This window comes from Lepidochelys olivacea, assembly GCF_965140295.1.
Source record: "Lepidochelys olivacea isolate rLepOli2 genome assembly, chromosome: 5".
Taxonomy (NCBI): Eukaryota; Metazoa; Chordata; order Testudines; family Cheloniidae; genus Lepidochelys; species Lepidochelys olivacea.
In genome coordinates this window covers 5,608,278-5,751,916 of record NC_140415.1, presented here as the reverse complement: position 1 = coordinate 5,751,916, position 143,639 = coordinate 5,608,278, and the positions used below count along the sequence as shown (strand labels likewise).

At 49.6% G+C, this 143,639-nt stretch overlaps 1 protein-coding gene and 1 long non-coding RNA gene across 5 annotated transcripts; both read right to left on the bottom strand.

Annotated features, from left to right (window-relative positions):
* Positions 1 to 27,277: 27,277 nt before the first annotated feature.
* LOC311520301 lies at positions 27,278 to 32,505 on the bottom strand. The gene is made up of 3 exons (XR_014711548.1): positions 32,416 to 32,505; positions 31,598 to 31,727; positions 27,278 to 31,098 (listed from the first exon to the last, which is right to left on the bottom strand). It is a non-coding gene; the product is annotated as an uncharacterized lncRNA (long non-coding RNA).
* A 6,402-nt stretch (positions 32,506 to 38,907) lies between these two features.
* Positions 38,908 to 113,203, bottom strand: NOL6 (nucleolar protein 6). 4 transcript variants are annotated; one of them, XM_084628676.1, is made up of 26 exons: positions 113,103 to 113,203; positions 110,159 to 110,380; positions 108,442 to 108,558; positions 107,757 to 107,936; positions 106,697 to 106,865; positions 105,473 to 105,607; positions 104,732 to 104,895; positions 103,857 to 103,977; positions 103,341 to 103,399; positions 102,911 to 103,012; positions 99,471 to 99,586; positions 98,747 to 98,924; positions 97,939 to 98,061; positions 96,628 to 96,776; positions 95,731 to 95,806; positions 91,498 to 91,638; positions 90,527 to 90,644; positions 90,152 to 90,306; positions 83,211 to 83,374; positions 81,269 to 81,421; positions 79,046 to 79,143; positions 69,664 to 69,788; positions 69,116 to 69,205; positions 50,684 to 50,884; positions 40,872 to 40,973; positions 38,908 to 39,415 (listed from the first exon to the last, which is right to left on the bottom strand). In XM_084628676.1, exons 1-26 carry the CDS (start codon positions 113,148 to 113,150, stop codon positions 39,263 to 39,265), a joined length of 3,459 nt encoding a protein of 1,152 aa, XP_084484802.1. In that variant the 5' UTR covers positions 113,151 to 113,203; the 3' UTR covers positions 38,908 to 39,262. The 4 variants fall into 4 exon arrangements, with proteins under 4 accessions (XP_084484802.1, XP_084484801.1, XP_084484803.1 ...); XM_084628675.1 differs by lacking the exon at positions 113,103 to 113,203 and adding an exon at positions 112,784 to 112,934; XM_084628677.1 differs by lacking the exon at positions 113,103 to 113,203 and adding an exon at positions 112,758 to 112,802.
* Between the last annotated feature and the right edge of the window lie 30,436 nt (positions 113,204 to 143,639).

Below are 143,639 nucleotides of genomic sequence, written 5' to 3'. Positions count from 1 at the left end.
TTCTATGGACTGGAATTCTGACCGCACTATAACTTCCATAATGCACTGCTTCATGAGAGTTCTACAACCACAGTGCATCATGGGAGATGTAGTCCATCCAAGGAGCTTGGCCCATCAAGGAAAACGGGAGCACAAGGCACACAAATTACAACTCCCAGGAGGCACTGCAGCAGCTGAGGCAACAACAATTCACTCTTGAACTAGCTCAGGATGAAATATTTTGACATTTCTGAATCAAAATTTTGGGGAACTTTCCATTCTGCAAAACCACAAAATGATATTTTGACTTTTCATCCTGACTTGGGACGAAAACAAATATCAAAATAGTAGAATTTCCCCACAGGACGGGAAGCTCTAGCTATGGCTCATGTAGTGGGTGGTTATGCTGATGGTTACATGGCTGGTGTGGATCCTTCCCTCCCCAAATATCGTAACAGAGCCCAGGTAGATTAACATTTTGCAGAATGACCTGGCTTAGCTGCCAACTTTCCCATTTTGTACCTTTCACAGGCCATGTTTCTGAAGATGCAATTTCCTGCCCTCTCCCAATCTAATATTTGCTGTGCCTGAGATAAACCCTGTACCTGGCCTCCCCACCACCCTAAAGGTCAGGCCGCACTGCTCTCCACTTTGCCATTTTATGAGTCACAAAGGTTTGATTTTACGATTGCGCCACCATTTAAGTGTAGCTGCCTCTGCATTCCCGCCAGCCTTCTGGGAGGAGAGTCGTTATTGCACATAGGTTGCATGTATCTTAGTAGCAGGTGCAGCCACCTGTTGGAGCTCTACCTCAATGGGTCATAGTAACATAGCCAGGTTTTAGGGCAACTTAACAAGTAAACCCCGTTGCGATGCTGGTGTAATCTAGCCTGGCTTTCTTCTCAGCCACGGGTTCCGGTCTGTGTAGCAGAGTCAGAAAGAAGCACAGTGATGCTTCGTGTCCAACTGGGTGGGTGGCCTCTCTGAACTTCCTGCGGAGGTTAAACACTGAAGGCATAACTATTCCAGAGCTTTGTTATGCCTCCCATTCTGCTCCATTCTCTTGTGGCGCATGAACTACTGTTGCTGTACATCTTCCCAGCCTGCCCTGTCTTTAGTCTTGCAAGGTTTTAGGTCGTAGGGCCTAAACCTAGGAGGAACTCAGCATCCTGCAAGACTTGACCTGGCTCCTTCAGGGCAAGGCCTGTCTTTTTGTTCTGTGTTCCTGCAGCGCTTAGCACCAGTCGGGGGCTAGGACTAGGGAGAAATTATTAAGAATAATGTCAATCACGGCCGATTTCACCTTCTGCCCCAAAAGCTGGCGCGACGAGTTTTAAAAGGCTGTTGCGAATTGTTCGCATTAATAAGAGCTCTGCGTGGGAGAGTGAGAGAGATCCGTGCCTGCCTTAGTGGCACTAGCAAGGGATACTGAATCCAGCTGATAAAGGTTTCTTACCCTTCACCGGCTTGGGGACAAAACAGTCAGCCACCCCCAACTCTGTTTCACCCTTCTACACGGGCTTTTTTTTAGATCACAAGCAATATGGAGAAGTGACAGGCCTGGCCTGGCCCTGCAGGGTCCACTACCCCAGTGGCTCAAGGATCACAGCCTCCCACCCCCGCTTTGGTGTCCCACTGCTGGCCCTACCTGCCCTATTACAGCCTTCTGCTGCTGCCCAGGGAAGTATTCATCTCTCCTGCCACACCCTCACACAGCTGGCTGGGCCCCCATTCATATCTTCCAGAGCCAATCATTAACTGCTGCTTAGCTGGATCAGCTGTCACACCTGTCCCAGTGATTTCTTCCAGGCATGCGGCCAGGGGAGAGAGGGGAAGCTTGAATTGTTACGGCCTGTGCAGCATCCATTCTTTGGATAAACAAGACTTCAGAGTGGTCAAAACCTAGCACTGAACAAACACACACAAGCATTTAAAAAAAACCCACCACCACCACCACCGCCTCTTACACGTCACCATTTCTGCTTCTCGTTCACTGGGAGCGCCTAGCTCCTATCAGCCGATTACGCTAGACATGGCAATTTCGCTTTCTGGTTCTCATGCATTAGTCAGTGCTGTTGAGTTTGGGTCTTCGTCATGGCTGGGAGGGTCTTTTTTAAATTCACACTCCTTCCAGCCCGTTTTAATTGAATTTTTTTTAATTCTAATGAAAATATTTCCATTCATATTGGGCTTTGTAAAACCTTTAAAACATCTCAAATGTGGGCCCTCCACTTGATATAGAAAAATATTAATTACTCTTCATATGCGGGATATGTAAGGACTATCCCCAATTTAAAGAAGGGAAAACTGAAGCACAGGGAGGTTAAAAGATTTTCCCAAGGTCATGGAACTTCGATCCCATGCATGTTCCCTTGTCTCCATTTAACTACTGGACAATGGTCCTGTATAATTAGCAAGGATTCAGCCTTCCAGAGGCTTTTTCTCTCCCTTATGCAATAATTTGACTAGATAAAAATACAACTCATAGACTTTATGGCCAGAAGGGACTATGATCCTGGTGATCATCAGGCCACAGAAACTCACCTATCCCCTCCTGTAATAGACCCATTGCCTCTGGCTGAGTTACTGAAGTCCTCAAACGGTGATTTAAAGACTTCAAATTACAGAGAATCCACCAGTGACACTAGTTTAAACCAGCAAGTGACCAGGGCCCCAGGCTGCAGAGAAAGGTCAAAAACCCCCCAGGGTCTCTGCCAATCTGATTTGGGGGGAAATTTCTTCCCAACCCCAAATATGGTGATCAGTTGGACCCTGAGCAAGCGGGCCAGACCTATCAGCCAGACAGCTGAGAAAGAATTCTCTGTATCAACTCAGAGCCTGCCCCATCTAGTCTCATCTCTAGGCCCACTGGGGATATTTGCTACTAGCTGTTGCGGATGGGCCATTGTAGGCAATCTCATCAGACCAACCCCTCCTCTTTGTGGATGGCTCCTTGAAACACTGGGCTAACAAGACCAAAAAGCCTGAATCATTAGCTTCACCATTAACTCTAATTTCAGAAAAACTGTACTTCCCTTCAGCATATGAGGGATCCAGCCACTGGAATCTGGGAAAGACGAGGAAGCAAAATTCACAGCCAGTTATTTAAAAGGAGAGTGGAATTATCACCCCAGAGAATCTGCAGACTCAGTGTAGATCAGCCCTTACAATTGTCCCTTCTAGGCTGTAGATAAATCTTTATTTACACTAATAGCTCTTAGAAAGCCAGCATTCCTCCGGGCATCCCTGACTAGCCCTGGGAAAGATTCTTGTGAGAGTATCCGAGTGAAGAAATCCCTCTTAAGACCTAACATTTCTCACTCTTTGATTCTTCAGTAGAAATAAAGAACTACATGGCTGCTTGGAAGGAACAGGGTTTTTGACTGATAAATGTTGAAGTTACATTCTACATTTTTTCACTTGAGTTAAAGTCTTTGCACTAACATAACATTGGATGGGGGGTGGGGGGTGGGCAGGGGTAATCACTCAGTATTTATTCAAAAGGTTGGTAGCTGAAATAGTCAAGGTTCCCAACAGGTTCAGAGCTTAAATCCCGGGGGAGCAGTTTGCTGTGATGTGTAAAAATGGAAATGTAGCAGGACAGGCTGCTCTTTTAAGGGCTTGTGGAGCCAGGGAGCAGCAAGCCCTGGCCTAAGGAGAAGCCCAGCAGGTTAAACGGCCCCTTTGTACCTATTGTTTTCTCTCCATGAAGTTACTTATACTTGTTAAGTCACCTCTTGATCTGTAGAGTAAGCTGCTTTGCCCAGGCTGCCAGTAAAAGGAAAAGTTATCACCACTCACGGCCCCTGTGATCTGGACACCAGTTTAGTGGGAGTAGATGGATACCCACCAACTTGCCTTACCACCAAACAGTTATTACATGGTAGCTGTTTTCAGTCACTAAGTGATCTGGATTCAGACTGGTGACCTAGAGGGAACAGACTTTTTCTACTTATTAGCAATCCCCTGGGCTAACCAGACCCGTCAAATTCTTCTGCTTTGAACAATTAAAGGGGGTCTGACCATCAGCAATCCAAGAGGTGACAGTGACTGTACAGTGGGGTTATAGGTCTTTAGATACGAGTTTGAATTATACAGCTCTCTCTTTGCTGGTCTCAGTCACACTCCTCAGTAACTTCACCCACTTTGTTCTCACGTGCATTATCATTAAATCCTCTTGTCTGACCTCCTGCATAACACAGGCCTGAGAATCTTGCCTGTGGATTGAGGCCGATAACTTGTGCATGGCTAATGCAGCTCTTCCAGAAATGCAGCCAGCCTTGATCTGGAGACATCAAGAAATGGAGACTCCACCACTTCCCCATGGTAGTTTGAAATCACCCTCACTGTTAAAATTTTGCCCCTTATCTCTTATTTGGAGTGGTCTGGCTTTATCTTCCAGCTATCGGTTCTTGCAATGCCTTTCTCCCCTAGGTTAAACGGCCCCTTTGTACCTGTTGTTTTCTCTCCATGAAGTTACTTATACTTGTTAAATCACCTCTTGCTCTTCTGATAAGAAAGGTAAAGATAGATCATTTCCAAGGTTGGTGGTTTTTCTTATCAGTTTTCAAAAACAAAAGCAAGATTTGGGATTGAGGACCTAAGCAGAGTGTGAGGGGAAGGATGGTCCACTGTTCACAGCACCAGCCTAAGATTTGGGAGACAGGGATCCCCTGCTCTGCCACAGACCTTGCTGTATGACCTTGGGCAAGTCACCTAGCCTGTCTGTGCCTCAGTCCTCATGTGTAACATGGAGGTCACAGCACTGCCTTACCTTACTGGAGCAATGTGCTCAGAGCCAATGGGAATGAGGGCCATATAAGCACTGTAGATAGATGTTTCAGTGTTGTCAGTTATACCTATGCAAACTGCCTGGAGAACCCTAGCAATCAGATGTGGTAGCATTTTAATCCTCCTAAATGACTGCACAAGATCCAAAGTCAGCCCCGTAGACTTTGGCCTTTGACAGCCGGGAAGCGAGAAATCACAAGTTCTGTAGCTGTTCCCGTTATCAGTCTGTAACATGCAGACTCTTTGAAAATGAATAGCGAATACAAAAAGTCATTGTGCCCACGTAGGCAGTACTGGCTCCAAACCCCTAACTCCTGAATATCCCCGGGGCTGCCACACTGCACTTCAGTCAATAGACCCTTTGATCTGGCCCTGCCAAAGGGCGTGACAAGCATTAAACAAAATCCAGGCCTACAGCACCCTGGTGAGGGAGGCAAGGGATATTAGATAAGGCATCCCTTTAGCCACCGCTCAGTTGCACCCTCCTCCAGGATGGGACACACTAGGTGTTTACCAGCACGCAGCCACGTTAAACCAGCATTTGGCGCGCCTCATATCAGTGCAAAACTGACCTCAAGCCTGGCCTGAGATATAATTGGCTTTTCTAGATTGGTGCAGAATTGGGAAGCAGTCAGAGTGGCTAGGAAGGCTGCCAAGGTTTGTAAGAGACACAGGTGCTGTGGACGGGTCAGCGCTCATGGGTCAAAAACCAAAACCAAACAGCAACAACAATGAAATAAGCACTGATCTTTCGAAGCATAATAAATTCCCGGGCTGTGACTGAGAGCCTGGCTGTCGCCGATCCAATGTGTGGCACAGGCTGGGTTACCTCATCATTCTTTTGGCAACAACCAGGTCAGATCTTTTCTGATAGACAGTTACATAGATCTCTGCCTCTTGTAGGTCCCGGGCTGAAGCCCACCCGAGCTAAAGGCCCTCCCCCTTAGCCAGGGGAGGGGTCGGTGGACCCCGGCTACAACCAATTCCGGGAGACAACAAATGACAAACCAGGGACGGGAGTAAAGGTCATCAGGCCAAAAATCAGGTGGCCAGAGACACCGAGCAGCGAGCCCCAGACAGAGCCCGCTGCTCCTCAAAGGCGCCTCGGGAGTCAGTGGACATGGCCCAAAGAGGCGTGACTGGACAAGAGAAAGGAAATAGGCCCAGCAATCTCAGACTACCCCCCATCCAGCTTCCTCCTCCTGATATGGCTCATGGCCATCTTGGCCAGCACCAGGAGGAGGCTGACGAGATAGTCCCGGGACTTTGTGGGGCCACGGATGGGGTGGGAGCGGATGAGGAAGTGCAGAGAAAAGAGCAGCCAGACGCTCAGTCAGAGGTTCTGGAGGAGCCGGAAGAGGGGCTGCAACCTGATGCACTCAGCAAAGATGTGCGCCGGGGTCTCCCTCTCAGCACAGAAGGTCAGGGGTCGGTGGAATCGCTGAGCCCCGCCAGGCACACACCTCCGTGAAGGAGCCACCCGAGATCCCCGGCAGGCTGTGGGACCGGAGCGGGGCACAGACTGGCCCACCAGGGCTCCTCGCCCTCCTCAGGTGGCAGGAGGTCCTGCTGCTTGGTGTCAGGCTGGGACACGCGGGTGAGGACGTGAAGCCCGAGCAGGCCCAGATGTTCTCTGGGTGCAGTTCGGAGGCAGACCGACAGCATGTTTTGTTCAATATCTTCATAAATGATCTGGAGGATGGTGTGGATTGCACCCTCAGCAAATTTGCAGATGATACTAAACTGGGAGGAGTGGTAGATACACTGGAGGGCAGGGATAGGATACAGAGGGACCTAGACAAATTGGAGGATTGGGCCAAAAGAAATCTGATGAGGTTCAATAAGGATAAGTGCAGGGTCCTGCACTTAGGACGGAAGAACCCAATGCACAGCTACAGACTAGGGACCAAATGGCTCGGCAGCAGTTCTGCGGAAAAGGACCTAGGGGTGACAGTGGACGAGAAGCTGGATATGAGTCAGCAGTGTGCCCTTGTTGCCAAGAAGACCAATGGCATTTTGGGATGTATAAGTAGGGGCATAGCGAGCAGATCGAGGGACGTGATCGTCCCCCTCTATTCGACATTGGTGAGGCCTCATCTGGAGTACTGTGTCCAGTTTTGGGCCCCACACTACAAGAAGGATGTGGATAAATTGGAGAGAGTCCAGCGAAGGGCAACAAAAATGATTAGGGGTCTAGAACACATGACTTATGAGGAGAGGCTGAGGGAACTGGGATTGTTTAGTCTACAGAAGAGTAGAATGAGGGGGGACTTGATAGCTGCTTTCAACTACCTGAGAGGTAGTTCCAGAGAGGATGATTCTAGACTATTCTCAGTGGTACAAGAGGACAGAACAAGGAGTAATGGTCTCAAGTTGCAGTGGGGGAGGTTTAGGTTGGATATTAGGAAAAACTTTTTCACTAGGAGGGTGGTGAAACACTGGAATGCGTTGCCTAGGGAGGTGGTAGAATCTCCTTCCTTAGAGGTTTTTAAGGTCAGGCTTGACAAAGCCCTGGCTGGGATGATTTAGTTGGGGATTGGTCCTGCTTTGAGCAGGGGGTTGGACTAGATGACCTCCTGAGGTCCCTTCCAACCCTGATATTTTATGATTCATGGTGTTTAGCTGCGCGTCAGGGGAGGCCAGGGAGGCTCGGGGCACAGGGGCCCGATGACAAGGTCCGGAGGGCCCGGGGTGAGAGGTGGGTGGCAAGCACCCTGACACAGGAGCCACTCGAGGAAGGCAAGAGAAGTGGGAGGCAAGGCTGCCCTCACCTCCTAGAGCAGACGACAGGAGACACATGGGGAGGCAGTCCCATGCACTGACTAAGCACACCAGGGTCCACCCAGTCCCTCCAGTCATAGCCCAGGAGGTCTCCGACTCTAGCAGCTCCAGCCAGGACCGACCTCCGGCGCACCAGGGGGGACTCCGCCAGCTGCACACGAAGGTCTGGGTTGTGCAGCAGGGGCTCTGTTAGGAGGTCCTCCCCTCGGCGGCCGCTACAGACCTGGTCACTCAGATAAGCTCCCAGGTCCTGCGGAGCTCCTGCAAGAAGACCAGCAGCTCGGAGACGTCTCCGGGAAACCCCTCGGGTGGAGATACAAGAGCTGCCGGGCGTATCAGAGCCCTCGGAGGTGGGGGAGGAAAGGGTGTGCCAGCACGCTCCATTCCAGTTACCTGCACTGCAGTACAGTCTGGGCAGGGTCTGAAGGCAGAATGAGTGAACCTGGCTGTTGATCCAGACCAGGCCTGTCACCCCCCCTCCAGGGAGAGGCACAGGACCCCCCTAGACACCCAGTGCCACCATGGCCAGAAAAACTCCAGGATCTTCCTCTGAAGGCTGGCCAGGGTTCCTGGGGTTGGTTCCCAGGGTGTTGAACAGGAGCTAGGGCATGGACAGGACCAGCTGATTGAGCACGAGTGTTCCCCCCAAAAAGGGAAAGGCACCAGAGCAGCCCCGTCCACCTCCACAACTGGCCAGCCACCCTGGCCTTGGGATCACTCCAATTTTCCAGCGAGGAGGATCGGTGGCAGAAAGGTAGATGCCCAGACACAGCAGCAGACCCAAGCCACACTGGATGGCCTGGAGTGCACACAAAAGGGGCGGGGGCTTGCTTGCCATCCATCCTTGACCACCAGTCCAGAGCTCCTGACCCAGTTGACCTGGGCAAAGGAGACCACCAAATAGGTGGCTTGGCAAGCCTCCACCCAGGCCAGGTCTCCCGGAGCACGTCGTCCTCATACGCCACCAGGACTACCCACAAGTCCGGCTCTCAAAACACCAACTCAGTCATCCTCTCGTGGAGGAGACAGAGGAAGGGCTCACTTGCAATGGTGTGGAGCTGGCTGGATCCATGGAGCTGGGATGATTTTGCATTGTGCTGCACCTTTATATTTCTAAAGTCTCCACCTACCTTTCTGTTGCGAGGCCCCTTTCCTTCTGGGAAGCAGGTCAGCTGATGTGGATGCAACACGTTGCAGGGGAGACACACAAACTGTGCTCTTCCTGAAGACTTCATGTTTGTTCTTTCTTGTTCCGTATGTTCAATAGCCTGCACAGTCACACCACGTGGTGGCAGGGTGGATATCTTATTTCTCTCCTGCCTGAACACAGCAGATGGTTCCCACTGCCACAGAACCCCACCCCAGCCAGACTACTGCCTCCTCCAAGCATAGACCAGAACCCAAGCCTTCCAAATGGATCAAGATTTTACCATCTCAGCTGACCCCCCTCAGCTCACTGTTGTGGCTTTTGCTCTTCACACAGCAAAATAATAGGAAGTCATTGCATTGGCATAGCTGGGTTCTAAATACCGCTCCTCTAATCGGTTCAGGGTGGCTTCTAAAACATAGAACTCACACCGTGTGCACCGCCCGACCCACACTCATCCCACAGTAGCAGTTCCTGTCCGGCAGGGCTGGACCCGGCTTCCCGCTCTGGGCATTGTCACCTGGGGCATGGGGTTGCAGCACTGCTCAGGTAGTGGCCTGGCCACCCCTCCATAATGGTGATGGGGCGCCCAGGCCAAATTTGAGCGAGTGGTGATGCGACCCCATGCACCAGGTCGGGATGCTACTCACTCAGAATTTTGCGACTGTAACAAATTGATCACCCTTGTTACATTTGTGAGCATCCTCAGAGACAGCCACACCAAACCCAGGGGCATGATAAAGAGCAGAATCTGACCCGCGGTACCCAAAGCATTGAGTCTTCTCAGACCCCCGCAGCGGTTTAAAATGGACAAGTTAGACACAGCTCCGGAAATGCTGAGCTGAGTCCCTGATCCAGAGGGCTGCTACATTCCACCCCAGAGATGGAGCCATTTTAGCAGTGATTGAGCAGTACCATGGGTGGTGGGTATCACAGGCCAGAAGGGGCTGAGCCTCCCCAAAGAGCCAGGCGTGGCCCTGCCCACACTCTGCCCCGAGGCCCCCTCCTGCTTCCTACTCTTTCCCTGTGGCTGGGGCTGGGGCTGGGGCAGGTCGGCCTGCAGCCTGGGACTCCGGGCGGCCGGGGCTGCCCACCTGGCACTCCAGGGGCACTGGGACGATGCCAACCGGTGCTCCAGGGCAGGGTCACTGGGACTGCCTTCCCATTTATCCGGGGCTGGGGGCACTCAGGTGGCCTAGGGCTGGGGTAGGGGGGCTGGCAGCCATGGTGGCAGGTTTGGGGCTCCAGCAGGGGAGGGGGTCGAAGGGGCAGGGCCTCAGGCAGAAGGGGCTGGGCCATGGGCTAGCTTCCCCGAATGGGCAGTTCACGCACCACCCCGAGCAGTACCTGGATGTATACTGAAGTTAATGGAACTTCACCACTGATCTCAGTGCTTGCAAGGTCACTCTCGCTGTCTGATCTTTGAGATCCTTCAGGATGAAAGGTGACTATAAATAAAAGTGTTTTTTAATTTGTCTCTCTCTCTTAACTTATGAGTAGATGTGATTGCTTTCCCTTTCTGGTATTAGTTTAATTCATTGCATTTTATACTTCCCAGCACTGTGCAGCTTCTTCCCAGTACACGAGGTTCAATGTTACCACTGGTATTACGCGAAAGACAGTCAAATATTGATACTGTGAAAAGAGCCAGGATAATGACTTGAGGCAACTCAAGATGTAACATGACACAGCAGAGCACAGAAAGAGGGAGCGGATTTCTCCGACTCTGTTTGCTTTAGGTTAGAGCTGGTCAAAATACTATTTCAAAGAAGAAGAATGGTAGGAATCATTAGGAAAGGGAGAGATAATAAGACCGTAAATCTCATAATGCAACTATATAAATCCATGGTACGCCCACACCTTAAATACTGTGTGCAGTTCTGGTTGCCCTACCTAAAAAAAAGATATATTAGAATTGGAAAAGGTACAGAGAAGGGCAACAAAAATGATGAGGGGGATGGGACAGCTTCCATGTGAGGAGAGATGAAAAAGACAGGGACTTTTCAGCTTGGAAGAGAGGTGACTAAGGGGAGATATGACAGAGGTCTATAAAATCATGACTGCTGCCGAGAAAGTGAATAAGGAAGCGTTATTTACCCCTTCACATAGCACAAAAATCAGGGGTCACCCAATGAAATTAATAGGCAACAGATTTAAAACAAACACAAAGCAGTATTTCCTCACACAATGCACAGTGAACCTGTGGAACTCATTGCCAGGGGATGCTGTGAAGGCCAAAACTATAACTGGGTTCAGAAAAGAACTAGATAAGTTCATGGCGGAGAGGTCCATCAGCGGCTATTAACCAAGATGCTAAGCCTCTGACTGCCAGAAGTTGGGAGTGGACGATGGGATGGATCACTCGATAATTGCCCTGTTCTGTTCGTTCCCTCTGGGGCACCTGGCCTTGGCCACTGTCAGAGATAGGATACTGGGCTAGATGGACCTTTGGTCTGACCCAGGATGGCCTTTCTCATGTTTCTTAAAATCTTGTCAAAAAATTTGATTTTTTTCTAAAATAAAAATTGACATGAAAAATCATGTATTACCACAGCATCTCAGCGCCCCTGTCAGTCACAGACTAGGACCCCATTGTCCTAGGCTTTTGGGGTCAAACACAGAACAAAAAGACAGCTGCTGCCCCAAAGAGCTTAATTGCACCTCTTATTTTTAAATCAAAAATGTTATTGAAAGTTTTTTGGTAAGCAAAAAATATTTGAAGGTATTTTCAATTAAAATATTCCCAGTAAACATTTTTATAAAACCCCAAATGTGTCGATTTCAAGCCCTTTCTAAACCAAAACAGTGACATATTGAAATTATTCATCAGATTCCCCACACATACAAACACAGACACACGCTTTCTTTTAAAGCCACCCCTGCTGTAAGTGGTTACGTTTTGTTTGTTTACAGATGGAGTTTAGAGAAATGTTACCTTCAATTTTGAATATAGGCTCCAATCCTGCATGCAACTCAACCAGAGGCAGAGCCTTCACCACACAGAGCACAGAATCTGCTTTTACTACAGGCAGTTTCTGGGGGCTCTGAATCAAACCAAATTTACTACACTTTCTACTACAGGTTCATTTGTCAGCAGCTTATGAAGGGTTAATAGATGATTAACCAATGTTATAAGAGATGATTAGTATGCATGATAAGTCATGGTAATAAGCAACCTATTGGCTTCTATAACAATGAGTTACAATAGCTGTTTTATTGAACGGAGTTCGAAAGCTTGTCTCTCTCACCAACAGAAGCTTGTCCAATAAAATACATTATTGCGTCAACCACCTTGTCTCTCTCACATCCTGGGGCTGACACGGCCACAAAAACATTGCAAACAACAATGGAAGATACCAAATTTTGCCGTCTGAAATGGAAACTCCACACAGGCCTGAAGAAGAGCTCTGGGGAGCTCGAAAGCTTGTCTCTTTCACCAACAGAGGGTGGTCCAATACAAGACAGTATCTCACCCACCTTGGCCTGACCTACACTACAAACCTATATCAGTAAAAATGTTGCTCAGGGGTGTGAAAAATCCACACACCTGAGCAATGCAGTTAGACCAACCTAACCCCTGGTGTAGACAGCGCTCTGTCACCGGGAGGGCTTCTCCCATCGATATAGCCACCGCCTCTCAGAGAGATGGAGTAACTATGCCAATGGGAGAAGCTCTCCCATTGGTGTAGTAGTGTCTTCACGTCAGCTGTTTAGCAAAACAGCTCCTACAGCTATTCATCATGTTTAACCCTTTACAAACTATTTTAAAATGTATTCAATATACAGAGTGACTGATTTTTCCAATGCAACGTTTAATGGGTGTTCTAGGCATTCATTATTTTGCCAGCTAGGGGTGAAATTCCCACCCTATTGAAGTCAACGGCAAAACTCCCATTGACTTCTATGGGGTCGGCATTTCATCTTCAGTGGTAAGTGAATGCCACACTCACCCACCTGCTCTACCTCAATGAGTCACCCTTGTAGCTTTGGTGGGCTCACTTTGGGTGGCTGATGCCTGAAGTCACCACCGCAGGCTCAGTGGTTTCCTTTGCCGCTCTTAGCAGGTTAGCATATGGACTCCTAATAGATCATCTGTAAGTGTCCTTGCAGGTGCATGGGAGGGGGATGGAAAGTGCAGGGCATCACCAGGAGATGGGGAAAGCCAGGGGAGAGGGGAGCACCCCCCCCCCAGCACATTAGAAAGTTGGCACCTATCCTACCACACCAAGGTGCCTTGGAAGATCTAGGGGTGAGAAATGAGGTCAGAGGCCAGGGCCCATTCAATCCTCAGCCTCTCTGCGGAGCCTGCCAATCTGGAGGCCAATTATTAAATGTGTTGGTGTTTGTGGGCGTATAGCTCAGGGATTAGACACTCCCTTCCTAGCTGGATCCATGTTAACACTGTGGATCTATGGGACACGTGTACCCTGGGACACTTGTATCACTGGCAGAGCTGAGGGGGCAGCCAGCAATCCCCGAAAGTCCCTGAGCTTACTATAGACTGAAAACAGGGAGTAACAGCAGATGGAAGGTTAATGTCTCCCTGTCACTCCCGTGTAATCTGAGAATAGACTCTCCTGTTACATTAATTTCTCCAGCCCTATCGTGTGTGTTGCTGGTTTACACCTGCGTTCCCCCACCTACGTCACTTGGCTTAAGCTGTTTCTACTGGCAGCATGTGCTGCCTAGGATCATGTGTCTTGACACATGAATGCATCCCAGCCGCATAGGGAAGTCAGATTCCCTCCCACCGGTGTGTTGCAACACATTTGTTATCGTGCATTGAACAAAGCAGGACAGGACATGCTCAGTTCCAAGCAGAAGATGTTTGTCTGCCTGCACAAAGAGAACTGCAGTCAGAGTAGTGGGAAACCCAGCAATCCTGGCTCACAGGGACTCGTGAAAAATATTTTGCTATTCTTAGAAGCCACGAAATGTAGAGCTGGCTCTGAATTTTCCCATCACGGAATAGGCAGAGAGTTCAGATTTCAGGTTCTATTTCATTCCCTTTAGTTTGTTTCCTTGGAGGGGGGTTCATGCCCCTGTGAGTTTTCCTCTTGATTTTCAGCTATGAAGGAACCCTAGAGCCTCAAAGTGAATCTCTGCTGGGGTCCCTGGTTTTACCCCAGATCAGGTTGCAACTTCCATGTTCCTCAGGGATCCCGGCTGAAGCTTTAAGTCCCAGATTAACTCATCCCAGAATTGCTGGAAAAGGTTCAGAAAGTTCAGAGGGCATGGCAGAGCCAAGCCCAGAAAACCCAGATCACCCGATACATATGCTGGCACTTCAAGCACGAGAACGCCTGGTTCTGGGGGTCCTAACGTAGCAGCCCCCATGGGATAGGTTCTGCAGCGGTGCTGCTCTTTGCAGTCACGTCCGCTCCACTTTGCCCCGGGACTGGGTCTGCTGCATAAAGGTAACACACCTTGTCTGGGGACCTGTTTGCTTCCCCGCGGGCTGCTGGGGCACCTTCTATTCAGCTTCATACTCTAGAGAGGTGGCCACTGCTGGCATGTTTGTCGGGGGCTGGGGAGACAGATCAGTCGGGCTGATCCTGAAGGAGATGGTGCAGCTAAGAAGGGTCAGAAGGTGACATCTTCAGAGCGCTTAAGTGACTTAGGAGCCTAAGTCCCATTTTCAAAAGTGGCGGGCATGTAGCAGTTTATGGCTCGTGGGATGCCAACGGGACTTAGGAGCCAACGTAGCCGAGCTGCTTTTGAACATGGGACTTAGACAATTTTGAAAACGTTACCAGAAGCTTCCACTCAAGCCTAGAGTCCTTCAGAGCTGTCTGGCAAGCCCCTGTGAGGCTGGCACATCATGAGGGTTTGCGCAGGGTGGCTGGCCCTTCTCTCTACCTGTTATAATGAGCTGGTTCGTCTGGGATTCCCTACCTGAGGAAGAGCGTCCCGAGCTTCAGAGACTTTCCAGTTGAAATCATGGACAAGCCACCACTTGTAACACCAGCGGACCCCAGTCGTCGGTGGGCAGGATCGAACCGGGGAACTCTGGAGCTTAGTGCGTGAGCCTCTACCGCATAAGCTAAAAGCCAACTGCAGACTCATTTAAAAAACAGACTCATTTAACTCTCTCTCTCAGTGGTCTCAGTGCCACTAGATGGGCAGAACACCACACCCAGGAGGTGTGTGGGTTACAAAAGCACCACCCGATCCAACCAACTCTCATCCAGCAGGGCCCAGATGCTCCTGTCACTAGACCGCTTGGTGTCCTGCTCCCCGGGCAGACAGTGTTCCATTAGCAGGCCTCAGGGCTTCCACTGCCCATAGCCTCCAAGGGATTTAGGGGGGTTAGGTGCCTAAATTCCTGGGAGGGTCTGGCCCTAAGTCACCATCTTCTCTAACAAATATTTTTTCTTCTTCTCTTTCCTTCCTTCATTTGACTTCGGTCTGCTCACCGAACTGCTCGCTCCACCCAGGTTCTCAACCAGGATCTCCCCCTTGTGTCCCTGGCTGGGCCTGGTCCCTTGCCCTTGAAACCTTGCCCTGGCTGACTGCCTTCAAGTCATGGAGAAACGCTATAACCCCAAAGGTGGTGCCGGCCCCACCCTGCTGCTGGGGACACTCTACAATTATCTGCTTTACAGTTCTGAGATGTTACAGTTTGTGAAGTCAGCTCTGTTTCCTGCTGAGGGGCCAGTTCTCTGCTTCTCCGTGACGGGGAGATCGGCCTTGGGGAGCAGCATTAGACACATCTAAAAACAGAAGCAGCCCAGTCTGGGATGCCAGCCACATTTGCCCGGTGTCTTTACCCTGCCACGCCAGGCCAGCAGCTGCTTGGCTGGGCTTTAGCTTCTACAGTGAAGACATCCTCTAAGCCTTCCTTGGGTTCTCCTCCTCCCGCTGAGGTTTTCTTGGTGCTCTCCCTCCCCTCCTTGCTGCTTGGCCCTTTCACAGAGCTGCTAATAATTTCCCGCCACCAATGAGCACTAACCAAGCCATCTGCCATTTCCTGGGGAGGCCACACTGCAGGAACATCCAGCAGCTAATGCCATTCAAGCATGGCACTATTTAGTCGTCAGCACCTGGAAAAACAGTCAGCCTGGAGCTCATCAGTTTCCACCCTGCCCACGGCCACTGAACCGGCTTCTATACTAACACTTGCTGAAATGCATTAGCCGCTTATTGGAGCTGAAAAAAGATCAAGGACGTTACTGCCGGATAGTCTATAATGGATTTTCCCTGAAACTCTGCAGTACATTGAACAGGTCAGTTAGACATGCAAACACCCATTTGGAATAAACAGAAACTGGCTGCTTGTGCTTATTTTAATTTTAGTCTTTGGACAAAAGCACTTGCCCATTAGATTATTCAGAAGCAGCCTGGAGCAGAGCGCAGTCTTGTTAGGAGAATGGTATCAGTTTGAGGCTGTTGTTCCCCCCCCCACCCAGCCCACCTCCGCCAAAAAACAACCTATTAGCTAGAGGAGCAAGAGACACCTGACTTCTAATCCCAGCTCTGCTACTGACTCACTCTATGACCTTGCCCAAGTCACTCTGCCTCTGTGTATCTCCATTTACCCATCTGTAAAATGAGGGTAAAGATCCATATCTCACTGGGCTGGCCATAAAGAGTATTTCATGAAGACATCTGATATCTGGAGATGACAGTGCTATAGCTGGGAAAGTATCATTGTAACCCACAATCATGCAGTAAAATCAAGGGGCTTTTTATAGACTTTGATCTGCCTGGAGAGAAGGCAACAAACAGTAGGCATGAAATCTCTCGGGGAGGAGTAACCATGAGTGTGTCAGAGCGAATATGAGAGAAAATCATCCATCATGTCCACATTGATTCAATCTGTGATGCCCAAGCAAAACTGGGCACGACCAGCCTGAAGCCAGATAGCGGAGTGCCCTGATACCCTTGCAAGGGGTGCTGTATCACACCATGGGCACAGGGAACATTTAAAACTTTCCCCTCTGCAAGAGTGCTCAGTGTGCATCTGAGAGGCGGGGCAGAGGTCACAGCAATGAGCACAGTAGAAAACCAGTACCCGGGTGCTCTGACGGGGGAGCTGTGCGGGCACTGATCCCAGCTGAACAGCGAGGCAGTGAGCACCTTGGGAGGTGCGCTCTAGAGAGAAGAGGGAAGAACAGGCAGACGGGGAGTGCTGTATTGTGTGACTCTGCTGGAATGAAGTACCTAGTTTCATCCTTGTGACTTGCTTACTCCAAATCAAAACACAACAAGCAGCCATGATAGGAGGCTGCTCCTGGGCCTTCTAGACATCCAGCCCGTGGCTTCATTAGGTACGTGGTACTCTGGCTAGAAGACTTTCCCACTTCAAGCTCGCCAATGTCCCTGTCCCACTCTCCTTAAAAAACCCCTTCTTCCAAGCACCCTCCTGGCCTTGTTTTCATCACCAGCAATCACACCACGCTTTCTCAATGGTGCTGCTGCACAGTGCCTCAGCTTGTCCGTCTGTCTTCAATGGTAAGCACTTCAGGGCAGGGAAAGTATCTTACTCTCTGTTTATAAAGTGCTGTGTAAACCCACAGTGCTAGATAAAGGATAATTACTCATGAAAAATAATGGTAGTGACTGGGGTTTATTGAGTGTTACTTACTGGGGAAATTATTTTAAGAACATAAGAATGGCCATACTGGGTCAGACCAAGGGTCCATCTAGCCTAGTATCCTGTCTTCCGACAGTGGCCCATGCCAGATGCTTCAGAAGGAATGAACAGAACAGGGTAATTATTGAGTGATCCATCCCCTGTCGTCCAGTCCCAGCATATGGCAATCAGAGGCTTAGGGACATCCAGAGCATAGGGTTGCCTCCCTGACCATCCTGGTTGTAATTCTAATTTCATAGACATCCATCATATCTCTGCCTCAATCGTCTCTTTTCCAAATTGAACAGTTCCAGTCTTTTTAATCTCTCTTCATATGGAAGCTGTTCCTTACCCCTAAGCACTATTGTTGCTCTTCTCTGCACGTTTTCCAATTCTAATATACCTTTTTTGAGATGGGACAATCAGAACTGCACACAGTGTTCAAAACGTGGGTGTACCATGGCTTTATGTAGGGGCACGATGATATATTCTGTTTTATCATTTATCCCTTTCCTAATGATTTCCAAGATCCTGTTCTCTTTTTTGACTGCCCCTGTACATGGAGCGGATGTTTTCAGAGAATTAGTCACAACTCCACAGTCTCTTTCTTGAGTGAAAACAGCTAACTTAGGCTCCATCACTTTCTATGTAGAGTTGGAGTTATGTTTTCCAATGTGCATTACTTTGCAGTTATCATCATTGTATTTCATCGGCCGTTTTGTTGCCCAGTCACCCAGTTTTGTCAGATCTCTTTGTAGCTCTTCGCAGTCTGCTTTGGACTTAACTATCTTGAACAATTTAGTATCATCTGCAAACTTCACCACCTCATTGTGGCAACCTCTTTTTCCACATCATTTCTGCATGTGCTGAACAGCACTGGTCCCAGTACAGATCCTGGGGGGTCCCAGTTATTTACCTCTCTCCAGTCTGAAAACTGACCATTAATTCCTACCCCTTGTTTCCTGTCCTTTAACCAGTTACTGATCCATGAGAGGACCTTCCCTCTTATCCCATCGCTGCTTACTTTGCTTAAGAGCCTGTGGTGACAGACCTTGTTAAAAGTTTTCTGAAAGCCCAAATACACTATATCCACTGGATCCCCCTTACGCACATGTTTCTTGACCCCCTCAAAGAATTCTAATAAATTGGTCAGGCATGATTTCCCTTTACAAAAACCGTGTTGACTCTTCCCCACCAAATCATAGAATCATAGAACATTAGGCTGGAAGAGGCCTCAGGAGGTCAGCTAGTCCAACCCCCTGCTCAAAGTAGGACCAACCCCAACTAATTCATCCCAGCTAGGGCTTTGTCAAGCCTGGCCTTAAAAACCTCTAAGGATGGAGATTCCACCACCTCCCTAGGTAACCCATTCCAGTCCTTCGCCACCCTCCTCGTGAAATAAGTTTTCCTAATATCTAACCTAGACCTCCCACACTGCAACTTGAAACCATTTCTCCTTGTTCTGTCATCTGCCACCACTGAGAACAGCCGAGCTCCATCCTCTTTGGAACCCCCCTTCAAGTAGTTGAAGGCTGTTATCAAATCCCCCCTCATTCTTCTCTTCTGCAGACTAAATAGGCTCAGTTCCCTCAACCTCTCCTCGTAAGTCATGTGCCCCAGCCCCCTAATCATTTTTGTTGCTCTCTGCTGGTCTCTCTCCAATTTGTCCACATCCCTTCTGTAGTGGGGGGCCCAAAACTGGATGCATTACTCCAGACGTGGCCTCACCAGGGCCGAATAGAGGGGAATAATCACTTCCCTTGATCGGCTGCAATGCTCCTATTAATGCAGCCCAATATGCCGTTAGCCTTCTTGGCAACAAGGACGCACTGTTGACTCATATCCAGCTTCTCCTCCACTGTAAGCCTCAGGTCCTTTTCTGCAGAACTGCTGCCTAGCCAGTCGGTTCCCCAGCCTGTAGCAATGCCTGGGATTCTTCCATCCTAAATTCAGGACTCTGCACTTGTCCTTGCTGAACCTCATCCGATTTCTTTTGGCCCAGTCCTCCAATTTGTCTAGGTCACTCTGGACCCTATCCCTACCCTCCAGCGTATCTACCTCTCCCCCCAGCTTAGTGTCATCCGTGAACTTGCTGAGGGTGCAAGCCATCCCATCCTCCAGATCATTAATCAAGATGATGAACAAAAATCATGTTCATCTGTGTGTCTGACAATTCTGTTCTTTACAACAGTTTCAGCCAACTTGCCCAGGGCTGAAGTCAGGCTTACCAGCTTGTAATTGCCGGGATCACCTCTGGTTCTTTTTTTTAAAAATGGCATTACATTAGCTATTCACCAGTCATCTGGTCCAGAGGCTGATTTAAGCCATAAATTACATACCACGGTTAAAAGAACAGGAGGACTTGTGGCGCCTTAGAGACTAACAAATTTATTGGAGCATAAGCTACCGCTGTAGCTCATGAAAGCTCATGCTCCAATAAATTGGTTAGTCTCTAAGGTGCCACAAGTCCTCCTTTTCTTTTTGCGAATATAGACTAACAGGCTGCTACTCTGATACCACAGTTAGTCGTTCTGAAGATTTATATCTGAGTTCCTCCAGAACTCTTGGGTGAATCCCATCTGGTCCTGGTGACTTATTACTGTTTAATTTATCAATTTGTTCCAAAACCTCCTCTATCAACACCTCAGTCTGGGACAGTTCCTCAGATTTGTCACCTAAAAAGAACAGTTCACGCGTGGGAATCTCCCTCACACTACCTACAATAAAAAGAAAAGGAGTAAGATCAGTGCAGACAATTCTCCACAATGGCCTTGTCTTCCTTGAGTGTTCCCTTAGCACCTTGATCATCCTTGATATAAGGGATGATCCAGCAATTAAGGTGCTAGCTGGAGACCTGGGCTCAATTCCCTGCTTCCTGTGTGCTATTGAGCAAGTCACTTAGCCGACTTGTGCATTGGTTACCTCACTCAGGCTTTAGCCTGTAGCCCCATCAGACCTAGCTAGCCTGGGCTAAAAGCACCAACACACTCAAGTAAGAGGGTTTTGTGTGTGGACCGGAGAGGGGGGACAGGGGCAACACCCAAGTAAGAGCCCACGTTAACTTCAGGGAAGACAGATCCTTACAGGAGGTCTCACGAGGTTAGAGGCAGGACTTTGCATGACTTCACTCTGCCCCAGCATAGAGAGACACCGCCGCAGAGCTGCCTTACGGCCAGTGAGGTCACCACCAGTCCCAGGTTTACAATGGCTCCATGGAGCTGGGCCTATGCTCAGAAGGGGCCCCAGCCTGCTCCGCTTGCATTGCACCCCGAGACCCCTCTGGCTCCCCCTGCCCACCACTTGCTCCTCTTGGCCTGCCCGCCTGCTGCGTCCTCGGCCCCACCCCTCTGCTCCTCTCTGCCCCATGGCTGGACTCCAGGACACCTCCGGCTCTGGGCAGTCCCTGCTTCCCACCACCTGCAGGGCCCCACCTGTCCCCCCAGAGCTGAGCTGCCTGGGAATGGTGCAGAAGCCTGGCCCGTCTCAGGCTGGGGCCAGGGGGAAAGGGGACAGTGTGGGCATCTTGGCTGGGCCCCTCTCAGGGAAGTGAGTCTTGAGGGAGCCCAGCCGGAGCAGGCCCTAGCCTGGCTGATTGCACCACTCCTGAGGGACCGGAGCGATTCCCTGGCACGGGACCAGCCTTGGCTGCACTGGCCACTCAGTCTGGCAGACACAGTCGCCTCCCAACGGGCCAGTGCGTGCGGCCGGGAGGCAGGGTGTGGGGGAGTGGGTTTCTTGGGTGGAGGGGGGGGTTCTGGGCTGTGAGGGGGCAGGGAAGATCTGTATGTTGGGGCACTAGGGAGTGGGGGTTCTGTGGGGGGGGTGCTGGGAAGTTGTGGTGGGGCTGTGGGCAGGGGGGCGCTGGGCAAGGGTGGTGTTGTGCAGGACGCTGGGCATTTGTGTGAAGGGGCTGAGGGGGCTCTGGCAATAAGGAGTCGGGGGGCATTGGGCAGGGGAGGGGCATGCTGGCAGCACAGGGCCAGGCGGGCCACTGTGTGTCTGGCAACTGCCAGTTTGCAAATAGTGCCCTCGCACTGGGTTGGGCAGAGCTGGGCGGCCTCTGCCATGCCATGCCCCATTGCCCCTGGCTGGCCCCTTGCTCCGGGGACTGACCTCCCCATGCCATGCTCCATTGCCTCCATGGGGCCCCACAAATATGTTTGGCGCCGGGCCCACAAAAGGTTAATCCGGCCCTGGTACCACGCTGCTCTCTGAGAGCCGAGATCCCAACGAGACTGCCAGCACCAAGCCTGCAGCCCAGCAGAGCCTGCCCCAGTTTGGTGCTATATCAGTGCCTCCATTCTGGCTTCCCCAGTGGACCTCCAAGGGCAAGGTTCGGTGCAGCTCCTCCACAGCAGAAGTGCCGTCCTAAGGTTTCCTCCAGCTAGTTTCCTGCCCGGTTGGAGTGACTCCGAATTGATCTGATTTCACAGTAGGTCACAAGTGGACAAAAACAAGGGACAACCAACCAGGCCCACGTCCCTTTCACAAGACAGCTCTAGGTCTATTTTGAAGGAATGGGAGACAGAGACTCATGCTGCTACAGGCTACCAGGCAGTTTTATTTACTTACAGCGCTGGTACAACATAGAAGCATCTCCTTCGACATTGCCTTGGTGGGAGCGACGGCAAATTGGAAAATGTCCAGCGGAGGGCAACAAAAATGTAGGGGGCTGGAACACATGAGTTATAAGGAGAGGCTGAGGGAACTGGGGATGTTTAGTCTGCAGAAGAGAAAAATGAGGGGGGATTTGATAGCTGCTTTCAACTTCCTGAAAGGGGGTTCCAAAGAGGATGGATCTAGACTGTTCTCAGTGGTAGCGGATGACAGAACAAGGAGCGATGGTCTCAAGTTGCAGTGGGGGAAGGTTTAGTTTGAATATTAGGAAAAACTTTTTCACTAGGAGGGCGGTGAAGCACTGGAATGGGTTACCTAGGGAGGTGGTGGAATCTCCTTCCTTGGAAGTTTTTAAGGTCAGGCTTGACAAAGCCCAGGCTGGGATGATTTAGTTGGGGATTGATCCTGCTTTGAGCAGGGGGTTGGACTAGATGACCTCTTGAGGTCCCTTCCAACCCTGATATTCTATGATTCTATGATTAGTTTCACTTGAGGCCTGGGTGGTAACCTCCATTCATATCCAGCTGGGGACAGCCTTGCACTTGTACTGGCCCAGCGACAAAACCTATGTACCACCCCCCTTCCCATCATGAGCAAACTCAGAGAACTCGCCTGTTGAAAATGATGATGTTGCGGATGATACTAAACTGGGAGGAGTGGTAGATACGCTGGAGGGGAGGGATAGGATACAGAAGGACCTAGACAAATTGGAGGATTGGGCCAAAAGAAATCTGATGAGGTTCAATAAGGATAAGTGCAGGGTCCTGCACTTAGGACGGAAGAACCCAATGCACAGCTACAGACTAGGGACCGAATGGCTAGGCAGCAGTTCTGCGGAAAAGGACCTAGGGGTGACAGTGGACGAGAAGCTGGATATGAGTCAGCAGTGTGCCCTTGTTGCCAAGAAGGCCAATGGCATTTTGGGATGTATAAGTAGGGGCATAGCGAGCAGATCGAGGGACGTGATCGTTCCCCTCTATTCAACATTGGTGAGGCCTCATCTGGAGTACTGTGTCCAGTTTTGGGCCCCACACTACAAGAAGGATGTGGACAAATTGGAGAGAGTCCAGCGAAGGGCAACAAAAATGATTAGGGGACTGGAACACATGAGTTATGAGGAGAGGCTGAGGGAGCTGGGATTGTTTAGCCTGCAGAAGAGAAGAATGAGGGGGGATTTGATAGCTGCTTTCAACTACCTGAAAGGGGGTTCCAAAGAGGATGGCTCTAGACTGTTCTCAATGATAGCAGATGACAGAACGAGGAGTAATGGTCTCAAGTTGCAGTGGGGGAGGTTTAGATTGGATATTAGGAAAAACTTTTTCACTAAGAGGGTGGTGAAACACTGGAATGCGTTACCTAGGGAGGTGGTAGAATCTCCTTCCTTAGAGGTTTTTAAGGTCAGGCTTGACAAAGCCCTGGCTGGGATGATTTAACTGGGAATTGGTCCTGCTTTGAGCAGGGGGTTGGACTAGATGACCTTCTGGGGTCCCTTCCAACCCTGATATTCTATGATTCTATGATTCTATGTTAGGAAGAACATACAGCAGGCAGTTATTAAATGATTTGCCCATCTGAGAGGTTTCTGATTAACATCCATTAGTCAGGGACTGGCTTATGCCCAGAAGCAGGAGGAACTCTGGGGTCAGGAAGGTTTATTACGTCTCTTCCAAACACTGCGGTTTGAATCCCAGCGATCGGAATTCAGCCTGTGCTCACGATCCGTGGAATGGATAAGCACTTTTCAAGCACTTTTCAAGCAACTTTTCAGCACGGATAGAATCCAAAAGAGTCCCTACAGCTTCCAATCTGTTTTGTCCTCTCTGGATCAAGACCTCCCTGCTGCCCTTCCTGATAGATGAAGGATCTCTTGGGCAAAATAAGTAATGAATTTAAAGGATCAATTGCTGGCTTAACCTGGAATGGAGAAGCCAATATAAGACACTTTGGATGCAAGTGGCCTTAGCTGGGCATTTTTATTCAGACTTCTCTCAGGCAAAAGTCTTATTAACTTCCCCACAAAGAGCTGGCCACAAATGAAAACCCAAGGGGCTTGGGTCTCCTCTCACATATACTGATGTAAACACCTCTGAAATCAATAGAATTATACCACAGCAACATTGGTGAGAGGGAGAGAAGAATCAGACCCAAGCCTGTATGTCCACAGAATGTCAGAGACCCTGACACAAGGAGAGGTTAATAAGACTGGCAGGTTTCAGAGTAACAGCCGTGTTAGTCTGTATTTGCAAAAAGAAAAGGAGGACTTGTGGCACCTTAGAGACTAACCAATTTATTAGAGCATAAGCTTTCGTGAGCTACAGCTCACTTCATCAGATGCATATCGTGGAAACTGCAGCAGACTTTATTTATACACAGAGAATATGAAAAAATACCTCCTCCCACCCCACTGTCCTGCTGGTAATAGCTTATCTAAAGTGATCATCAGGTGGGCCATTTCCAGCACAAATCCAGGTTTTCTCACCCTCCACCCCCCCACACAAATTCACTCTCCTGCTGGTGATAGCCCATCCAAAGTGACAACTCTTTACACAATGTGCATGACAATCAAGTTGGGCTATTTCCTGCACAAATCCAGGTTTTCTCACATCCTCCCCCACCCCCATACACACACAAACTCACTCTCCTGCTGGTAATAGCTCATCCAAACTGACCACTCTTCAAGTTAAAATCCAAGTTAAACCAGAACATCTGGGGGGGGGGGGTAGGAAAAAACAAGAGGAAACAGGCTACCTTGCATAATGACTTAGCCACTCCAAGTCTCTATTTAAGCCTAAATTAATAGTATCCAATTTGCAAATGAATTCCAATTCAGCAGTTTCTCGCTGGAGTCTGGATTTGAAGTTTTTTTGTTTTAAGATAGCGAACTTCATGTCTGTGATTGCGTGACCAGAGAGATTGAAGTGTTCTCCGACTGGTTTATGAATGTTATAATTCTTGACATCTGATTTGTGTCCATTTATTCTTTTACGTAGAGACTGTCCAGTTTGACCAATGTACATGGCAGAGGGGCATTGCTGGCACATGATGGCATATATCACATTGGTGGATGTGCAGGTGAACGAGCCTCTGATAGTGTGGCTGATGTTATTAGGCCCTGTGATGGTGTCCCCTGAATAGATATGTGGGCACAATTGGCAACGGGCTTTGTTGCAAGGATAAGTTCCTGGGTTAGTGGTTCTGTTGTGTGGTATGTGGTTGTTGGTGAGTATTTGCTTCAGGTTGCGGGGCTGTCTGTAGGCAAGGACTGGCCTGTCTCCCAAGATTTGTGAGAGTGTTGGGTCATCCTTTAGGATAGGTTGTAGATCCTTAATAATGCGTTGGAGGGGTTTTAGTTGGGGGCTGAAGGTGACGGCTAGTGGCGTTCTGTTATTTTCTTTGTTAGGCCTGTCCTGTAGTAGGTAACTTCTGGGAACTCTTCTGGCTCTATCAATCTGTTTCTTTACTTCTGCAGGTGGGTATTGTAGTTGTAAGAAAGCTTGACAGAGATCTTGTAGGTGTTTGTCTCTGTCTGAGGGGTTGGAGCAAATGCGGTTGTATCGCAGAGCTTGGCTGTAGACGATGGATCGTGTGGTGTGGTCAGGGTGAAAGCTGGAGGCATGCAGGTAGGAATAGCGGTCAGTAGGTTTCCGGTATAGGGTGGTGTTTATGTGACCATTGTTTATTAGCACTGTAGTGTCCAGGGAGTGGATCTCTTGTGTGGACTGGACCAGGCTGAGGTTGGTGGTGGGATGGAAATTGTTGAAATCATGGTGGAATTCCTCAAGGGCTTCTTTTCCATGGGTCCAGATGATGAAGATGTCATCAATATAGCGCAAGTAGAGTAGGGGCTTTAGGGGACGAGAGCTGAGGAAGCGTTGTTCTAAATCAGCCATAAAAATGTTGGCATACTGTGGGGCCATGTGGGTACCCATAGCAGTGCCGCTGATCTGAAGGTATACATTGTCCCCAAATGTGAAGTAGTTATGGGTAAGGACAAAGTCACAAAGTTCAGCCACCAGGTTAGCCGTGACATTATCGGGGATAGTGTTCTTGACGGCTTGTAGTCCATCTTTGTGTGGAATGTTGGTGCAGAGGGCTTCTACATCCATAGTGGCCAGGATGGTGTTATCAGGAAGATCACCGATGGATTGTAGTTTCCTCAGGAAGTCAGTGGTGTCTCGAAGGTAGCTGGGAGTGCTGGTAGCGTAGGGCCTGAGGAGGGAGTCTACATAGCCAGACAATCATGCTGTCAGGGTGCCAATGCCTGAGATGATGGGGCGCCCAGGATTTCCAGGTTTATGGATCTTGGGTAGCAGATAGAATATCCCAGGTCGGGGTTCCAGGGGTGTGTCTGTGCGGATTTGATCTTGTGCTTTTTCAGGAAGTTTCTTGAGCAAATGCTGTAGTTGCTTTTGGTAACTCTCAGTGGGATCATAGGGTAATGGCTTGTAGAAAGTGGTGTTGGAGAGCTGCCGAGCAGCCTCTTGTTCATATTCCGACCTATTCATGATGACAACAGCACCTCCTTTGTCAGCCTTTTTGATTATGATGTCAGAGTTGTTTCTGAGGCTGTGGATGGCATTGTGTTCCGCATGGCTGAGGTTATGGGGCAAGTGATGCTGCTTCACTTACCTCAGCCATAGCCCAACTTGATTGTCATGCACATTGTGTAAAGAGTTGTCACTTTGGATGGGCTATCACCAGCAGGAGAGTGAATTTGTGGGGGGGGGGAGGGTGAGAAAACCTGGATTTGTGCTGGAAATGGCCCACCTGATGATCACTTTAGATAAGCTATTAGTCTCTAAGGTGCCACAAGTACTCCTTTTCTTTTTGTTAATAAGACTGGGACTGTTCAGCTTGGAAAAGAGATGACTAAGGGGGAATATGAGAGAGGTCTACAAAATCATGACTGGTGGGGAGAAAGTAAATAAGGAAGTGTTAGGGGGCTTATTCCTTCACCCACTTACTTCCCTGGTCCTTCTCGCATGAACAGAGAGCAACAATACCCGAAGTCCAAAGGTGCAAACAATTCGATGTTTATTGGGGTGAACTTCCAGCAAGCATGATTCCAGTTTCCTTCCTTAGTATCCTCCTTCCCAGCTCTGACACCACAGAGCCTTACACCTGTGTCCCTGTTCCCATTCCTACCCTTAGCCAAACATGATTCCAACTTCCTTACTCCCATTCCCTGTTCCCATTTCCCCCTTTAGCAAAACATGATTCCAATTTTCTTACCCCCATTCCCTGTTCCCATCTCTCACACCCACATGCCCACCCCCTCCCACCCACACCCACCCACTTCCTCATTGACTACAGATTATATAGTAAAACTTGAGTTCTGCTTAGCTATACCTTAACCAATCATTTTTCTGAAATTTAACTAACCAATCCTAACATATTGTAACATGATTATGTAACCAATTATATCCCACCACCTTAATTAGTTTACACCCAGCAAAATTAATTATACAGCAGAGAGGAACAATCACAGAACCAGACAGAGATTATACAGACAAACAATAGCAAAGTGTTAACTAACTAACTGGACAGTCTCTACGTAAAAGAATAAATGGACACAAATCAGATGTCAAGAATTATAACATTCATAAACCAGTCGGAGAACACTTCAATCTCTCTGGTCACGCGATCACAGACATGAAGGTCGCTATCTTAAAACAAAAAAACTTCAAATCCAGACTCCAGCGAGAAACTGCTGAATTGGAATTCATTTGCAAATTGGATACTATTAATTTAGGCTTAAATAGAGACTTGGAGTGGCTAAGTCATTATGCAAGGTAGCCTGTTTCCTCTTGTTTTTTCCTACCCCCCCCCCCCAGATGTTCTGGTTTAACTTGGATTTTAACTTGAAGAGTGGTCAGTTTGGATGAGCTATTACCAGCAGGAGAGTGAGTTTGTGTGTGTATGGGGGTGGGGGGGATGTGAGAACCTGGATTTATGCAGGAAATAGCCCAGCTTGATTGTCATGCACATTGTGTAAAGAGTTGTCACTTTGGATGGGCTATCACCAGCAGGAGAGTGAATTTGTGTGGTGGGGTGGAGGGTGAGAAAACCTGGATTTGTGCTGGAAATCACTTTAGATAAGCTATTACCAGCAGGACAGTGGGGTGGGAATAGGTATTGTTTCATATTCTCTGTGTATATATAAAGCCTGCTGCAGTTTCCACGATATGCATCTGAGGAAGTGAGCTGTAGCTCACGAAAGCTTATGCTCTAATAAATCGGTTAGTCTCTAAGGTGCCACAAGTCCTCCTTTTCTTTTTGCGAATACAGACTAACACGGCTGCTACTCTGAAACCTGTCAAATAGCAAAGTGGGAACTATAATGACAAGACAATACAGAAGTGAGGATTTCACATCCCAGCTATTGATAAGTGAGTTCTTGCTAGACAGGATGCTATCAAACTAAGTTTCCTTTTACATTTTCTAGGCACTTCCCTTTCTCTGGAGGTGATAGGATACAATCCTGTCCTGATAGTGCCTAACAGCCCAATAGCACCTTATTTCAATGTGACTAGTTTGGAATGTGAGGATGTGACCGTTCGCTTCCCAGCTTATGGCTGCCTCTGCTGCTTAGCCAAAGGCCTTAGAACAGGGCCTCAGACTGTCACAGTAAGAGAAGGCCCTTACAACAGCAGACAGTGATTTTGATTCTTCTTTTATACCTCTAGAACTAGCCAAGTGATAAGAATACACCTAAATTCTTAAAGTACAGGCCTTTGCAGACAGGCCTGAATATCTATATCCTAACAGAAAGTGTTATTTATTCCTTCTCATAACACAAGAACTAGGGGTCACCAAATGAAATTAATAGGTAGCAGGTTTAAAACAAACGAAAGAAAGTATTTCTTCACACAATGCACAATCAAGCTGTGGAACTCCTTGCCAGAGGCTGTTGTGAAGGCCAAGACTATAACAGGGTTCAAAAAAGAAGTAGATAAGTGCATGGAGGATAAGTCCATCAATGGCTATAAGACAGGAATGGTGACCCTAACCTCTGCCAGAAGCTGGGAATGGGCGACAGGGGATGGATCACTTGATGATTACCTGTTCTGTTCATTCCCTCTGAAGCACCTGGCATTGGCCTCTGTAGGAAGACAGGATACTGGGCTAGATGGACCTTTGGTCTGACCCAGCATGACCCTTGTTATGTTCTCTAACAGAGCAGCAGGAGTCGCAGAACTGCTAGTGCTCCCTAAAGTGCTACAATCAAACATGCAAATGGGTGTGGCATCCAGTTTCACAGGTGCTAAGATAACATGACCAGTGATCTCCCTGTATTGTGACTTGACATTTCCTTGGTCTGCTCTTTTCCCCCACTAGCTGCATTTCTTTTAGAAAGGCATCCCATTTCGATGTGAAGACTTCAAGTGATGGAGACTCTACCACGTCCCTGGGTAAATCGTACCAGTTACTGGCTTTCACTGTTAAAAAAAAAAAATTGCACCTTATTTTCAGACTGATTTTGTCTGGCTTCAGGTTCCAGCCACTGCATCTTGGTCAGCCTTTGTTTGATCAGTGAAAGAGCCCTCTGCCATCAGAAACCTTCTCCACAGGTGGGCTGCAATAACTGAGCGTTGGAACCACCAGCATTAAGCACTTGAACAGGGTGGTGGTAACATTCACTCAGAGCAAAAGAACAGCTTTGATAGCTACGAGGCTCACATCAATTTCAGAGAGTTTAAGGCCATTCGATCACCTAGTCTAACCTTCTATACCACACAGGCCATAGAATCTCACCCCTTCCTCCCTTCCTCCCGCAATGACTTTAGTTAAACTGAAGCATTTCAGGCCCCAGGAGACTAAACTGTTGTAAGCCATACCCAGAAGACGGGAGAGACCAAGGTGCCACTAATGCCTGACACCCCTGCAACGGGAGGGCATCAATGAGATGAGATATGCCCAGATGATCCCAGTAGGTGATCCACGCACCATGCTGAAGAGGAAGGTGACAAACCTCCAAGGTCCCTGCCAATCTGACCAGGGGTGTAAATCCTTCCCAACCTCACATCTGGAGCTCAGCTGGACCCTGAGCTTGTGAACAAGACACACCAGCCAGGTATCTAAGAGGGTTCTCAGTACCACTGCAGAGCATAGGTCCACCCCAGCTGTTGTCTTGTGGCCAGCTGTGGCCAATCTCTGAAGCTTCAGAGGAAGGTACTGGGAGAATGAGGGGTGGGGGAGAAACAGAATATATCTGGCCAATAGTGCATCGCTGGGGGGGGGGACCGGCTGAAGCCCTGAAGTATGAGGGGTGTCTTACTCCAGAGCTGCAAGTGTTGTGAGCATTTTGAGGGCAATAGTTTCCTGCTGCTCCATGGCCTAGGAAGGAATCATAGAATATCAGGGTTGAAAGGGACCTCAGGAGGTCATCTAGTCCAACCCCCCTGCTCAAAGCAGGACCAATTCCCAGTTAAATCATCCCAGCCAGGGCTTTGTCAAGCCTGACCTTAAAAACCTCTAAGGAAGGAAACTGTACCACCTCCCTAGGTAACCCATTCCAGGAAGTGGAGGAACAGGGGGTTTCACATATTTCAAGCCAGAAGGGACCACCATGGCCATACAGCCCGAATCTCTGGGCACATAGGCTATATAATTTCTCCCAGCAACTGGACTAAAGCTGCTTTTTGAAAAAGATACCTGATCTAATTTTAAAGAGTCCACGCAATGGTGATTGCGCCATGTCCCTGGTAAGCCGTCCCCACGTTTAACCACCCACTCTGCTAGGAAACTGTATCTTATTTCAAGGATAAATTTGCCTAACTTCAACTTCCAGCCATTGGATCTGGTTATGCCTTTGTCGGCAAGATTGTTTACCAGATATCTTTTCCTTTACGTCTCCCTTCCCACTAACACTGAGCATTACTCTGACTGATCATTCCTCTGCACTGTTTGTTCCTGGTAAATACGGAGCCAATTCCACTCAGTGCAGCAGCCTGTCTTGAACAAACATTCTGAATTGATTAAACGAAAAACGAAGACGTCTCGTGTGCTCCTGGAGAAGGTCTGCAGACATCATATGAAAAACTGGGACTGTCAACGTAGAACCAGAGACCCAAGGTGGGTGAGGTCTAGACCTGTGGAAGAGCTTTGCGTCGCTCGAATGCTTGTCTCTCTCCCCAGCAGAAGTTGGTCCAATCAAAAATATAACTTGTCTCTTTAATATCCTGGGACCGACACGGCTACAACAACACTGCATAAAGTAGAACCGGGACATATGGTCACTTGAATGTTACCTAAATTCTAATGGAGACTACATAGACCGGGGTGGCCAACCTGGGGCTCCGGAGCCCCATGCGGCTCGTCAGACGTTAATCTGCGGCTCCTTGTAGAGGCCCCGACTCTGGGGCTGGAGCGACAGGCGCCAACTTTCCAGTGGGCCGGGGGGCGCTCACCGCTCAGCCCCGGGCTCTGCCACAGGCCCTGCCCCCACTCCACCCTTCCTGCCCCCTCCTTTGAGCCTGCCGTGCCCTCGCTCCTCCCGCACGCCACAAAACAGCTGATCGGGAGGAGGGGGAGGCGCTGGTTGGCGGGGCTGCTGACGTATTACTGTGGCTCTTCGGCAATGTTCATTGGTAAAGTCTGGCTCCCTCTCAGGCTCAGGCTGGCCACCCCTGACAGAGACGCTTGGGTGCAAACAGCGCACTGCAATACGGCTTTGTTTTGGACAGCCTTGTTTACGCAAACCCTACCCTGGGAAGCCTTTACAAGAGGTGCTGATCACCGGCAATTCTGCACACTGCTGGCGTGCAGAACGAATGACCCAGTAGTAGCACTCCCCCACTGAAGCCGGTGGGAGTTGCGGGTGCGCAGCTTCAGGCCCTGTAACGATAAGCAGAGGAGAGCAGAGGGAGAGAGAAGTTAGGCCTAGGCTAGGGGAGAAAGACAGCGTTAGGGGGGTTGGGTGTAACCACCTTTCATTCAAGGTCAAAGGAAGTGCCTGAAAGAAAAGCCCTAGCACCCAAAACACAGGCACACAGAAAAGCTGGAGTAGAAGCTGAACTATGTGACCCAAAGGGCCTCAAATGCAGGGATTAGGGCGGGGGGGGGGGACTTTTTGGCCCGAGGGCCACAGCAGGGTTGCAAAACTGTATGGAGGGCCAGGTAGGGAAGGCTGTGCCCCCCCAAACAGCCTGACCCCTGCTCTCCATCCAACCCTCCCACTTCCTACCCCCTGACTGCCCCCCTCAGAACTCCCCACCCATCCACCCCCTCCTGCTCCTTGTCCCCGGACTGCCCCCTCCTGGGACCCCCAACCCCTAACTGTCCTCCAGGACCTCACCCCCTATCCAACCCCCCCTGCTCCCTGCCTGCCCCGACCCCTATCCACACCCCCACCCCCTGACAAGCCCCCCGGGACTCCCATGCTTACCCAAACCCCCACCCCCAGTTCCCCTGACCGCCTCCCCCAGAACCTCCGCCCCATCCAACTGCCCCCTACTCCCTGTCCCCTGCCCACCCCCTGGGACCTCCTGCCCCTTATCCAACCCCCCAGCCCTGGCCCCCTTACCATGCGGCTCAGAGCAGCATATCTGGCAACCATGCTGCCTGGCCGGAGCCAGACATGCTGCCACGCTGCCCTGCCACCCAGAGCACTGCTCGCGAGGGGAGGGGGAACAGCAGGGGAGGGGCCAGGAGCTCAAGCACCAGGCAGGACGGTCCCGCGGGCCGGATGTGGCTTGCGGGCCGTAGTTCGCCCACCTCTTGACTAGGGTTTTGATTGGCGGGGAACTGCTTTTATCTGTATGTGAGAGAGAAGGGGCAGGATGGAAGAGAGAGAAGGGGCCAGAAGGCCAAGCAGACGATAACAGAAGTGTTGATAACACGACCCTAAGAGAAAGCTTTTTGGGCACAGAGTGCTGGCTGGAAAAGCACGTTTGAAACAGCAAGAAAAAGAACTGCCCCCTGCTGTTTGGTTCCTTACTGCGTTCAGGGAAACAGGACTTTGGTACGCACCATGGTAATACAAATAATAAATAATAATGTACAAATCTTTGTAAATAAACAAGATTGCATCAAAGAAAGTACCTGACTCTATCAATTTCTCCTCTAGTGGAAACAACCCACAGAGCCCCAAAATTGGGCTAGCCCCTGGGATCAAAAAAGGTTACAACAGGATTTGACGATGTAGAGATACAGGAAGGCTATTCCAGATTATAGGAACTGCAGAGAAGACTCTGGCACCAACTGTGATCGGAGGGGGTGGGAGCGGTACAGAGAAATGTGAATGTCAGATAAGCAGGGTTTTGGCATAGAAAGAGACAAGATATATTTTAAGAGGAAGGTCATTTTGGAACACTACAATAATTTGGAGGAAACAGTCCTGCATTGACATTAGGCCTAGTAGGTATTTTCTCTCTCTAATTCCTGTGATCCTACAGTTTTTTACTGGGTCGTAAAACATACAGGCAGGCAGCTGTCTGAAGAGGGAGGTGAGATGGTCTTATTCCTTTGTACCCAGGAGAAGGCAAGCAGCAGCCTTTTGCAGACCCTGGCATCTGAAGAGTTTTTCCCGTTTCCTTAATGTCTCAAAGGTTGAGAATCCACAGCCGTGGCAGCATAACCCGGATTTCCCTGAACCTGTGCATTTAAAATGGGTGCACGCTCATCACAAATTGGTACATCTTCACCTTCAGAAGCTAGCCCAGCTGATTCCTGTCTGCTTTTTGAATGCCACGCAAAACCACTGGCTATTGTCTATATCTACACCGCCCAAAAATAACGACACTGCTCGGAGTGTTGTGTCCAGGGGACGCCCTCTTCATCTGGACAGTCCCTATACAAATAATAACCTGGACAGCGAGAGACAATCCTGCTGTTTTCAGCACCCTCACAGGCCTGCAGAGTAGGTATCCATTTCTCAGAGGCTGTGTTCTCCTGATCTTTAAGATGAATCATCGGGAGGTTATCTGTAAATTGTGATTAGATAAAGGATTCCAGCACTTTGTTATGCCAGGGCAAAGCTTGTCAGCAGTGAAATGATCCCACTGAGTTGGTTTACCAAGAGCTCTAACAATAGAATTGTGACAATCTTCCGCCTCATTTCTGACTTTAGTTGATCTCTGAATGCAATCTCCTTCAACAGACTTAACCCAGCTTGATTAGACCTGAATGACAGGGGGGATCTGCTTGGGGAGCTGGGGAGAAATAGCTAATCCTGCAATAAATAGCATCTACAGAGTATCTATAGATCTAGGAAGTGCCACCCAGCCTGTTCCTCTGTCAGGGCAGGTTTACTCCTATTGTATCATTCACCTGTGTTCCGACCAGTCTAGCTGGGACTGCACCAAGCAATGCAGCTTGCATCACCTCTGAAAGACAGTTCCACAAGCTAAGAGCACACGCCTGATGCTCACACATGGTCTCTGTTTCTGCTAAAGGGGGCTGAACAAAGCATCTCTAATTTTGATTTTTCAAGAGTTTTGTTTTGCCTCTATCTACTTTGATCCCCCTCTTCCCCCGTGCACTTCACCGTTCAATTGCTAAAAAGTCTGCTGTCGGCCATCGTGTGAGAGGCAGAGTGGGGCGCACGGAGTTCAGCGAGCTGCAGTTTATCAACGCTAACGCCTAGCCCTCAAAACTTCCCGGCTGAGACACCTGTCACCGTCTGGGGAAAACCACTTCCCTTCCAGGGCATTTCATCAGAATTTTCTTGAGAACCAGGAAATGATGATGCAAACAGAGCTACCAAAAAGATACAGGCTTAACTCCTCTGCAGAAATGGGAGTCAGTGAGACACAGGCCCCTCGGTATGCTAAAACCCCACTGTAATGGGACAATCCTCAAGCAGCTCAGCGTGGGGCCTTGGACCAATTTCCTTCTCATGCAAAGAAAGCTGCTCGGACGTGGAAATTCATGCCACGGTTTCCAAAAGTGACTAGTGATTTTAGGGGTCCTAGAGCAGCCAGATTTTTAAAGGGCGGGTGCTCAGCACTTCTGAGAATCAGGCCCCTTTAACTGGGCTGCCAAAAATACAAGGCACCCAAGAATCTCCTTGAAAAATCTTGGCCTCTAAGCTTAGCTCAATAAAGAGCTACTGCTGGAATATTTAAAGGCATGGAAGACCCTAAAACATTCAAGTAGCCCTGAGTGTGTCTTCACGGCTCTGCCAGCTCATAGATGCTTCTCTTGTTCTTTCTAGTTTGGGTTCCCTTTATCTTAAATAAAAAGTCAGTCCAGTGAAGGTCTACGGCTGCTCATTGTGTACGGAAAACAATGGAACAGGCCGGGGGTCCAGATCAAGAACTGAACTTCCCTACAGTTTGCAGTGCAAGATGTATTCATTTGATCTGACTTTGCCTGCATCTGAGTGGATTCCTATTGTCAATGTGGGGAGGCAGCAGGGGAGAGCTAATGATCTCTTTAGCACTCAACAGACTAGCTATCTTGTGTAAGATAAAGGATAATGATACTTATCCGCCTCCTGGGGTGGCGTGAGAATTTGCTGTTGCAGTTATTTGAAAAGTAAAAAGCACGGTCACTGACTCAGGTGGAAGAGCACCCACTGGTGAGTCACCAGCACAGCAAGCTGCACTGTAGGAAGAAGATTGTCAGTCTCCAGGGTCCTGCAATTATTTGCCTTTCTTCTGCTTTTGGACCCTGCACAGCCGTCCCAGTAAGAACTGGACTGAGTCGCCCTGGGATCTGGGTGTGCTTAGAGGCCAGTTCTCAGCAGAAGAGACTCAGACTCCTGGTGGGTGAACCACCCTCCAAAATTACGGTCTCCATTTCCGTACTATCGATCAAAAGTGTTTTGAAAAATCAGGCCTCAAAAAACCAAAAATCGTGAGAATGGATTAAACAACAAAATGATGTTTTTTTAAAAAAATAACACCTTTGGGTTTCTTTTCATTAGCCTTCTGGCTTTCAAGCCTCTAGGTTACACTCAAGTCACACTTCCAAGCTGCTCTCTGCAACCATGAGGTTAGAAATTTATTTTCTTTTTCAACTGTTGTATGAAGTGTTGTTGTAGCCATGTTGGTCCCAGGATATGAGAGAGACAAGAGCTTGTATTCAGGTGTAAGATCAAAAGCTCGTCTCTCTCACCAATAGAAGTTGGTTCAATAAAAGATATTACTTCACCCACCTTGTCTTTCTTTTTTAAGCAAAAGCTGAGATTCTGCTCCAATCACATGACTCCAGGAGCTAGGGCTTTAAGAAAAGCGCTAAGACCATGAGACTCATGGGAGTTGGCCACACTACAGTTTGATATCACTGACGAGAATACAAAGATAAGAGAGGAGGAAGCCAGATCTCTGGAGTGAAGGTGCAGAAGAAGGTAAATTACATTACATAAACCCAAAATGTTACTAAGGAAGGTAATCTGGGGCACCTATAAAGGCTGACAATGTCCCTTTAACTGTTTAGTGGCCGGATCCAGCACACCCTTCAGTAGAAGCCTTTGACCTTTTGTCCTGGATTCCCTTTTCATGGCTGCAAGGGGATGCTTGAAGCTTTGTGTTGTTGTGATATAATTCTCCCCCCAGTAGAAGAAGAGGGGGAAATGCCCAGGGGTGGGACATAGCCACATCACAGCTTGTGTCTACCCCACCACATAGACTTGCTCCTACTTCACCGTGGTGGACCATCTCTCACAGACTAATTGCAGCAAAATGGATCACTACAAGGCAAGGCCTACATTTAGAAGGTTTTGGTTGTACAGCTAAACCAGCATGCTACAGAGGCAAAAATGCCCTGTTGGCACAGCTTATACCCACAACACTCCATGTATTTCAGTTCTGCCCCCAAGCAAAATAAGCTCTACCCCCACCCGCGTGTCTATACTAGGGTCTTTTGCTGGCCCAACTCCGTCAGGGATCACACCTCCTCACATCCCTGACTGACATAGCTGCAACAGCAAAAGTTCGCAGTGTAGTAGACACAGCCTCCGGGTTGCACCGCACTTGGGTACTGAACAAGGTGTTATCTACATTTGGGATAATGGATTGTCAGTTAACTCAAGGGAGTTAACGCATTTGCAAAGACCAGCCTGGACGTTCTCCAAACTTTTGTGCCTTACCCTAGGCAAAACCCAGGAAAGACAAGGAGGAGGAATGCTGCAGCATCACTGCAGGGCAGGGCAGGGCAGGTCTAAAACACCTTATGGTCACAGCTACCACGAAGCTTTGATTTGCCTTTATGTTTCTAAAGGGAATTCAGTGCTGGCAAGAGGTGCTGGGGTGAAAGCAACGAGCCCACACACCCTTATAGGCCAACATCTGGTCATGGCCAGAATGAGGGCTATTTAGGAAGGAAAAGAGGGACACAGGTTTTAACGTATTGAAACACTGAAGTGGGGGAGCCATTGGAAGAACTGCGGGGGGGGGGGGGGGAATATGGCAACTGCTTGGCTCCAAAACAGGGACTGTCCCTCCTTAAATAATCCAGGGGGCAGGTAGAGTACAGGCTGCGGCAGGGCTGAGCTCTCTCCATGCCCATCGTGCAACTGGACCTCAGCCCGGACCTAGAGTGGAAAGCAGAGCTCACCCCCTATAGCAGAACCTAGGGTTTACCTGGACCAGCTACGCAGGCTGAGAACTACAGCTGCCTTGCCAGCGCTAGGATTGTAACACATTAGAAAAGCTCTAATTGCCCTCACTAGGGCAAGGCCACAATTAGCAAGAAGATGGTCCCTCCACAAACCACCCACAATCGAAGCGGACAGCAAGTGGATACAAACAGACCAGGCAGGGAGCTCATGAGACCCACGTGAGAAGCATAGATTCCCGCACACCAGCTGCCTAAGTTTTTCAAGGCAGCACGGCACAGGCAAGTTTTAAGGGGGAATCTGGAGCAGCCTGGTGTAAAACCCGCAGATTTCAGTTCACAGGGCACTCCTCCCACACCTAAGTGTGAAGGGGCTTCTGGGTAAATCTGACAATGAACAATTAAGGCCGGGATGGAGGCCTTTAAGAGATGAGTAGCCAGGGCAAAGATACATTGTGAAGGGCCTTAAGTTAAAACTGAAAAAAGTAAAAGCTTTCAACCCTGTTCTATAGCTGCTCAAGCTGTTTGCTAATGGAACTCAATGTGGGCCTGTCAGCATCGTCCTGTCCACACACACCCCCCGGTTCCCCAAGTCACAGCAGAGGCATAAATCTGCTCTCAGATGTGACACGTGTTTCACCCACTAATTATATTTGACAGTATAGCTAAATTGCACTAAAACTCCCTAGTGCAAACAGAACTGGGGGGTAGGGGTGGGGTGGAAAAAAAGACTGCTACAACAAAGGGTATTTACAGGCAATTTAACCCCTTGGGGGTGGCTTAGCTCCTGGCATGTCTAACTCCTCAACAATATTAACATAATCAGCATTTAAAAATTGCGTCTGTGTCCCAAGAGACATGTTCGGACTTCTGAAAGCAATTTCAGTGAGAGAGGAAGACAGGCACTGCTATGCTACATCGGACCCACGGTCCATTTAGCTCAGTATCCTGCCTCTGACAGCGGCCAGCACCAGCTGCTTCAGATGCAAGAACCCTGCAATAGCAGATGTGGGAAAAATTGCCTCCACATTAAGTCTCATCCTGATCTCAAGTAGTGAGAGGTTGGCTTAAGTCCTGAACCATTAGGTTTAACATCCCCTCCAGAATGCTTGTAAGCAGGAACTAAATGGGTATTGAGACTATTCAAAGTTGTGTGTCCGATCACTAAGTTTTTGGCCTCAATGACCTCCTGTGGCAGTGAGTTCCACAGTCTAATTACACACTGCATGAAAAAAGAGTATTTCTTTTTACCAATGTTGAATACTTCACCTTTTAACTTCACTGAATGTCCCTTTGTTCTTGCACTATAAGACAAGGAAAACAGAGGCTCCCGATCTACCTTCTCTAGCCCATTCATTGTTTTATATACTTCTCATGTCCCCTGATTTCTCTTTTTTCACTATACTAGCTCTGGATAATCTTGCTCTCTCACTAACTAACTAACTAGAGAGAGAGAGAGAGTGTGTCTGTCTGTCTCTTATGAGAGACATGTTGTTGGTGACAAAAATAAAAGCAGTTATTATAAATACCTCTTTATTATACTAGGAAATGCCTTTCCTGTTTTACATCCCAGCAGGTATTTGAGACATGGACATTTTATATAAACATTCACCATGAGGAACAAATAGGAACATTTATGAACAATTCATCTCACCTTGAGATGATTTTGGTGAAGGTATAAAGAGGGGGTGTCTTATGTCTATAGAAATTATCATCCCTTTTCAAGGGGTGCAATGTTTCTGTGAATGAGAGGTGTACCAGATTAACAGGATTAGAGATATTGCTCATGAGTTTTCTTCCCCTGAACAGATTTATAAACAGAAAGTGTTACAGATATGGTACAGGAGGCCTAACAAGAGCTCTTGATGGTCTTAGATAGTCCATTTCTCTGTACGTGCTTCCACTGATCTGACCAGACCTTCTCCCAGGATCTCAAAGTCTTCTAGAATGGCTTCCACATTGGGAACGGTGACTAGCTCCTCACAGCTTAGAGATGCCATCATTCTTCCTTTCATGTTGGATGCCTGTAACACACATGCATATGGGTTGGGCTAACTGACATCTGCATTTTGTGCCCAGCAATGCTGTATTCTTCTCCAGAAGTTAAATCTCTAATGCAACCCCTACCCACTCCTACCCTTCCGCAGTGAGCGCAACATAACAAGTAAATGCTGCCGCTGTTCGCTCTCACCACTTCTCTTCCAATCCTGTCCCCTTTTGTTAGCACTACTGTCACTTTTAACAGCTCCTGTTACAGTCAAGTCAGCTGCAAAATACACAGTGTAAACCAGAAGGCTGCAAAAGCACCCTCTTCAGAGCATACACAACCAAGCAGCCCATCAATATAGCAATGATGCAATTTCCAAATCACAATTACCTCTTATATGTGTGCACTGAACACTGGAAAATTACTCACTGATGATATTAGGAGGTGGGGATGGACCCAGGAAACCGATGCATAGAGGGTGCCTTAAAGGTCAACGGATCAAAGACAACATGTCTTGAGCTGCCTTTGCTTTGATCTGTTACTGGGAGTTAAGAACCCAATCCAGCAAGCTACTGTAGGCATGGAGTTATCTCACTGAAGTCAATAGCTATTCAGATGTGTAAAGCGAGGCACGGGCTTGAGGGCATCATCTCATTTCATCGCAGTGAATGACTAGATTTCCAAGCAGAAGCACTGCAGGGCAGCAAGTGCCCCAGGCACAGAGAGAGGAGCTACACTTGATCCTAGGGAATGAAAGGGACGGCAGAACAGCCAGGGTTGCTAGAAAAACTGTGGGCCAGTAATCACAAGTTTCTTTGAGTCTGATGAGTTCCTCGTATAAAGCAGCATGACTCACGTCCACACCTGTGCATCAGACCCACCTTTACCATCCCCCAGGGACTCTCCAAGCCACACTCTTGTTCCCAAATAGCTTTGCACGTTAAACTGCATGGCACAAACTCAGCAGGATCTTTGGAATCCCAGTGCTGCCACCCTGGACATCTACTGGTCAGTAGGAGCTACAGACACCTGGCACTTCTGAAAAATCAGACCCTGGGGTGTCAAACTGGGCAACCAAAAACACAAGCTTCCTTTGAAAATGAGGCTCTTTGCCTCAGTTTCCCTGTCAATGGAGAAAGCACTCACCTACTCTCCAGGAGAGCTAAGGAGGGTGTGCGTGTGTTAGTGTTGGTCAAAGGATGTGTGTCTTGGGGGGTATTATTGCCTAGTGGATAGAGCGCTGGACTGGAACTCAGGAGATCTGGGTTCTGTTCCCAATTCGGCCACTGGCTGGATGGCCTTGGGCAAGTCACTTCACCGCTCTGTGCCTCAGTTTCCCTGAGTGTCAGATGAGAGGATACTGCCCGCCTTTGTAAAGCATTTTGAGACCTGCTCTGTGAGACTAGGTGACACCAGTGTTACTACAATCCCCTCCAAACTTCCCACAGCACCAGAACAAACAAGACACTAAAAGCAGAGGGTCAAAATCTCACCTTGAAAGGCTGGGGCTCGAAACTGGAGGGTTTCCACAAAACTCCAATCACCTCCCCGCCGTGCGAGTCATAGAAGAACAAGGCCAGGTCTCCAAAGGCCTCCTGGAAGAGGATTCGAAAGGGAGTCATTTCAGGCGTCAGAAATCACATGTCACAAACCCTGTGTAATGCTCCCCAGGAGGGAGATGCACCAAGGACACTGGCTCACAGCCAAACGAGATCCGGCGAAAGCCTCTTGAAAGTGCAGATTCTACAACTGTTCCATGGATCAACACATCCCAACTTCAATTAAAATGACCTGCCCTCCAGGGGCTGGCCGCAGGGCAAACCCCCGACCCATCCTGCAACAGAACGATACGAACTCCAAGGCACTGGAGCTCGTCACGCAGGAGGAGGCGGGATCTGCCAGCCACCAACCCCGCCAGTAACAAAGGTCACTACGAGGCAGCAACACCAGGGAAACCACGACAATATGGAATAGCTCCCTGCAGCGTAAGGGAAGTAAAGAGGAGTGCAGCCAGCAAGCAGCCCCCAATGATCAGGGTTTCTCTTTTGCGTCCCACTGCAGCGTAAGGACAATATAACAGGCGCTTAGAGCCTGGTGAAAGGTCAGTAAGAGACTTCAACCTATCCCAGAAGATCTCCTCTAAACTAGAGTCCTATGTCCCTCTCGCTAGGCTGGACATAAACAGAGGAGACTGCACATTTAAGAGAGAGGTGCAGCCCACAGTGAGTACGGTTCCCAGCAGGCCATGCTCCCCTGGATCGGAGGCAGGGCCGTCTTGCAGAACCATATGGTTTGCAATTGGCCTGTGTGCCATGCACTGGCCTTCCTTGCTATGAAGTTTCCGCTTGAGTGAGGCTAACTCCTTCAGGATGAGAAACGTCTCTTTCTGCGGCAGGTCGCTCTTGAAAGTGGGGTAGAGAAGCCCACTCATAGCGCGTCAATCGCTAGACCGGGGTACTAATGAAGCTCCTTCCCGCAGTTCCTCTGCCCCCACAGCCGAGCTCCCACACAAATACTTCAGGTGCGCTGCCAGTATTACACGGAAATTGCAAAATAATCACAAGGAAAGACTCGCTCCCAGCAATACAGCACCTGGGGTCACGGTAACTAGACAATTCAGTTTCCTTTTAAAAGTTTGCCACTAGAACTGCTGTCATACTACGTGGGGCTCCGCACGGACTTGCTCTCATGGCATGAATACTTCAACAATGTGAATGACCCACCAAGCCTGTCCTCCCACAGCCTGCTCAGGCGGCTGCCTGGAACAAGGGTTCAGAAGGAACGCTCACGAACCACGATAATAGCCCCAGCTTGATTGCCCTGTGCCCACACAACCCAACTCCTAGTGCGGCAGGCGTGGGGGGTGGGGGCGGGACGACTGAGATTAGTAAACAACATCAGGTGTGGTCTACCTGAACGTGTGCCACCAGACACTTGGGGAACAGGGATCAGATCTCAGACACACGGATAGCCATGGGAGGAATCATAGAAGATTAGGGTTGGAAGAGACCTCAGGAGGTCATCTAGTCCAACCCCCTGCTCAAAGCAGGATCAATCCCCAACTCAATCATCCCAGCCAGGGCTTTGTCAAGCCTGGCCTTAAAAACCTCTAAGGATGGAGATTCCACCACCTCCCTAGGGAACCCATTCCAATGCTTCACTACTCTCCTAGTGAAATCTTTTTTCCGAATATCCAACCTAGACCTCCCCCACTGCAACCTGAGACCATTGCTCCTTGTTCTGTCATTTGCCACCACTGAGGACAGCCGAGCACCATCCTCTTTGGAGCCCCCCTTAAGGTAGTTGAAGGCTGCTATCAAATCCCCCCTCACTCTTCTCTTCTGCAGACTAAACAAGCCCAGTTCCCTCAGCCTCTCCTTGTAAGTCATGCGCCCCAGCCCCCTAATCATTTTCGTTGCCCTCCACTGGACTCTCTTCAATTTGTCCACATCCTTTCTGTAGTGGGGGGCCCAAAACTAGACACAATACTCCAGATGTGGCCTCACCAGTGCCGAAGAGAGGGGAATAATCACTTCCCCCGATCTGCCGGCAATGCTCCTACTAATGCAGCCCAATATGTCGTTAGCCTTCTTGGCAACAAGGGCACACTGCTGACTCATATCCAGCTTCTCGTCCACTGTAATCCCCACGTCCTTTTTGGCAGAACTGCCGCTTAGCCACTCAGTCCACAGGCTGTAGCAGTGCATGGGATTCTTCCGTCCTAAGTGCAGGACTCTGCACTTAACCTTGTTGAATCCACTTAAAGCAACTCCTAGGGCCAAACTCATGGGAGCGGCTGCCAGGAACAGATTCATAGATTCCAAGGCCAGAAGGGACCGTTGTCATCCATCTAGTCTGACCTCCCATAGAACATGGGCCAGAGAACTGCCCCAAAAGGAATCCCTACAGTAGAAACATCCCATCTTGATTTAAAAATTGTCAGTGACAGAGAATCCGCCATGACCGCTGGTAAATTGTTCCCGCCGTTAATTACGCTCATGGTTATTCAGCTTCCAGTCAGGGACCGAGTTGTACTTTCCTCTGTTAGCTCTGCAGACTAAAGTCCACCACTTCTCCACAGAACAGTTAGAGCTTGGGCAGCGGCAGTACAAGTTTCCCACCACTGCCCTGCCAATATGACACAACCCGCATCCCCAGGAGAAGGAGACCCCCCCTCTAGGAGTATAACAATTCCACGCCATGCCTAGTCACGTCTTTGCTGAGACAGCCATCAAGCGGCTCACAGTGGGGTCCTCTGCAAGGTGGGTGCTTGCCGATAAACTTTCCTAAGTGCCCCTCTACTCAGCTGCTACCACTGCTCTGATATCCTTGTACACATCACAGTAGAAGTGGCTCTTAATGAGTAGCAGCCTTGCCAGCCATCTCAGAAAGGATCTTGTCTGTGCAGGGGCGGGCACGGAAGAAAGAACACATCAGTGTGGAAGGAGCAGGTGAACCAGGTTGGCATCCTTGGCACTGGAGCTGAGTGGGTGGGGACAGGGGCATCTTAAGAGGCAAGAGAGGATAAAAGAGGAGTGGCAGAGTCATCAGGCCTGAAAGGCAGGGCTGTAAATCCGAAGTGGTGCCGAAAGGAGGGATTCAAAGCAGAGGGTGACGTGCTTGGCTTGCTGGGATGGAAATGGACTGATACCCGCCAGCTCATCCCATCAACAGGGCGTTCATTCAGGCTAGGCTAGTCAGGGGACATCTTGCCAAACCAGTTTTAAAATCAGTGCCTCCCAAACAAAATTACCCGCCCACACATTCCTAGACGTGGGCAAATCTAGAATGTTCAGAGGTAAGTTGATACCAAATTCCTCTCGGATGAAAGGCTCACACCAGCAAAGGGGGACAAGCAGTGATGAGCTGCCAAAATCTTAACAACCGGTTCCCTCCTCACCCCACGAGGGGGGTCCTGGCCCCCCCACCCCCCCGGACTCCTGCCCCATCCAACCCCCCCACATTCCTTGATGCCCCCCAGACCCCTGTCCCATCCAGCCCCCTCCCCTGTCCCCTGACTACCCCCAGAACTGGGCAGGAGGGTCTCGTGGGCCACCGTAGTGGGTGCCCACCCCACTCCTAAGAGCCAGAGGCACCTGCCGGGGGCCAAGGTGGGGAGTCCCGGCAGTGCTTACCTGGGGCAACTCCCAGGAAGCATCCGGCAGGTCCCTCTGGCTCCTAGGGGTGGGACAGCGTAGCTCTGGGGGGGAGCAGGGGGAGCAGCCACTCCCCCCACTGATCATATCAAAAGTGGCGCCTTAGGCGGCGACTCTGTGGGGGCTCCGGGGCTGGAGCCCCCACGGGGAAAATTTGGTGGGTGCGGAGCCCCCAACGGCAGCTCCCCACCCTGCGCCCGGACCCAGCTCACTTCACCTCCACCTCCGCCCCTGAACACGCTGCCCCGCTTCTCCGCCCCCCCACCCCACTCGGCTTCCCGCGAATCAGCTGTTCACGCGGGAAGCCGGGGAGGGCAGAGAAGCAGGCGGCTGCTTCGCACTCAGGCCCAGGGTGGTGGAGGTGAGCTGAGGTGGGGAGCAGTTCCCCTGCGCGCCTCCCCCGGGTTACCTGCTGCGGTGCGGGCGGCCCTCCTCACACCCCCTCGCCCCAGCTCACCTCCGCCTCCCTGGGCCTGAGCGGGAAGCTGCCGCCTGCTTCTCAGCCCGCCCCGGCTTCCCGCGCGAACAGCTGATTCGTGGGAAATCGAGGCACTGGGGGGCGGAGAAGCAGAGCGGGGGCGGCGCGTTCAGGGGAAGAGGCAGAGCAGAGGTGAGCTGGGGCCAGGCATGGTGCGGGGAAGCTGCCGGTGGGTGCTCTGCACCCACCAAATTTTCCCCATGGGTGCTCCAGCCCCGGAGCACCCACGGAGTTGGTGCCTAAGGCGCCACTTTTGGCCGGCTGTTAAATTTAGAAGCGGGACAACCGGTTCTAAAAGGGCTTCTAAGGGCTTCTGAATTTAACAACCAGTTCCAGTGAACCAGTGTGAACCGGCTCCAGCTCACCACTGGGAATGAGCCCGTTAAGGGAATACATTTAAGCACACGTTGACAGTGCTGTGTGTTTATGTTTCAAACCAGGGAAAGCCATCCCTCATAAAAGGGAATAAGGTCTCTGACAATCTGGAAAAAGCCCTGATTATTCTAAGGGGTGAGTTCTCCAGAGTAACACACCGATGCCGGTGTGCAGGGCTTGGAGGTGCTACACAGGCGTGTCTGGCTGGACGACAGCCATTAGCCTTCACATGATACAGCACTGAGACGGATTATTCCCCAGTAAAGTTATTGCTCTGTACATACATAGCACCTTTCCCCTGGGTAACAAAGGCCAGCACAGACATTAAAGGGACAGTGTCTGGTCAAAAACCTTATTGAAGGGCAGATCTCTGAACCTACGTTACTACCACCACCTGAAATCAGAAAACATTTGGGTGGAGAGTCAGAAAGCCGCCTTGTTCAGCTACTTGAAAAATTACAGCCTTAAAAGGTCTAATTTATTATTTGCAGCCTCTGTGCTGTTTGTAGAGTACTTGTGTCTCACTAAACACGGAGTGTGAACGCAAAGGGGGTCGGCTTCCCTGACTGCCTCTCATGCTCTAGCCAAGCGCTGTAATTCTGAGGTTGCAAACACTGAGGGGGGAGGGGGTAATTAAAAAAAAAGTTTCCCCTGCAGTTTGGCTTTAGAAGTCCATGAAAAGCTTTCAGTTAAATGATTTTATGGAACCAAAAATGTTGGTCTTCCATGACCTGGGAGCCTCTGATCTCAAGAATGGGGAAGGGAGGCCGGACTGTGGAGGGGGCAGATTTTCTGGAGAAGGGGTACGTAGTGCATGAAGGAGGATTTAAAACTGTGTGACCTTGTTTTTCTAATCCTCATTCCCCCCCTCCTCCGGCTGCTGCTCTCGCTCATTGATTGCATCATGCCTGCCTTCAGCCCGGGAGCTCGCTAGAGAAGGGTCTGTCTCTCACTTGGTCTTTGGAAAGAGTCCAGCACATCCACACTACTAGAGCACAAATAATACATATACCACTTAAAGGTTTGTTCAGGGCTTTGAACACGCTAAATGTTCTCGTTAACAACCTGCCTCTAAATCCTAATTAAAATTAAACTGTAGCTATTTGCTTGAGATCCTACCTAAAAGCACTTGCCATTTGCACTCTGCAGGCCTCCCTGCCAGGATAATCACTCTCTTGACTGGCACTCTGAGGCTCAGGAGCATATCAGGAACTTGTTTTCCCAGGGTCAGTGAGAAGAGCCAGTGACACCGCCTAGGCAGCCAGCCAGGGGACTGTTTCGGTATCCAATGGCATTATAGAGGGAAAATTACACCAGGATTGGAATTTGCCCATAGAGATTAAAAGTCACCAAGAAATTTGAAGAAAAAAAAAAAAGGACAAACAGAAAAGCTACCATTTTTGTGCAACACACTAAAAACCAATGGGAGGGTTCCCAGAGATTTGCGTGGGCCTGCCGACATACTGATCTGCGTGTGCAAACCACAGAAGGAAAGCAGCCACGTTCTTTGGGCTGCATTAAGGAGTCAGCGAATCGCACAAGATAGAGGTGGAAAAGCCCCACTGGGCCATCTCCCTGACAAAGGAAGAACTGTTCCGTCTAGTATTGTTTACTGGTGCACCGTCAGATCTTGCGAATGTCGCACGTGACTGAATTTTCACTCCTTTCTTTGGAAGATTGCTCCACAGAATTTGTAGGGAGACAGTGTTCTGCAATTTCGAGAAGGGTGGAGAATAAAGGGCACAGCAAGTGACTAATAAAATCCTCTTAGCCGAGGTTAACCTCAGAGAGAATGTGGGAGAAAAATTGTTCCAAAATATGCACGAGTATGTGTACATGCACACACCAACATCTGCCCGTATAGTACGACTCACCGACTTGTTTTGCAATGTGACAACAGAGAATTTCCTAAGGCCACTTGCCAGATTCACCCATCAGAGGGGCCTTTATTCAGAATAGAAACATTTCCTTTCTTCTAGAGGGAAGGGTCCATAGATCCCATCATATCCAGGAAAAAAAACCTTCTTCATCCCCAGAAGTCTATTTTTTTCCTCCTCTCACAACGTATCAGCATGAATATTTGCCCATCCTTGCTTTAAGGCAGAAATAAAAGTTGCTTTGCAGTAGGAAATGTTCATATGAAAATTTCTGAATTTCAGTATGTTCAATTACTGTTAGTTAATCCTTAGAGAATTCAGTGCATGGAAGGATCTCAAACCTACCAGGATCTTCAAAGGGCTGGCCATTCCCACCCTGCCCTGAGAGTTCTGGTTCTGACGCTCGACAAACCGTAACATGAGAATACTCACTGTACGGGGTCTGTGGACCTGCCCACCAGAAGGAAGGTTTTTCTTTTTCTTCTGCACCCAGAAGATCCACAGACCCCTTACAGTGGGCTGTCCAGGAGCAGTCTGCAGTAAGGGAGGGTATGATATAACAAAACTCTATGCAGCTGAGTAAATAGACTCTTAACCTGCGGAACCACAGCGTGCAGAATCCTTTGCTCAAGTGCTGCCTTCGAGAAGCTCGTAATACTCTTGTAAACTTATGCACGCTATGAAGAGAGTCCACAAGATCTTCCAGTCCAGGAGGTAGCCACTGGGGGAGCTTCGAGTTTCTGGCCTTGTAAAACTTCTGTTTTGCACCATTTTATCCACTCGAACATCAATGGCTGGAATAAAACCAAAGGAGTCAGTGATTTTCTGAACTCTTTTGTATCTTTGATGTAGATCTTCAACTCTCTCCGAACATCCAGGGTATGCCAAAGATTTTCAGTAGGATGTGGACAGAAAGATGGGAAGGACTCTCTTGCGTCCTCTGGAATACTGAATTTACCTTGGACATGAAAGCTGCATTGCTTCTTAAAACTTTGTCCTGATGGAAGGTGCAGAGCTGTGGTTCTACTGAGGAGACTCCCAGTTCTGAAACTCTTCTTGCAGAAGTGAGTGCTATGTGAGAGCTACGAGGAAAACCACTTTTAAGGAAATAAGGACATTTATCACAGAGGTTCAAAGAGTTCTTAGAAAGCCATTTAGCACTAAGTTTAGGTACCAAGGGGGAATCCTGCAAATTGGAGTAGGGTTGACACGAGACACTGCTCTAAAAGATCTTGGGGGGACATGATCCTGTGTTTTCCTGTTGTCTGGAAGATACTGAGGTTGCAGTCACTTGAAATGTTAATGTTTGAGGTTTGAAGACCAATGTGAGACCTTCGTTCAGGAATTCCAAAACATGTTTCACCTTAGCCTTGATAGGATCTATCTGCAATTATTTACACTGGGTCTCGGATCTGGACCAAATCCTTCTTATGCCTTATTTGTTGAGCTTTTTCTGGATGCTAAGAGCATGCCTCTTAGGGGCTCTGAATATCCTTTTTTGTTTTAGCTGGAACCTCACAAATACAAAGAAACTAGATTCAACTTCCCTGGGTCGGGGTGGAGGATCAGTCCTCGTCATAGAAAATTCCATCAGCGTGGGAGAAACAAAGGGTATTCTGCCTGCTGCACCAAATTTGAAGCCCAGGCTCTCCACATCCAAAGCAGGGCCACCAGAATTACCTCTGCCCTCTGCTTTGTATCCTCTGAACTGTGTTGGGGAGCACTGCAAACCGTGGAAAGGCAGACAGCAGCAGCCCTTCCAGCCACAGAAAGCATGCATGCATGGCTACGGGTCAGTGAACCCTTCACCTGGGGGCAGAAAGTGGGAATCTCTGCATTAAATTGAGAAGCAAATGGGTGACTGAGGGCTCTGAGTATTGAGTCCAAGATCTCTGGGTGAAGACTCCACTTCTCTGGCTCTCTCCTGTCTGCTGGGTGTTTAACTATCCTCTTATGCCGAGAGCTCAAAAAGGGACAGAGGGTTCTTTTCTGCCCATGAACATAACAGGCTGGTTTCTCGTAACATGGCTATGGACCTGGTGCCTCCTTGTTTGCTGACAAAAGCTACTTTAGCTGTGCTCGGACATCGTTAGAACATCTCTGTTGCTCAACTCTGCGCCTAGTGCTAGTAGGGATAGCTAACTGCTCTGAGCTCAAGCCCGTTAATGCTATGTCAAAGCTCCTTCTCCACCCATGCTGTTGTATGAATCTGTTCTTTGAATGAGCTCCCCTTTCTCTGAGACTGACATCACCTGGAGAGAACTGCGGTGACAACTCCGAAATCTTGGGGCCCTATGAGTCTCTTGACTTCCAGACACCAGGAGAGGGATTTCCCCGAAGAGCCTACCCCCTGGATACGCAGAAGAGGTTTCAAAGTCCTTCCTTAAGAAGGGGGTCCATCTTCCCATCCATCTGGTCTTTGAGGAGGAAAACCACCCTCAGCTGGGATCACCGTGTCTTGTACTAGGGATGGATCTATGAACATTACCGTGCCTCTGGGCCAGTCTTCATTGCCAGGTGTGACACCAGCCTCCTGCTAATCGCATTCTGCACCATGATCTTCCATGCAAAGCTGGAAGCCATTCACAGGCCCTTCCCAAACCAGAGTGCTCCTCGCACAGCAGCTGACGAGACAGGGCTGCATGCCTGCAAAGCATCTGCTGCCCAGATTGAATGCTGCTAAAGCTGCTGCCACGTGCCCACTGGGTGGCTGACACAGGTGGGGTGATAAGGGCTTTGCCAGCATGCACTGGTGAAACGTGCTGCACGGATATCCTCTGTTTATCCACAGAGCAGGCTTCCCCTCGCTAACGTGCCTGAATCCAACCCTGGAGAGACCACCCTCCATGAGCGAATGAGGACTTCAGTTCCCACGGCCGATTCAATCCTTAGCTTCCCTGCTGAGACAACCACGGGGCCAATTAGTGCCAGCTGTAATGGTTTCCATGTTGTGGACACCTGCAGCATCCAGACTCATGTCACACAGGCTACCCAACAGCCATCATGTGCAGCATCACCTAGATGTGGACACAGCCATCTCCCATGATCAGTCCTGTGAGCCACTCATCCCCCCGCACCCTGTACTCCTCTTTTCTGTCAGGCACCCGAAGAGAGCTCTCTGCAGTGATCTCACTGCTCCAGCACGGCCAGGTTAGGGGGCCAGAAACATTAAATTAACTGAACCAGGAAGACACTGTTAGTGCCATCATTTGCACTGGGATTGTGAGGTCCCTACGCAGGGCTCCAGGTGCTATCTGCTATGGCGATTCTTTCACCAGCTGACATCCCCACTCCTATGGACCAGGGATGCAATCACTATGTGCAGAAGATGGAGAGGTTCCAGTATCCATTTCCTGCAGTGAAAGCAATCTGCACACAGGACACCCACATGCATCCCTGAGGCTCACTGCCACACTTACCCTCAGCTCCTGGAGGTAGCACTGCACTGGATCATAACCCACCACTGGGAAAACGAGGGTCTTGACCGGAGCATCACTCTTCAGCATTCCCCGGCTGAATGACTTCGCTGGTCGGTCCACGCCCTCCAGGTGCCTGGGGATCTGCTTAGCATTCAGGTGGATAAGGACGTCATAGATATCCAGAGGTGGGCGGAAGACCATCTGCAGAAGGGGAGGAGAGGAAGACAGAGGTAACACTGCTTGCAATATGCAGGATACAGTGTAGGAGCCTTGGATCTTATGCCCAGGTATCCCGGAGGAGGGAACCATCCCCCACCAAGTTCCTGGCATCATTAACTCTTCAATGTCCCATTCCGGGCCAGCATCTGTTTCAGTGCCTCTGCTGAAAGGGTTTTTTAATCAACCCAAGTGGTTAGAGTTAGAGATGCAAATAGCGTTTTAAAAAGTTACTGTTTAAACTATTAAAATTGTATCGCAGGGGTCGGCAACCTTTCAGAAGTGGTGTGCTGAGTCTTCGTTTATTCACTTTAATTTAAGGTTTCGCGTGCCACGTCACACATTTTAACGTTTTTTAGAAGGTCTCTCTCTCTAAGTCTATATATTATATAACTAAACTAGTGTCGTATGTAAACAAGGTTTTCAAAATGTTTAAGAAGCTTCATTTAAAATTAAATTAAAATGCTGATCTTACACTGCCGGCCCGCTCAGCCCGTTGCCGGCCTGCGGTTCCATTCACTTAGGCCGGCAGCGGGCTGAGCGGGGCCGGCCGCCGGGACCCCAGACCGGCAGCGGGCTGAGCGGCTCAGCCCACTGCCACTCAACCCGCTGCCGGTCTGGGGTTCCGTCCGCCGGCTCCTGCCAGCCAGGGTCCTGGCTGCCAGCCCTGAGTCCCGGCCCTATCCACATAGAGTAGGTACCTACCTTCTCCCCGGTTCTAGCCATTCTCTTCCTCTCTCTGCACTGAGATGAGGGCGGGAGTATGCTGAGAACAGGGCTGGGGGTGAAGGAGCAGGCTGGGGGTTGGGGTGCAGGGTCTGGCCAGGAACTAGAATGAGGGAGGGGGCTCAGGGTTGGGGCAGGAGGTTTGGGTGTGGAGCGCTTACCTGGGCAGCTCCCATTTGGTGCAAGGGGTGCAGGTGGGAATGTGCGGGGGGGAGGGGGGGTGCAGGAGCTCCCATTTGGTGCTCAGGGTGGGAGTGGGGATGTGGGGGGTGCAAGAGGCAGGGCATGGGGTGTGGGGGGGCTGGGGGTGTGTGAGGAGGGTGCAGGAGTCAGGGCAGGGGGCTGGGTATGTGTGAGGGGTGCCAGAGTCAGGGCTGGGGTCGGGGGGGGTGCAGGGATGAGGGCAGAGGGCTGAATGTGTGTGAGGGGGGTTCAGGGCAGAGGGCTGGGGGTGTGGGCTGGGGTCGCGGGGGTGCTCCCAGCCCCCTGCCCTGAGCGGCTCACGGCAGGGGGCTGGAGGGGATATGCCCCGATTCCACCCCCTTCCCCAAAGTCCCCGGAGCAGAGAGCGCGCTGCGGCTCCGCTTTTATCTCTCCCGCTCATAGCCGCAGGGGGGAGAGGAGGGGCAAGAACCCAGCACGCTGGGGGAAGAGGCGGGGGGAGGGGGAAGCTTGCCTGCCCTGCAAGGAGAGAGCGGTGGGGCGGAAAGGAGCGGGCCGGGCTGGGTAGGATTTTTAGTGGCACGCTGCTGTCTGCCCAGGTCCGGCAGACAGCAGCGTGCCATTAAAAACTGGCAAGCGTGCCAAAGGTTGGGTTGCTGACCCCTGTTGTATCAGTTCACCGTTTAACTACTAAGGAGTTCACAACAGAGGTGAGGAAGTAGGAGAGCAGGGGGGTTGCTGCAGCATCCCCATGTTCTACATGGGGCTCCCCTGCCAGCCCCCAGCACGCCCCAGGTCCCCGCTGCCAGGAGTCCTGGGACCATAGAGGAGTTTAAATGTTAATTGAATACATTACTGATAAGACTGAGGCTTATCAGTTAACATTTTACATCCCTAGTTAACAGTAGAGGCCTGGGAGCGTGATCTAGTGACTGAAGCAGGAAGGAGTCAGGACTTCTGGGCCCTACTCGCAGCCCAGCCACTGACTTGCTATGAGACCATGGACAAGTCACCGAGGGCACGTCTACACAGCAAAGAAAAACCCACGGCTGGCTGTGCCAGCCCACTCAGGCTCAGGGAGTCCAAGCTGCGGGGCTGTTTCATTGCTGTGTAGACAAACCGAACTCTGGGACCTTCCCACCTTGTGGGGTCCTAGAGCCCAGGCTCCAGCCCGAGCCCTGAAGTCTACACTGCAATGAAACAGCTCCATGAGCCCAAGTTGGCATGGGCCAGCAGTGGGTGTCTAGTTGTTGTGTAGACACACCCTTATTCTCTCCTTGCCTTGGCTTCCCCATCTGGGAAGTCAGGTTAATTGCATCTACCCCGTAAAGCATTTTGACAGCCTCAGAATGAAAGATCCTAAGAGCAACATATTGTGGTTACACCACCCGGGTCAGTGGCATGCAGTAGAGTAACTATGTGCATGTCACTGCAAACAAACTTTCCCAATGAATCAGATTCACACTAGGGTGGAAACAGAGCAGCCCTCACTAATGGGTGCAGCAGGGGACAGGAAAACCCTCCAGCAAAGTCAAGCAACATGTGGATACGCTGATGAAAGGATTTAAATCCAGTGTCACAAACAGCATGTGAAGTTAAGTCGGGGTCTCTCTCGGTGTAGAACACTTCTGCACTACTTGCTCAGGGCACGTCTGTGAGAGTCATGACAGATTAAAGGGAGGGGGAATGGAAAGGATGTTACATTATTCGTCAGCAGGCCATGGAAGAAAACCAAGCATCCTAAATGCATTGATTTCTGGTGGGTTGCGTGCTTCAGCTTCCTCTCTGAAAAGAAGTTTGTGCCAAGTTCAAACAGAGGGAACAGGAAACAATCAAAAAACAGGATTCTTGGAACCATGCTCAATGCTGCCTCCCCTCCGCTCATCAGCCTGGGATTTTCTCTCTGCGGCGAGGCCACTTGAAGCCAGCCATGAGGAAGGGAATAAAATGCACTGCCCAGCTGCTGTCGTGCAGTCTGAACTCTCTCACCCACACACAGTTTGAGAAGAGCCGGTCGCAATCTGGTCACATTGGATGATTGGTGCAGGAGAGAGGGCGGCTGCTTTCCACACATATCTGGGCTCCCGGGCCTGCTGAGAGACCTAGCCAGTATGCTCTGGCCAGGTGGTGGGGAGGGGCCAGCTGGGCTCTGCTTCTCACTCCCCGGCCCACTGAAGCTGGGAGCAATGCTGACCAGCAATACCACTAGCTCAGAGGAGAGGAGCATGGGAGTCCCAGACCCTCAGGCAGCCCTGGCCAGAAGATCTGACAGCGGCCTTCTTAGAGACCAAGCATATCCTCTCCCATCCTGGCTGGGAGGCTGGTGGACCCATGGGGCTTCCTTCGTGTGTGAGATGAGTGTAAGGCCCAGGAGAAAGAAAACTGATTGTCCCTCTCCCAATGTCAGGGACCTTCAGGGGTGCAGTAAGGAGGCACCTAAAGATCATGGAGGTCCAGGGTGACATTGGCTAGGGAGACAAAGAGGATGTAGAGTGGCGCGGACTCCCAGCATCAACAGGCTCCCTGCAGAGGGCACAGGGAGCTGAACTAAGCTGAAGGGCATCTCTAGGGCTCTGTAACACAATGAGACAGCCCCCTCCCGCAGAACCCCCGAGCCACTGCGCCAGGGGACCTGAGGATTCCATCTCCGGCCTTCCACCACCCCAGTGCTGCAGCCGGTCCCTCAGAGGACAGCTGAGTCTTCGACCACGCACAGGCGAATGAGGGGATGAGTTTATTATTAACAGAGTGGAGCGATGCCGGACAGATAAATATTTGGACAGAGAAGAGATGTGGGGATTTGGCCGCCGCTGCATTAAAATGGAAAAAGCAGCTCATCTGTGGAATAAATGACGTCGCCAACCACAAGCCCATCATCAGCACAGAAACGCGTGGGTTGAGGGAACGCCACCCAGGAAAGTGTGGGCTAAAAATACGTATGGGGCTTAGAGGCTGGTCAGCAGCCAGGCTTTGTGGAGGGTAACAGTTCGACAGTCCGTAATTCTTAGCAGCACCGTAGCCTAGTCTGCAGGGCCAGGCAAAAGAGTTATTCAGACTGAGCCTCTTCCCCTGGGAGAAGCTGCCACAGAGCATCTGTCAAGGTCCCTTTGCAGATGGAGGGCCTCCGGGCCTTCGGCTTGCTCCATTTGGCCTGCTCTGCCCTTAGGGAGAAGGAAGGTAAGAGCCTGGCAGGTAGTCCTGTCTAGAGAACAGGGCCCTGGGAAGATACGGCTTCTGCAGGAGAGGAGATTCGACGGGCAGGAGATTTTGTTCAGTGCTGCCTGCGAAAGGAGCCTGAACAGCTAGGATGCTAATGGAGAAAAGCAGGGGTCCCACTGCCCTGCGCAGCCCAAGGCAGAGTTCTGGGGCATGGACAGAGACGTGGTGCTCAGCCCCACGACCTGTCTGAACTGCAGCCCCCAGTGTCTCAAAAACATGAGAACGGTCAGGATGCAGCGTGGCCTGGTTATGGCAGCCACTACCTGCTCCGCATTCCATCCCTTCTGGTTCAACTGAGGAGGGCACAGCTCGCAGCTGCATTTTACAAGGCGTTTTTTCTCCACGGCCCTGGAAACCACGTCCTCTGATCTCCCCAGAGAACAGCTCAGACAGTACAAAAGCAAGCATCTCCCGCGCTGCCCTGCTAAGGTGACTCACGTCTGGAGGGACCACCTCTAAGACAGAGAGGAGAGTTCCATTTTCATAGCCCATGAGATCCTCAACTACCCTGTTGAAACTGCCAATTAGGGAACCCATGAATGCCAAGCCCCCTGGTTGGGGCATTGTGATGTTAACGCCCAGCCACAGGGAACCAGTCCCACCAGCTCCTTTCACTAGCCACAGCTTCCCTTACCTCTCTGCTGTATCCTCCAACATGCTGCTGAAGTTTTGGTCTGAGAGTCAGATCAACCACATAGAGCTAATTTTCAGGTACTGCCAGACCCCTTCCAGCCAGCGTCCAAAGTAAAGGAATCTAATTTAGGCCACTCTACACAAAAAATTGCACGTTTAACATCGTACAACATCACACCTTTAGTTGAAACAGGTTCAACTGTGGTGGGCAGACAAGCCGTTAGTCTGATGAGAGGGATTAGCCGCACTCTGGCTCTGCCTTTTGGTACGGCTGCCCTGCTCCTGTTGCTTGGCTTCTCTGTTACTGGAAGTTTGCAACCAGAGTAGCCCATTGTGCTAATCTCTTTGTGGATAAGTAGCCCTTTTGATCACCCAGGATACTACATCATCCATCCACAATCTTCTCTTTTTCTGCCTCATGTTCTTCTGCCATTAAACTTTCCTTCCAGTGTCCATAAATATACATCACCCACTAAAACCTCTTAAAAATGTAGCCTTCAAATCAAATCTCCTTTTCCATAAGATCTCTAACTAGAGTTTACTGATTTCCAATCACCTCCAATACTTTTTCATTGATTGTGCCATCTATCCATGATATTTTCAGAATTCTTCTATAACACCATACATCAAAGGATTGTATCTTCTTGATTCTTGATTGTTTGAATGTCCATGTTTCACAGTCATAATTTAACACAGACCAAAAGTAAGTTTCTAAGAGTCAGACTTTAGTCTTCAGATTTTTGTCTCTTCTCAGATGTTTATTCTTCCAGGATGTCTCTTTCGCTCTTGTTATGCTTGTGCTAACTTCAGTATCCAATCTTACATCTTCTGTAATAATGGTTCCTAAGTAGTAATAGTTTCTCACTTACGGTACAGCTGTGTCATTCACTGAAATATTGCATGTTTTCCCAGGATCCTTGCATAACACCGTAGTTTATGCCTTGTCTAGAATTCTTTGAGGGGGTCAATAAGCACGTGGACAAGAGGGATCCAGTAGATAAGGTGTATTTAGATTTTCAGAAAGTCTTCTACAAGGTCCCTCACCAAAGGCTATTAAGCAAAGTAAGCAGTCATGGAATAAGAGGGAAGGTCCTCTCACGGATTGGTAACTGGTTAAAAAATAGGCTACAAAGGATAGGAATAAATGGTTAGATTTCAGAATGGAGAGAGGTAAATAGTGGTGTCCCCCAGGGATCTGTACTGGGCCCAGTCCTATTCAACATATTCATAAATGATCTAGAAAAGGGGTAAACAAAACAGTGAGGTGGCGAAATTTGCAGATGACACAAAACTACTCAAGATAGTTAACTCCCAGGCAGACTGCAAAGACCTACAAAAGGATCTCTCAAAACTGGGTGACTGGGCAACAAAATGGCAGATGAAATTCAATGTTAATAAATCCAAAGTAATGCACAAACACATAATTCCAACTACAGATATAAAATGATGGGGTCTAAATTAGCTGTTACCACTCAAGAAAGAGATCTTGGAGTCATTGTGGATGGTTCTCTGAAAACATCCACTCAATGTGCAGCGGCAGTCAAAAAAGCTAACAGCATGTTGGGAATCATTAGGAAAGGGAGAGATAAGAAAACAGAAAATATCACATTGCCTCTATATAAATCCATGATACACCCACATCTTGAATACTGCGTGCAGATGTGGTCGCCCCATCTCAAAAAAGATACATTGGAATTGGAAAAGGTTCACAAAAGGACAACAAAAATGATTTGGGGTATGTAGTGTCTGCCATATGAGGAGAGATTAATAAGACTGGGACTTTTCAGCTTGGAAAAAAGATGACTAAGGAGGGATATAATTGAGGTCTATAAAATCATTACTCATGTGGGAGAAAAATAATGAAATGTTATTTACTCCTTCTCATAACAAAAGAACTAGGGGTCACCCAATGAAATTAACAGGCAACAGGTTTAAAACAAAACAAAGGAAGTATTACTTCACACAATGCACAGCCAAGCTGTGGAACTCCTTGCTAGAGGATGTTGTGAAGGCCAAGACTATAACAGCATTCAAAAAAGAACTAGATCAGTTCATGGAGGATAGGTCCATCAATGGCTATTAGCCAGGATGGGCAGGGATAGTGTACCTAGCCTCTATTTGCCGGAAGCTGGGAATGGGCAACGGGATGGATCACTTGATGATTCCCTGTTCTGTTCATTCCCTCTGGGGCACCTGGCATTGGCCATTGTCGGAAGACAGGATACTGGGCTAGATGCACCTTTGGTCTGACCCTGTATGGCCATTCTTATGTTGTCCCATTCAACTCTAGACCAGTGGTTCTCAACCAGGGGTCCAAGGCCCCGCTGGGGAGCCGCGAGCAGGTTTTGCGGGGGCTGCCAAGCAGGGCCAGCATTAGACTCGCTGGGGCCCAGGGCAGAAAGCCGAAGCCCTGCTGCATGGGGCTGACGCCTGGGCCCTGAGCTTCGCCACCCAAGGCTGAAGCTGAAGCCTGAGCAATATAGCTCTGTGGGGGCCACTGTGGCATGAGGCCCCAGGCAATCGTCCTGCTTGCTACCCCCTAACACCGGTTCTGGCTTTTACATGCAGAAAACCAGTTATTGGGACACAGGTGGGCCATGGAGTTTTTAATAGCATGTTGGAGAGGGCCTCAGAAAGAAAAAAGATTGAGAACCCCTGCTCTAGACTATACTCCCCTGCTATATTCATTTATCATCTCCACGAACTTCATCAGACATTCTGAATCACCCAACAGCACTGTGTCAATCTCCATAGCAAATGTTATTAACCCATTTTCCATTCATCTTAATACCCTTTTCTGTTTCTCAACTAATTTCATAAAACACTCGCTATAAATGTTGAATAAAGTTGGGGACATTATACAACCTTCTCTCACTCCTCTGAATCTTCATTAGATTTCCATTTCCATCTCCCATTACAAACCTCTTCTGACTCCAGCATCATTGTTTTATTACTCAGCATTCATTTCCATCAATCCCTACAGATTTTAATATACTGAGCTATTTGTAGTGGCAGATTCTGTCAAATGCTTTTTGGAACTCAATGGAACACAAGTAGACTGGTTTCCCCATTTCAGCTGATCTTTCTAATATGTGTTTCAAGTTCATAATGGTGTTTATCGTGTCCTTTCCACATTTGAAGCTGTATTGTTGTTCACTGACTTATCACTCTTTCCTTGTATTCAGTCTTGAACAACTCACAGGAGTATCTTAGAGGCCTGTGATACCATGCTGATTATTCTGTAGTCTTTACAGTGCATAGCATTGTTCTTTTGGGGGATGTGGATAAACAATGAGGTTGTAAAATCATCTGGCAGTTTTTCCCATCTCAAACATATCTTTCATAATCTCTGGCAGGGCTTTCAAGCCTTCATTGCCTATGGTTTTTAATAATTCAGCCAATATTCCATCACATCCTAGTGTTTTTCCATTCTGAAGTCTTTTTACTGCTTCCATGATTTCTTTATCCATTACTGGTGCACTTGGTTTTTTCAGGCCCATCGCCACTATATAATTCCTTGATATATTCTCACTATCTCTCATTCTTATCTTTAGGGTCTGTCAAACATTGTCCATTTATGTCCCTAAGGATCATACTGATCACCTTTCTTTTGTAATTAAAGACCCGTATCTTCTAATGCATCTTACTTTATCTTCATCCAATTGTTCAGTTTCATTGCATTCTCATTCAGCCATTCAAACGTTGTTAATCTGCATTTATCCTTTATCATTGTATTAAATCTTTGCCATTCTTTTCCTGTTGTCAATCCGGGTGCTTTTACTTTCCCTCTTTTGACCAGCAGAGCAAGAATTTAATCTGGTATCAATGGTTTTTTGTTAGCTAGTAACATCTTGCCAACATGTTTATTTCCAGCTTCTTTACAGCACCTTCCAGATGTCCCCACGTCACTTGGTGCTTTGCTGAGCCACAAACATTGCTTAATGGGGGTCATTTTGCTCAAGTCTTTGCACCACGGATATACTTATTCCCAGCATCAGAAAGAATTTCCATGCCACCGCTATAGTGAAAAGAAAACTGAATTGGCAGCTAGATAAAGATTGACTAAATAAGACTATATATATATCATTATTATATATCACAAATAAGACTATATATATATATATATATCATTATTATATATCACTTGATCATTGCCTGTTAGGTTTGCTCCCTCTGGGGCATCTGGCATTGGCCGCTGTCAGCAGACAGGATACTGGGCTGGATGGACCTTTTGTCTGACCCAGTAGGGCCATTCTTATGTTCTTAAGGAAACTGCCAATTCCAACTGGCCCCAAAGAGTCCTTATTAAAATGAGTTTTCACAACACCAAAGACCAACAGAAATGTTTTTTTGCCTTTTTTTTTTTCAGTTTAACAACTACTGAGTGACAGGGGATGGATCACATGATGATGACCTGTTCTGTTCATCCCCTCTGGGGCACCTGGTACTGGCCACCATCAGAAGACGGGACACTGGGCTAGATGGACCCTTGTTCTGACCCAGTAAGGCCATTCTTATGTTCTTAACAAAGAGGGTATTTAAAAAAAAAAACAAAAAACAAACCTTCCTCTTGCAGTGTTTCCAACCCAAACATAAGAGCACTAAAGGAGACCCCAAAAGGAAAGTTGACTAGAAACTTATTAGACACAAAGGTGAAACAAACTAGTCTATTTTCATTGCCCAAACTGAGAGAAATGGAAAAAGTGAGCTACTAGTGTCAAAAATACATTTGACTCAACTTAAATATCCTAAGATGTTACTTCTAACATTGGCAGAGGAGACAGTTTTCCTGAGGTTTTATTTTCCTTTAACACACAGATTGCGATTTTCAAAACTGTCTCAGGGCTTCAGGCACATTTCTTCCACTGGTATTTATGGTGAGTTTCTCTACATTCCCTAAATTGCTTTGAAAAATCTCAGCTATGGATTTTTAATCTGGCTGAGGCCTGTTAAGCAAAACAGCGGGTTTCAAAAATATAGGCCCCCCTCTTCATACTCTCTCTGTATCCATGAACAGTGCAGGCATTTCCCGCAGTGGAAGTTAATCTTTTACTGATCATTCATCACACTGGAACTGCTGGGAAATGAATACAGGCACCAGCATTGCAGAGTCTGGGAAAGACGCAGACTTTCCGAGTTGTTGTTAACTCCGTTCTAATGGCAGCTGGTCAACTTCTTTGTTTTAAAACTAATACACTTCCCAGCACCTCTGGAAGTCTGGATTTCATACCCCAGTTTGATTTGCTCGGCACTGCCAACCCACCCAAGAATATAAACCAGGTCAGCGCAGCTGCTTCTTGACAGATTTGTGGGCTCAGGAATTTGTTCTTCTCGAGCTACTATGAAAAACTTCTCTGCTCTGAAGTCTTTGTGGTTCCTGCCTGTTGACCTTCACAGGTCGATATGGCCCATTGGTTAGAGCAGAGAATTGAAGGGTCCAGCCCTGCCAATGACCCACTGCGCAAGTGAGTGCATCTTTCTGTGCCTCTGTTTAATCACCTGTAGAAGGGGACAAAAACCTCTTTCACGTTTTGAAAGACTTAATTCCTGTTTGTACGTTGCTCTATTATTCGTTACAATCTACATAGGCAAGACAGGCAAAGAGCAGCAGGGGAAATAGCATCACACAGAGGGGAAGTGACTTGCTCAGTGTCACACAGAAGGGAAGTTACAGAGCTGGTATCATGAACACCTCCCCAGTGCCCGGAGTGAACAGGTAACATGCAAAAAGCATCATTTAACTGTTCAGCAGTAAAACAACAGAGCTTCTGAATAAGACACGGTGATGACATCTCCATGGTGATGGCAGCATAGCCTCCCCCTCTCTCCACCCTTATCCCCACTTCCAATGGCTCCTATGGTCTTAATACAAATGGTTTTCCTTGCCTCCTTGCTAGCCCGCATATAGGGCTTGTCCTGCCTCCTGTCAGGACAGGGCGCCACTGCGTGCCTCACTCAGGGAACCAGCCTCAGAAGCAGGGGCCGAAGCAGATCTGGCATGGAGCTGGGGGCAGCCAAAGAGAGTCAGGATGGCAGGGGAAGGAGGCAAGGTGGGGGAGGGGTTACATGAGAGACAAGGAGATGAGGAACCAGAGAGGGGGCAAGGCAATGGCTGGTGCTTTCTTTCAGCTGCAGTCCCTCTTGGTAGGGTCCAAGGACTGCGGCTAGATGGCCCAGCAGGTCAGAGCCCCCTTGGGCAGCCGTTCTGGAAACCACACCGCTTTCGGTCACAGACTTATGAGTTTAGAAAAAGCTCTGCCCTCGTGCCTGGCCTGAGGGGCTCAGGAGCCAATTGGGCTGGATCCACACATCCCTACCCTGCATGCTGCCCTCGGCAGCGCCAGAGTCCCACCCTGGAAAGACAAGGCAAGCTTCACGGGCACTGCCCACGCCCACCTCCTTCCCCATGTCCTGCTTCCAGATGCCTTTTCTGTCCAGCTGAGTAATTTAATATAAAAGCCAACCCAAGCTAGAGGCAACCTCCTCATGGAAACAAAACATCAGCCAACAAAGGTGGCTCCTGAGTTATTCTAGGCAACTTTCCACCAAGCTCAACAGGGAGAGATGCCAAGACACACGAAGAGCCAATCTCCCCCATGAGAAGGGCCCAGGCTAACCGGGGAAGAAAGCTGTCAATCCCTGACCCAGTGGAATGCAGGGCCTCACCCAAGCTGCTAGAAGCCCTGCCAAGGGCTGGCTCCATGGAACACCTCCACCTTCCTCTGCAGCAACATGGGCCGATGGAGTAACACAACCAGCCGTTGGGGGTAGGGGGGAAATAAGAGGGTGTGTGCACAAGGGGATTACAGCTGGAGCACTAGTGATAGCTGGAGTCCCAGCTGCCCGAGCTGTCCCACATTAAACATGACTTTCTGAAGTTTCCACTGCTCAGGCTGGAGCATTCCAGGCTTGGCTTCTGCCCCACGGAACACACACACACAGAGTGAGAGTGAGAGAGAGAGTGTGTGTGTGTGTGTGTGTACACATGCAAAAATATCAACAAGAATACTCGAGCTAGTTCTCATGGGCAAAGGGGATTACAAATTCCTCAGTGTAGTGGGGCGCCTGCCCCACTCCAGCGGAAAAGGAGTTAAAAGCAGCCCTGGGAGAGGGCTGCAGCAGGGGAAAGGATTAAGAACAGCTGGGGGAAGCTGACTGAATAGCTGACCACAGCTGTGGCCAGCTCAATTAGGGCCCAGCTGGCCCTGATAAGAGGGCTGTGGGCCAGAAGCTGGAGGTCTCTCACTCTAGCCCCGAAGTGGGAAGGGCTAGCTGCCTGGGAGCAAGGTACCCGAAGTGGAGCAGTGCTGGGGAAGGGCAAAGGGAGCTGGAGAGCGCCAGCCTGGTAAACCCCCAGGCTGCAGGCCTTGTGCAAGGCCTAAGGAAAGGTACTGGGGCTGCAGAGGTACAGCCCAGGGACAGGCAGAGGCAGCTGGTCCAACCCCCTTGCCAGTGATGAGTAGCCATTACAGACTGCAGCCTGCCCCAGTGAGCAGGGGCTACATGATGACTGGCAGTAGCCACTGAGGCAAGGTAGATCTAGAGGGTTGGCGGTTCCCCAGGGAGGGGAGACCCAGAGTGTGGGGGTACTGCTGGGGGCAGGACCCCGAGGTAAAGGGCACCGGGGTTCGTGAGGGACAAGGGGCCAGTGGCAGGCAAGACACCGGCCTGCAGAGGGTGCTCCGTAAGCCGGAAAAGAGCTAATTCCCAGCAGGAGGGGCCGCACCAGTGAGTCTTGATCTCGCTACACCCAGTATTTAAAAAAAAAATGTTTTTTTATTCCCTTTTAATTCTCACCCCCACCAGCTCTATCAAAGTAGATGGGGAGCACGACGACAAACCGTGGCAGGGAAATGGACAGCCCCTCACATAGAAGGCCCTTCAGTGATCCAGCAAAGGCTGGCTCTGACCTGCCAGTGAGCAGTCCAGGAAGTGTCTCAGCACCTTCAGCCATTTTTTTTCCCTATACGCCCCGCCCAGACCAAAAAGGAAGTTAAGCGTAAACCTAAAAAAAAAAAGCCATTTTAAAAGCAGCTTCTAATTTTCGGCAACTCCAGAGGCCCAGTTTCAGAGGTTCTGAGCATTCATAGAATCATAGAAGGTTAGGGTTGGAAGGGACCTCAGGAGGTCATCTAGTCCAACCCCCTGCTCGAAGCAATTTTTGCTCCAATTTTTGCCCCAGATCCCTAAATGGCCCCCTCAAAGATTGAACTCACATCCCTGGGTTTAGCAGGCCAATGCTCAAACCACTGACCTATCCCTTCCCCCAAACAAGAGGGGGGAGGGATACCTTCAACGAGAGTCATCGGCAGTTGCACTGGTGCTCAGAACCTCGGAAATATCTGGCCTTACTCGTCTCAAGGTAGGCACCCACAGTGAAAGTGCCCCATATTAGCAGACCCCTTGAAAAATGCACAGCATCCATAAAACACCACGAACTGAGGTAGGAAACGTACAAGAGTCGGAAATTCACAGACGTGCATGCCACAAGTTAACATGACCCCATATAAAGCCTAAGGGATCACAGATGCCCCCTTGCGCACACACACAAATCCGGAAGTCCTTACTAGCAGTGAAGTCAGAAATAACTAGGATACACTTATGTAGAACTTGAGAGCACAGACCATCACAACACAACACACATGCTCTAGGGCTGCTGAAGCTGCAGTTGTCACAGGAACCAATTCCCATGCTTTACATCTCCATTCTGAGGTGTCATTAACATTATTATTTTGCACTTAAAGTCTCTTTCCCTCGCCCCTCTTGGTTTCCTATTCTCTGCAGAAGTTGGCTGCCAGCTCCCACACTGCTATTTAGATGAGTAAGAGGAGCAGGAAGGATTAAACAAAAGCCACTGTTTTATAGAGAATCCTTGGAACTGCCCACTGTCCCTGACCTGGTTCAAAAAATAAAACTTAAATTAAATTAAAGCTTTACCACAGCTTATTAAAACCCAAGATCAACTTGGACTCGGGAAGAGGATTCCCCAAGCCTCATACAGCAGTTACAAGAACACAGTCCAGAAAAACAAGACACATTTGTTATTCTTTAGTTGTACCTCTTACGCAAAATTAAACCCCAATCCTGCAATCAGATCCACGCAGACACTTGTGTCTATGTGAAGCTTTTGCCTCCCAGTGAGGCTCAGTTCACAGACTCCAGGCCGAAGTCACTGACTACCGTGGGCATCCTCAGCCACATAAGAACCATTTATTTTTGGTTTCATATTTAAAAAACTTGGTGTCTATGGTCTACCAACGCAAGTTTGTGAGCGTTTTGCCAAAATAAACCCATAGAGCCCAACCCTACAAGGTGTGTTGGGCCAGTAATCACTCCTTGTTTGTACTGCAGTAGTGCGCAGAGGTTCCATCTCTGATCAAGCCAGGAGCTGTACAAACAAGCGCTTAGTAGCAGACAGACACTCCCCGCGCTGAAACGCTGACAATACGAAGCGACAGGACGGGCCAAGTGCTGGAGAAAGGAAGTGTTGCCGTCCTCGTTTTACTGAGCCCAGTTAGAGATGAAGGCCCAGGTTTTTAAGGCTGTTCAGGCGTTGCGGCACTTAAATGCGATGCTGATTTTAACGACGCCCAAATAGCTTTACAAAGCTGGGCCTAGGGCCACCCAGGATGTCTGTGGCAGAGCTGGAAATTGAACCCAGATCTACTGAATGCCAGTCTACTGTCTTAACCACAAGGCCAGTCTTCCTCTTACGCCCTGCTAGCTTCAATGCTGAGCACCTCCTTCCTGGCAATCAGGCCCTGGAAGCTTGCCACACAACACTGCAGAGGAATAAAACAGAAAATGTTTGGGGCCACATCCTGTTCACACTTACTACCAGGCACAGGCTCAGATTTGCAGAGCTCCGCAGGGATTGCTCCGTTCGGGGCTGCAACGCCAACAAACCAAAGTCCCACTGAATCCCTGTGACGCAGGCTCCAATGCCAATTTTGAAAATGAGACTTGGGCCTTGCAACACCCAGCATTGCAAGAGTTCAGAATCTGGACCTATTCTTGGTGCTGTGACCAGTCTCATTAGAAGTCATTAAAGGCTGCTCATGATCAGACGCCCAAAATTTTCCTCCTCAATAACAACTTGCAGGCTCAATTAACTTTCTCCCTTTATACCACAGCATCCAAAATGCAGGTAATTCTACTGGGTAAATCTCTGGCAACCAACAAATTAACTTCTTTTGAAAACAAGAATTCAAAAAATAGGCCGGAACCAATGGGGCTTCCTCACAAGAGGCTGCTCAGAGACTGGAGGTTTAAAAACAGACCTGCTCTGGAAATGGAAAGTGGGGACCAAACGAGAACTCACAGCATCAGTAAAGGACTGCACGATAAAGATAAGGGCAGCCAAGTGAGCATCATGTGTTAATGCTGATCCAAGAAGGCCATGATGTGGAACAATCCAGAGGGTTTAGACGTGGAAAGAGGTGCTGGGGAGAAAATAAGTGTGAATAAATGATGAAGAGAATGGAGTTAACGATTCAAGTTGGTGAAGACACTGAACCAAATGACGTCACTCACACAAACAGGGAGTCCTTATAAAAAATAGCTCCTATTCTCCAGGACATTCTGGATGGGTGGACCCATGTGCCTGCACAGACCCCACTGACTTCAACAGGGTTCTCGCCACACAGGGAAACCAGCAAGATTGGGGCCATAGCGCTTAACAGCGAGCAGATAAGAGGATCTGAGCCAATCAGTGACATGCACACGAAGAGAACGAGCAAACAAACGTATTCCACCACGGACAGTGACATTTGAGGAGACACAAGGAACTATGGATGGCGGTAGCATAGAAACAGGAAAAAGGAGACTCAGAACAGATCTTCAGGAGAGAGAAGTGTGACTCTGGCTATTACGATCATCTAGGTCTAATCGGTTCTCAGCAACTCTTCAATTTTTTAGTGTAGACAAGACTTAAATCTCACTGTTAACTAATTTTGCTGCTGATCGTTTTAGCAGGAACAGACAGCTCCTCTGGGCTTGTAGGAGGAGTTCAGGAATGTGAGCCGAGCTTAGGGCAGAGTCTCACCGCTTCCCACATGTACACGGGTACAACCCAACGCTCACATCTCCCTTAGACTTCTCTTGCTAAGCTGTACTGATCTCAATATGTACCTATACCATGGTGCGTTGTGCTCCCGTCTAACAAGCTAAGCAGGGTCCACTAAGATAGGTACGTATTTAGGCAGGGTAACCATGCGTCCCGAGAGCAAACGGGACAAATGCCCACTTTTGTCAAAGAAGTGGGGTGCAGAAGAACATGGGAAGGGGTGGTGAACGGTGATCCCAGCTCCACGCAGGACGGGAGGCAGGGCTCAGGCGGCAGGTAGGCAGGGCTCGAGCGAGTAGCCACACCAGCCTCGTGTGGGGAGGGGGGCCCAGGCCAGCCCTCTCCGGGGGGAGGGGGGAAGAGAAGATGGCTCAGCTCTGTGCAGGGGAGGGGGGGCCTCAGGCTAGCCCCATGCAGTGTCCCATTTTCCTTTTGGGAAATATAGTCACCCTATGTTTAGGAGACCTCCACCAAGGCACACTTGACTTCTGCAGGAAGCGACACTGGCCATTGAGCGAGGGGTGCTCCTCCTGCCGAGTCATTCCCAGACCAATGCCCAAGCCTGGTTTTAGGGGGTGCTATTTTTCTGCTGACAGGTTAAACCTGAGATCCTTTTGCAAGAGTCAGGGCATGAGCCCCAAAGTCCGGGCCACATTGTTACTCCAGTCATTACATTCTGCCTCCCAGAATTCCACCTGCACTTTCAGTTAGATGCACCATCCTTCCCTTCCCGTTCTGAACAGCTGTGCAACGCTGCTGTGCTTGAATGTTAAACTGCACCCCAGAGGTGGTTTTATTTCAGTGGTGGAAGAAGCAATTCTGTACATCCCCTGCCTACTACACAGGAATGCAGGTGGTTTAATCCTCACCTGGGGAGCTTCAGACTCCTCTGAGCAATATTAAGCACCTCAAACACAGCAGGGAACAGTTACAGAAGATCATTACTGACCCCACATGGCTCTGGCCTAACATGAAGAGTTTTTCATTTACAGAACAGCTGTATGGTACATGTAATCATTCTCACTTTCCCAATGCTTGTCTGGGAAGAGGATCAGCTGCCTGAAGCAAGCGCACCCTCTTCTGGGCTCTTTGGAGAACGGCCACTTCCAGAGCAGTTATTTTTCAGAATACAGCTCCCGCTCCATGATGCTAAGTAACTCAGACTGCAGCATAACGAGGAGAAGGAAGACCCAGGAGAGTGAGCCAAGAGGCTACCATTTGGCACGGATTGCCCATTTGGCTTGGACTGCACTGAAAAGATGCCCAGCACCTCTATGGAGAAACTCTACAGAGTCCCACAGGGATCAAACTTGGCTCTCTTCTCTCAACAATATCTACCCTTGTCTTGGGCCTAACAGCAGGTGAAAATTTTTCAACCAAGACAGATTTTCATACAAAAATGGACTTGAAATTTTCAACTTTTTGACTAAACGTTGTTGACGACATTTTTTAGAGGTTTTCCTCCCTCCTGCCCACAAAACATCACGTCACCTGATGAAATGAATAGGCAACAGGTTTAAAACAAACAGAAGGAAGTACTTCTTCACACAACGCACAGTCAACCTGTGGATCTCATTGCCAGGAGTGTTCATGGACAATAGGTTCATCAAAGGTTATTAGCCAAGATGGTCAGGGGTGCAACCCCAACCTCTGAGTTTCCCTAAACTGGTGACTGCCAGAAGCTGGGATGACAGGAGATGGATGGATCACTCGATAAATTGCCCTGTTCTGTCCATTCCCTCTGAAGAACCTGCCATTGGTCACTGTGAGAAGACAGGATACTGGGCTAGATGGACCACTGGTCTGACCCAGCATGACCATTCTTATAAAGCACAGGGCAGGGGTTCTCAAACTGTGGGTCATGACCCTGTTTTAAAGGAGTCGCCACGGCTGGTGTTAGACTTGCTGGGGCCCAGGGCCAAAGCGGAAGCCTAAGCCCCACCCCCCAGGGTCAAAGCTGAAGCCCTCGGGCTAAATCCCTCGGTAGCGAGGCTCAGGCTTCGGCTTCAGCCCTGGGCAGTAGGGCTCAGGTTACAGGCCCTCTGCCTGGGGCTGAAGCCTAGGGTGGCAGGGCTCGGGTGGGCTCAGGCTTTAGTCGTCCCCCCGCCCAGGGTAATTTTAGCTGTCAGAAGGGAGTCGGGGTGCAATGAAGTTTGAGAATTGCTGGCATAGGGAAAGGATGTGGGCAATAACCCCAGCTGCAGAAACAGCTAGAGGCCACTCACCCCTGTGCAGCCCCTCCAGGGCAGGGGTGAGGCACAGCGGGGTGAGGGTGAAGAGCTCTCACGGCTGCCTCCATGCTGAACCTGTTCTGTGGCACAGGGATGCCCATCTCCAGAGGTGGTGCATGCAGCTCCTTTCACCAGCCCCAATTCACAAGCACGCTCTGCTCAGGTGCGCTAAGGAATTACCTTCACATCCTGGCTCCCAAGCGGGTCTGTGAGCTGCTCCTCTAACGCCCGGAGGGATTCCAGCGCCAGCACAAGAAGGCGCTGCAGGATCTGAGGAGGGGCAGAGATTTGGAGGGTAGAACCAAGGACAACCCCAGACATCACACAGCCCCTGCACTGCGATAGGGACACTTGCTAGGTGCTGGGGCAGGTGCCCAGCTCCAATGGGGGCAGGGAAGACACACTGTTCTCAGCCAGACGACAGTGCTACAGTGAGGGGCATGAGGAAGGGAGGGACAATGGAACAGGTGCTGGGGGTCAGTTGGGGGCATTGCTCAGGTGCAGGGAGTAAATAGAGCCTGCACAATACCTGCCTCCTGGGTAGCGGCATCTCTGCAGCAGGCCCAGCAAAGAGGCACATCTGGAATAACCCTGACAGAGGAGGGGGATGGGAATCAGAGCACTCCAGGGCAGGGAGATCTGAGGGGGAGCAGAAATTACCCCTGGCTGGCTGCAGGCAGGCACCCCAGCATAGCAGGAACAGCTGGGCGGGAGGATGCCTGGCTCACCTGCGCAGAAGGCCGCTCTTTGGTCCACACTGAGCTCCGTTTGTCTCTGGGGGTAGCAATGAACATGACGGGGAGGTGAAGCCGGGCAGCCACAAACTCGTTCCTGATCTCGGTGTAATCTGCATCTGGGGAACAAACCCAAAAGCAACATCCAAAACCCTGTCCATCAGCCCTGCCCGGGTGCCAGCCATGTCCCTCTTTGCCCCCAGCAGGCCTTCCCAGCACACGCAGCATGGGAAGCCACCACTCTACATTCTCACCATAGGAACACAGGACTGGCAGGGGGACCTCCAAGGTCACAGAATCCAGTGCAGTGCTATCCCTGGCAACCAGTTCCACAATCCCCTGGATAATAAAGCTTCATTTTAAATCTAGGTTCCAGAACCTCCCTCCTCTGCTGGTTAGGAACCTTCTTCGCATTTCCAGCCTAAATTTACCCAAAGCCAGTTTATCCCCATTTGCAATTGGACCAACATTGTCCTTTGGGTGCCACAGCTCTTCCCCCGCCCTGGAGTTTGCCCTCCCCAATGTATTTACAGAGGGCAATCGGCTCCCCTTCAGCCTTCGTTCTGCTGAGCTAAATAAGCCAATCTTCTTCAGTCCCCTCTTGTAAGACAGGCCCTTCATCTTTCTTGAACATGGGTGTTCAGAACGGGTCACCAAACACAAGGCTAAGCAGGGAAACAGTCTGGGACGTGGGCAGCAGCCCTAGTCTGCATTTTCTGTCTCTCTTAAGTTGGTCAAAGCCAACACCTGAAGTGGAGAAGCAGAGTGAGGAGACTGTGGGGGTATATAGAGCAGCACCAACTAAATACAAAGCCCACAGACCAATCCTGGCCAAGATGCTTCCACTGACGTGGCCCTAGGGTCACTCGCAGCTCGTCTGAGGTCAGGGATACGTACAGCGTAATCGCACACTAGCGCTGAAATCTCCAGTACCACTGACCCTACAGTCAGTGTCTGATGCCAGCTGAAATAGCTTAAGAAATATAACAGCTTCAGCCAGCACTCTGTGCCACTGGCTCCCCCTCTCTGCATCCAACAACTCCACACAGCAAAAGGACCTGGTTACAAACATGCCCCTCCCGGGCTCACCAGACTTTGTATAAGAGGTTTCACCCCACACATTAAAACAGCCGAGTAACAGGCCCCATAGCAGACATTAAACTCTGAAATGACGAGAGTCTTCAGACTACCGCAGAATTGCTACCTAGGCACAGAGGCTTGGGGGGTAAGGGAGATCCCTGTGTGCTCATCAAGTGCGCCTACTCTGCAAGGGAAGGTGCGTTTGTAGTACGAGTAGGCATATCTGTGCTAGTCCAAAGTTGGCTAGTTCACATACCAGGGGCGTAGATGTGATGGCAGGGTTCAGCACAGGCTAGCAACCAGAGTACACACCTAGGGTCCCGGGCAGGCCTGTACTCTGGCAGCTGGCCCACAAAGCCATGTCTACACTACTATTGTTACCCAGGCTAGCTAGACTAAATCTTGCACAGCTATGGCTATTTGTGCTACCATCACACCTGCCATGTGGACATATGCTCAGAGCTCCTGTCATCAGACACGGTCCTACTTCGGGGGTGCACAAGATCTTCAGGAAGTGTCCCCGATTTCTTGTTTACAAGCCCAGCCCACGGTCCCCTCTCTTGGGCAGGCACCGTACAGAACCTAAGAATGGCCATACTGGTCAGACCAATGATCCATCTATCCCAGTATCCAGATAGAGGCCAATGCCGGATGCTTCAGAGGGAATGAACAGAACCAGACAATTTCAAGAGATCCATCCCGTTGTCCGGTCTCAGGTTCTGGCATTTGGAGGTTTAGGGACATCCGGAGCATGAGGTTGCGTCCCTAACTAACTTGGCTAATAGCCATTGAAAAGCCTATCCTCAGGAACTGATCTAGTTCTCTTTCGAACCAAGTTTTACTTTAGGCCTTCAAAACATCCCCTGACAATGAATCCCAAAGGCTGACTGTGTGAAGTACTTCCTCATGTTTGTTCCAAGCCTGCTGCCTATTAATTTAATCAGGTAACCCCTAGTTCTGGTGTTATGTGAAGGGATAAATAAAACACTTCCCTATTCACTGTCTACACACCGTTCATGTCCTCTACCATATCCCCCCCTGTAGTCGTCTCTTTTCCAAACTGAATAGTCCCTGTCTTTTTAATCTCTCCTCACATGGAAGCTATTCCATCCCCCTCATCATTTTTCTTGCCCTTCTCTGCACCCTTTTCCATTCGAATATACTGTTTTATTTTTAGATGGGGGACCAGACCTGCACACAGCATCCAAGGGGTGGGTGTACCATGGATTTATATAGTGGCATTATGACTTTGTCCCCTAGATCCCGGAGAGCATGAAACAGAGAACAAAATATCTGAGTGTTGCTTAGATTTCATGCAAGCCAAGGAACAGGATAGAACTATTTTTACTCATTGATTGAAATGCATCTTTTCTCCCAGCGCCAGGGCTTCTCTACCTAGCAGCTGGCTTGGAAGGACACCTGCGAGGAGCCAGGAACAGCTTAGAAACCTGGGTGCCACATGGGAACTTGCTACACTACACACAGCACGTCATAAGGCTTCGGGATCCATGCTCAGTTGCTGGGTCGGTCTCCACAGGCCTGTGGATATAACCACTGGGAAGCTCCGTTACAAGAGCTGCAGGTCAAGAAAGGTTTAGAGGTGGCCATTAAGGGGAAGAGTCACAAATAGGACTTAGGGCCTGATCCAAAATCCACTGAAGTCAACGGGAGTTTTAAAGGGTTTTGGACCAGGCCCTCAGGACAGAATGTGGCCTTGGCATCACTACTATGGGATGGCTGCTCCGTAAAATGACCTTACATTTCACCTCCACTGCGCTCGTTCAACTACAGTCCCCGTGGGGAGCTGCTACTGTTGAGGGGCCGCAACATGGAATAATTTGGTAGCGCTAAGTCCAATCCCCACAGGGCCAGACATCCCATAGGGCAAAAAATCATACGCCACAGGTAACCCTCGCTGACTGTCATAGCCAAGGCACCAAGGCCTAAACTTTCTTCTAACCCCTTCCAAGTGGTCACTGCAGCGCAGAATTGAACCTCATTGGTAGGGCAACAGGAACTTAAAATGGAGCTGCATGTGTAGAACGGGTTCTGCAGATCAATAGAGAGCTTCAGTCACCAACGTGGTCAGGCTGGAATCTTTTGTCAGCACTAAATTCACTCTTAGGGCTCCTTTTGTCTCTAGCCGCCTACGTTTATAATGCACTACACTAACTCTGCACAGGGATCACGCCACCGACCACCGAAATGCAGCCACCTCCGAGTGGAGCATGGCACCTGTTTAACAGTGAACAGCAACACCACGTAATCATTTTTAGGAGGGGAAGTTTTCTTTCTAGTCCCTTACCAAAAAGACCTGTTGCTGGTGCAAAATGGCTGCTATATTCCACCCAAAGGCAGTTGCATTTCGTGGCGGGCAATTCTTCACAACGCAGTTTAATGTATGTAAAAAATTTTGGGATGGAGGATGGCTCTAAATGCACGAGTTATTGTTAATAACTAGAGCAGCACAACTGTGGGATGCACCAATACTGCAGAACTGTTGAAATTGAATAGAGCTACTCAAAAACTTTTTCATCTAAATACACTTTTCTCCTCTGAAAAATGGTTTTTGAACCAAACCAAAAAAAAATGGTTTTTTGTTTTGTTTTGTTTGAGATTTTCTTGGTTTAGATGAAAAACCAAAAAAAACCAAAACTTTCAGTTTTGGGTAAACATTTTTGGTTTTCAAAAACCAAGTTTTTCCCTCTTCTTTTAAAATAAAAAAAAAATTTTTTTTCCAGAAAATTCAGGTATGTTTATTCCTACCCTAACACCGAGAGCCACACATTATACACTGGACCCTCACTAGAACGCAGGGTTTGGGATCCATGCCAAGTACCGCGTTATAGGGGGACCACGTTAAAACGAAATTAGCAACAAAACTAGCAAAATTAGCAGTTAGAAAAGCGCTTTGCCTCCTGTCCCAAAGCTGCCGTGGCCGAAGAAAGGCATCTCTCCCATACCCAGGTTGCTGGGGATTAGGGTTAAATTTGGGATCCATGGCCGCAACTGCATTATAACCGAATTCGCATTATATAGATGCACGTTCTAACGAGGGTTCAGTGTATATATGGCTTGTTCTCACTGGGAAGCTGCAGAGTTTATGGCCACCTGTGGCTCCCAAGTAGAGTTATACAATATTTTCATACTGTTGCTTGTGACCAGTAAAAATATTTTTACAACAGACAATATATTAAATAATTAGGGCTGTCAAGTGATTAAAAAAAATTAAATCACGATTAATCGCACTGTTAAACAATAACAGAATACCATTTATTGAAATGGTTTTGGATGTTTTCTACATTTTCAAATATATTGATTTCATTTACAACACAGAATAGTGTACAGTGCTCACCTTATATTTATTTTTGATTACAAATATTTGCCCTGTAAAAAAAAGTATTTTTCAATTCACTTAACACAAAAGTCATCATCATCATCACCACCACCACCCCCCCCCTCCACCCATAACCGCATTGGTCGTTAGGGCACCATCACTGATGAGCAATCAACCAACTGTCTCAACTACTGACACAAATTGTCAGGGGTGGAGTCTCCGTGAAATCCATTCCTGTCCACTCGTATGTTGTCAATCCATCTCTTCTTCTATCTACCTCTTCTTCTCTTCCCTTGTACTGTCCCTTGGAGGATGATCTTTGATAGGCCAGAAGATCTTGTTACATGGCTGTACCACTTCAGCTTGTGCTTCTTCACAGTTCTCAGGAGGTCTTCATATGACCCAGCGCGTTAGGAGATGATGTTGCGGACCTCTTCATTAGTGACGTGGTCAAAGTAGGAGATGCCCAGGATTTTAGGGAAGTATCTCATCTCTACTACTTGTATTTTCTGTTCAACTTCTGCCATAAGGGTCCACGTCTGGCACACATACAGTAAAATGGAGATGACCAGTGCGTGCAGCAATTTCTGTTTGGATTCCAGGGAGATGTTCTTGTTCCTCCAAATTGGCTTTAGCTTTGCCACTGTTGCGATTGTTTGTTCGGTTCTTGCCAGAATTTCTGCCTTTGATCCTTTATCAGTGACGACTGCCCCCAAATACTTGAAATGTTTCACTGTCTCCAGCTCTTGTCCACTGACAGCAATGAGCTGATCCAGTCACGTTTGTTTGTCATCAGCTTGGTTTTCTCTGCACTGATTTCCATGCTGTATTTTGTGGAGGTTTCATCCAATCGTTTCACAAGGTTAGTAAGTTCATCTTCGCTGCCTGCCAGGCAGTCAATGTCATCAGTGAACTGAAGATTTGAGATTGTTGGTCCCCCAGTGCTGACTGTGCATATGTGATCTTCTAGGGCATCAGTCATTATGTGCTCCAAGTAGATGTTGAACAGTGTGGGCGAAAGAAGGCAGCCTTGCCGAACTCCAACAGTTGCGTGAAACCACTCTCCTATTGTGCCATTGGTGAGAACTGCACTGCTGGCCTCGGCATACAGTTGCTTAATGGCAAGAATAAGCTTATGACCAACATTGTAGTTCTTCATGGTTGCCCAGAGAGCTTCGTGCCATAATTCGTAAACTGCCTTCTTGAAGTCAACGAAGACATGGTAGATGTCCTGCTGATGTTGTAAGTACTTGTCACATAGAACATGAAGATTGAAAATGTGTTCTGTGGTACTTCTTCCAGTATGAAAGCCAGCCTGTTCTTCAGCGATGATATTCTCCACTTGTGGCTTCAATCTGTTCAGTAGGACTTTCAACATCACTTTGCTGGGATGGCTAATCAAGCTTATGGTCCGGTAATTTTGACAATTGCAGGTTGCCTTTCCTTTGGCAGAGTGATGATTAGTGACTGTGTCCACATGGAGGGACACTCACCAGTCTGCCAGATCTTGTTGCAGATCTTGGTGAGTGTATCTATTCCTATTTCTTCTCCGAATTTCGTCAGTTTGGCTGAGATGTCAATACCTGTAGCCTTTCCGTTCCTGAGTGATTTCACAGCTGTCTCCACTTCTTCACGCAGTACTGGAAAGTCATCCTGCTCTGTTGAATCTGGGCTATCTAGGACACTAGGATTCCATTTGTCCGGTGGTTGTATAGATCTGAGCAGTAATTTGTCCACCTATTGATGATGTCCTTTTCTTCTGTAAGATTGTTCCCTTCTTTGTCTTAAATTGCATTAGCTTCGGTTCATCTTTCCTTCATCAGATCTTTTACAATCTGGAAGGCTAATTTGCTATTTTTATTATTGATACACTCTTCAATTTTAGAGCATTGTTTTTCAATCTGTATCTCCTTGGCCACCTTCTTTCCTTTCTTGATCTTTCTGCCAATTGCTCCATACTGGTCAGTCCCGTCAGTGCTGTTCTTATTTCTCTTGAGTTCTCTTCTGTCTCACATTTGTAGTATTTCATTTGTGACCCAAGGTTTTGTCTTCTTACAGAGTTTCCCAAGAACGTCCATTGCTGCCTCATTCATTACAGCGTTGAAACTGTTGGTCATTGTTTCTAAGTCTTCCTCTAGAGTAAGCAACAGATCAAATTTTCCACCGATCATTGCTTGCAATGACTCTGCAATGCTTCGGTCTCTAAGTCAAACTTGATTCTGGTGAACTTTGGCCTGATTTTCCTTAGCTGCAGCCAAAAGTTTAGCATCACAAGGTCATAATCACTTCCAATATCAGCACTAATACAAGTACTGTAGTGCAATCTCTTTATTATGAAAGTTGAACTTAAAAATGTAGAAGTAAGTACAAAAAACCTGCATTCAAAAATAAAATAAAGTCCACTCAGTCCTACTTCTTGTTCAGCCAATCACTCAAACAAGTTTGTTTACATTCACAGGAGATAATGCTGCCCGCTTCTTGTTTACAATGTCACCTGAAAGAGAGAGCAGGCGTCACATGGCACTGTTCTAGCCGGCATCACAAGACATTTTATGTGCCAGATGCACTAAATATTCATAATTCCCTTCATGCTTCAACCACTGTTCCAGTGGACATGGGTCCATGCTATAATGGGTTCCGTTCAATAATCATCCAGAGAAGTGCAAACCGACGCATGTTCATGTTCATCACAGGAGTCAGATGCCACAAGCAGAAGGTTGATTTTCTTTTTTGGTGGTTTGGGTTCTGTAGTTTCCGCATCGGAGTGTTGCTCTTTTAAGACTACTGAAAGCATGCGCCACAAATCATCCCTCTCGGATTTTGGAAGGCACTTTAGATTCTTAAACCTTCGGTCGAGTGCTGTTGCTATTGTTAGAAATCTCACATTGGCACCTTCTTTGCATTTTGTCAAATCTCTGGTGAAAGTGTTCTTGAAACGAACATGTGCTGGATCATCATTCAAGACTGCTATAACATGAAATATATAGCAGAATGAGGGTAAACCAGAGTAGGAGACATACAATTCTCCCCCAAGGAGTTCAGACACAAATTTAATGAGTGCATTATTTTTTTAATGAGTGTCATCAGCATGGAAGCATGTCCTCTGGAACGGTGGCCGAAGCATGAAGGGGCATACAAATGTTTAACATATCTGGCACGTAAATACCTTGCAATGCCAGCTACAAAAGTGCCATGCGAATGCCTGTTCTCACTTTCAGGTGACACTATCAATGCTGCCCACTTCTTATTATCTCCCGTAAATGTAAACAAGTTTGTTTGTCTTAGAGATTGGCTGAACAAGAAGTAGGACTGAGTGGACTTGTAGGCGCTAAATTTTTACATTGTTTTGGTTTTGAGTGCAGTTATGTAACAAAAATTAATAAAAACTTACATTTGTAAGTTGCACTTTCACCATAAAGACATTGCACTACAGTACTTGTATAAGGTGAATTGAAAAATACAGTTTCTTTTGTTTGACATTTTTACAGTGGAAATACTTGTAATAAAAAAATAAAGTGAGCACTGTCTACTTTGTATTCTGTAATTGAAATCAATATATTTGAAAATGCAGAAAATCATACAAAAATATTTAATAAATGTGAATTGGTATTCTATTGTTTAACAGTGTGATTAAAACTGTGATTAATTGCAATTAATTTTTTTAATCACAATTAACTCAAAAAAAATTGTGATTGACAGCCCTAAAAACAATACCAACACTAGCTCCTATATAGCACTTTTCATCCACAGATCTCAAAAGGTCAGTATCCTCAACCCCATTTTACAGATGGGAAAACTGAGGCACAGGGAGTGGTGGTGACCAGCCCAAAATCACCCAGCAGGCCAGTGGCAAAGCCACGAACTGAACTCAGGTCTCCCAAGTCCCAGTTCAATGCCCTATATTATCATGTCCACATGGTGTCCCAGGTGGCGGTGTTAGTAAACATGTCTGACAATGAATAGACTAGAGCTCAGGTATTGTCTCGAGGCAAACTATGTCCAGGAGGAAATGAGCCAAACGCCTTGGAAATCAGAGACGGCTACACCAATAGATCTAAGCAATAAAACAAAGAACCTACCTTCCCCCACCCCCAAACACCTGGGGGATTAAGACATTAAAACCTACACGGGAAAAACAGAACAAGAAACCAGCCCACATCCCAAGCACTTTGAGCCCCAGATAATCTGCTGCTTGGGTTCCCAGCCAACCACTCCAACAAGGAAGGCATTCCCAGCCAGAGGGAGCTTTGGTGACCGGTAACAGGATACGGAGGTTTTCAGCTTCTGCCTCCAAACGGGCCCCAATCAGCAGCAGCTGAAAAGCAGCTTCTCCCAACAGCTGCTGGTTGGCTGCAGTGAAGCCAGGGCAGGCAGTCTCGATTTTGGCTCCCACCCCCAAAATAGCAACCCAACCAGCCTCTGAATAGGCCAAGTCCCTGGCCTTTCCCCTCTTCCTGAACACACACACAGGGATCGGACAAAAACCCTTTCCAGAGGGTTTAACTGAGGTAACAAGACCCTGAGGCAGGATGGTATGAAGGCTTTCCTCACACAGCCCAGTCAATGCAACTGTCTCCTGCCATGGAGAGATCTCCCAATGGAGAAGTCTCCATGGCAGCCACAGTGCTATTAGGGCCAACAGGGACAGTGATTTTTCTCTAGCCTGTCTACAAGGAAGCGAGGCCCATCGATCTTATTCCACAGACCCTGCCTGCCAGCCACAACAGATGCAGGCCACTTGGGTCACAGTGAGCCCCACAACCTTATGGTGGAAGGTTCCATATACCCCATTCCCAATCCCGAGCCGCCTATTAGAAGCACCATCTGCAGGGCTCTCACGGAGAACAAGAGGCCACGATCTGCTGGAATCTCTCATCTCCTCACAGCAGACCTGAGCTAAGGGCAGCCAGAGAACATGCTGCACAGCACCATGGGCCACACGGGGCTCCACCGACTCACCTTTGAGGTCGGCATTCAGGTTAACGATGAGGGGGCTGTTCTTCCAGTCGAAGGCCGTGAGCAGGTGGAGGAAGCGAAGGAAGCCCACCTGAGGGGAGCTGCGGGCAAGACAGAAACCAATGTAACGGGGTGAGAGGGAGAGAGAATGCTCCCCCTGCACAGAGAGGAGCGCCGAGCCAGGCAATGGTACATCAACGAGCCAGGCTCTGCGGAGCCCCAACAGAGAGCCCCAGCTAGGGGAGCTTGGAAGGGGTCTCCCCACGGCCAGGAACCATGGGCATTTTGGCCTCTCTGCCCCATTGAGGAGAGATCGTTCATTAAAGTCAGGTGGGAGCCTATCCCCCATTCACGTCCCTGCAGCTGAAACCAGGGATGGGGCAAAACGTTCTCCTCTGTCCTCTCCATCTCCTGTGTCTGCCTCTTCCACAGAGAAGCAATTTTGTCTAATGGTTACAGCAGGGGAGCTGGAGTGAGCCACTCTCGTAGCGGGCAAGTCACTACACCTCTGTGCCCGTTTCCCTCCCCATAAAACGGGGGACGATACTTGCCAGCACCACAAGTCAACGGACAGGTTTAATTAAGTGCTTTGAGAGCCTCAGATGAAAGACTCCCTGGCAGTGTGTGACATTATAAACAGCACAACTTACGTGGAGAAATTGGATCCTGAGTGCAGCTACAGAGCGGCTGGGAGGTCTCATGGTTCCACACAGGGATAAAACTGATAATTATTTTAAAGCCCTGTGGGGTCCTGTCAAGTCCAGGGCCAGTGCAGGATTGGTCTCTATGGTACATTTACTAGTGTTTTGTTCCATCTAGATTTAAACATGCCAAGTTTCCCCGGCTAACTAGCCAGCGGGCTAGTCCGAGCCACTGGTGAGAGTGAATCACGGGGAATTGAGCTGGGACTCAACACACGCATTTCAAGTTGATCACAGCTCCCAGATGGAAACACAGTTCATTTGCTGATGAGGCCCAGGGTCCAACTGGTGGCCTGGAAGTGAAAGGTCTCATAGCTAGGGACCTACCAGTTTACCACCTGTGAAAAACGTGTCACAGACTGTGAAATCAGCCCTTCCCCATGAAATCTGATTTCCCCTGCTGCTGGGAACCCAGGGCTCCCAGCAGCTACTAGTCTGGCTGTGCTGGGGAGGGACAGGAGTTGTCTTTCCCCTGCACGGCTGCTGTTGGTGGGGAGATCAGACCCACCTCCAGAGGCAGGGCAGAAATGAGGGTGATACACCCCACTTCTGCGCTGCAGCAGCCTGGAAGTTGGGTTCTAGGCTTCCATGCCCCCCACCATTGGCTTCTGCCATGGTGCCAAGCTCAGGGCTTCCTCCCCAGGCTTCCCCTCCTGGCGGCTGCAGCCAGGGCAGCCCAGGCTTGGGGATTTCTCTCCGAATGGCTCCTGCCAGGGCTGGGGGCTTCCGCTCCTGCCAGCTGCAGCCTGGATTCGGGGCTGCCGCTCCCCGCCGCTCCAGCTGGGGCTAGGAGCAGCCCAGGGTGGTGGCTTCTTCCCCCACAGCTCCTGCCAGGGCTCGGGGCTTCCGCCCTTGGGCTTCTGCCAGGGCTGTGGCACCCTGTTTTCCCGGGAGAGTCCCCAAATTGCCTTAATCTGTCGCTGGCCTCGACTAGCAGGTAGGAGACCCAGGCTGGGGCATGGGGGAGATCCTGGCAGCATGGGGGAGATCCTACCCACATGCACCTCCAGGAACCTCCTCTAACTGCAGGAAGCTTGGAGGCCAGTTCTGAAGGCAGTGCAGAAGTGAGGGTGGCAATCTTCGGGGGGACCCCCCCCAACAACAATTTTGCAAACCTCCCCCTCACCCCGATGCCATTTGGGTCAGGACCCCCACGGTTACAACACCCTGAAATTTCAGATGTAAACATCTGAAATCGACCAATTTTAAAATCCTCTGGCCCTAAAGTTGACCAGAATGGACTGTGAATTTGGTAGGTCCCTACTCATAGCCCATGGTGGCTCCGGGCTTTGGACAAGCCACCCATTCAGCTTCTCAAGCCTGAACTGGTCCCCAGATACACTGTTTTTAATGGCTTATTAATGAAGTGCGTGTGCTAGGGCAGGACTCCCAGCCCCGCCCTCCCAGCTGGCCAGGCAGGACTCCCAGCCCTGTCCTCAGTTCCCCCACCCAAAGCATCTCAAGAAAACAGGAGAGAGTTAACCCAACACAAAAAGCAGTGAGGCCAGGGAACCCTGGTTCTCACCTCGGCGGGGTGAAAGGTCCGGGGTGCAAGAACAGAGACGCCGCCAGCAGATCCACGCACTCATCCGAGAGGCTGTCACTCAGCAGCTGGGCGCGGACCCAGCGCTTGGCTAGCCGGGAGGTGCCGCTGAAGGCGGGGTGTTGCTGCTGGAGCCTGCAGGGAGAAGAATGAGAAGCAACAGCATCACCTTGTTATTCCAGTCACCCAAGCCACCCCAATGGCCTCTGATTACAGAGCTGTGAGTGGATGGATCGTTTGCTGTGAGCAAGCTGTAGGCACTGGGTTTACTGGGGTTTTCTAGAGAGGGAAGGGGGAATGGGTCAGTCTCATTCACTCCATAGCGACTGCCCAGACCCACTGGTTGTCGTAACTGGAGGGGAAGGTGTCTCAGATCTAGCAGAAAGCCGCCCATCAGTTTCCTACCCACCATGCACTCCTCTCTCCCCCACAGTGCTCTGCCCATTCCTTATAGGTGTAGAGAGCTGGAGGACCAGTTCCCGACTGGGACACTAAGCCAGAAAGAGTTACGCAATTAGTAGGCTAAACGACCCAAATGCAACCTTTAAAGACATATTAGAAAAGTATGTAACTGGTCATTAGGGCCATTCCTTATAAATAGCTAGCATAGCCATGTCCGAGAGCCTAGAGCTTTGAGATGCAAACCTACATTGTTAGGTAAATAGAGGTAAATACTAAAAGGTATTTGTATGTGTTTACTTATATCTTGTTAGAGATTAACAATGTAACTAGATGGTTCCTGACTGTTACTATATTCTATTGATTAAGAGATCAGAAAGGAATTAACAACATTTAGATGGTGTAATAATACCATTGTCTATGTTCCTCTTTGAAGTTTGTAGTAAACTATCTATCTATGAACTGCTTAATGGATAGTTATCTTATGCTGACAAATGCAACTAGTTACCTAGGCAACTCCCTTCTCTTCATGTGCCAATATATATTTATGCCTGTAACGGTAATTTTCACTCCATGCAGCTGAAGAAGGGGATTTTTTACCCACGAAAGCTTATTCCCAAAAAATCTGTTAGTCTTTAAGGTGCCACCGGACTCCCCATTGTTTTTGTGGATACAGACTAACACGGCTACCCCTCTGATACTGTGTATACACAGGAAATAGAAGGTTTTACCTCAAAGCCCAAGGAATAGCTGCTGTCAAGAGGCTATTGATAGCCTGCCAGTGATCTATAAAATAACTCTGGGGCCCTGATCCTGCATCTCAGATCTGCTTAAGCTTGGTCAGGGGAAACCTGAGTCACGAGATGGAGTTCTCCAGCTCCCATCTGGATTGCCCTGCTATTTCCCATGGAAGAAGTTGAACAAACTCTTTATGTGGTCTGCCTATTCGGACTATAACCTAATGAACTGAGTCTGGAAAGAACTTTGTGCAACTCAGCAGCTCACTATCTCTACTATGAAACTGACCTAAGAATTCTATTTATATCTGTATGAATAATGATCTTTTAACCATAATACTCTCTCTTTTTTAAAAAAATAAATCTTAGTTTAGTTAACAAGAATTGGCTGTAAGCATGTATTTGGGTAAGACCTGAAATATTCATTGACCTGGTGGGTAATGTGTCTGATCTCTTGGGATTGGTAGCACTTTTTATATGATGAACAAGATTTTTTGTAATCTTCATCATATTTGACTTGGCTGTCTGGGTGGGAGCCCAAGGCTGGGTTGCTTTAAGGGAGCTGTGGTTTTGGCTTCTTGGTAACCAGGAAGGTATTGTAGATGCTGTTTTGTTGCTGGCTTGGTGAACCTAATTATGAGAATAACCACTAGTTTGGGGGATCGTGTGTCCCATTCTTTGCAGTTTGCCCCCATTAAGCAATCTCAGTATGGCACCTCCAGGCACCAATGGTCACACCTACCCATAATGCACTCCCCTCCCCCTGCAGGGCATACCCTCTTCCTTACCCGTGCAGAGAGCTGGTCAGGTAGGGCAGGTGGAGGGTCTCCAGCTCCAGCTGCTGAGACTCCTCTGTGTCCCGGTACTTCAGCATCCCCTCCGGAGTGACCACCTCCTTCAGGATGTGGGGCTCCCTGTGGTAGGCCACTTGGAGACGGAAAACATAGCCATCCTGAGAGAGGGCAGGAGAGTGAGCCACGGTGGGTGGGGGCAGGAGCCCAGAGCAACATACACGGGCTACGCCTTGAGCTTGGTTACAGCCCAAGCCAAGGTACGTCCCTCTGAGGCAGAGACGATGCTGTATCCCCAAGTCAAGGATGCAGAACAGAAAAGTTACTTATAGTATCCGAGGTTCTTGGAGATGTCTCGTCCCTCTCCGTTATCCACTGTGAGCATGCACGCACGACATGTGCCCGGAGCTGGAGAAGTCTGAAAGCACCAACTGTTCGTCTGTATATGCACCCTGGCTCACCTGGTGCCTCCGACCAAAGAGATGAAGGGCGGGGAGGGCCGACCACCTCTCCAGTTCCTTCTCCACCACCAATCACAGAAGATCCAAAGCAGAAGGGAAGGAGGGTGGGTAGTGGAACACAGAGAGGGACCACGCATCTTGAAAAACCTCCAGTTATTACAAGGTAAAATAACTTTCTTTTCTTTTTTGAGTGCAGGTCCCTCTGTGTATTCCACTGTGGGCAACGGACAAGCAGGACTCCGAAAGGAGGGGAGTGTGAGGTCGTGGATGGCAGAGCCGAACCAAGGACTGCCATTCCAGAAGAGGCACCAAACGGACGAATCCGCTACCAAGCTGTAGCATCTCACAATGGTGTGAAAGCCACTCGAGGTACCCACCTTGCAGATATCAAGTAAAAGGCACTTCCTGAAGCGACACCATGGCCATTGCTTGCACTTTTGTGGAATGAGCTCTTATCCCAGGAGGAGGGGAAAGATTAGCCAGCCAGTGGGCTGTATTTTGCTTTGCTGAGATCCATTTGGAGATTCTTTAAGAGAAGACAGCCTCACCCCTGGCCCTTTCCACTTTGGTGACAAAACAGTCTAGGAGAATTTCTGATTGGTTTTGTACTCTGCGGGTAAAAGGCTCAGGCTCGCTGAATTGGAGCCTCCTTTCTTCTGAGGGTGAGAGAGGTTTTGGGAAGAACACAAGTAAGTGAACTGACTAGTTCAGGTGAAATGCAAACTGCTTTGGGGGCAAATTCAGGGTGTAAACTTAATGAAACCGTGTCCTTATGGAATATAGAGTAAGAAGGATCCGCCATCAATGCTCCAAGCTCACCAACCCTCCTGGCTGAGGTGCTGGCAACCAGGAATGCAACCTTCCTGGATAAGAAAGACAAGGCGCAAGAAGCTAATGGTTCTTGACTGTTTGGGAGATAAACAGGTCCCTGGTGGCGTTTCCCCACAGAGTCAAAATATTGGTCATCACAGAGTTGTGTAGCTCCCACTCACAATCAACAACACAATGTCTGCTGAGAAAATCCACTAGCACATTCTGGTTTCCTGGGAGGCAGACTACCAACGCACCTGCTCCGCAGACTGACCGCTTCTGCACACAGGGGAATGGATCTCGCTCCTCCCTGTTGGTTGATATAAAAGACTGTTGTGGTATTGTCCAACATCACAATGGCACAGTGACCTTGAATGAGCAGGAAAAAAGCTTTGCAAACTCTTTGAACAGCCCGCAACTCCAGAACATTGATGTGCACCCTGGACTCACGAGCAGGAGAGCGAAAGAGGAGAGGGCTCCTGCCACAGACTAAGAAAGCAGGACAAACAGCAAGTTATCTCAAGTGCCTACACACAAATGAAAGAAGCCTGGGAAACAAGCAGGGAGAACTGGAAGACCTGGCACAGTCAAGGAATTATGATGTGATTGGAATAACAGAGACTTGGTGGGATAACTCACATGACTGAAGTACAGTCATGGATGGATATAAACTGTTTAGGACGGACAGGCAGGGCAGAAAAGGTGGGGGAGTTGCACTGTATGTAAGGGAGCAGTATGACTGCTCAGAGCTCAAGTATGAAACTGCAGAAAAACCTGAGAGTTTCTGGATTCAGTTTAGAACTGTGAGCAACAAGGGTGATGTCGTGGTGGGAGTCTGCTATGGACCACCGGCCCAGGGGGATGAGGTAGATGAGGCTTTCTTCTGGCAACTCACGGAAGTTACTAGATTGCAGGCCCTGGTTCTCATGGGAGACTTCAATCACCCTGATATCTGCTGGGAGAGCAATACAGCAGGGCACAGACAATTCAGGAAGTTTATGGAAAGCGTAGGGGACAATTTCCTGGTGCAAGTGCTGGAGAAACCAACTAGGGGCAGAGCTCTCCTTGACCTGCTGCTCACAAACCGGGAAGAATTAGTAGGGGAAGCAAAAGTGGGTAGGAACCTGGGAGGCAGTGACCATGAGATGGTCGAGTTCAGGATCCTGACACAGGGAATACAGCAGCAGAATACAGACCCTGGACTTGAGAAAAGCAGACTTTGATTCCCTCAGGGAACTGATGGGCAGGATCCCCTGGGAGAACAACATGAGGGGGAAAGGAGTCCAGGAGAGCTGGCTGTATTTTAAAGAATCCTTATTGAGGTTACAGGGACAAACCATCCCGATGTACAGAAAGAATAGTAAATATGGCAGGCAACCAGCTTGGCTTAACAGTGAAATCCTTGCTGATCTTAAACACAAAAAAGAAGCTTACAAGAAGTGGAAGATTGGACAAATGACCAGGGAGGAGTATAAAAATATTGCTCGGGCATGCAGGAGTGAAATCAGGAAGGCCAAATTGCACCTGGAGGTGCAGCTAGCAAGAGATGTTAAGAGTAACAAGAAGGGTTTCTTCAGGTATGTTAGCAACAAGAAGAAAGCCAAGGAAAGTGTGGGCCCCTTACTGAATGAGGGAGGCAACCTAGTGACAGAGGATGTGGAAAAAGCTAATGTACTCAATGCTTTTTTTGCCTGTCTTCACGAACAAGGTCAGCTCCCAAACTACTGCACTGGGCACCACAGCATGGGGAGGAAGTGACCAGCCCTCTGTGGAGAAAGAAGTGGTTCGGGACTATTTAGAAAAACTGGATGAGCACAAGTCCATGGGGCTGGATGCGCTGCATCCGAGAGTGCTAAAGGAGTTGGCAGATGTGATTGCAGAGCCATTGGCCATTATCTCAGATGACAGAACGAGGAGTAATGGTCTCAAGTTGTAGTGGGGGAGGTTTAGGTTGGATATTAAGAAAAAACTTTTTCAGCAGAACGGTGGTGAAACACTGGAATGCGTTACCTCGGGAGGTGGTAGAATCTCCTTCCTTAGAAGTTTTTAAGGTCAGGCTTGACAAAGCCCTGGCTGGGATGATTGAGTTGGGGATTGGTCCTGCTTTGAGCAGGGGGTTGGACTAGATGACCTCCTGAGGTCCCTCCCAATCCTGATATCCATAGGATATCAGGGTTGGAAGGGACCTCATGAGATCATCTTGTCCAACCCCCTGTTCAAAGCAGGACCAATCCTCAATTTTTGCCCCAGATCCCTAAATGGCCCCTTCAAGGATTGAACTGACAACCTTGGGTTTAGCAGGCTAATCCCTCCCCCCACATAAGTACAGCCCTCGGCCTGACATCTGCCACAACCCGGAGCCACGCAGAATCATAGAATCATGGAATCTCAGGGTTGGAAGGGACCTCAGGAGGCTATCTAGTCCAACCCCCTGCTCCAAGCAGGACCAATCCCCAATTTTTGCCCCATATCCCAAATGGCCCCCTCAAGGATTGAACTCACAACCCTGGGTTTAGAAGGCCAGTGCTCAAACCACTGAGCTATCCCTCCCTCCCTTGAGCTATCCCTCTTACATTCTATGACTCTCTAGATGTCCAGTGCTATACAGTTGTCCTTCTGGGCTCCCCAACCGGGGCGTGTTAATAATGATCCTTCTGTCCAGAGTGGAGGCGACAAAGGGAACATCAACACATACCCGGCGGGGATTCTGCCACCATGACAGGGATGGTATCACTTGGACAGGAACAGTCACTATGGTGTTCACGGACTGCCAGTTTGGCGAGTACACTGTTTGAAGCCACACTTGTAGGCAACAGAGATGGCATCTTGAAAATGGAATGACATAATCACATGAAGCCATATGACCTAGGAAAGAGAAAAATCTTGACAGGTATTCGGAGGCTGCTTATGACCTGGTAAATAAGATTGGTCATAGCCTGAAACCTGTCCCTCAGCAGGCAAGCCCTTGCTGTGACTGAATTTAAGGATGCCCCAATGAAGTCGGCATGGGGCAAGGACAGATTTTTTGGCATTTACGCTGACCCCCCCGAAGAGGAAAGGGGTAGCAGGATTGTCGAGTCAACACATAGGTCTCTTGGCGTGACCTGGCGACAAGGAGCTGATCATCGAGGTAGAGGAAGACAGTGACACCACGGCGTCTGCTACAGGCTACTACTGTAGAGAACACCTCGGTAAAACCCCCGGGGGTGGTAGCAATGCCGAAAGGGAACTCTCTATATTGAAAGTGGTCAGAGCCCACCATGAGTTTGAGAAAGCGTCTGTGAGTAGGGTGGATGTCCATGTGAAAACAGACGTCCTTCATGTCAAGGGCTGTAAACCACATGTCTTTTTCCAAGGATGTAATTACAGATGCCACTGTGACCGTGCAAAACTTGAGTTTGAGAATAAAGAGGTTAATATGGCAGAGGTCGAGAATGAGTCTCCAACTGCCTAGGAAATACATCGAGCCAAAACCCCCCTTTGGTACCGAAGAACCCACTGTGTCGCTCCGCACTGTAAGAAGGACTCCACTTCTCATTTGAGAATATTGGAGACTGAGAAGACAATCTCATCCGTTCTGGTGAAGCCAGCAGATCCGGCGCATACTCCTCCTCAGTTGGGTCGCGGGCAGGTCCAGTTGCCCGCTCAAAGGGGAGGGAAGAGAAGAGGAGACTCCCTAGCAGACCAGACCAGCTCTGTGAGATGGTACTGGTCACATAGCCCCAGAATAACCAACTGGATGGATCGAATGGGGGTTGCAGAGGTTCCCACGGCATGGGGTACTGACCGTTCCAAGGTAGGTGATGAGTAAGTCTTCGGTTTAGTCACAGAGGTCACGGAATCTGTGACCTCCGTGACTTCAGCCCTGGCAGCTGGGAGCTGCAGGGCAGTGGTGCCCCCAAGCTCCCAGCTGCCGTGGGCAGGGTAGTACTCCGCAGCTCCCCAGCAGCATGGGGGATCCCCACAGCTCCCCACACCACCAGCAGCAGGGGGATCCCTGCAACGCCCTGGCTGCCACCGCCCATCACAGGGGGATTTCCACAGCTCCCCGTGGCATGGCAGGCAGGGGGATCCCTGCAGCTCCCAGCTGCAGGAGGGGTGGGGGGGCCTGGAGCTCCCAGCCACGGGCATCTGCCCAGCCCCTTCCCATTTTATCATGGATATTTTTAGTAAAAATCAGGGACAGGTCATGGGCTTCCGTGAATTTTTCTTTAGTGCCCATGACCTGTCTCTGACTTTTACTAAAAATATCTGTGACAAAAATCTTAGCCTTAGTGATGAGGTGGAGGTTTGGTCCCAAACTGGTCCAGGCCTTGTGACCAGGAAGGTGTGTCTTGGACGAAGGAGTGATGGTTCACTGGGCGGTTCAGAATCTCCTGATGAGAAGAAAGCTGATTCTGGTCCAACAGCGCCACTGGAGGGAAGTCATAGCCCGACAAGGGAATGGGAGAGCAACTCCTCCCAAAGGTCAGCTCTCCTGGGGGACTCAACCTCTCTTGAGAGGGAGGGACCAGAAGGAGGGGAGATTCGGCCTGCGAGAAAGAAGTTGCTCTCAGGAGGAGTGCAGGTCTCAGCTTTTCCTGGAGCGAGAGGGGTCCCGTCTGCCCGAACCACCGGAGCCGCAGTGAGACCTTCTCAAGCACTGCCATGGAAGACAAGGATGGTACCACAGGTAACCGATGCTCTCAGTGATCTGTGTTCGGTCAGTGGCTCGTGTTTGCTGCCAGATCGCCATTTGGTGCCGATGGGAGCCCTAGACTTATGAGCTTTCACGCCGCTGAGACTTAGGACGTACTACATTTTCTTGGGCTGGGCTTAGAGACTTGCTCGGTTTAGCCAGGGCTGAATCAGACTGCCTTCTTCCAAGTGGATTTGGAGGAAGACTTAGTCTCATGCTTATGAGAATGCTCCCTGCTCTCCTGAGAAAACCCCGACATGGGATATGCAGTAGAGTCCTTCGCTCCTGATTCAGACCTTGTGGCAGGGGGCACCCCTCGCTGAGTCAGGTCGATGTATGGGGGGGCTGCCCCACTCTGGGTCTGATCAGCCCAGAGTCTTGCGCATAGCCCACTATCAGAAACAGGGGCGGGGAGAGTGGAAGGAGAGCTCCCCAAGCCTGGAGAGCGACTAACTAAAAAACAATAAAAATTATCAGATAAAACTTTTAAATTCAAACCTCAAAAAGCTACTTAGAGCTACCTCACTCTGTGCTCACAGATAAAGGAATAAAGCCGAAGCTTCAGACACCGGAGGTTTTGACCACAACCACGCAGCAACGAAAAAGAACTAGGGAGGCCAGTGGTCCGCCCCGCCCTTTATCTTTTTGGTCAGAGGCACAAGGTGAGCCAGGGCGCATGTGCAGATCAACAGACGCTGCTTTCAATGTCCTCAAGCTCCAGGCGCACGCGTACCCACGGTGGAATACATGTAGGGACCAGCCTTCCAAGAAAAAGAGCAGCATGCTAGCCTCATGCCTGGTGGTCCCTGCGACCCACCAGCCAGAAACCCAGCTCTGCAGCTGGCAGTGCCAGCCGCTGTACCCACCCCACAGCTCCTTTGGCTCCCTCTCAGAGAGCCAGGCACAAAAGCTCCTTGACTCTTGAGACCAGACCAGCCCATCAGAGAAGAATCTCAGCCTGCCTGCACCCCAGGTTCCCGTGTCTGTACCTTGTACACATCTGTGTGGGTGGCCACAGGCCGGCAGAGGAGTTGGTGCTGCTGGCTGAGGAGCTCGGCCAGCCGGAGGTGGAAAGCGGCTTTGACACGTTTGATGGCTTCTTTGTCCTGCGGCCACTGGCCGCTCCCTTCCATGTGGCACACGACTGAGGGGTTAAATCAGCAACAGGAACAGGGTGAGCCCAGGGCAGCAGTGAGAGACCAGATCACAATGCAGAGGGCTGGGCAGTTTAGTGGCTAGAGCAAGGCACTGGGAGCCAGGACTCCGGGGTTTGGTTCCCAGCTCCAGCACTTCATATGTAAACTTGGGCAGGTTATTTCTCCCCCCGGCCTCCATACCTCAGTTTCCCCTCCTTGCTACCCTACCTTTCATTGGGGCTATATACGCCGGGCAGGGCTTCTCAGCCAATGGAAGCAACGACTCCTTATCCTTGATCCTCATGTGGTACGAATAATCCGGTTTCATGGGGGTTGGAGGGAAGACCTATGACACAGCCAGACTGAAGTTTAATGGGGTGATACTGGAGAAAGTGGGGTGCACACGGCAAGGCAGCACATCCCTCCCAAATACGGTGCCATTCTCGTGCCCACCATCGCAGCCAGCAAAAGCACGGCCACGCAAGCAGCCATGTGCATAAACACCAGCACCGCAGCTGTCAAGCCTTGTGCTCCAGGGCACAGGTGGGTGATCAGCTGGGGAAGCCGCACAGGAGATGAGAGAAGCCACTGGGTCTGTTCCTCCATGGCAGCTCCTAGGATTCCCGAGAGCGAGCGCACGTACAGCGCCCAGCGCAGTGGAGCCTTCTCCCCGACTGGGGCCTAGGAGAATTACTGCCATGCCAGGAGGAGACAATTCCCTATCACGGTACAGTCAGGGCACCATTCCCATAGCTCCCCAGGTGCTGGATCGCCCACCCCTGAGGGGCCCCATCCAAACCCCAGCCATCCAGGGCTGGCTTGGGGCCTAGTGCTCCCTATGGCCACATGCAAGACCCAGGTTGGCCTTCTGAACCAGCTCTTCCGCTCCACAGGGCAGGGACTGGGAGTGCTGTGAAGCCAGGGGGCTCAGGCCCTGGAGGGGAGAAGGGGACCAAGCGCTGCTCCCTAGCAAGGCTGGTTCCTCTGGCCGGGCTGGGTCTGAAGCGACAGTCGCAGCCTCAAGCCCCTTCCAGTACCTCACAGCAGCCATTCCCCGCTCCCAGCTCCTGTCTCCGTCACACTTGGCTCCTCACCATGGCTAGGATGTTACCCAGCCCCACCAATGCGGAGCCTGCTGCGGGGCGAAGGGGGCACAGTCATTCCCATCCCTCGTGCTCTCCCTGCCACATTAGACTCACGTCCGTGTATCTGAGGGTCGGGTGGGTCCCCTGCACAGCTGTCACCATCAGCGGCAGCCCCTCCAGGTTCCAGAGCTTGCGGCTCAAGTCATCATAGGAGCGGACAATACTGACCATGGCCTCCTCCCCAGTCCCTGCAAGCTGAGAAAACCCCAGAGGGTCACATGGCAGTGCTCAGTCCACCCCGCCCCACTCTGTAAGTGCAGGTGCAACAAAAATCAACCAGGGACCCCTCCCCTGCATCCTCAACCACAGCAGTGGGGAGCTGCAACCCTCCTGCTGCTTCTCCCAGTGCGCAGCTCTGCCAACTGACCAGGTCCCCCACCAACTTCTCTGCGTCCTGCCAAACGCAATCACCAGGCCAACAGCATCAGGGACAGCAGGAGCACGCTGCTGCTCTCTCCCCCCACAGCTCTCACGACAGGGAAGGAAAGGAGTACAAGGAGCCAAGCGCAGTTGCCATGTCCCACCCCAAAAGTGGCTGCTTTTCAGTGGCGGAGGAAGAGATCCCTATAAAAGACTCTAAAGGAAGCACAAAGAATTATATTGTACGCGCTAAGGGAGAAGCTGAGGAAGTAGCAAGGCTGAAACACACACACACACACACCCCCAGTAGGAGGAAGAGCCAGTAGAGAACAAATTAGGAATGCCCAGAGCAATGCAACATAGGTGCAAATAAAGGAAAAGCTGCCGGGGGAGACACTGTATCATGGAGAAGGGAGGCACGAGTCCCTCCCGCTGCGCAGCTCAGCTGTTGCATTCCATTCCGGGTACCACGTCACCAGAGACAGTCACTAAGAGCAACATCCGATGAGAGGGCTGATGGGTGGGATGGACAAGAGCACAGCCTGTACAGCTGGCAAAGCAACAACTAATGGGACAGGCATCTGCCGAGTGCAACACTGAGGAGGGAGAGGAAACCTTGAGGGTACTAGAGAGCCCAGTGATAGGCACAAAGTCAGCACAGAGGAGAGAGGGATTTCCATCCACCACCCTCAGGAGAGGGCCTGGAACAAACAAAAGAACAGGAAGGGAGACAGATTTCAAAGGAGCAGCTCAGAGGGACCGTGCTAAGGCAGATGGATCCGACAGCTATAGGATGCCTGATTTTATGGGAGAGCAGCAGTACCCTCTGCCGGACAACTTGGTAATTGCAGACTGAAGTCTTTAAAAGGCTGCCCCAACGAAGGGTAGCAGGATGGTTTGTTCACCCTCTCTCTGCTGTCTCCCTCTCATTGCCCAATGTTCCCAAAGTTGCTTGGCCTGGCTAGCAGGGGACATGCAAATAGGCAATACAGAGCCATAGCCTGTATTCAGGTCTACACTGAAATAAAACACCTGTGGCACCAACTCTCAGAGCTTGGGTTAGATGACGCCGGACTAGCGAGCTATGGAGCTAAAAATTGCCGTGTAGACATTCGGGCATTTGGGCTGGAGCCCGGGCTCTGACACCTGCCCCCTTTGCAGCCCAAGCCCAAATGTTTAAATGGCAATTTTTACCTCCATAGGCAGAGCCCGAGTCAGCTGACCCAGGCTAGCCACGGCTGTGCTGAGGGTCTCTTAACACAGTGTAGATGTACCCAGGCAGTGCAACAGGCTTGAAGGCCACACTAAATGGGAATCACTGGGCTGGTTAAGCAGCAGGTGAGACCAGATGATTATAACTGTACTTTCTGGCCTTACTGGCTAGGAAACCCTGCACCTCAAGACCCTCCCCCCACCCTTGCTCCCAGGCCCCATTTTGGATTCCTTCCTGCTCAGCTCCCAGAAGCAGCATTCATAGATGGAAGTTACTGGAGTGTCTGTGCACAACCCCAGCAGCTCCTCAAATCCAAATTCTGTATCCTGGCGCTAGCCTGCCATCCAAACTGCTCCCTGCTAGAGACGGGGGACATAAAGATCAGGCCACAGAACAGGTCTGGGTGGGGACTGGGTTTCTCTAATGCCTCCCATCCCAACCAATGCTGATCCAAGTTGTCTTGGAATACGCTATCCAATTTATCAGGTGACAAAACTGACCTGATTTACATGCTGGTTTCTTACCCCAAGTCACAAGAGGGACACTGTAAAAGCCTCCTTCCTGCACAGCTTAAGTTGGAGGTAACGTTAGCAGAGCTTGGAGCGCCACCCCCAAGGAAGATGGAAAGAGCAATATGGATCCCTCTCAGGGCTACGGCTCCTTACGCTGAAAAGCACCAAAGCCACCTGGAGACGTTTTCTCTCAGATGACCGTGGGCCATGGGCAGCATCTAAGGGCAGCCACAGAACAAGCCACAGCAGGACCTGGGAAGCATTATGAGCTCATGGGCAAGGAGTAAAGCCCGTGACCTATCCCTGACTTTTACTAAAAATAACCATAACAAAATGGAGCCCCGGGGGCCTCCACCAGCTGAGAGCTCCAGCTCCACCACCCCAGGGCTGAAGCAGAAAATGTCACGGAGGCCTCTGGAAGTCACAGAATCCATGACCTCCATGACATAATCTTAGCCTTAGTGATACAATAAACAACTCTGTGCAAATCTGCTTTGGATTATGGAAATTAGAGATGGGTCCCATCAAATCCATCCCCCAGGGTCATGGCAGGACCGCTTCCGACGGTGCTTTTACAGCTTTTAAGGCAAGCAGTAGGGCTGGGTGAAAGTTTTCCATCTAAATTGTTTTTCAACAGAAAATTTGATTTTTGATTAAAAGATGTTTTTCAACAAAAAGCATCTGTTTTCTGTGGAAAATTTTGAATTTTGGTTGCAAAAATCAAACACCCCAAAATCAAGTTATTTTGTCTAAAACCTGAAATATTTCTATTTAGATATCCTGCATCAAGAGAGCTTGGTGCCTCATAGGAGATGTAGTTTGGTTTCCTCATGTGCCCATTCTCCTCTAGGGGTTGGGCTCCTCAGCTGGGCTGCATCTCCCAAGGACTCCCATGATGAAGAGAGACGGGGAGACTGTGGTCCATCATGGGAGATGTAGTCCAACCAGAGAGCTGGGCCTATAGAGGAGAATGGAAGTATGAGGAATCCAAACTACAACTCCCCTGAGGCAGCATGGCACCATTTTCCAATCAAAACACTGCTGGTTTTGGCTGAAGTATTTTTGCTTTGGATTTTTCACTAAAAAGAAACTTTTCTGTGGAACATTTCAATAACATGCTTGGTGCCGGTGGGGAAAATCACACAGCCTTCCCTGTGGTAATAAATCAGTCCCGACAGCCAAGGCTGGAACAGCTTCTCGAAGACAGGAGCCCAGCTGCTGGAGCCAACATGCCGAGCAACAATGATATTCTACCTGCAACAGACAGACCAGGGCCAGCTCTGGAGTGGGGATTGGCACGGGCAGCAAAAGTCATGGATATAGTGCTCTAAACTTACACAGCCCTTCACAGGGAGACACACTTTCCCTACCCTGATGAACTTAATATAGACGAGATGGGAAACTTAGGCTATGAAGGCCCCAGGAGGGCTATTCTCAGATGGGAGAGAGAGAGAGAATGGCTCCTGGAGGAAAGAACATATGCAGTGAGTTTTAGGGAGGGATTTGGAGGAGAGGAGGGTACCAAGAAGAAGCATGAGACTTTCCCTAGGGGTTGGGATGTGAAGAGGAGACAGAGAAGAGAACTGGGAGGGGCACAAGGGACATAGGCAGGGTGAGATTACATAGCTCCTTAAAGGTCAAGGAGGAGGCACTTGGCTTGGATGGGGGCACAGACAGGGAGCCAGCAGGAGGTTGGAGAATGGAAGAGAGGGGACTGAACAGCTGTAGAGGACGTTAGCAGCAGAATCCTGGAGAGAATGGAGGGGAAGGAAAGGAGGTTACAGGAACTAGAGCAAGGCAAGCTAGTCGCAGACCTGGAGATAACAGAGGACAGTGTGGATTTCAAAGGGGAAGAGGTGACAGGGAGCCCCACAGCTGGAAAAGCAGGAAGGTTCTGGGTCAGGATGGAGGGCGACAGGAGGCGGTGTTTGTGTGGGGAGCCTCAGGGCTGGAATAGCAGGGGGACTGCAGGAAAGGATTATGAGACAGCCACAGAACCAATTAATTTGCTGCACTGGCTCAGGGCCTCACTGAGTGTTCAGACAGGTACATTTCCTGTCCTTTTGTTAACCTCAGCATCTCACAAGTAGCAAGCCAGGAGTCTCTAGGCCCCAGAGCTACACCCCTCACACCCTGCCTCCTTCCACAAACGCCAGAGAGAAACCTCCTGCGCCAGTCCTGCGATTTTAGACAAGACCTCACCTCTCGCCCAACTCTGATCACAGACTCCAGCACAGCTCCTGTGTAGCAGATAGAGGATTCAGGAATATCTGCATGGCTACAAAGACAAACCAAAGCAAGAGGAGCTGTGAGATGCACGTGGCCCCACCCTCGGAAGTCCAGCCTCCTGCAGAAATCCCACCCCCCATCACCGGTGAGCGCCTGCTGGAGCCCTGGGAATTCATCACCCAAGGAAGGTTAGGGTTACGAGATGGTCACTTCGTTTCTCCCCCGCCCAGGACAAGGCATTATCAGGAACATACCCAAAGGAGCATGGGTTCAGAACCACTGGAAGAACTCAGAGAACTACAGGCTTGCTGAGTTCACAGCCAAACCTCCCAACCTGCCAGTAGCACTGCAAGCTGCAGCTGCTGTTCTCAGATCTCTGCGGGGCGGGGCACGAAGGGATCAGTAGAGCCAAGGGAAGCTTTTAGTTCCGGGCGAGGGTCTCGTTTTTGGACACTAAGCCTAAATTGCCAATTGCAGGTGTTCAGAGCACTGGGTGGATGAACACCCTGCACGGATACAGCACCTGCCATCTTAAGATTTCAGAGAACTTTACAAACAGGTAAAATCTCCCTTGTAGAGATAAGGAAACTGAGCCACGGAAGTGCAAGGCGACTCCCCCCACCGCCCTAAGGTCACATAGATCCAGTGGCAGAGCTAGGAATAGAATCCAGGAGTCCCTACTCCCAACAGCCCTGGCTGTATTGATGGGGTAACGGTGACTAACTGATGTCAGCGTCCTCAAGTCTCAAACCCCACCCAGTTACCCCTATCCTGAGCCCAGTAACTTGTGTCTGAGAAGAGTGTAATCAGCTGACCCCCCAGCTCCATAGTGCTCCTGACCAGGCAGCACGGCGGTCACACCCTACTCACAGACAAAGCAGGTGCTTGACAATCTGCTCAGGGATGAGGCGCTTCTGGCACATGGTTTCCGCGCCCCATACCACGGCCTCGCAGATAGCGCCGTCCTTGAACCGCCTTAGCTCAGACTTCTCCCCCCAGAACTTCCGGAACTCGGCAGCCTGCGGAGAGAGCGGTCAGAGCATGGCTTGGGGGAGCAAGCCGCGGATGCGAATGCAGCCCATGGCGATTGCAACTGCCAGCTCTTACCACCTCATGTCTGGTGTGGGTGTCTCAGGCCAGTTCCCTCTAAACAGGCATTCAAAAGCCACCCCTCTATCTGGCTGCCAACCTTGTTAGCAAGGCCCTGGAGATGGAACGCCCCCCATCCATGGAGGCGGGGCCCCTCCTGGTCATGGAGACACAAGCTGGCAGGGCGCACATGGAAAGCTCAGACTGTGCCCTGGGGCACCGCAGCCACTAAAACGGACTGATCAGAGTCGGGCACACAGGGCCATGGTAGGCAGAAACAGCCTGCTAGGGAGTGACCACAGCCCTCAGACCTATTCCAGTGATGCCCCAGCGCCCCCGTATGCCCAGGATGTGGCTAAAGCTGATGCAGCAGAGACCGCGCCCCCCCCAGCCTGTGGAACTGCTCAAAGGCCTGAGGATTTTCCCTGTTATTACGTCAGAGTCGGGTCCGATCCCCGGAGCGGGAGGAAGAGACCAGGTGCAAGGTCTCAGTTCAGCTCCATCGCTCCTCTTCCGGACTCATCCCTTTGAGTGCATGGTCCCCTCTTTGCATCCCTCCCCAGGCATCCCCTCCTCCAGCACAAACACACACAGTGTATTGCTCCCCGCACCTTAGCTCTGCCTCCCCCTATCGCCACCCACAAACCGATAGCGAGGGCTCGGCTCCCCTCTCTGCTTTGCCACTGCTGCCAGTCGCCGTGTCCGATTTCCCTTCCCGACACCTTGGCACTTCCTACCAGCCTGCCCCTACACCGGGACGGTGCTCCCGGTAGACACCCGCAAAGCCGCCACGCCAGCCTCCTTCCGACCCCTCTTTAACTGGCCCTTGCTGCAATGCCGACAGACTACTCGGCAGCCAGCGAGCTGGGGCCGCTGCTTAGCATGACGATCGTCTGCCATCACCTGCTCCTCCACCCGCATCTCTCTGCGGTCTCTGGTACGTGCGTCATAAGCTGCTTGTGCCAGAAAACCGGCTTTTGTTAGCCCTTTGTTCAGCACCTAGCAGGACAGAACCCTGAGCGAGGCTTCCAGGGGCTACTGCAATGTAAGCGCCACCCTCCCAACCCTGGGTAGGAGCAGCCTCGCCCTCACCTCTGGTCGATCTGCCTCTGGTCCCTTCTCCAGAATGCTAGTGGCAAACTCAGGGGTGAGTAAGAGCCCGAATGACAGGTATCCGGCATCCTTGTGCTTCGGGGGCTCGGCGCTGATAGGCCACTGGGGAGAAACGGGAAACACAGCATGAACGGAACCACCTTTGGCAGAGCGGCACCTGCCCGGGCACCACTCCCCCTCTGCTGGGTAGATTCCCCCCAGCCGTGCTGCTCCCCAGAATCCCTGCCCTCTGGGGCCAGGCAGGCAGGGCAGCCATGCACTCAAAACCTCTCCCCCATGCAAGAGCCCCATACCAGCTTCTGCTGTAGTGCTGCCAAGCAGCGGTTTGGTCATCCAGATTAGCTACAGCCCAGCAATGCAAGTTCTTTCACTACCCCCATCACCAACGGGTCTCAATCCCTGCCTTGAAGGGACCCCACCGAGAGAGGAAAAAGGGGGGTGCAATCCCCATGGCCTCTCTGCTGAGACCACCAAGCCAGGACAGCCAGGAACTGGACGGAGCTTCACCCGAATTGGTCAGCAAACAGCTACAACTTTTGACCCTGGGCTGGATTTGAACCAGCAGCCTAGATGCGAAAGGCACAATAGGCTGCAGCCCCAGCCCCCTGAGCTAGCCAGCCCCCTCTGAGAGGGGCACAGGGCAAGGACTCTCCCTTCCCACCTTTCCCCAGGCAGTACAGCAATGGAAGGAGTCAGGAGGCCCGAGGGAAGAGTCGGCAGGAGAGGGAGCTATCAGAGAAGCAGCTGCTGCGTTGCACAGGAGGCTCTGAGAAGATGGGGGGGTTACCTGCGGTGCCTGGGGCAGGGAGTGCGTCAGCAGCAGCACCCTCCCGGCCAGCCCTCGCACCAGCAGGGAGGTGACAAAGGGCAGGGCCGCAGCTACGTAGTTCCCGCCTCGATCCATCAGCTCATTCAGCAGCTGCATCTTCTTGCAGGCCCCTTGCAGCTTGGAGACGTGCTTCAGGCTGCAGCGAGGGAGGAGAGAGCCTCAGTCACCTTGAGAAACGCCCCTGGGCTTCCCCCTGCCAAGCCACTTCAAGACAGTGGCACCTGCAGAATGCTCCCACGGTAGGAGGGATGGAGGGAGGGGGTCACGGGCCAGGAACTGGGCCACAGTCAAGGGATCAAGTGCACCCAGCATCATCCAGCTGGCGAGGTAAAGTCTGATACAGCGTGGACCAGCTAAGCTGGGATTCCCAGCTCTCTCCCAGCATGTACTGGAGTTCCCAGCCCTCGTGGCTCAGGGGAGATCAGACCTTGAAATGGCCACCTAGGCTAGCCAAACCAAACTGCTGGGATGTGTGCATAGCACACCCTTTCTGAGGCGGGGGGAGCAGGGTCTGTAGGGGGAGTGGGAGGCAGCTGGGGGGGAGGGAGCAAATGATGACCTAAGTTACCGGGCCGCATCTGCGCTGCGCTTTTGCCAGCATCCCGTGCTGAGCTTGGGACAGCCAGCTGCTCTCTGACTAATCCCCCGCACGCCGTCCCCAAGCCACGGCAACCAGACTTACTGGAAGACGTGGTCGAAGGTCCTGATTAGAGGCTTGGGGGTCATAAGCAGCAACTGGAATCCATCCACCGTTCGGTCGTCCAGGACTTCCATCGAGTGCTTGGCTTCGAACTGGACCTGAGGGAGGGGCAGTTGTGAACGGAGAATAGGGGAGAGTTCATTCCACTGGCAGCCTGAGCATAGGTCCTTCAGCGCCCAAGAGCACCCTGGCTGCCCAGTCATCTGCAGCCCAGCTGCAACCCACACCCCACCCCAATCTGGGAGGAGCCCAGAGGTAGTCCTGGCTCTGAGCCCAGCCAATCCTTGGCCCCAGATCTCACTGTTGGGCAGGACGAACCCTAAATAAAATGACTCCAGGGTGGAGACAATTAGGCTTAGGAAGGAGAAGGCACAAGGTGCCTGTGCTGAGCTCTCACATCCATCTCTAAAGCATCACACACAGTTCTGGGCTAGAACCAGGAACAGCCGTGCCTGGGGAGCGGGACCCGGATCCCTTATCGCGTCCAACGGTGTCTCTGCATGGCCAGCTAGAAGCAGCAGTTCCCCCTCCCCGTGACTGGTTATCTTGGGCCCCGGACACTGGCCTCACATCACCCTGGGGGGTGGCAGTATGGTCTGCACCTCGAGGAGTTCAGAGCGGTTAATCTAGAGACGTTCACCAGTACTATATACACTTTAAAAACCTACAGAGACAATTTTAAATAACGGCCCTTTGCCCTAGGAGCCCAAAGCAGCTTACACAACACTAGTAATAGAAAGGAATCGATTCACCTACACCACTGAAATGCAGCCACCTCTGAGGTGGAGCACAGCAGCTGTTTAAATGCAACATACCTGGGCATGAAACCTACAGCATGTAGGGAATTCCAACTAGTATAAAATGCTGCCAGATATCAGCTCAGCACCACAGGCTATGGTGAGCACAACACACCCACCTTCTGCTGTCCACACTGGTTTCCCCTAGAATTGCTAATCAAGTTTAAGGTCTCGGTCCTTGTCATCACAGTGCTCCATGGCCTGGACCCAGGGTACCTAAAAGACCATTTACAGCTCCAGGACGAAGACCGTGGCTGACGTCACTCCTCTGGCACAATGGAACTCTCACTAATAAGGGTAAAGCTCGTCTGTGCAGGAGACGGAACCGTCTCTTCGGGTGATCAGAGACAGCAGAATGAACTGCCCCAGGAGCTAAGGACTATCACAAACATCACCACTTTCCACTCCAAGAGCAAGGAGCAAGTTTTTGATCTGCCTTCTCCAACATGAACATAAGAACGGCCACAGTGGGTCAGACCAATGATCCATCTAGCCCAGGATCCTGTCTTCCGACAGTGGCCAATGCCAGGTGCAATGAACAGAACAGGGCCATTTTGAGTGATCCATCCCTTGTCGTCTAGTCACAGCTTCTGGCAGTTGGAGGTTTAGGGACACAGAGCATTGAGTTGCATCCCTGACCATCTTGACTAACGGCCACTGATGGGCTTATCCTCCCTGAACTTGGACAATTTTTTTTTTAATCTAGTTATGCGTTTGACCTTCACAACACCCCCTGGTAACAAGTTCCACAGGTTGACGGTGTTGGGTGAAGAAATACTTCCTTGTGTTGGTTTTAAACCTGCTGCCTGTTAATTTCCTTGGGTGACCCCTGGTTCTTGTATTAACATGAAGTGGTAAATAACACCGCCCTATTCATTATCGCCACACCATTCATGATTTTTCCATCTATGTGCCTCTCTGTTTCCCTTAGCCCCTCTGGCCTCAGGCACAGGTGCTGGAACTAGGGGTGTGGGGGGTACTGCCACACCCCCTGGCTTGAAGGGGTTTTCATTATACACAGGGTTCACAGTTTGGTTCAATGGCTCTCAGCACCCCCACTATACAATTGTTCCAGCACCCCAGCCTCAAAAGACAATCCCATGTCTCTGAGGGCTAAGAGGTGCTTGCAGTGTATGAACATAAGAATGGCCATACTGGGTCAGACCAAAGGTCCATCCATCCCAGTATTCTGTCAGCCAACAGTCACCAACGCCAGGTTCACTCCCTCTGGGGCACCTAACAGGTAATGATCAAGTGATCTCTCTCCTGCCATCCATCTCCACCCTCTGACAAACAGAGGCTAGGGACACCATTCCTTACCCATCCTGGCTAATAGCCATTAATGGACTTAACCTCCATGAATTTATCTAGTTTTTAAACCCCATTATAGTCCTAGCCTTCACAACCTCCTCAGGCAAGGAGTTCCACAGGTTGACTGTGTGCTAAGTGAAGAAGAACTGCCTTTTATTTGTTTTAAAGGTAACTGTACATGCTGCATTCGGTGCAATAGACGGGATCGCTTCCACTCTACTGCTGGACTTCTGCCTAGATTATTGTCACAGGTCGCTAGGCTCAGCATACAGCGCACACTATCATTTTTAAACACACACACACACACACACACACAGAGCAAGCAAGCACGCACACAACAAACTACCAGACAAACTCACCCCCAGGGTCACTCAGTCGCTCCTCCTTCACCTGGAGAACTCCCTCGCAAAACCCCTGCCCGCTAGCTCCTCTGGTCGCTTTGAAGCCAGCTTCTTAACCCTATTCTCCCTAGGTTAGCCCCACTCGTCATGGGATCCTAAAGGGGTTAAGGATCAAGGACAGCAGGCTAGAGCTCGTTAGTGAGCTCTCAGCCTAGGCAGCCGCTTGGCTCGGCACACGCCGCAAAAGGTGCATTTAACAGCAGCAACAACGAAAACCCTAGCAAAACAAGACACTCCACCACACACACTGCTCACTCTGGGGAGAAGAGGAGAGACCAGCCAACACACGACATGCTAGTCGCATTGCTTAGTGCGCTACTGGAAGGCTTTCAGATGCTACGGTGAAGAGTGTGATATGAAAACCGACAAGGAATGGGAGAAAACACAATAGGGATAAGGGGTAGATGCTCATACTCCGATCCCAGCTCCTGTGAAAAGTACCTAAGATCTCCAATGACCACAAGCAGGCAGAAAGCCTGGTTCTACACGGTGTCAGAAGACAGCACTTTAAGCTGTACAGCAACCTCTGGAACCATGCTGGGACACTCACTTGATAGGAAGAGCACCACCTACAGAACCCCGTTCCTCTGAGGTCTCCCATCCCAGCACACAGAGGGCCTCACCCTGTTTAGCTTGCTGGGCAGGACACAGCACAAGCAGCCAACGCACAAGCTGCATCCTTCCTACACTTGCTTGTCTGTAATACACTACAGCTGGGATAGAAAAGCCTCTGACTCTGAAAGGGGAAGGGGCATCCCAGGCAAGGGGAAATTGGCTCCTAGTACCAAACAGGCCTGTGCCAGGACAAAGCCACTTGGCAAGACCAGTCTGGAAACAGCAGGCAAAGGGAGCCTTGGGAGGAAAGAGGGAGGTGAGACTCTATGGGGATGCCCATCCGTAACACTGCCAGTACCTGCTTGTACTTGCTAGTGGTCATGTCAGCGCAGAGGTTCACCAACCCCGAGGGGTCCACGAAGACCACTTCAAAAGCCTGGTGGAAGTCGGCCAGGGTGGGCTGGAAGAGAGAGCATGTGGCTTAGCACGCAGGAGTAGCACCCACAGAGATACACGCAGCAACAGACTCTGCACCACCCAGACCCTTAGAGTAACAGCAACTCGCAAACGCGGAGCACAGCCCATGTGCCATGCAGGCCGTTCCCCTGCACAGCACAGTGGGTAGGGGGGTATTTGCATCCCTGGACAGAGAAGACAAGGCACAGCGGTTAAGTGACTCGTCCACAGGCATACGCTGAGTCAACAGCGGAGCCAACAATAGAACCCAGGTGCCCATACCCAATCCTAGCCACCGGACCACGCTGCTGGGAGCCACACTTGCTCCTTACCAGCGAGCTGTCTGCGTCCTTTGACAGGCTGATCCCAGTTGCACTCAGGTCCGAGGTAGCTGCGAACAAAGAAAGGGTCAGTGTTCTGTGCTGGGGGCAGTTTATCGTACCGCACCCCAGGACTGGGTTCTAAAATACTCTCCCTGTACAGACATTTAACCCTGCGGGTGAAGCTCAAGGCTGCATTTTGCTGTAAGTTTCCAGACCATCAAATCAACAGGACTGTCGTGGTTTCTTAACTCTCTCTCTAGAGATCAAATCACAGGGCATCATCCTGCCTTCACCCTAGGGTGGGAGCTACAGAGGATCTGGCTGGTCTTGCTCAGAATTCTTACCAGTCTGCCATAGGACATTTAACTGTGGATCCTACAGGGACAGAGGCACATCTGTCCTCCAGGCCCCTCCAAGCCCAGCCTTGGCTGCGTGGCACACTTAGGTTTACGCGCCAGCTTTACACCTTTGGGTTCTAGGTTCGGCTGTGATCCAAGCCAAAGGTGCTGCCATCGGGGAGCTCACCCAGGAACTGCAGAACGCTCCTCAGCACCTGGTAGCCGCTCATCCCCTGGCTGATCTTGTGCTTAGCCAGCAGGTAGGCAACCAGCATGGAGGCCATGAAGCCGTTGAGACACCCCAAGCCCTGTTGGGAGACAAGACACAAAGCTAGGGCAAGCTCCAGGCCTGCCCCGGAGTCACAGGCTGCCTTGGCAAATGCAACGGCAACTCCAGAGAGCCCAAGAGCACGCAGCCTGATTCCCTGCAGTGCCAGGCTCAGCTGAGTAACGACGCCAGCTTCGGCTGCCCTTCACCCAGCAGTGCCGGCATGGGCACCCTTGCCTCTTAGACTGCTCCAGGGATCTAAGCGCCTTTCATCTCCTGTGGCTCGAAAACCCCTTCCCCAGGGAACCAGAACAGCCAGCAAGGGAACGTGGCAGGGCCAGACGCTGACGCCAGAGACCATCACTGGACCCTAGACAGCAGACAGAGGGCCTGCCTGCCCCAGGGCGACACCCTGCAGTTCACACTTCCCCAGCCAGGGGAGCGAACCAATCGCTTGGACTGGTCTGAATGGAGCATCATGAGATCTTGAGGGACCAGGGACCAGACAGGGCCAGGAAGCTCAACCTCAATGGGGCAGCGACCTTGCACACCTTCCATTCCTATCTACAGAGCAGGAACCCGGGGGCAGGAGGGAGCTATTGGAGATCAGCGGGGAGCATACTAAGCTGGTGTGCCTCCCACACACACACCCCAAAGGCAGAGCAGACCGGGGACAACGTGCCCCCATCCCTTCCCCACTCCTTATGCGGGAATAAAAGAGGCCAGGCCCCACACACACACAGGGGTTGCAGGGGCAGAGCTGAGCAGGCCAGCCCATCCCCAGACGAGGCTACCTTGCCGAGCTCCCGCTGGTGCAGCCAGACTTTGAGGAGGGTGACTCCGTCCCTCATGCCAGGGAAGTCGGCACCGGCGCCAGCGAGGAAGAGCAGGTTGGACTCCAGCCCCGTGTCGCAGAGGATGGAGTTGTTGTAGTGGGGAGTGGGGGACTCGGCAGCTCCTGGGGAGGGAACAAGGCAGCCCGACCCAGTCAGACAAGTTACTGGCACTTTTAACCCAATCGAACCCTCCGCATCCTTCTCAGTTAGAAACTCCCACAGAACCTGCAGCGCCACAAGGGGCTGGCTGCAGAACATGACACCCCTTGCACCGGAGGACGGCAGCGGGGGCTGGCTGCAGACTCGAGCTGGTGCTGCCTTGTAGCCTTCCCAGCTTTGTGGGGTGGGAGCAGCAAACTGCTGTTTCCCCATCGTGGTGGGAGAAGGTCTTAGCCAGACTGCAGCGAGCAGGGAAAGGAAACGGTGCAATGCGAGGGCAGACCCTCCGGTGACTTGATGCCCCTATATGGGGTGTACTGAGCCCACTGACCAGACAGGATCCAGCAGGGAATGCTAGTGGGTCCAGAGACCCAGCAGGGACCGAGAAACCCACATACACACTCCCTCTCTCTGTTGCGGGCTACACCATGACCCCACCCTGCAGGAAATTCCGCTCCCCTCCCCCCCCATGGCCTCTATCCCAGGATCAGCCACACACCCAGCTCCCGTACACCCCAACTCTGAATGTCCCAGCCCTACCTTCTCCAGGGGAGCCCTGCTCCAGGAACCAGGCCGTCCGGACGTTGTTCTTGCTGGGGTACAAGCGGCTGGGCTTGAAGAAGCCAGGGGCGGGGCAGGCATAGAGCCGGACAGTCACCAGCTTCTCGTCTTTACCTGCAAGCACCAAGGGGGAGTGAGGTCAGAGAGAGTGACACAGGACAGGGGATTAACCCAGGAAGGGGCCACCACCCCCTTCTCCTTAGAGGGACGAGATCATCGACCTTTCCCTTTTACTCCTTAGAGCTCCCAGCAGGAGACGGAGACGTTATCGGTAACGAGGACGATGAATCAACAGCGCTGACGATAACTCCCCCTAGTTGCCCCTGCCCACGTCTCCAGCCACCCCGAACTCCCATCCCCGGGAGGGGCCAAGGGAAGGCACAGAACAACGCATCTCTCATTCACCTTTCCTAGCACCCTCTCGTCCTGCCCCCAATGCTCCGCCAATCGCCCCTGGCTCTCCATTGCCGGACTTTGGGCCTGCAAGAGCAGGCCCTCAGCTTGCGACCCATGGCCAATGCGACGCCTGGCAGCGACCGTCACACCCAGCAGCGACGGCCCAACCCTAGGATTAACCTGGCTCCAAGGCCGGGGTGGGCCTCTTCCAGTTGGCCTGGAAAGACTCATGGGCACAGAGGATGCTGCTCAAGCAGCAAGATAAGAGGGACCAGACGGGGTGCATCAGTGCTGCACACTGTGGCATTTCACTGGAGTCCCCACTGTTCTCCAGCCCTTTGCTAATGCAGCCAAACAGACTCCTATCTCCTGGAGGACCCAGGATGACACCGGAAGGCCCATTCCCGCACCCCCGAATGCTTTGCCCAGGTGCCTGGGCTACTTCCAAAGTCTTCAGCCCCCCAGAGCAACCCGGTCCCATTAGTGCCTCTGCGCTGCCAGTTCCTGTTGATCGCTCTTGTCTGTGAGGCCAAGCCCGGCTCCCGGAGTGATTCACATCAATGTCGATTGCAGGCCAGTTTTCTTCCCAGCCCCATGTCCTGTGCGCACAGGTACCAGTCTCAGACCCTTGGGCACAGCCCTGCCAGTGATATGGGGTGGGGGTTGCAGCAAGCACGCAGACCTGGCATTGCTCGATGTGACGGCGCCACCGAACTATGCAACTTCACTGACAAGGTGAGAGGAGCCCTGGGGATCAGGAGGCCCTAGGGGAATGACGGGTGGGTGGGGAGTTCACAGACATGGTACCTTGAGGCTGCAGGAGCAGGATCGGCTTGAGATGGTTGCTGTTCATGTACGTGAATCGCACGCTGCCAAAGAGCTTTTCCTTGGAGAGGTGCTGAGCAATGTGGGCCAGGTACAGGGCTCTCTTCCGGTGGTATCGCTGGTTCAGGTTGTCTTTGTCCTGGAGGATTGCCTGAGCAAGAAGGGGACAGAGGAATCATCTCTGATGCTTCCAGAGCCCAGTTCAGCCCAGCACACATGCCCCTCTCTCCCCTGTAGACATGCAGCCACCTCTGGGGTGAGAAAGTGACAGGCAGAGAAACAGCACTGCAGAACCAAGAGCCATCCACTCCAGCTCTAACAGTGCCAGCAAACTGCAGCCAGCCTGCCAAGCATTAGCAGACCGCATGCCTCCTGCGGGGAAGCGCAGAGCTATTCGGCTGACTCACCCTGACAGCCAGCCCAGGTGGGTCACTTTAGCTGGAAGCCAGGCACATAAAAGGCAGAGTCGTTCTGAGGAGTGAGCTGAAAAGAGGGACAGGAAGTCCTGGCACACGAAGTGCTCGTATGCGAGTTCTTGGCATATAACCTACTACAAGTGCAGGTGAATGGTGCAAAGGGTTCACCTGCTCTTTGTCACAGGCTCAGGAACAGGCCAAGGGCAGGCCACATGGTGGCTAAGGAAGCCAGATTAATGCCAATGCGTTTGGGTGCAAAGGAAAGGCCCAGTCCCTAGCCAGGCAGAGGGAGCAGAGAGGAGGAAGGGACAGGTTATGCTGGAAATCAAGCAGCAGGAAGCTTTGATCTGGTTAGACTGGGAGAAGCGGGGACAATGGAGTCCCCGTGGGATGAGGTCCAACTCCCTTAACAACTTCTGGCACGAAGCAAGGCCCGAGACTGATGTATCATCTGATCTAAGCCCTGAACGGTAAGCCTGGCACATTAGATAGAGAATCCGGGACCTGCATGCACTGGGCATCTTTACCCTGTGAAAGCACTCAGCGTAAAGCTTCTACAGGACAAGACATGGGCCACGGAAGGAACACGGGAAGAGTTGTGGCACCACACCAACCCCACGCCTCACCCGGGGCATCGTCACTGCCAAGTCCACGTTGATCTCCGGCTTGATGCATGTGCCCAGCAGGTAGCTTCCCACCACCGTCACCGTGGCTGGCGGCAGGAAGCGGAACTTCCCCTTTACGCTGGAAGGCACCTGGAGGAACGGAACCTTCACATCCTTTGGGAGCCAGGACTGGTCGGCGAGCTGTGGAAGGCAGGGAGGGAGGTGAAGAATAGCTCCAGATCCCAGCAATGGCTAAGCTCACCCAGGTACGAGCAGGGCTCTGCCAAGTGAGCTGGGACTCGGTCATCCACCAAAATACTGCTCAGAGCATCAAAGGGCGAGTGTAGGACCCTGAACCAAAGGCCGTAACTCAGTGGCTGGACATGGGTCCTGCAGGGATTCCCCCTTTGTTTCACAGTCCTCTCTCCTGTATTCCCTATCATACGTATATACATCCCAGCCATGATATCCATGGACCCTACAGCTACAGGACCCTACAGGGTGGGGAGGGCAGGATCTATGCACCCCAGAAACATTCTCCGGAGGGGGAGCAGCAGTACACCCAGCAGGGTTGGAACCACTGCACCACTCGGCTGAGTCATAATCATGACACGTGAAACACAAAGGGCAAAGCCGGTTGGAAGTGGCTCATTGCCAGCCCTGCTCGTTTGTAAGCAGACAGCCCCGTCGCCTCCCCAGGACGTACATCAGTTTCCAGGGTCTCTGGGACAGCACTCAGCAGGGTGTTGATTTCGTGGAGGAAGGCATCGATCTTCTGCTTCTTCTTCTCCTTTAGCTTCACCTCCTTCAGCAGCTCCTCGATCTGCAGAGAGAAGGGGAGACCGTGAAGGGCAGCCTCAGCAATGGAAATCACTGCTGACTTTTATCCTGCCCTTCGAGGGGGATTCCCAGTCGGGACCAGAGGGTAACGCTCTCTGTAGGGTAAGACGGGAGCTCCTAGCCCCTCTCAATGACTCCTCTATGCCAGGTAGGTTTCTCCAGCAGCCGGACATACGGGTAATATGGTTGCATGATACCAAATACGAATTATTCTCCTCCAAGGGGCATCCTCCACTGGCCAGTGGTAATTCATGTCGGTCCCCGTGCTGCTGCTAATTGCTAAGCTGCACGAAAACTTACAAATGTCAGTTCCCTCTTGTTCGATGCTTAGCCAGAACAAACGGGTTCAACTGACATCCGTTTCACTGTGGCTGGGAAGGGTGAAGGGAAAGAATCCCTGCTACAGCAAAAGACACTGCAGCCTCCAGGAGCTAGGCCTGAGAGGTAGGTGTGGGCTTGCCTGCCTAGCCATCAAGCTGGCACAGAACGTGGCTGAGAACTGTTCCTCTTCAACTGAGGGCGTTTAAGATCAGAAGAGATCCTCAGATCATCTACCCTGACCGCCTGTCTATTGCGGACCACTAAATTTCACTCACTTAGCCCTATACTGAGCCCAATAACGTGCATATATACTTTTCAGTTTTCCAACCAGGGTTCATGCGGGGTTTGAACCCAAGGCCTCTGAGACCATAAACACAAGACAAACTGCTAGGCCATCGGGCCATTTTATCTAGCTCTGCAAATTCTACAGCAAATGCACATTCCTACACTTCCAAAATGATGTCCAATGCCTCCCCACCCCCAACAGGCAAACGTGTCCCACCCACACCCGAGGCATCCCAGTGCACTATCCACAATTCCAGGCACACATTCAGCACTCACTCATAAAGTCAAGCCAATGTCCAAAGAGCAGCCAAAATCAAGGGCCTCCCCAACCACCTTCTTCCCCCAAATGGAGGCCCTGATCCTGCAATTAGGTTCCCCTAGTGCTGACCCATGGGACATTGCGGAACCCCAACAAGAGAAGCAGAATCCAAAGCTCGGGACCCTGCACTTCGCTTGACGGTAGAAACGTGCAGATAGAGAGGGCTCAGCAGCAGTGCTTCTAGCAGGAACAGTCTTGTGATATCATCATGAAAACTACCATCTCAGGCACAAAAATCTATTTAAAAAATTCGGATCCCCCAAAATTAAGACTTTTTTGGCCAAAATTTTCATACATTTTTTAGCCAGCGCTACTGTCTACCCATCATGTTGCAGGTGAAGAATCAGAGAATCGTTTGTTCACCTGCTGAAAATGAAATCACCCCAAATGAACAAACCCATCAAATTTCCTTTCAGTGCCGCCGCCAGAGGCTCAATGTTGTTATCCCCATTATACAAACTGGAGAGGTGTCAAGGGACTCACTCCATGGTTGGGGCCGAACTGGGACTGGAGCTCGGCAGTTCCCAGTGCCGTAATCCACCTGCTGCTTCCCAAGCCTCCCCAATCCCCAACACAGATTCCTGGCTGGAAAGAATCGGGCTACCAGGTCAAATGCAGCACAAAGTGGATCCCATTTGACTCCCTGGCTTCTCCTGACCTGCAGGCGGAGAAGGCTGGAATGGAAGAGGTTCTCCGTCTCCTTCAGTTGGTTCAGCTCCTCATTGGTGGGCAGCTTGTACAGATCAGCCCGGCTGAGTTTCACCTGTTTCACTACGCCCTCCGGGGCTGAAGCCCTTTTCCTTCCCTGGGCTTTGCCTTTCTTGGGGAGATCCTGATTCTCCTCCTCTGTCTCCATGTCTCCCTCCGCATTGTCAAACACCTGTGATGACATAAACAAGCCGATTAGAAGCCATGCAGATCTGATCATAAATGCCACTGGGAGAAAGCATGAGTCACCAAAACAGGGTCAGTAAGAAACCTCAAGGTTGGGTGGGATTCAGCCCAGTTCCTAATGCGTAAGGGGACCTTAATACCCAAGCCACCTCCAGGATTGGCACCCACAGACCCACCATAGAATAGTCTAGGACTAAATGGGCCATGGAGACTGAATGAAAATTCTCTGCCTTACACAAGAGGGTTGAAGCACAGCTAACATGAGATGGAGAAGCTGGCACTCCCCCGGGAAGGTAATTTATACACCCCATCAGACTATCAAACGTCTTTTACTTCTTACCCACAGCCTTGCCCTCTGAAAAGTGCTTTACAAACAAAAACACCCTTGAGAGGTCAGTAAATGCTATCCCCATTTAAAGAGGGGGAAACTGAGGCACTGAATTTAAAAGAAGAGTCACTTCAGACTGTCTTCCCTATTAGCGCTCCAGTAGAAGCTCAGAGTCACGAACAACCTCCATTCCCAAGGTGTTCGTACCTCTGAAACGTTCCTAACTCTGAACAAAACGTTACGGTTATTCTTTCTAAAGCTAACAACGGAACACTGATTTAACACAACTTTGACACTTTACTATGCAGAAAAAAAAATGCTGCTTTTAACCATCTTAAATTTAAATGAAACAAGCAGAGAAACCGTTTCCTTACTTTGTCAACTCTTTTTTTATTTAAACTTTCCTTTTATATTTTCAATAGTTTACAGTTAACGCTGCACTGTACATTTTTATTTTTATTGGGGGGAGGGGGCCGAGCGCGTCTCTGCTGCTGCCTGATTGCGTACTTCCAGTTCCAAACGAGGTGTGTGGTTGACCAGTCAGTTCGTAACTCTGGCCTTCAAAACTCTGAGGTGCCACAAGTTCTCCTGTTCTTTTTGAGGCTCTGCTATACATGTCGCAACTGTGATCACGGTTACTCAAGTTAGAGGAAAAACAGCAAGGAGAGGTTTTAGCTGGTTTTCTTTCCGCGTTGGCCAACTGTGCGTGTTGTGTGTCTGTGTTTGGATACCACAGTGCTTAACAACTTCACACATTTTTAGCGTCTTTAGTGATGAGGTAGAACAGCGCTGTCATCCTCACCGTACAGATGCGGAACTGTGGCACAGAGAGACTAAATCACTCACCTAAAGGTCAAGGAGGACTTGTGGCACCTTAGAGACTAACCAATTTATTTGAGCATGAGCTTTCGTGAGCTACAGCTCACTTCATCGGATGCATACCGTGGAAACTGCAGCAGACTTTATATACACACAGAGAATATGAAACAATACCTCCTCCCACCCCACTGTCCTGCTGGCTGATGATCACTTTAGATAAGCTGTTACCAGCAGGACAGTGGGGTGGGAGGAGGTAGTGTTTCATATTCTCTGTGTGTATATAAAGTCTGCTGCAGTTTCCACGGTATGCATCCGATGAAGTGAGCTGTAGCTCACGAAAGCTCATGCTCAAATAAATTGGTTAGTCTCTAAGGTGCCACAAGTCCTCCTTTTCTTTTTGCGAATACAGACTAACACGGCTGTTACTCTGTCACCTAAAGGTCACACAGGAAGCCTGGGGCAGTGCAGGGAATTGAATCCAGGCCTGGGCCTAGCATCCTAACAGTTGGCTCATCCTTCCTCTGTAAAGTACTTTGGGATCTTTCAGAATGAGAGGGAATTCTGCATGGACTATCGATGACCTCCCAAGATCCCTTCCAGCCCCAGCTCTTTGTAATATGTAGGCCCACATCTAGAGGGGCAATGCAAGTTACTCCGCATTGCACTCACTTACCAGGATGTTTAACCCAGAGCAGAAACGGAGAGTCAAGAAACCCAGTGCTGGGAAGAATTTTGCCTGCCAGGCCAATGACTCACTAGCTGCCTTTGTCTAACAACTAAATATAATAAGCCACACACACCATATCAGTGAATACCACGGAGGCACTGAACCCTCACCACACGGCTTGATCTGGGGCTTTTCACGGCAAGCTCCTCTGGGCAAGGATTGGTTTCCTTCGCCCTGGCACAGCCACGGTGACGGTGCTGGGAGGGGTCGGCAAACTGCCGGAGCTTTGACGAAACACACGGACCCCACCTGAGCGCCCAACCCCAGGCCAGGCTCCCGCAGCGGGGTCAGGCAGGACAACTCGCAGGATCGGGGCCACACGCCGCAGCTGCCCCCGGGCTTACGAAGCGCAGCAGCCCAACAGCGGGGTGCGGGGAGGTTACTCGGTTCAGGGTGACGGGGGGGGGGGATTTCCCTGCCCCCCCCCGGCCGGGATTCCTTCCCCCCCCCCGGCCGGGATTCCTTCCCCCCCAGGCAGCCCGAACTCACGCCGGGCCGGCCGGGGCCTCTCGCACCCATTCGCGCGGCTGAAGAGCGAACATTTCCCTGCTCGGTTCCAGGTCACGACACGCGGCAGCCCGGGGCCCAGCGACGGGGGCCCGGAAAATACCCCGCTCCAGGCCAGGCGGGGACATGACGCCGCCGCCGCCCCCACCACCAGGGCCGCGTCTCGCCCGGGCTGGGAGGAGACGCGGCTCTGCCCCCAGCCCCAGCCCCACAGACAGTGGGGGGAGGCCGCCAGGCCCGGGGGGGAGGGGGTGACGACGAGCCCCCAAGGTGGGCTGGGAAGATGGGGGGGAGGGGGCGTGGAACCCCGGCCCCCCCCGGCCCTACCCGCTCGCCCCCGCCGCCGCCCGCGGCCGCTCTCGGCTCCAGCTTCATCTCCGGCGCCTGCCCTCACGTGGACAGCCCGCCGAGCCCCACGTGGAACGCAGCCGCCCCTGCTGCCGCCGGCACCCGCCCCCTTGGCCGCTCCCGATTGGCTCAACGGGCGACTCCTCTCCTCTGATTGGCTAATTTGGCCCCCCCGGCGCTGCGTTGGCCTCTTAGCCCCGCCCACGGGTGCTGGCAGCAATCAGCACGCTTGCCTGAGAGAAGACAGGAGGCTTCTCCCCCGCTCCTCCCCCGATTTACGGCAATTTCGCGACTCTGGGGGGAGTTTTTCAGCCGCCAGCGGTGCTGGGCCTCAGGGCGCTTTACGGCAGCGGGGGGGCCTGGCTGGGTAGGGGCTTGGGCCCAGGCGAGCCCCACTTAAGGGCGGGGTGGATGCTCGTGGGCTGTTCTGGGTCCCCTTCCAGCCCCCTGTGGCCGCCCTCCCAGGGCTCACCCCAGATCCCTGTAGCCCCTTCTGCCACCCCCGGGCAGGCCCCTCGCCCGGCTGGGAGCTGGGCCGCCCTGAGACAAAACCGGGCCTGGGGTTGGGTGGGGAAGCCCTAGCGAAGAGCACCTGCCCCTGTCGGCGCCACCGGGCCAGGTTACGCCAAGGGGCTGAGGTTAGGCCAAGAAGCGTGGGGGCAGGGCGGTCTGCTCTTCAAAATGGTGCCCCTCCACCCCCCACGCAGCATGACCAGGCATTTGCCAAGGGAACGAGGTCTCTTCGCTCCCAGAAGTACCAGAGCGTCGGCGTTCTGGGAATGCGTGAGCTGCCACCCTATACCTCCGCCTCCTGCCAGTGCCCACGCGGTAGGGCCAGGGAGTTGCCGCCCATCCCACTGGGCTGGAAGCTGCCCTGCTGGAAATGCCAGCGGCTCTGCTCGAGTCCTTTATCTGATCCCTCAGTGCCCGCGAGAAGAACCACGGTCCCGGGCACCGCTAGCGGTGTTGCCAACACTCATGATTTGATCATTCACCTCATGGTATTTGAGGTTTTCCTTGATGCCCTTGCCCCTAGAGGCAAGTGATTACATGGGACGCTCAGCTTTCTTTTAAGAAAAGCAAGCAAGCCAGTTCCTAGCCTTCCCAGTTGCACAAAAAAGCCTGAAAATGTGAACCAAGGGCACCCTAATAAAAGAACCTAATGATTTTTAAACCAATATTATGATTTTTGGGAGCCCAACATGATTTGTTAATGCTTTGGAGTTGGGAATCCTGCATCTAGCCCCACAAACCTGTTTGCTTCATGCTAAAATTTAGTTGTTTTTTGGGACCAGAAAGAGTATGTCTATACTGCAAAAGAACACTCACGGCAGCAAGTGTCAGAGCCCTGGTCAACTGATTTGGTCTCACGGAGCTCACACTACAGGGTTGAAAATAGCAATGTAGATGTTCCGGTCGGGTTCTGAGACCCACCTGCCCTGCCAAGTTTTCAGAGCCCAAGTAGGAACATCTACACTGCTACTTTTAGCCCCATAACACAAGCCAGTTGAACTTGGCTCTGAAAATTGCTGCTGTGGGGTTTTTTGCTGTGTAGACATATCCGGAGAGCTACTTGCCACCTGGAATTTCCCACAGGGTCCCCTAATTTGATCCACATGAGATCCCAGAAACCACATTTATGAGACACATGGGCCTCAATCATTTTCATCAGATTTTCAAGAGAAAAGAATGTTTACTACATGGGCTAACAAATGTATTGGACTCAGATTTTCAATCCAATATTATGTGATATGGGAGGTATTTGTATCCAGAGGTTAGCTAAGGTTTGGGTTTGGTGCTAAACAAAGGCATCAGGTTGGGTTCATAGTGGATGGTGCCAAATTCTCACCAGAAAGTCTTATGAGATCTTGGCCATATATAGGACTCTTGCAAGATCAGCTGCAATTTGCAAGATTTTCACCATTCTGGGCAATATCTAAACTGGGGCAGGCAAGCAGCATGGCTGCCCTGGGTGCCAACTTCCAGGGGGCACTGAACTGCTGTTGCCACTGGGCTTTTTTATTTATTTTTTTCCCTCTGCTGATTGGCCAGTTGTGTGTGGTGGGTGGCTGTTGGTTTGCCTTGGCCACTGTGAGAGGGGTGTTGAAAACATTTACCACCCTGGCTAGGGCGACGCCTGAGTCCAGAGTGCTGATGAATAGGAGCCAGGACTGGGAATCAGGAAACCTGGCTCTAGGCCCATCTCTACTATTAACTGCTGCGTAAGCTTGGCCAAGTCACTTCGCTGTTTTCAGTCCCACCGATTGTTTATTTCGATTATAACCTTTTGGGGGGCAGGACTGCCGTGTGTACAGAGCACTGGACAGGAATCTGGGTTCTATTCCCGGCTCTGCCACTTGCCTGCTGGGTGACCTGGGGCAAGTCACTTCAGCTTTCTGTGCCTCCTTTTCCCCATCTGTAAAATAATGAGACTGACCTCCTTTGTAAAGTGCTTTGAGACCTACTGATGAAAAGCATTAGGTGAGAGCAAGGCATTATTATTACTAGGTGTTTGTACAATCCCTAACACAATAGGGCCTCAACCCAGGCTCTAGGCACTAATAGTAAATAATACCATAAGAACAGCCATATTGCGTCAGGCCAATGGTCTGTCTAGCCCTGTATCCTGACTTCTGACAATGACTAGTGCCAGATGCTTCAGAGTCAAGGGAAATGAATAGAACAGGACAATTTCAAGGGATCCATCCCCTGTCATCCAGTCCCAGCTTCTGGCAGTTGGAGGTTTAGGGACACCTAGAGCATGGGGTTGCATCCCTGCCTATTGTGTCTAAGAGCCATTGATGAACCTATCCTCTATGAACTCATCTAGTTCTTTTTTTAACCCAATTATACGTTGGGCCTTCATAACATCCCCTGGCAACTAATTCCACAGGTTGACTGTAGAATTAGGTTGTTAATAACATCAGCATTGGCCAGGTATTTTGAGGTGATAAAAATTCCATACAGGCTAATCAGATATGATTTTTTTCAGACAGCCTCCTCTCTGTATAGTGAACCAAACCAGGTCCTTAGAACTAAACACCAGCCAAGCTCCAGGGAGTTTATAATCCAGGTCTTCAAACCAGATCCAAATTTTGGAGCATGAGTCCTTCTATATTGCACTTACATTTTGCTAAAATCAAATTGTGGAAATATTAGAGGAAGTGTTTCCAATCAGAAAAATATTCAGGTCTATTCACAACCTATGATAAGGCACCATGAGACAAGAACCTAGTTTCCCACATACAATATTATTATTTATTTGTATTACAGTAATACCTACAGGCCCCAAATGAGATTGTGCTAAGTCACGCCTGTCCAATGTATGGCCCACAGGCCAGACTTAGCCTGATTGATATATCTATGTGGCCTGCATGACACATTCAGACTTTTTTTTAAAGTAAGTTTCTAGTTCTCATTCCTGCAGAGGGAACCTGCTAACTATTAAACAAGTACAAAATGAGACTGCAGACACACTGAAACAGGTTTTCAGGGTGGATCTTGGGCCTAACCTGTTTATCATTTTTATCAATGACCTGGAAGAAAATATAAAATAGTCACCGAGAAAGTTTGAAGATGACACAAAAGTTGGGGTGGGGGGTAAATAATGAAGAGGCCAGGTCACAGATACAGAGCAATCTGGATCACTTGGTAAGCTGGGCACAAAGCAAACAGTGTGTGTTTTAATGCAGCTAAATGTAAATGTGTCCATTACAGGATGAGGGAACTCGCTCCTGGGAAGCAATGACTGCACAAGATGAAATTGTATTAGCAGAGCTCTGTTAGAAAAATTACCAGGTCAGGGGTTTGGCTCATTGTCAGAATCAGAGCCAGCCTCCAGGCCTCATCAATCCACAGTCCTTCTGAGGGATGTCACGGAGAATCTCAGTCTTTAGTCCTTGTCTTTGTAAAGAGCATTGAAAATGCAAAGCAATGTAAACTGAGCACTAGAGTTGGAAGTTTATCACTGATTTTCCCTAAAGATCCCTGTTCACTCGCATTCCCTACTGCAGCCACGTAGTGCTGCCTTTTAAGGATAGGGAAACCCTGGTCACAGAGCCTTCTGAGTTTTGGAGGGACATCAGCTCAGTGTATGGCAGTGGGAAGCTACTGACAACACCCTGGTCTACAATCTAGCTCAGCAGGGACTTCAGGTCAATGGCAGGTCTGCAGTAATTCACAACTTAACACAGGGAAACATGCTTCAGTGATTGGGAAGAATGCCTCTGTTTGCTCCGTGCCAGTGTTTATACTCGGTAGGTGCACTGACGTTTACAAAGAAGCTAATATTACAGCTCTGACTCAGCATATTTTGACCTGCGTTTTTTTTTTACCACTCCTTGATGCTAGTCTCAGGTAAGTCAGTTTCCGACTCTATTTTCTCTAACCTTAAAAAGAGATCGTGGTCGTTTTAAATCTCATGCCAAGTGCTCTTTGCTTCGTAGCCAGATCATTTGTGCAGTATTGCTGTGCGCTGTTTAAAAGCTGCTGTGTTTCACCCTATTCTAGCCTTGGGCAGTGTCACGGCTCTGTGCCTCAGTTTACCCATCTATAAAATGGAGATAATCATGCCTACCTTGCATGTGGTGCAAGCATTAATCATGACCACCTGACACAGTGCTGGATACCACATACCCCTGTCTATACTGATTGCAAAGTTGTGGTCAGCAGTGTGTTAGTTAACACAGCTCCTTAAGTCCATGTTCTAACTTGATGTAATGTTCTAGTGAGGACAAGGCCTTGGAGTTATCCTTGTTCTCCTCTTTCAACCTCATCAAAGAGGCACTAGTGGAAAAGGAGGAGCTGGATCCAAGAGATATGCTGTGTCTATGCTGGCACTTTTGTCACTCAAACTTTTGTCACTCAGGGGTGTGAAAAAACACACCATTGTAAGGTGCGCTGTGTAGACATAGCCTTAGATTCCCTGCTTCCAGGAGCAGAGGTAAAGGATTTGAAAGGCTGGCATTTGCTCCTATATATCCTTTGTCTTTTACCGTTCTTTAGATGGCGCCATAGCACTGACTATATGGAATGTTTGGCCGGATGGCAGAAGTGGGTGATGAATGATCATATTCATGTATATTATAATAATACTTATTATTTATGTTTGTGATAGGGTGTGAACCCCACACAGAGGCAGATTATGGTTCTGTGGGGCCCCACCCCACCCCTGCAGCCCTTCCCCTCCCTGGCACTCCTGCTGGGGAAATGGGGTCAGGGCACAGGGGCTTGCCCTGCTCCACTCCCTGCTCCTGCTGGAGTGTGGGGTCAGGGAGTGGAGCGGGGCAAGCCCCTGTGCCCTGACCTCACTCCCTAGCAGGAGTGCCAGGCAAGCGGGTCAGGGTGCAGGGGCGCCCCAATTGGCCAGGACCCCTGTGCATTGGCCCCATTGGCCTAGTGGCTAATCTGCCACTGACCCCACACAGGCCCTGAAGGTGTTCATGTGGGCCTGAGAGGCCAATTATGGTACCTGGCTGTACCTGGAGGGAGAGCCAGGTTTAACTAATCATGAAGCCCAGCAGGGTAGGAGTGGGCTGGTTAGTATAAAGCCAGGAAGCTGAGGTAGAAGAGAACTTGAGGGGCTAGGCCTAGGGTGGCTGCTGGCTGTGTAGGCTGAGAGCTGGGGCTTGGAACTCTGGGTTGGCTGAACAGAGCTGGAAATACAGACTGAGAGGGAAAGGCTGGTAGTTGGAAAATGAAGCAGAAAAAGCAAGTGATGAAGAATGACTTCGGACTAGGAAAATGGTGGCGGGGGAGAATAGAAAGCTCTGTACCTGAAGAAGAGGGAGCAGACCGATAGGGGTAGAAGAAAAATGACTGACATCTTATATTTATCTAATCATTAGCTGAAGATATGAGATGTGAAAACAGCAGAATAGATTAGGTGAAGTATCCGCTCTATTAAGAGCTCAAAGAATGCAGGGTGGAGATTTATTAGTAGAATGTGCGCATAAGGGACAGGCTGAGAAACATTGTAAACCTACAATTTTTGGGAAAATAAAAGTAATTTGCCAGCTACCTAAATTTATGATTGAAGCCAGAGGGACAAGGTATGGGGTTCCCCAGACTGTGGATGAAATGAAAAGTGGTATAGTGAGGACCAAGTGCTATTTGAGTGATTAATGAGCAGGATCTGGGAAGAATACAAAAACCATCCATAGCCACCTTACTAACATTTAAAGGTGCAATGCTACCTGATAGGGCTAACAGAGAGGTGGCTGTCTGTAAGGGGAAAATGAGATGTGGTAAATAGGGAGGGGAATGCTTGTTTGTGCCCTCTGTGGAAGGAACAAAACTAAAATGCAGCCATCGTGGAGATAAGGCACAGTGCAGCATATCAACTGTGTGTGACAGTGGAATGAGCTAGAGAGAGAAAATTAAAACTACCCACAAAATATCCTATGCAGAAGCTACCAAAAGATATTCACAGCAGAATGGGGAGATGGGGGAGCATACCAGTGAGGGAAAAGAGCTATGGGTACAATGACATGCAGATCAACAGTCCCCGAGTGAGGTGTCAATAGAGGAGGTTTTAGAACAAAGTGATAAATTAAACAGCAGTAAGTCACCAGGACCAGATGGGATTCACCCAGGAGTTCTGAAGGAACTCAAATATGAAATTACAGAACTACTAACTGTGGTATGTAACCTACCGTTTAAATTGGACTTTGTACCACATGACTGGAGGACAGCTAATGTGACACCAATTTTAAAAATAGGCTCCAGAGGTGATCCTGGCAATTACAGGCCAGCAAGCCTGACTTCGGTACCCGGCAAATTGGTTGAAACTATAGTAAAGAACAGAATTATCAGACACAAAAATGAACACGATTTATTAGGCAAGCATCAACATGGCTTTTGTAAAGGGAAATCATGCCTCACCAATCTATTAGAATGCTTTGAGGGGGTTAACAAGCATGTGGATAAGGGTGATCCGGTGGATATAGTGCACTTGGACTTTCAGGTAGCATTTGACAAGGTCCCTCGTAAGCAAAGTAAGCAGCAATGGAATAAGAGGAAAGGTCCTTTCATGGATCAGTAACTGATTAAAAGATAGGAAACAAGGGGTTGGAATAAATGGTCAGTTTTCACAGTGGCGAAAGATAAATAGCTGGGCCCCCCAGGGGTCTGTACTGGGACCAGTGTGGTTCAACATATTCATAAATGATGTGGGAAAAGGGGTAAGTACTGAGGTAGCAAAGCTTGCAGACGATAAAAAATTACTCAAGATAGTTAACTCCAAAGCTAACTGCAAAGAATTTCAAAGGGATCTGACAAGACTGGGTGACGAAATGGCACATGAAATACAATGTTAATAAATGCAAAGTAATGCACGTTGGAAAACATAATCCCAACTATACATACAAAATGATGGGGTCTAACTTTGCTGTTACCATTCAGGAAATAGATCTTGGAGCCATTATGGATAATTCTCAGAAAACATCTACTCAATGTGCAGCAGCAGTCCAAAAAGATAACAACGTTAGGAACTGTGAGGAAAGGGATAGATAATAAGACAGAAAATATCATAAGCCCAGTCAGTATATAAATCCATGGTACCATAAACCCACACCGTGACTACTGTGTGCAGTTTGGGTCACCCCATCTCAAAAAATATCTATATTAGAATTGGAAAAGGTCAAGAGAAGGGCAAAATAAATGATGAAGGGTATGGGACAGCCTTCATATGAGGACAAATTAAAAAGACAGGGACTTTTCAGCTTGGAAAAAAGACGACTAAGGAGGGATATGATAGAGGTCTATAAAATCATGACTCGTGTAGAGAAAGTCAATAAGGAAGTGTTATATACTCCTTCTCATAACACAAGAACCAGGGGTCACCCAATAAAATTAATAGGCAGCAGGTTTAAAACAAACCTAAGGAAGTACTTCTTCACACAACACACAGCCAACGTGGACCTTGTTGCCCTGGGATGTGAAGGCCAAAAGTATAACTAGGTCAAAAAAGAAAGAGATAAATTCATCGAGGATAGGTCCATCGATGGCTATTGGCCAAGATGGGCAGCCATGCAAAACCATGCTCTGAAGTGTCTCTGGCCACTGTTTGCCAGAAGCTGGGAGTGCGTGACAGGGGATGGATCACCTGATGAGTGCTGTTCTGTTCATTCCCTCTGAAGCGTCTGGCATTGGCCACTGTCGGAAGACAAGATACTGGCTAGATGGATCATTGGTCTGACCCAGTATAACTGTTCTTATGCGTGAAAAGCAAGGTCTGAAAGAAATTTAAAATCTTTAGTCATGGGAAATCAAACTAAGAGTCTAGCTGGACAGTTGTATCTCTAGTTGTGGATTTGGAATTATACAATAAAACAAAGAGCAAGACCATCAAATATGAAAACCAAGATTTATGAGTTTATACATGGCAAATGGACTCAGCATTGCCAAATCTATACTGACAACTCTAGAGATGAGGCAGAGTGGGAAGGGAACAGCCCTTTGTATCCCTGAATCTGGAATTAAGAGATCTATTAGACTATCCAATTTTGTGGTCACTGTGATGGCCAAACTGATGGGCCCACTGATGGCACTAACCTGAATAAGGGATGTATGACCAACCGTGACTGGTATCCTGACTCTTTATCAATTAGAAAGAAAGCCTCAAAAAGCAGGAATGACTTCATCAATGAAATATTGTTCTCAGCTATGGAGCTTATACAATTAGATATACACATAGTAATAGTGTGGATGCTGACAAGCCAGGATACTGGGCACTGAAATGGCAGATAAAGCAGTGAAAAATGTGTTAAAAAATGAGGATGTTGATATAAAGATCACTCTGAGTAAAGAGGACTTCAAAAGTTTGGTTAAGAGAGAACTTAAGAAGGAATGACAAAAACTGTGGACCAAAGAGAAAAAAGGATGAAGGTTGTATGAAATATGTCCTAAACTTGAGGGTAATGGCACACTTAATAGCTATGATAGAAGTGAAGTAACTGTATTTAGAGTGCTAACAGGTCACTCTGACCTGAATGGGAATTTATATTTACTGAACAAGTACAAAGACAGGTTGTGTGACACATCTGAAGGCCATGAAAGAGTTGAGCATCTGCTGTGGTAATGCAGGGAGAGTTACACAGAAAGACTCTTTATGAAGTACTGAGATGCCTCAAGGTGAAAGCATATAGTCCGAAGGACTGGTGAGAGAGTACCAGGAAAGTGAGGTAGCATAAAAAAAACCATTGCTTTGGTTTTGTAAGGCTACAGGACTGGGTGAGAGGATGTAGATTTTTTGCTCATGCGAAAACTGCGGTAAGTGAGGGTCAGAACCTCACATGCTGAGGCTGCTGCACCACAAAATGACAAGAAAACATAAGAACGGCCGCACTGGATCAGACCAAAGGTCCATCTAGCCCAGTATCTTGTCTTCCTGCCAAGGCCAGGTGCTCCAGAGGGAATGAACAGAACAGGTAAACATCAAGTGATCTATCCTGTTGCCCATTCCCAGCTTCTGGCAAACAGAGGTCAGGGACACTTCAGAGCATGGCATTGAATCCCTGTCCATCCTGGCTAATAGCCATTGATAGACCTCTCCTCCATAAATTTTATCTAGTTCTTTTTTGAATGCTGTTATAGTCTTGGCCTTCACAACATCCTCTGGCAATGAGTTCCATGGGTTGACTGTGTGTTGTGTGAAAAAATACTTCCTTTTGTTTGTTTTAAACCTGCTGCCTGTTAATTTCATTGGGTGATCCCTAGTTCTTGTGTTATGAGAAGCAATAAATAACACTTCCTTATTTACTGTCTCCACACCAGTCATGATTTGATAGGCCTCTATCATATCCCCCTTAGTCGTCTCATTTTCAAGCTGAATAGTCCCAGTCTTATTAATCTCTCCTCATGACTAGTAGAGATTGCTGAAAAACTACCTCTGATTTGTGGGTATACTCAACTAGGGCCTGATCCTGCAACCCTTACACATGCAAGTAATCCTTACTCACCCAGATAACCCCATTGAGTCCTCCAGGTCTACTGCTGTGAGTACAGGTTGCAGGATCATCACATGATTCTAAAGGAACGTATCCCCTATCCCCTCAGTAGAAACAGTTGCTAGGGTGGAGGGATACTTCACACTGTACAGTTGTTGTTGTTGTTCTTCTTCTTCTTGGCTTTGTATCCCTTTCTCTGGGTGCTACGCTGAACCTAACTAAGGTTCTCCATCTCCTCTCCATCAGGCACTGTCTTCCCTGGGAAGATAGCCAGGTTTAAACTTGGTTCCAAATTGCACCCCCCACCCCGAATTTCCGGTGGAGTTTTGTCTCACCTCTGCTATGCCAGGGACTTTGGTTGATCTGGTTGTGATGCTGGCAGACAGGTGCCGGCTCATGCCAAGGCCCTTAGGCCCCAACTGAATGCTGATGACTGCATAGCTGAAACCAGTCCGGCTCACCTGTGTGTTAGTATTATTAAAAGAGGTATTAGATTTATAAAAATGTGTTTTGTGTTTAGACTCTCTGAAATGCTTGCAAGGTGCTGCATGGAGTAACCTCACTTAGAATATCTGTATCTCACATTATAAGGGAGGATTTAAGTGTTTGTTCTGTGATTGTACAAGTGTGTTTTCTGAAATTGGAAACCCCTCTCCCCAGTCAGGAGAGAAGCATTACCAAGTTTCCCATGCTAGTTTACCACAGAAGGCGTTAAGTCCTGCCCACAAGGTGGCTCATTGAAACCAAATGAGCCATTGTGGAACATCGGAGGACAAAAGACATTGCTGATGGCTCCTCCCACAAACACGAAGAGGAGATGTGCATGGAGACTTGCCCATCAGTTTGAACTCTGGGGGAAGGGAATAAAAATCCCTGACAGGAATGATCTGCATCTTTATGCCATTTGGACTCTGAGGGGCAAGGATTATTAAGCAAAAGCTCCCCAGGGTTGGCCTGGGTTAGCCCTAAAGGACACACAGCTTGCATATTACAGAAGCTTCTATTGCCTTTTATAATCTAAGACTAACTCATTTGTGTGTATGTTTACCTGCTTTAACATTGTAAATAACTCTCTCATTTCTTTTTTAGTTAATAAATCTTTAGTTAATTTATTATAGGATTGGCTACAAGAGTTGTCTTCTGTGTAGGATCTAAAGTGCAATTGACCTGGGGTAAGTAACTGCTCCTTTTGGGACTGGGAGTATCCTGAATATTGTTGTGATTTTTGGTGTCGGGGACCATCTGTCAAAGGCAAGTTTACCTGGGTGACAAGATAGATCGGAGAGCCCAAGGGGACAGTCTGTGACTCCATGTTAAGGCTATTGTAGTGCCTGAGGAGTTCACACTTGATACTTGGGTGGTGAAATCTAAGTTCAGAACTCACAACTAGTTTGGGGGGGTGCACTGCGCTTCTTGGCAGTTCTGCCCTGATGTTGGTACTCACATTCCTGAGCCCCTCCAGACAGCTTGAAACTGGTCACGTAAAACAAGATTCATTGGACAACATTTTCCTACACCATAGACACAGGTATAAAGATGTAATGGGCCAAGTCTCTTCTCATTGACAAGGGGTTAAACAGAGCTATCCTAACCCTTTCAGAAGGGTCTGTGAAAACCGGTTATTGCAGCTCCCCTCTCCTAATGTAACCAAGTCCTGCCCACCACTACCACATGGCTACGCACAGTAGTTTTAAGGAGGGTTAACAAGGCGATTTCTTTGCAGTCACACACCTTGCATGCAGGGCCAGATTCTGATACCCTGATTCTCACTAAGCAGCAGTGAGACTTTAATGGGACAATTTGTTGAGTAAAGCCCTACCCAGCGTGAGTAAGGGTATCCAAATCTGACCGACAGTCGACGCATTTGCTGTTCAAAGTGGGAGAATTCTGAGTCTCCCCCAGCCTCAGGCTGCAACTGCCTGCTCCTTTCAGCCCTAGTGCTTGGTTCACCCTAATTCATATGGTCAGGGCTAGCTTTTCAAGGTAGAATGAGACTGTGCACCCTGTCTCCAGGAGGCGCTGCACACATAGTTGCAGACCAGGGGGCAGGAGAAGCCACCTTTGCCCCCTTGGCAGTCTGGACTGGTTAGAGGACCAAAATGGCTCCCGATGTAATTTGGACTGCTCTAGGTTATGACTGGCCTGCCTATGGGCAAGTCTGCAACCTGGAGCTGCCTGGACAGAACTGGTATAATGTGCTTAGCCAGATGGCCTTCCAAAGGGTTAAGAAATCAGGGGCATAAAAGTAAAGGGAACGTAACGAAAAGGACGAGCTTGTTGCAATCTGCCAAGTGCAAAGGAGTGCCAATGCCCGTCTAGCACATTTGATTGCTCATAGATTACATGCTGCCCTGCATTAATAAATTATTTGCATTAATAATAATAATAATTAATAATAATAATCCAAGTCGGGGTAGGCAACCTTTGGCACACGGGCCAAAGGCGGCAAGCGAGCTGATTTTCAGGGGCACTTGCGCTGCCCGGGTCCTGGCCACCCGTCTGGGGGGCTCTGCATTTTAATTTAATTTTACATGAAGCTTCTTAAACATTTTAAACCCCTTATTTACTTTACATACAACAATAGTTTAGTTATATATCATAGACTTATAGAAAGAGACCTTCTAAACATTTTAAAATGTATGACTGGCACACGAAACCTTAAATTAGAGTGAATAAATGAAGACTCAGCACACCACTTCTGAAAGGCTGCCGACCCCTGATCCCAGTTCTTTTATAGCGCTCTTCGTCAGCGGATCTCAAAGCACTTTACAAAGGAGGTCGGTGCCATTATCTCCATTTTAGTGTAGCATTTACAGACCTCAACCCAGATTAGGGTTTTATTGCACGAGGCACTGTGTAAATGTAGAGTGAGAGACAGCCTCTGCCCCACAGAGCTTAAAGTCCAACATGACAGTGGAAACAGAGATGGGAAGTGATCCACCCAAGGTCTCACTGCAGGTCAGTGGCACTCCAGATCTCCTGAGTCCGAGGCCATGATGCCTCTTTGCAGCTCTGCTGTGCCTTGCAGTTGAGATCTAATAGCAATTTACAACTTATTTAACTGACTTCACAAATCTCCTTCATGAGTCAGTATCCCCACTTCACAGGTGGGGAAACTGAGGCACAGAGAGGCGAAGAGTCTAGCCCCAAAGTCAGTGGCAGAGCCAGGCGTCCTGACTCCCATTTTCATTCTAACCACTAACCCCCACCCCCTCCAATATGTCTCATTTTTCCTGAACTTTGATTTTCTTCTATCCTTTGCTCACTTGTTTGTGCTGTTTTTGAAAGCATCCCTTATTTCATCACCCGTTTAAATGCTGCCAAGCGCGGACAAGATTTTGTTCTATTTCTCTTGACTAAGGAATTGGGAGGTTTGATGAAGGGAAGGAGACTTTTTGGCAGCCTCTAGCTGGATTTTCCCCCCTTTGATCTTTTTTGCTTTCTTTCAGTTTCTCACTTGGTTGGCTGATGCTGTTTGACTAGAAATTCCCGCTGTCACCATGCTGCACCAGAGCCATTTTTCCCCTTTCATTCAGGTTCTCAGCCACGCAGCATGCTGGGATCTGTAGCCTCCTATTAAAGAGGTCTGCAAAGGGGAAGAGAAGAGGTTTGTCTCTCCCCCTTCCCCCCCCCCCAATATTTTATGAGTATGATGTAGAAAAAAGGCCTAGCAGTTATTTGTGTGACTTTTACAGGTGGGCAAGCCCCCTTCTTTTCCCTTGGCAGATCACCTCTAACTGGGAGAGTGGCTGCTGCTCCATTTAATGGAAATTAGGGGCAGCTCTTGGACTTTTGGCAAATTGTCCATAAGCCCCTGGCTCTGTTGGGTGACATTAGGAATTCACCTGCTCTGCTCTCTACAGTGGTGAGGACCTGGTTCCCAACCAGCAGATATACAAACCAGGTAAATAAAGGTGAAGTAAATCGAATAGGATGTGATTCCCTATATCACCTTTCATATCAAGACCAGATACTAGCAGTGGGGTAAGTTCAGAGTAATGGGGAAAAATCCTCAGGCTTCAGTGGAGTTACTCCAGATTTCCACCAATGTAACTGAGATCAGAATTTGGCCCCAGGCATCCCAAAGCTCTTTACAAACAAGGAGTTAGATAGCAGCAGTGCAGCAAATGAAGCCAGCATTTGGTAATCTCTTGCCTGCAGCCTTGGACCTGTGAACCTGTTTTGTTCAGAAGGGGGATGTCAGCCAGAGCACCAATGATTTCAGCAGAAAACACCAGAGCCACTTTTCAAGGGGGAATGGTGAACTCAGTGACATCTTGTCTTTTCTGTAGTTTTGGCTCACTGTGAGCTTTATAAAAACCTTTGCATACCCCAGCTTTTCCTCTTCTGCGCTTAAAAGCTGTGGTTATAATTCTCACCCTGTACTTCCTATGCTGTGAAAGGCAGGATGGAGTAGCTGCTGGCATCCCAGCCCTGAGCAGCTGCCAGTCTGGTCCATTAATACCACTCGCTCTTACGATTAAGACAGAAGAAGCCCAAGATGGAAACGGCTGCTCTGTTGCCCCCGACAGTACGTCAGCATCAACCATCACATGCAAAGCACCATCCCCCCCTTGCCAAGTCCCACGTGTGAAAATGCACGCACGCTTGAACACAGCCCTTGTGCCCACTCGTGTCAGTTTCACTTTCTGTGCTTGGCTTGCAAACACTGGTCATGGAAATACTTCTGTTGCTCATGGATGGTGAGAGGTGTGTTGCCTTAGGCCATCCTTTTAAAACAATCAGACTCCACAGGCTGGCTACATACTAAGGTCCCATGGCATGAAGATGCCAACACCTTCCCCCTTCCAATTTCGGGGCCAAAATCACGCATCGTCCATTGATTACAAAAAGGGATTCCTTCAATACGTGCATAGCCAGTCCAGGGAGCAGGTTAAGACACAGGCACATGATGCTACCACTGCAACCCCAAAGTCATGCTCTTATTGATCACTGCCCTATTTCCACCCGGTATGTGCAACAATAGGAACTTCCTGTCCGTCAAACCGGACCCGACATCACGACCTATGGCATGCAGGACCGGGAATAGAAGGCACGAAAGGCAAGTGCCAAGACCTGGCAACCCATGTGGAAACATGAGTAAGGTGCTAATATTACTCCTCCATTTGGGATGAGACATAAAACCAAGGTCCTGACCACTCATGGGCATTAAGGGCCCATGGCACTTTTCCCAACAGGTGTCCTGGCCAAATTCTAACTCGGGTACTTGCATTCTGCCTACCTAATTCCTCCCTGCAGTTTCAGTAGGCTAAGGCATGGTTTCTCACTTCCTGTCCTAAACTGGCATATAGCGTTGCTATTGATCCCAGCCCAGAAGATGCATTTCAGCTCTGGAATAAACCATTCCTCTAAGGTTTGTAAAGTGCTTTAGAATTCTTCAGGATGATAGTTTTTTGTCTGGGAATGATTAATAATTGCCTTGTACAGGTATAGAGTCCTATACACCTGGGTAACAGGATTATTAATAATTCCCAGACACAAAACTCTTAAAGTGGAGAGTATTTAGCAGTATTTTAAGGGTAAGAAGACATTACGAGAATGCCGTAATTATTCCCCCAAATGTAAGTCCAAATGTGTTACATTATGTAAATGCACAACTGAGGCACCCAGACAACTATAACTCTGCCTTATAGCGACACCACGGAGGGGAAAAATATGTAAAAAACTAATTTTTAAAAATCCGTTCCAGCTAATCTGTCACGAGAAACACCTAAGTGCCTTCGGTTGCACATCAGCAAAGTACTTACGTAATAGAGAGAGGACAGTGCTAAACTGGGATTCAGGAGACCTGGGTTCAAACCCCTGCTCTGCCACAGACTTTTTGTGTGACCTTGGGCAAGTCATTTAGCCTCTCTGTGCTCAGTTCCCCATCTGTACAATGGGGATAATAGTCCTATAATACGCAGGGGTGTTGTGAGGACAAGCGTATTATAGATTGTGAGATGCTAAGGAAATCGGGGCCTGATAAGTACCTGAGATAGACGGGAGTATTCCTACTGAAGTCAATGGAACAACTCGTGTAAAGTTAAACATGAGCCCTCCTGAATCATTTGGCTGGAACAGATAACCTGGCCCATTGTGTCTTGCACGGGCACCGACTTTGTCGTTTCCGGGGGGGTGCTCGACACACACTCTGGCCCAGGCCCTGCCCCCACTCCACCGCTTCCCCTAAAGCCCCAACCCGCCCCTTGTCCCCTCTTCCTGCCTCCTCCTCCCTCTCCCCCACAGCGCCTCCTGCACACCGCTGAACAGCTGATCGCAGCAGGTGGGAGGCGCATAGAGGAGCTGATCGGGGGGGCCCACCGGTGGGCGGGAGGTGATGGGCAGGAGGAGCTGATCAGCGGGCCCACTGGTGGGTGCACAGCACCCACTCTTTTTTTCCCCCGTGGATGCTCCAGCCTCGGAGCACACATGGAGTCAGTGCCTATGGTGTCTTGTCTTCCCCCTCTTTCACACCAGCAAGCATTTATCTTCTCTGTTGAACCACAGCAACGCTGGCTCACCAAATCTCACGCTCTTATCACAAATCTCACCATATTTCTTGTTTTCCTTAAAGCCCCGCTTCCTGGAGTTAAGTGATTATGAAACTCTCTGATTTTTTTTTTTTTTTTATTTGAAGTAAGTTTCTAGCCCTCAGGGTTGCGGAGGAAAGCTTGAAAACATGACCCCGTCAGCCTTAAAAATCTGAAGGCAAATACAGAGAATCCCCGAATCTATTGGTTTTTTTTAAAGACTCATGAATTTTAAGCCAGGCCCATGATTTGTGGGGGATGGGGGTTGATGCAGGATTTTGAAGGCTTGGGGCCAGCAATCTTGAAAACTACATTCAGAGAACAATCTGACCTGAATTAAGTGGGGATAGGGGAGCTAACGGATGGCTCCGGGGAATTTTGCTAGCGAGGTTTTTCCTTTATTTTTTGGATTTGTTTACTTTGCAACAGGACTTTTCACCTTTTCTCCTGCATGGTCAGTTTTTGTTTTTCTTGGTGGTGGCGGCGGTGGGGGGGAGGGGGCGATCTCTTGTCTTACACACCAACAGGGAAGAGCAGAACATTTTTAAAAGATACCATAAAGCTGCCCAAAGCATGATCGGGGACTCTGAGGGAGGGATAGGACCTGAACCTACTTTTAACCCATTTCTTGAAAGTGTTTGGTTTCTAAGTGCATGGTAGCCCTTTAAAAGGAGCCTCTGACCTGTTTGGGTGAGGATTCCACGCAAATAAAACTCCACATTCTCTGCAGATCAGAATCTCATTCTGTTTCCCCAAAAAAGCGAGGCTTTTTATTGGTAGGTGCCCCTCCTACAATTAGATTTTCTTGGAAAGAATCAAGAAAATGCAAATGCTGAGTTTATTTCTTCAAGCATTAAATCAGCTGCTGCCAAATTGGCCAGCAGTCTGGGCACACTTGCTCTGTGACTCACTCCCTTCTCTTCAGGCAAAACCTGAACCGTATTTGCTTGCTACAGTGAAGGCCTTTATTGCTGGCTCTTTGCAGTCTGCTTTGCCACTGTTTGCTGAAACATAATGGAAACAGTAGAGAAACTGTGCTGTGTATGTTTGTTGTGCAACAAGCCATCCCGGCCCCAGTGCCTCCTTCTTCCAAATATTAACTGCGCTCTTGGCAGCGGTGAGGAAGAGGGAATCTTGACTTTCTGCCACCTGCAGCCTGAAAACCAACTCCAGCCGCACAAATGTGCTAGAATATTTACATCACTATAGAAACCTTACGCCCCTTTCGTTCCCAAAGGATCCCAGAGCCCTTTGCTAAGGCTATAGGCCGCACCTCTGCAATGCAGCCACTTCTGGGGCGGGGGAGGAGGGTGGCAGCAAACAAGATATGAAAGTCAAGGGATGAAGGGAGAAATTTGGGCAAAAGCACTAAGGGTAACCCGCTGCTTCTACTAAAAGTGCAACGAGAGGATGATTGTAGCAAAGGGGTATGCCCCCCCCCCCACACTGAGACTGATTGGGGACAGGAGGAGTGGGAGGGGGGAGGAAGCACCATCCACCCTGATGGGTGGAGCCAGGCCAGCCATGCCCACCCCCTCAGAAGCAGAGAGGCAGGACCAGGGCCGGCTCTAGGTTTTTTGCCACCCCAAGCTCCAAAAGTGCAACTGCCCCAGCAAAAAAAAAAAAGGGTGGCCAGAATGCCGCCCCTGGCATTGTGTCGTCCCAAGAACGTGCTTGCTTTGCTGGTGCCTAGAGCCAGTCCTGGACAGGACAGGAAGCTTAAAAGGCAGGCCCTGCAGCTTAGTTGGAGGGGAGTTGGTGAAGGAGACAGATGCGTCCTGCCCGCGGTTGAGCCCTGCAGTGCCGAGGACCCAGGACTGCTGGGTTGGCCAACTGACAGGAGCATGGAGGAGCTACTGGGACTGCTGCTGGCCATGTGCCCTGGGGAGACGGAAGACGCCCACAAGACAGAGGCATGCTGCAACAGGGTCGTAGGAAGTAACCCAGGGACATCAGACAATAGTCCAGTTGTGTGGCCAGAATACTGGTCAGCATATTTCAGTGCAATCCCTGCTGACCCAGTGGCGGAGTCCTCCGCCACTATCCGGGCGCTGGGCTGGGACCTGGTGGAGTAGGGTGGGCCCAGGTCCCCCTATCCCCTGCAGCTGCCCCACCCCACATTAGGCCGAGAGACCTGCATTTGTCTGCTGTCTGCCTGGGCCAGGGGAAAACTGCCCGTTGCTCTGCCCTGGGATCCCTAGACTGTTTGTTGCTATGCCCTGTCCTGAGGGTCTGAGCTCCTCAGACTGTTTGTTGCTCTGCCCTGCTCGAGGGCCAGAGCCTCATAAACTGCTTGTCGCTCTGCCATGCCCAGGGCGGTCAGAGCCCTGAAAGCGCTAATTCCCCCGTAAGCTTTGTTGGATAGCCACACAGTAGCCAGGGGGCACGCCCCCCCCCAGACTGATGGGGAGGGACAACCACGGACCCTTACAATGATAAATAATAATACAGTCATCTTATACTTAGCACTTATAGCACTTCTCATTTTCCAAACGCATTGCAACCATAAGCAATGAATCCCCTCCAATCCCCTTTGAGGGAGGGGAGTGTTTTATTCCTGTTTTGCAGATGGGGAAACTGAGGCAGCGAGGATCAGTGCCTTACCCAAGGTCATGCAGGGAGGCAGAATGAGAGCTTGCATGAGGATGCATCTATCTTTTGCAGTATGGACGGTGTGCGCCCCTTTACATTCTTCCATGGATGAACAAACTCCCATCAGACCACTGACTGTGTTTTAGTAAATCAAGGAGGGAAATGTCACCCTTATCCCAGCCATTGATTAGTTTATGCCCTCAATGAAGATTAATAAGCATGCATTGAATCCTCCTTTCACCCCTACTTAGCCAGTTGCCTCAATATGCAGCAGAGAGTTCCACAGTTTATTATAATTCTCCCGGGTTTCTGTAACATCACGGAGGTGCATGGCACATTAAAGCAGTGGCTCTCAACCTGTTCAGACTACTGTACCCCTTTCAGGAGTCTGATTTGTCTTGTGCACCCCCGAAGTTTCAGCTCACTTAAAAATTATTTGCTTACAAAATCAGACATAAAAATACAAACGTGGCACAGCACACTGTTACTGAAAAATTGCTGACTTCCTCATTTCTACTATATAATTATAAAATACATCAATTGGAATATAACCATTGTACTTACGTTTCAGCATACAGTATACAGAGCAGTGTAAACAAGACATTGTATGGGTCATGGTGTATGCACATCCCGTCCCCCGCTGGGGCAGGGCAGGGTGGTGATATCACCGCGGTTAATCCCCCTGGCGACCCTCGGGGTGACTGCAGAGTCACTATGGCAGCCCTCGGACACAGGGCAGCTCAGCCTAATGGCTAGAATCAATATGGTGGCCCTCGGAGTGTGGGTTTAACCCTTTCTTCTCCAGTGCGGGGTATACATACCCCGTCACAGTATGAAATTTTAATTTGCACAGACTTTGCTCGTGCTTTTTATGTAGCGGGAGTTGATATACCCCCGGAAGACCGCTGCGTACCCGAAGGCGTATGCGTACCCGCGCTTGAGAACCACTGCATTAGAGAACAAATAGAGAGCTCTCCTGGCCAGAAGACCTTGCAATCTGAGTAAAGAGGACAACAGCAACAACAGAGGAAAGGGGACAGGGAGAGGGAGCATGAGCGACAGGACAATGTGAGGTCACTGGGGAAGCTAGTTCATGTCTCTTGATGGTTCATTTTGATTTAATTTTTGGAACAGCGGCTGTTTTTTGCAATACAGCTTCATGGTTGGCATCATTCCCCAGGCTTCACAACAGCAGCCCTCAATCTTTGCCCTACGGCGACCACATCTTACAACAGAAAAAAGGTTTTGGACTTTCTAGCCAGAAAGAAAAGGAGAGTAACTGGGACCTTCTGGCATGGTCATGAGCCCCAGCTTGGGAACCCAGAGGAACACCAATGGGTCAAGTTCATCCTTGGCATAGTTCCACTGAAGCCAATGGATTTTCATCAAGACTGGAATGGGCCCATTTGTTGAGACTAGCTCCCAGCCTTAGGAAGCTTATGCTGTAAATTGAATGGGTGCAATACTCTGAAAGGGTGAGGGGCAAGGGTTGGAAAAGACAGACTGGTGGCTGATTAGCAATGGAAGGTGACAGAAGATGGATTTAAAGAGCCCTGGAAGAGGGGGAGAAGGGTGCTTGACGCTCAGGGACAGGAAGACTGTTCCAAGGGGTTGGAGCAGCATGATAAAAGGGAAAGAATTGGAGGAGCAAATTGGAATATTAAGCAGAAAGGGGAATGAGCAGAATGAAGGACTAGAGATAGGAGGGGCCAAATTCTGCTCATTTATGCTGGTGTAAATCCAGAGTGACTTCACCAATGATATACACCAGCGTAATGAGGAGCCGAGATGCAGGCAGGGGTGGCGCTAGGAGTAGCCATGGAATAGCGGAGGACAGCCTGGGTGGGTGTAGTGTTTCCAATTGGGTTGCCATGCAAGGAATCTGCCCTGGGCATGGAGCCTGGCGGAGGAAGGCACAGCACTTGACGAGCGATGTAAGAAGATAGTGTCAGGCTGAACTAACTCAGCCAGGGTCCTTGAGATAGGATACTTTAGGGTGAATAAGTCTAATGTGGAACCTTGATAAAGGAACAGCTGCTTGCTCTGAAGGGGAGAAGCCTTGTCTGAAGGCCACAAGATAAGCGACAAGCAGAGGCCGGAAGAAAACCACTTCAGAATCTCTCCTTGCTTTCTTGATCTGGAAAGCAGACGGACGATTCTTTGAGTGCAAATCAGACAGGCACCGAGCAGCTATGGCAGCATGTCCACTCCAGTGTCCTAGAGGGCCAGGCAGGGCCTATTTCAGCCTTTCTGTCACTATGGAGATTTCCAGTGGGGTCAGTGCTGATGGTGGGTTTGGTGATGAAAGCACTGCACTGGTAGCAACTGAGACGACCCAATTTCTGAACAGCCAGTGGCCAGGAGCAAGTTTTGATCAACTGGGCTGATTTCAAGACCACACCTAGGAGGTGAAAAATTCTACAATCCCGTTACCTTCCCTGCTCTAATAAGTAATAATGAGGCTGTGCTCTTGTTTAGCACTTTACCTCTATATATCACAAAGCACTTTACAGAGGAGACAAGTATCATAATTCCCCTTTCACAGGTGGGGAAAGTGAGGTGAAGCGACTCACCCAAGGCCAAACAGCAGGCCAGTGTCAGAGATTGTAATAAGCACCCAGCCCAGGTGTCCTGAGTCCAGGTAATATAGGATGTGCTCATTTCCTTCCCAGTAAGGTATGAGTTTGAATTAAACAGAAACATTTGCAATATGATGAACAGGAGCTAGGACACCGATTCCTGTTAATAAATGATCACTCCGAGGCTTCCCTGCTTTGCAGATCCTTTGGAAATACACCTCCCAGGGAGAGAATTTCCAGCATGGCCACCTGCTTATAAACATTGCAAATGTGTGGTCCTGGCAGTCTCAGATAAAAGACTATTCTAATGTGTTTATTATGTATTAATCATCAGAATAATAAGAGTAACAGCAGGGCATTTTCATAGCTCTCTTTCATCAGCCGCTGTGGGGCGGCCCCCAGGTCCTGCGTGAATTTTAAAAGAGCAAACTAGATTTGAAAGAAAAAAGAATAGCCTCTGCTTGTCTTAATTTGAATGGAATTATGTTACGTACAAGGACAAACCAAAGTGCTGAGCCAATGTACCATAAACACCAGGGTCTTACCCATCGCCTCCAAGGAACCAGAACAGGAGATAAGGTAGAAAAAGCGAGAGGAGAAAGTTTGTGGCTCCTTGCACCTCCTGTTAACACAAAGAGGAAGTATGATACTGACAAGGATAAACACCCAGGTGTGACAGCACATGGGTAGGGTGGGCAGAGAGAGTATAAAGAGGAGCAGTGGGATGAAGTTAAGCACCAACAACATAGGCTAAATATCAGGACAGGTTTCCTGTGGATGACAGTGTGTTCCAGTCTCCCGAGGGAATTATTACAAGTCCCCACACTGAGCCATTCAAAACTGGCCTGGAGAGGGCTCTTGAGGGGACAATCCTGCATTGAGAAGAGCCTGGCATGGTACTAATCTTTCCCATCACTAATTTCTATCACTAATTACTGATGAGATAGAAAATACCAGACCTGATGTAGCTCTGCTCTGCCACAGACTTCCTTTGGGACCTTGGGCAAGTCACTTAAACCCAGATCCTCAAAGGTATATTGAGGCACTTAGCTCCTATTGAAATCAACAGGAATTAGGCACCCGAATATCTCTGAGGATCTGGGCTCCAGCCTCTTTGTACCAAAGTTCCCCATCTCTAACCTGGAGATGATAGCGCTTCCCTGCCTCACAGGGATTTTGTGAGGTGCTCAGAGATCTACTGCTGGAAAGCACTATCTAAAAACTAGCTATTCTTTCCCAAGCTGCTCAGACTGCATATGCTCTGTTGCTATGCGGAGGATTTGAGTTCCCAGGGCTCTCATTTTAGCATCTTTTACTAGAGTTGCACTCAGGATGAATTAAAAAAAAATATATTAAAAACAGATGCCAAGAGAGGATCCAGATGTATTTCAAGAGAAGCATTTGTAGAGTTTTTCATTCTTTGCAGCATTTTGAGGTCTGCTTGTCAGGACAAGTCCATGGCCTCTTCTTTGTAAGGTATAAGAATTACCTTACCGGTCCATAGGTGTCTCAGTTACTGTTCCTGGGGTCAGTGCCTCTCCTACTCTGCACCCTTGCTCTTGGTGTGTTTTTCCACCCACAAAAAGAGCAAACGGACACTTTGTCAGAAAGACCTTTAATTCAGACTGAGAGCAAGAAAAACCAGAAGTATGGTCTTGGGCTGGGCCGGGGGTGGGGGGAGGGAGAAGTGAGCGTGTGTGTGACCATGTGTCCTTTCACAGTTTTCACTGGACCAGCCCCTGTAGACACTAAGGTGCAAGCAGGGAGCATGGTGCTGACTGGCTCTGTAATCTGTCATGAGGTAGGATGAGGATAGGCCATGAAGGGCGTTGAACGTGAAGAGAAGTAACTGAGTTTTGAAATAATAAAGAGGAAGCCAGCAGAAGGATAGATGTTGAAAGAATTCTTGCCCTCTTGACACTGGATCCATCAAACTTGTTCTCCTGTGGATGGGTGGGGCTTAGTGCTGAGCCTTCACTTTGGTTTCTTTCCTATGGATCTGCTCACATTTATTTTGGGAACTGCCATGTAAGGGCCAAATTCAACCCTGGTGCAAGTGGGCCCAACTCTATTGACTCAGTTTTGTCTAGAGTCCACCATGCTTGCTATTTAGCTTTCGAAGCATTGCTAAAGATTTGAGCTTCTGGAATAGCTAACCAGATGCACTGGCAGGCAGCGGCTGGTCACACTGCCTCTGGAGGCTGGCCCTCAGAGTAACAGCCACTGGGGATGGTTCTTCCGCTCAGGTGACAGAGGCAGTTGATGCCGAAATCAAAGGTCCTAGAGGCTCTGTCCACACTGATGACCATGGTGTTGGTATATAGGCAGCACGTGGTTTCAAGGCATTGAGGCAACTCGTTCAATGCATTCTACTTTGCTCCTTCTGCTCTCTTCTTTCTTTTTGCAAAAGGCTGCTGCTGGTTTTTTTTCGCTGTGAGGGAGATCAGTGGGTGGTGGGAGAAACTGGGCCTTCCCTTTCCTCTGGGTTCCAATCCAGGGACCTAAGCAGCCAAGGCCTGGCTACACAGACCCATTGCAGCCAAGGCCTGGCTACACAGACCCATTGGTGCCTCCCTGGCCCCTTTCCTATTTTGCCTTCTGTTAGGCCTTTCCCACAGCCTCTTCCCCAGGCTTCCAGGGTGTCAGCCCCTCTCTGTAAGCCTCTTCCCCAGGCTCACTGCAAAGGTTCTCAGCATTTCCTCTACCCCAGCTGGTTCTTCTGCCAAGGCATTTTCCTTACTCTTCAGGCAGGGCAGTCTCTGACCCCGCAGAAGTTCTCCTGCTCCCTGGAGGTCCCTTGGCAAGCACAGAGAACCCCAAGCAGACTCACTTCCTTCAGCTTCCCTTCCCCACAGCCTTGTACGCCCTGTTGCAGGCCCCTCTACCTGCAAGGAGCCTTGACACCTTGCACAGATGTAGCAGATTGGGGCTGACTGAGACCACAGATGCTCATTAACCAATTCTGGCCCAGTGTGGGATTGGCACACCACATCACACCCCTCCTACCTCTCTTCCCCCATTGCCCTACACCTGTTGTCAAGCTACCTCCTGTCCCCAGAGAGAAAGAGGGGAGGGGGAGACTCTGTGATTGAGGATGGGATTCCAGAGACTTTCATTCTAGGTCACTGGTTTGAAGGCAAATCCAGTTACCAAAAGTTGTAACTATCCCATGGTCGCTCGGTGACCCATGAGAAATTAGTTTGGTGTGTCTCAGTCCTGTTCCGAGGGGCCCGGGGCCCATAGTACCAAAACCACCATCAGAACTGAGCAAGTCCACAGTCTCAGCAGTGTTCCTGCTCAGAAACAATTATATCCCACGTATACCTGCTTTGCAGATGCAGTGTCCATCATTTTTTAGCCAACACTGGGGATTGAAACAGGAACTTGTATAGATAATTGAGATAAAGGCCAGATTTTTAAAGTTTTTTGATGCTTAACTCCCATTGATTTCAGTTGGAGTTAGGGGCCTAATTACCTTTGAAAATCTGACCCTAAATCCCTTAGCTGTCAGCTATAGCAGACATATTCTTCTGTGGGTCAGGCACTTGGGATGTAACATGCACTAAATAGTGGGTTACACACACTTTTGGAAATGCAAGCCATTGTCTGAGGCTTTCAAGAGCGACATCAGGACATAAGCATCCCAATTGCAGGGTACTGGGAATCACAGATAAAATAGCATTCTAATGTGTTTATTTATTAATCATCACGATAATATGAGTAAGAGCAGGGCATTTTCATAGCACTCTTTTGTCAGCCCCCGCGATGTACCTCATGAATTTTAAAAGAGAAAGCTACAGTTGAAAGGAAAGAAAATGTATAACATAATTCCATTCAAATTAAGAGAAGCAGGGAAAGGGAGAAATCAAAATAAGGCAGAAGAAATTAAAGCCATTTTTTAGTGTTCCTCTAGTTCTTCTGCTTTATCTACCAATTTCTCTCAAACTCACATACTCCGGGGTCCCATTTTGGCATCAATAGGTGCACGTGACTTCCATTAACATGAATAAGTGTTGTGTACTTGTCATAACAACACACTACTTTTGCATTTCTATAGCACCTCCTTGTGTCTGAGGAAGGTTGCAAAGCGCTTTACAAGGTGGTTTGGTATCATTAGCTTAGTTTCATGAAGGAGGAAATTAAGGCCCAAAGATGAGTTGAGACTAGGACCCATGTCTCCTGAGTCTCAATCCCTTGTACTAACCACTAGACAAATCTGTCTCCCAAATGCAGTAACTCTCCTATTGATGACAAAATCTACAGTTATGGTGGAAGTCATCAGATGATGCTGTTAAACATAATCTTAAAAGTTCTTTTTCTTAGCGTGCGAGCAGTGTTCAATCTCTGAAGAAATGTTGATAGTTTTGTGAAAAGGGTTCTTCTGGGGAAGATGTTGAAAACTGCAAAAGAGTTTACTCTGTGCTTCAATCTCTCTAACTAGAGACAGTTCGTGGGGCAGAATTGTTCCCTTTGCACCAGGCTTGGGTATGTGGGCTGAGATTCCTGAAAGAAAGGTTTGTCTGTATGCTGTTTGTGACCACCTCTGCTCCAGGACTGGTGTATACAGTGTAAATAAAATAAGTTGCATTAATAAAACACCCAGACTCCATGTCACAGATTTCTCCTCCAGTAGGAAACCAACCTGCAAAGCCTCAAAACCTGCTAACATTTGCAGATGAGCAACAATTATCTCTGGACCAATCATCAATATGAGTCTCACACAGTTTCTCAGGGGCCTGTAGGAGGTTCTCAGAGAATCTACAGAACTAAGCAGAGTTTCCTACCCTCTGACTCATCTCTTCAGTCACAAGAGTACTCTCTGTGCTGCCTGACATGGGTGAGGCACTTGGGAGGGAGGATGAGGGGTGGGGAGTTGGGTTTGTAAAGGTTGAGCTAATGCAGCATAGTTACCAGGAGCCCAACCAAACATCCAAAAAAGCGAGAGAGGACATAGGGAGAGAGAGGAAACAGTGTCATTTAGAGTTTCAAGGAACAGGATGTTGACAACCCTACAAATATTTGAAGGGTATAAATATCTTGGCTCCTGGATCATTGGCCTGTGCCTGATGTTAACCCATAAAGCTGGCTGCCCATGCCCTGGCCTTGCCGCCTGTACATAGTGACAGGTTCTTGGTCTGTTCATTTTAGATGAATTATTTATATACCCAGGATTCTTCTTTCCTGGTGAGATATTTTTCTCTTTCCATTCCTTAGTGTCTCTCCCATTTTGTGCGCTCTTGTTACACTTTCAATACACAAAAAGCAAACAGAAACTTTCAGTCAGAGCAACTCTTAAAGTCAGACTGAGAACAAGAAAGAATTAAAGTATGGTCTCCATGAGAGGGCACTCAGTGTTTGTGGTGAAGTGTGTGTGTCTCTTCTAACAATCTGCACAGGAACTGGACACAATATGGCTGTCAGTCTCTGCAGCACATGGAAGCCTCAGATATATAAAGGTGGGAAAGGGCATACATTTAATAGCTAAATGCTAGTGTTGGTTGGACTAAAAAAAAGTCCATAGAAAATGTTGACCAACACACATGCCTATATAAAGTTTTCATTAACAAATTCAAAAGAAAATTTTGACTTTTCAGTGAAAAATTGAAAACTACAAAATTTTCTGTTGAAAACAGAAAAATTCAATTTGAAAAATTTCATCACAGTACCTAATGGGAGTTGTAGTTTGGGTGCCTCATGTCCCCATTCTCTTCTCTTCCAGCTGGACTACATCTGCCATGATGCATCATGCTTTCCCTTCTTGCTGTGCCACCACAGTGCATCATGAGAGATGTAGTTTGGCTGGGGAACCCAGCCCACTAGGAGAATGGGGTCATCAGGCACTCAAACGACAACACCCACGTGGCAGCCATTCAGAATTGAAACTTTTCAGTTTTTGGACAAAACATTTTGGGGTATTTGGTTTCTTGAAGAAGAGTCTATATTTTCTGTGGAAAGCAGACACTTTTTGTGAAAGATCTTGTTGTGTCAAAACCCCAATTTTCTGTCTAAAAGCAGCTTTGATGGAAATTTTTTAGCCAGTCCTCTAAATATACCAGAGCTCTCTTCATATTCTGCCTCACACAAGTAACTCTGTTACTATATTCTAGAATGGCAGCAGGCACACCTAACTCATGAATAGCTGTGAACTCAACTTTTCCATCATTCCTAGCAACAGGCTAGTTCAGTGAGCTTTTGTTTGAGGCTGGCTGCAATGAAAGGTGCTTTGATTATTGTGGCACTCTGTACCTCAAAGCAGCACTCATATTCACCCCTGTCATATAATTATGATATATTTCATACAAAGCATGCCATGTAAGATATCATATGAAAAGTCATGACCTTCTGAAACCCATTGTTCTGTCAAAAAGAAAAGGAGTACTTGTGGCACCTTAGAGACTAACCAATTTATTTGAGCATAAGCTTTCGTGAGCTACAGCTCACTTCATCGGATGCTGTAGCTCACAAAAGCTTATGCTCAAATAAATTGGTTAGTCTCTAAGGTGCCACAAGTACTCCTATTCTTTTTGCGAATACAGACTAACACGGCTGTTACTCTGAAACCCTGTTCTGTCAAAGTATGTATATCATTTGTGTGTATGAAGTTATGAGGTTTTGCTGTATGGTTGTTACTGAACTGTTTCGTAAGTTTGAGAGTCTCCACTTCTAGTCCTCCAGTGACAACAAAGGAGGTGTCCCACTCCCAGGAGGGTGTTAAATGACCATTAATTAGCAGGGGAGTTGTAGTCAAGGGATTTACAATGGTGTAAGAGGGCTGGGCAAGCATCATGCAATGGGGTATTTCTTAACTCTGTGACTCAGCAAAGTCCACCAGGACATGTCTGGACTAGTGTGTTCCAGGAACCTGGACTGAGGACATAAAATAGGGGACAGTGGCATCATGCTTTTGCCTTTCTCCTTCCCCACCTATGCTGGAAGCAACAAGAATGCTGGGAAGACAAAAGACTTGAACTGAGGAGACTGGTCGCTGGCTTAAAGTGGAAGCCTGTGTATTAGAACTGTAACCTATCTACAGCATCCAGTAGGGTGAGAAAACTGCTTCATCCAAATAGTGCCTAGTTTAATAAGGTTCGGGATTTAGCTTGCGTGCTTACTTTTTATTTTTATTTTGGTAACTATCTCTGACCTTTTATGTCTACCTCTTATAATCACTTAAAATCTATCTTTCTGAAATTAATAAATCTGTTTGATATATTACCTAAAACAGTGTGTTTAGATTGAAGTGCTTGGGAAATCTCAGCTCAGTTTACAAAGGCTAGTGTGTGTCCTCACCACATCGAGGGAGGGGTGGACTGGGTACTGAACTTCCACTGTTCAGGCTTCTGACCAGGACAAGACCGTACAGTTCTGGGGTACAGGGCTAGGAGCTTGGGAGATTTGCTGGTGCCTTTCTCTGTGCAATTTGTGAGACACTCAGGGAGCATTCATGCAATTTAGCTGGGTGTGGGGGTCTATAAGCTGTTTTACTGAGTGATGATAGTGCCTGGAGGGGTTTGCTGCTTGTCACTAGGAAAGCATTGTGAGAGACAGCCCAGGCTGGAGAGTTAAGGGGGCACAGGGTACACTAATTCCAGGTTGTACCCTGGGGATCCTGTCACAATTATTGCAGAGACAGGGACAGCTCAAGCCAGAAAGAACGAGTCTAGACTCTAGACAGTTCAGCTAAATATTTCCCCTAAGGCACAAGTGAAGAGATGAGGCTCTTTGATCTGTTTCACAGCAATATGGGAAACAAAGCTAGAATAACTAGACAGAAGGTGCAGGTAATCAAAGCGCAACATCCAGGGCGCAGGAGGCGGCATGGCCCAGTGGACTAGACCTTTGGGAATAACAGTTGCGAATGGAAATTAGGATCTGACCATTGGGAATGGCAGTTGGAAAAGGACAGCTAGACTTGGGCAGTTGGAAATCACAGCGGAGAATAAACTGGACCGGGGCAGTTGGGAGCGACAGTTTAAATGGAGCAGTTCGACTTGGGTGGAATGAGAGCTGGGAATAATTGTTAACCGTGGGCAGCTGGGAATGGCAATTAGAATGGAGCAGTCATCATAGCATCTGTGACTGTTGCTCTTTCACTATGTCAGATGGGATCACTATAGACAGATGTGAAGCGCTCTCTCTTTCTTAGGGCCTGAGGGCCCTTTTTCTGCAGCACTTCGAGCCTTGGCCCTCAGATACTACAGTGATGAGGACAGTATAAAAATCTACATAGAGCCGAACAAACTGCAAGCCCAAGAAGCTGGGACTGCTTCAAAACCCAGTGCAGATCATACATGTTCTAGTACAATGTATTCCCAATCGATTTGGACACTGAGGGATTGAATATTATGTCCAGGACACCTGTGTACTATGTTGCAAGGCCAAGGATGTATTTGAAAAATAAAGAAGTCAGAATATGGAACTGAGCGCTAATTGGCAAAAATATCTATCACCGCAATGCCCAGTCTAATCTCTGCAGAATTTACAGTGTCTGTCATAGGCGTTGCAGGGAGGTCACGCTAACAGCTTATGGGTAGGTGGGTGCTTGATGGCTGCCACTGGCTCTAAGGATGAAGAGTCTGAGAATTGGATTAAAGAAAGACTCTTACTACTGCATGTCAATGGCAGAACAAACGCTTTGGAAGACAGTGACCCCAGATTTAATCCCATGAGTAACTATGTTCAGTAATTAGATGCATGCGCAAGTATATCAGGGACTTTAAACGGTTCAGAAAATGTTGCACCTGAGGATGATTGCTCTCATCCACGTAAATCAGGAAGAACTCCACTGGGGTTGCACTGGTGTCAGAGAGAAAACACTCAAGCCCGTTAACTTGTGACAAGGGGAGAGGCTTGTCTGTCAGTCTC

Bases quoted from the DNA above. Each gene is read 5' to 3' on its own strand.
- NOL6 (XM_084628675.1), bottom strand. From the start codon at position 112,903: ATGTCCCCGCCTGGCCTGGAGCGGGGTATTTTCCGGGCCCCCGTCGCT. The intron at 108,559-110,158 runs GTCAGGAGAAGC...TTCTCTCTGCAG, and splicing joins CCAGCCTTCTCCGCCTGCAG to ATCGAGGAGCTGCTGAAGGA. The intron at 104,896-105,472 runs GTAGGGCTGGGA...TTCCCTCCCCAG, and splicing joins GCAGGGCTCCCCTGGAGAAG to GAGCTGCCGAGTCCCCCACT.